The sequence below is a fragment of the Macrosteles quadrilineatus genome, unplaced genomic scaffold (genome assembly GCF_028750875.1).
Source record: "Macrosteles quadrilineatus isolate MER2022 unplaced genomic scaffold, UCM_ALF_1.0 Scaffold_5__1_contigs__length_97177068, whole genome shotgun sequence".
In the NCBI taxonomy this organism is placed as follows: domain Eukaryota; kingdom Metazoa; phylum Arthropoda; class Insecta; order Hemiptera; family Cicadellidae; genus Macrosteles; species Macrosteles quadrilineatus.
Genome location: NW_026542598.1, coordinates 20073127 through 20174081, shown reverse-complemented (window position 1 = coordinate 20174081; position 100955 = coordinate 20073127). Strand labels below are relative to the sequence as shown.

The following is a 100955-nucleotide window of genomic DNA, read 5'->3' as shown; positions in this document are numbered from 1 at the left end:
ATAGCATGCCTAGTCATTCTGTTGAACGCCTGATATATATTTTCTTTGCCTGTAACAATGAATATTATTTTAAACTGATTGATTTGTTTTAAATTTGAAGAGTAATCTATTCCCCTCCGGGATGTTTGAGCTTATTCTCTTTCACAGCAAATAAATGCAATGCTCACAGTTCTGTACTAAAATGGGTTTTAAAACACAAACCAAGTCTGGCAATGCAATGCAAGAAGCAGCATTTCGGCCTTGTCAAGTTGTCTGCCTATTTACATAATTAATAAATTATAGACAAATATTTATATCTGAAAATTATATACATTACCGTATGTAATATGTTATCAAAGTTCTTACAATGGCTATCAAATATTAACTTTTTGCGCTCACATAATGATATTTTCAATAGATACTTGAGGTTAAGCATAACAATTTTCTGTCGGAATAAGTACAGTTTGTAACAGTAGAATAATTTTATCCCCTTGCCAAATATTAATATTAGAAATTTATATAGGCGTAGTATTTACTGGATTACAGCACATTCGTGTATATGCATCATCGAACACATAAAATATGTATCGCTGGTTAACACACTACTTGGTATTTAATGATCTATAACTAGTTTATATGGCACTAAAAGATTAGGTTTTACAAGTTTGAGGTATATTTCATTATGCTGCTTATCTAACAATCTCTTACACACTACTTTCACTAATGTATTCTTGTTATTTAATGAGGTGTGGGAGGTCTTTTATAATATAAGACATTTTGTAAGAGGACCTGTAAAAAGGTCTTTTTCGTCATACTGCAGCAAAAACATCCGTTTTACACAATACAACCGATTTGTATTGATACTTTATATTAACTGTTCAATCTTCCTTTCGTCCTGAAGTATATCTATAAGTATAAAAGAGGATGTTTGTATATATATTTGTTTGTTTGTTTGTTTGGGGATGATAAACTTGGACACCGCTGAACCGATTGCCACGAAACTTGGTACATACGTGTAGAATGTCATGGAATAGGTTTATACACCATCAATTTCGTGATCCGTCTAATCGGCTCCGCCCCAGTGGATCTGGAGTTTCCCATGTTAACCTTATGAGAAATGGAATTAATGAATCTTAACAGCTGTTTCAATTAAACAAGTTGGTTCTGTTCTATGATGTTCAATAGCTTTAAAGTTACAAGGATTGCCAACAGGGTGCAGCACTATTATTTCTTTTACATTTATGACAACTGCCAATTTGCAACCAAAAGGTGAGTGAGCGTAGCGAACGAACTTCAACCTGGAGGCGAGTTAGCGTAGCGAACGAGCTAACCTGAAGGCAAGTGAGCGTAGCGAACGAGCTAACCTGAAAGGCAAGTGAGCGCAGCGAACGAGCTCCAACCTAAAGGTGAGTGAGCGTAGCGAACGAGCTCCAACCTAAAGGTGAGTGAGCGTAGCGAACGAACTTCAACCAGGACGTGATTGAGCCATGCGAACGAGACAATTAAACGTAACGGTACTTAAATTATAAATAGTCAAAGGCAAGACAACGTCTGCCGGGTTCAGCTAGTAATATATATTGTTTTAATGCTCTGTATATATTCGTCGATACCGAATAAAAAATTAAATCTAAGTAGTTTTTTATTGCTTTGAGGATCATGCATCTAATCAAATGTTGTATGTATTTTATTAGCCTGAATTTCGGGTTTGGGAAAATTCAAATTGTTTGTATTAACAAAAATCACCGGAAAAATTCAACGTGGGCTGTAAGTATTTTTTCACCACACTATGATGTTTTTGGCTGTATTACATACGTTAATTGGTGGCTGAAAGTTACGTTTTGCTGTCCATTCCAGGTGTCATCGTAATTTGGGGACCGAGCAGGTTTTTACAGCCCGGGAACGCAAAATCAGCTGTCCGCTTACTTACTTAAAACATGAATGCATCTTAAATACACACACAATCAAAATCCATAGCATTGCAATAGAATTGTGTTATTGTCACCGTTGCCTAGCAACTATTTACTTTTATTTTTGCTGATTTTTCAAATTATTTCTTCACATAACCGTAAAGTTGTAGTTGTGTTGACTATCAGTGAGCATTATTATAGTGGTAATAGGGTAGGCCTATAGTGTGGTGAAAAATAGCGTTCGAACCACGGACCGAAATGGTTTTCCAGCTCTCGATCGATTTAAGTTCTCGACTTCGTCTCGAACTTAAAAACAATCTCGAGCCGGCAAAACCTAATTTTTGGCCCTAGGTACGAAATATACTATTGTTTAAGCTGTCATATGTTTATAGGATAAAAATAGCCAGGAAAACATTACAATTAAATAACATTACAATTAAAAGAACAATCTTTTATTTTACAATACTTACTTTGCAAACTCTTTTCTAATAATCACTACTTTTTTCTAGTTTAATAATAATAGTGTGCCTATTACATACATGCCAACCTAACATCAAAACAAGTATTAGAGAACTTTTCTGGGTCACAATATTCTATTTCTCCATTTAATACATGCCAACTTTATGTCAAAACAAATAGAACATCTGTCATATGGACTTACAGAACCTACAATATTTTGCTATGCAAAGTTTGTTGATTTATATGTTACAGTATAGTTTACAATGCTTAAACTAACGTTACTTTTTGTCATCCAAATATTTGAGTGTCAAATCAAATTCTGACTTTTTGCTGTTGTTACAGCACCGTTTAATTTATCTTGTTGTTTGTAAAAAAAATCATTGAACATTTTGATTTCAGATTTGGAAATAGCCTGATAAAATTAATGGTAGAGAATGCAAAAATATATCACCACACCAAATTGTTAAATATGTCTATGTTAAATTAGGTATCCATTGTATTATCTATATAAATAAAATTAGAGTTTTGTCTGTACATTGCTCAGAATTACACATTTTTTGTTATTTTTACGTTTTATACATTAAAGAAGCAGAAAACAGTCTTATCTCAATATCTGTCTGTCTGTCTGTCGCGACCAAGAAGACATATTTTTACGCGGCCTCCTCCTGAAAAACGAGAGCTTCGATCGGGATTCAAATAGTCTTTTTGTATTCACTGGATTGGTGAGAGTGTCTTTAGCCATTAAAATATGGCCTCACTGCTTTCAAAATAAAATAACGGACGTTCAAAAGCCCAATTTTGTGCGACTTTTGTCAAGTTTTCTCTCTACCACATAGTACGTCCTTTATGGAATACTAACAGCAGTTAGTTTGGATAAAGATTATTTTTTGTAGCTATCACTGGATATGTTTACATTAAATGTTGTTTACAAATGCTGAAACTATTTCCGGTCATGTTTTGCAAGAAAATCCAAAACCAAGTGAGATTAAAAACGTTTTCCTACAGTTACCTAACAATGTACATGTACTCTCACTGATTTGAGAAAGCAAAGTGGCCAATTCGCTCATCAGTGAGGCAATGTTAACATTGTCTCACTCTAATTACTTTGTCTCACTCCAGATTTGCAACGTGAAGGCACGAAATAGTGAGCGCGTAACATGCAGGCAACGTCGGATGCGCGCGAAATACGTTGGCAGCACTGGCTGTAAATCAGCTGGTCAGCTGTTGTACTGTTGTATTTGTCACTTAACATTAAATGTTATATTAAAAGTTCACTTATTCTGTGTAAAAATAGGTTATGTTTCTTCACCAATTTATTTGTTTTATTGTAAATGTAGGAAAAGTAAAATGTGCAACTTCTCACTAGTTGCACAAATAACTATTTGCCTTACATTACCGATTTTTTTAATTGCAAGTGCAATAATGTGTAACTGCAAATAAAATAAAATTAACTAGGTATCATCCAGGACGTAAATCGGAGATTCTGTATGTGTGTGTGTGTGTGTGTGTGTGTCAAATTGTACTTGAGTTTTGATAACCGGGAAAAGACCCTGAAACAGTACTGTATACGGAGTTTTGCCTGCATATCTGTAAAATGCACACTAAATATGCAAATCAACTGTTGTTCTGATTATAAGGTTTTAACTGACTACATTATCCCGTCCGTAGAACGGGTACACAGCTAGTTATTTCTATATTCATGAATGTCAAGTTAAGTGTATGAAAAGGCCATGAGGCCGTAACTTAGCCAAAAAAATAAAGGATTTTCATTTCATTTTCATTTCATCTCACCGGTCAAAGGTGTATTTTCGATCATCGTTCTTTTTTTGACTCGGCTTCACCATTATATACTTGTGCTTTTGTCAAAAGAGACACCTTGAGCCCTGGTTATCGACTACTGAAATTTACATCACTATTTATTATGATGGAATCTGTTCAATGGAATATCGTTCAAATTACGTTTTCCACGTAGCCCTACCGGGCGTGGTCAAAACATTGCCTTCGATATTGGATCAAATACTTGCGTTATTGCATTCTTGTTATTTGTGTTGAGTGTTTATCACAGATTTATTTACAGATTAACGACCTTATGTGTGTTACAAGATGAATATAAAACAGATTTTTCTGCTAAAATATCAAAGAGTTTGTGTTTCCAGGAATGGATATTTCCATATAAGTTACACCAACAATAGCATACACAAATTATAACGATTCAGCACAATAACACCCTCCTTTTGTTAAACAACATTCGTTTTACAGTGTAATGTTTCTATAAGAAGATTTATCCTACTTATAGGGCAGAATTATGTTTTTTTCTTCATAAATGTAATTAATATTTCATATAATTAGTCTCAAATATGTTAATAAGTTTATCAATTACTGGCTGTGTGCCCGTTCTACGTACGGGGATCGTAGTCAGTTGAATGTGACAAAAATCACACAATGTTGGGTTTTGGGCATTTGTAATAAATTTGTAGGTAGGCCATGTATTCTATGGAAAAGTACTGGTATCAAGGATCGTCGTCGAAAAGGTTGTTAGATGAATAAATAGGTAGGCGTACGCACCCAAGAGATGGGCTATGGGCCTATTTGCTGTATGGTCCAGCGGTTGCATTACACGGTGAGTAGAAACAGAAAGTGGCACATTGGAAAAGCGAGTTTAGCATCGTCCGTAAACCTCTGTTACAATCACCCGCTGCAGTTGTGATTTTTTTTACTTTACACTTTACACAATCGCCATTGAAGCACCGTCAATGAGTGGAAACCTGAAACCTTGTTTGTAAGCTATTGGCGACGATCATTAAGTGTCCCAGCCATATAAAACACTGATTAAAGGTCTTCTTTCTGGTTATCAAAACTCAAGAACAATTTTATACACAAAGAATTTCTGGTTCCTGACCTGGATGATTTCATTTACGGTTAGACTATAATATTGCACTTAGGATTAATTAAATCCGTTATGTAAGAAAAACGTTTTTAATCTCACTTGGTTGGGATTTTCTTTCAAAACGTGATTTGAAATGGTTGTGGTATTTGTAAACAACATTTGTAAACATTTCAGTGACAGCTAGAAAAATAATCTTGATCCGAACAGCTGTTCGTTATTTCATAGACGACTATGTGATAAAAATTGAACAAAAATTTGAAAAAATCGCACAAAACTGCATTTTTGAACGTCCGTAATTTTATTTACAAAGAAGTGAGGCCATATTTTAATCACTAAAGACACTCTCGCCAATCCAGTGAATACATTAAAATGACTTGGATCTTGATAGGTACTCTCGTTTTCACGGAGAAGATTGCGTAAAACCATCTTGAGTGTTACAGACAGACAGAAAGAAAGACAGACAGACAGAAATAGAGATAAGACTCGTTTCTGCTTCTTTAATGTATAAAACGTAAAAATAACCTAAAAATATATAATTCTGAGCAATGTACAGACAAAACTCTAATTTTATTCATATAATAAAGAAGAAGATAAATTGTAAAGTATATTGATAAAAACGGCGAATTCTCCACGTATCGATCACTTTTCCACAAATTCTATTTCTTGCTTGTATCTACAATAAAAGGAAATAGTAAGCCATAGGTTTACTAAATAGTGACTAAATTTAAAGTATGTAGGTACATTTTATTGATTTTCGTTTCACTTTCGTGATCTACTTATGCCGAACCAGCGAACACGTGGTCGCTGTGCTGAATAGTTCGAACATCATTTCAACGTGAATCTTTAAATATAGTTAACTGTATTCACGTAAAGGAAGTCTTCAGGCAAAAAGAAAGTCAAATACAGTACCAGCCTAGTTGAAGTTGTAATTCATAAATATAAAATGTGAACCATACAGTTTTATATTCCATCTTAATACTTTAATACTTTTCGATAAAATGGCGACCATTCAAAGTAGGTATTTTAAGCCATCATTGACCACACTCGCCAAAATCAATGACTTTGAACAGAACTAGTAAACCGCTCATAATGTTTGGTAATCTGGATCGTGTTTTGATGTGTATTTCATATAAATAGCTTTTGAGAGCACCTATGTCGACTATTCGTGTCTCGTGTCTCCCTTTAACAGGGTAGATTTTACAATTCATGCCAAACTGTTTCTTCATACAGTAATAACAGAAGAAAACGAGGAAAAAGTTTACTAATAATAGTACAGTATGTTATATTTAGTTAGCCAATTTTCATAGTTTGTTAATAAGTATAGAAACTAAAACAATGGACGCTACACAAGATTCGAAATTGGGTATAAATAACAAGCACTAAACAGTAAAAATATAAGTAAATAACTATAATAAAACCATATACGATAAAATGTGGTCTACAAAAAATGGACTGAAAATACCTTAATTTTATTCAGATGGTCCCCACAAATGATAAACCTATGAATGTGTTGGGGTTATAAACATTGGGGACCAGGAAATAGTTTTACCTACGCTAAAATCAGACAAATTTCAATACACATCGAATATACATAAATATATCCCTTGTTTCGAATAATTAGTTATCCTTTTTAATGCGATAAAATATAGAGTTGTAAACACACTAAATTATTTAAAAACATTCTCTCTTATTTATTACGCCTACAAAACATGTGCTGACGCAAAACTGATTTGAAATAATTTTTATTTTCAACGTGCTTACTAAAATTCCACAAAAGAAGGGTAGGCGTAATAAACACGTCATTTAACCCTTCGTTTACAGCCAACTTGATTACACCCTACACAGCCCTTTATGGTCTCTAAATCAAATTAACTTCTTGTTTATTTTACCATCAACTCAATCATTTCACACTTTATCACCCTCTAGCATATTCTAGTAAAACTCTGAAGTAGGGGTGTTAGAAGTACTATGTATACTATCAACTGCCTGCCATTTGAGGATGAAATCATATGTTATTAATTGTTATGATTTATTTACTTTTTTGTTTACTTTTTATCAGTTTTTGTTCTCAACCATGTTAATAAACCATCAATTGTTTTTCATCTCTTTTATTTTGTAAAAACTAATCACTCATACTATCTATCATTAACATTATTGGTCCTAAATCGAGCCGGATCAGCAACATATCAAAACACTTGTATCTATATCACTGAAATTTTATTCATCAAAATTTATTTTATGTCTACCAAAATTTGAAAATTCATTATCATTATGGCATCACTGGAATCAAAAATAAAACTCCAAAAATCAAGATTACAACACCTGGAAAATGCTTCAGCCTTTTTCAAAAACAAAGATACATCTACTATAACTAAGGCTCAACTACAAACAAGACTTGAAGTTTTGGAAGCAGACTGGAAAAAGTTTGACAAAGATCACGAAAGGATCTGTGAGTCAAAGCCCGAATTGCTAGAAAATCTCGACTATCTAAATGAAGACCACTACAGCCGCGGAAAGGAAGCTTACCTCATAAACAAATCGGAAATGCTGGACCTCCTTGACTTAGTCTCAACGTCATCTCTCCAAAATGCAAGTATTACAGAAAGTAGTAAATCCAACTCTATTCTCAGACCAAAATTGCCTCAAATATCTTTGCCACAGTTTGCAGGAGATTATCAATCCTGGAAACCGTTTAGCGATCTTTTCGATTCTTTAGTAATTTCTAATCCTGATTTAACTGATGTAACAAGATTACATTACCTCAAAAATAGCTTGGTAGGCGAGGCTGCTCAGTTGATATCTAGTTTTCAAATCACTGAGGAAAACTTTATTCCAGCTTGGGAAAAACTAGTAGCTAGATTTGAAAACAAACGGGTCTTGATTAACAAACATCTAGATGACATTTTCAATATCCAACCTTTAAAACAAAAATCTGCCAAAGGTCTTAATCATCTGATCTCAACTGTAAATGAGAGTTTGGGCTCACTTAAATCTCTTGGCTCGCCGATCGATCAATGGGATCACATCTTAGTATATCTGACTGTTCATCGTCTAGATCCTGATACACACGAGGCATGGGAGCTTCACCAAGGCGTATCGACAGAACCATCATCGCTGCAAGACCTACAGACCTTCATCGAGGGACGTGTACGGGCTTTGGAAAACATCGAAGCCAGGGAAGTGTCTCACTCGAATGGAATGGTGAATCAATCGAAACATCAAGGTAAACCTCAGCACAATCCTAAGATAAATGCAGCTTTGGTAGCAGAATCTAAAGAAAAAGGTATGTGTAAACTTTGTAGTCATGCTCATTACATAGTATATTGCAAAGAGTTTCTCGCTAAAACACCTGTTCAACGTAAGGACTTCTTATCAAGTAAAAGGTTATGTTTCAACTGTCTTGGTCCTCACTTGCTCAAAGAATGCCGATCTCAAAAATCATGTGTGAAATGTGGTAATCGCCACCATACATTGATTCATGACGCTGTCAGTAAACCTTTTGATACATCTAGTCAAATCAAATCCACTTATCAAACACCAAATCGACTAAATACGGAAAGAAAATCATCAAACACACCACAAGTTTCCTCAAATCACTCTCTTCCCACTGTAAATCGACACACAGTTCTTTTAGCTACTGCTCAAGTTAGAGTAATCAGCCCGAAAGGTAACAACATTGTATGTAGAGCTCTAATAGACCAAGGCTCCGAAATTTCCTTTATCAGCGAGCATCTAGTGTAGACTCTTCATATTGAACGCTCCTCATCCTCACTCTCTCTTATCGGTATCGGAGGAAATCAAACATCAACTACTCGTGGAGTAGTGTCCATTAACATTGGGAGTCCATCTAATGACAAATTCATCTGTCCGTTAAGAGCTCATATTCTGCCAAAACTCACTGATAAGTTACCTACTATGACACCAGGTAAATCTAACTGGCATCATATCAAGGAGCTTCAACTAGCTGATCAAGATTTCATGACCCCTGGATCTGTAGATTTGATACTTGGAGCTGATGTTTATGGAAGTATCATTCTTCCTGGACTAATCAAGGGTCCGCCTCTAACTCCTATCGCTCAATCAACCATCTTTGGTTGGGTGTTATCTGGGCCATGTGGATTTTTCATCAATGACAATAAATCATCAATGTATCATTGCCTACTGGAGAACAAAGTAGATGATTTACTTCAGAAGTTTTGGGAACAGGAGGATTTTGCTAAAGATCCAGTTCAGGTTTTATCTCCTGAAAATCAAACGTGTGAAGAACACTTTCAATCAACGCACTCTAGGACTGAAACTGGAAGGTATGTTGTTAAACTTCCTCTAAAAGAGTCTGCTGAAAATCTAGGGAATTCTCGAACATCTGCTCTCAATGTATTGAACTCAATGAAAAAACGTTTTGTTACTGATCCTAACTATCACAAACTGTATTCTAACTTCATCTCAGAATATGAATCACTTGATCATATGTCAAAAGTAGGAAGTGATTCTGTAGTAAATACTCCAACATTTTACTTACCTCATCATGGCGTCCTTCGGGATACCAGTTCAACCACAAAATTGAATTCGAGACCTCTCTGCAAATTGACTGATGATCCTGATGACCTATCTACATTGACTCCTGCACATTTTCTTGTTGGTTCATCACTATCTACAATACCAGAACCAGACCTCAAGGAAGTACCAACAAATAGACTTTCAAGATGGCAGTTGTTGCAGCAAATGTTACAAAGTTTCTGGAAAAGATGGTCAAGGGAATATCTTCAGCAACTGCAGACAATTTATAAATGGAGATTTCCAAACACACAACTTAAAGTAGGATCAGTAGTCCTTATTATTGACGAACAATATCCTCCATCAAAATGGCCTTTAGCAAAGGTCATAGAAGTTCATCCTGGGCTTGACAATCTCATTCGCGTGGTAACACTGAAGACAGCTACTGGAATACTCAAAAGACCAATAGCAATATTGTGCTCTCTTCCTGTCACAGAATAAAATTGCCCAGTTCCCTGTTGCAATTTGGGGGGGAGTATGTTAGAAGTACTATGTATACTATCAACTGCCTGCCATTTGAGGATGAAATCATATGTTATTAATTGTTATGATTTATTTACTTTTTTGTTTACTTTTTATCAGTTTTTGTTCTCAACCATGTTAATAAACCATCAATTGTTTTTCATCTCTTTTATTTTGTAAAAACTAATCACTCATACTATCTATCATTAACAAGGGGTATTTTCAAAGTAATACAGAAACTGTTGGTTAAATGTTAGGAAATAAACTATTGCGAATAGTATAGCTATATATTAATACTGTAATAGATATTATACTGTATTGGCTATAATAATAGTTAATAGCAGGTTAGCTATACCTTTGAATACTGGATGAATCAGAAGTATGAGAAGAGATGGGGTTTTAAATGAGAAAGGATGTTTCTTTTAATCCCCAGAATTTGTTAATACTCTGTAGTATTGTATATTTTTTTGTAACATCTCTATTTTACAATAAAAATAAGACCTCATCTCATCGGCTAAAAATTGTCTGGATAGCCAAGTAGTTAATGCTCCGCTGGTTCAAATACATGCGTGATCTTTTCTGCACCTAGATTACATTTATTTGTCACAATAAAACGTTGACGTTAGATAGTAAAAAGACTAGGATTAAAGGCAGTCTCGTTACAGTAAAGTATGAAAATGCCAAAGGTAGAAAAAAATATGAAACAGTATTTCTGTGGAATCTCTTGAATGTATGTATGTCAGTCAGTCTGTTCATGGTGCAGTGCAAGATATAATGTCGTCATAAGTATCCAAAGTTCTTTGGCAGTAGTAAACATATTATGATCGACTGTAAATAATTTATCAGTTCTAGTTTGTTTGGATAAAATACGTTGATTCAACTGATAGATTTTTAACTAAACTTGAATACTACTTATTCGAATACCACCTAATTTGAAATTTGTTTAGTTAATTCCTCTCCTCCTTTGAGAACGCCCTTTCTCACGTTCTACTTTATTTCGTTTTAACTGAGTAACTCCAATCATAAATCAACTTGTACTCACTACAAGCCTGACGATTCATGTTTTGAAGTTCCTGGAGGTTGAACCACATCCACCGAGCTCCTAGAGACGGCGACCCCTGCATCACCCCAAGGGTCCTCCAGGCTCCACACCCTCACTTCCGATACTTCTTCTACCTCCCTAGGTTCTTCCCTCGTGTACTCCGCCAGGTACCGACCCATGACTGTCACCTGGGCGATCATCGCACTTACACTGGCCGTATACAGGGACTACGCCCCCTTGGTACAATACTGTACTGACGCACCACTCCCTGCATTGACGTCAAGGTCGTGGTGATACTAGAGGAACATTTGTTACGTTACGAGCTTAATTTGCTTCAACAGAGGCTTGTCTAGTTTATGGCTTGTTAAAAGTGCGACTTATTTAAATGTTCCGAATGTTACAAGGATTGTGTAGGAAAGTGCAAAGTGTATATGGTGTAGAGTTGGTAAATTAAACTAACTCTTAAATATTTCATTTAACATTAGCTATCTATTTTCAAATTTCAATTCAATGTGCTCTGATTTTTTGTTACTGAAGTAGAAACCCATCTACATGGATATAAAATACTAATAATTAATCTTTTTATTTCTAAGGTTTTAACCTGTATATCAGAACGTAGGATGTGCATTATTTTCATTTTTTACTATTGAAAACTCCTTTACACAACCACAACAAAAAAAGTTTTGGAGATAAGACACACACCATAAATCCAACGAGTGCCTCTTGCCGCAGTTAACACGTAGTCCTGTTATGACGTATGTTGGCAACACTAATCCTGATATATTCGCCAGGAGTTCACTATGTTCCCTGAACAACCTGGTTTAATGCTTTCTCTTAACTACAATTATTGACTTGTATATACAAGATAGACAACCCATCTATGTGTTTTAGCTAAAAAAAATCTAAAAAAAATATAAATTTAGACACTAGCACTTCAGTGTCCAATAGTCAATGCTATTTTACTGTCCAAATTTCTATTTTATACCTTATTTTTGGTTATTGACCAGGTTGATGGGTCATAACAGTTGCTATAACTCACCATAAGCCATTCCCTAAGTTTGACTTGGTAGAAAAGTTATTGTGTTTGACAGAGTTTAGTAATTTAGATTAGCGCAATCTGTAGGTGGCTCACATCAACTACGACGATTTAAAAACCTAGCTACAAATTTAACATGGGATGGAATGTCTAGTTGTAATAGTCAGCCTGTTGTGTGAGTTATATGATGAGTTCACAAAAACTTTCTCAGTAGTGTCTGAAGATATCGCTGACACCTGTAGACCTGATTTCTTCGCGGTAATGACTGGATCTACTGTTCGACTGGCCATGACAATGTTATATGGTCGTAGCACTGCCTTATGATGACGTATCAAACTACGCGAACATTATTTTACTCACACACTGCTTTCCTCTGGTACTATAACCAATATGTAAAGCACGAATCGTGAAATCTAGCCTAAATAATATCGACACAATCACTTTAAATGTTACGATGTTACCTACATAGAGCACATAAAAATGCTTAAAATTTTACAATTGTATGATACATTTTCTTGCCTCTCTATGCGATTGGTTAAGGGGACAATGCAGTATCCAATAAATAAGTTGTATTTTGAGGATATTTCAAGCAGAAAAACAGGTGAAAAATTAGTGAGGTACAAATTTAATCATGAAAATGTGATGTTTGACGCAGTTGTGATTATTTATTTGTGTCAAAGACCCCGAGGATTCGGTCACTTAATTAAACTGGGCCCGACTTTGATATTCTCGTTTGGGAGCCAAACGTTCAACTACGCAATCAAATTTATTGTGCTCGGTTCCATAACTTATTTTTCAATTCTCACTATTACATTTTCAATTGATAGCAACACACTTCTTACTAACTCCTATACTACTATCCTAGAATGAATAACCAACAGTCGTTTATTTTTTCTATGCCACTATTTCAAAGATCCAAACGGAGAAAGGAGCAGTTCTTTGGACAGTAGTTAACTCAACAATAAGAATTAAAGATCCACCATTTTAATTTAAATAAATAATAGTTAATGTTATATAAATAATTGTAAAATATTCTTATTGCTCTATTGATTGCAGCTGTTAATTACAAGGCATCTGACAAATAATTTTTTCTTGTTGTCTAGGTATAAATTGGTTTTAAATATTGGGTTTCAAATAAAACCAACTATATTATTGTGTCTGGATAAAAAAAATACTGCGCTGAATTTAAATTAATTTTTATATCTAATAAAATTTCTGCTTTACAACCCATGTTAAAAGCTATGTACTTATTGTACACACTTATTTTCAAGAGTTGGTTCTCGTTTGGAAAAACCTTTTTACAAGAACATTTCCTCGTGATGGTTACGCTATAGAGACTTGTACAATTTGAGATGTCACAGAGCTTCATAAAACATGAATGTGACGCGGTAACTGCTGTCTGAAGGCATTGCTATCTTACTGCTTGCATAAGTAATGTAGGGAAACTCTGTTGGCTGGAATCTACAGAATGACAAGTGAATAAACGGGATAAACTTATGCCATCATTGAATGTAGTCCTCGATTTGCTGAAGGGTGGTGTTGACGATCACGATCGATGTTTTTAGTGTTTATGCTAGAGACATTTGTTATTCGAAGTATCACAAACGCCTTGGAAAACGGTCCTAATTTAAATACCTATAATACCTATAATATTTAAATACTTGTTGTGGATATGGCTTGGATCGAACCCTTCAATTCCGCAACAAAGTCTGAAACGTGAACCCCTAGGCTAGAAACTCATCAAATTTGTGGAAAAACAGAAAGTGTGTTTTTGGTGTTTTTGAACTGTTGAGCAGCTTTCCAAAATCTTTTGAGGATATATATAAAGCTTCATGCTGAACTTGTAGCTTGTCCCTAGGATGACAATGGAATATACCAATAAAAAACATGGATTGTAAATTAAATATAGTATTTAGATCTTTGGTCTACAATTAACTAGTCCTTCGTAAACATGTTACAGTACCAGCACCGATTATAGAGCACAACGTAGTTTCTATAATCAGTCATCTCAGAGGATGATTAGAACTAAACAAACGTAAACACTGTTGTTTTTATTTGTTGCTATGGAGACCGATCAATATTTACTTTAACACCCCAGAACTTTACAAAGCCCTATTATTGGTTACTAGGTCGACATCTAAACGGGAATAGGCCTACATTTATTAAAATTTAAGACAAGTCTACATACCCTTTTGCAAATTTTTGTAAATTTGGTCCAACACTTTTTGCCTTAAAGCTTATCAAACAGATGGCCGCCACATTTTTACTACACCATAGTGACGCATTTCTAAAGTGTGTATTGTAAGGTGGTTATGAATGCCAGATAAATATAGGACTCTTTTTCAGAATTGGACCAGTGGCCTTCCGATCTTTTGATCATTATGGCCTTCAGTATTCATTTAACCATTCTGTTTCCCACCTCTGTAAATAGTTCACGTAAATTTTATTTATATGGCCACATTGGTTGTTATAATTATAAACTAATAAAAATACACTATAGTGTTAACGTTCAACCCATTGATTTATTCGTGTAGCTATCTCTCTGATTCAATATAGTTTCCGAACACTTTTATAAGTTACGTTTATTCATCAAATAAATCAATTACACAATAAAATTAAGCCGGTCCATTTTCATTTTGTTCACGTGTAAAAGATTCCAATCATCCCGAACTAACAGTTTAATTCGTTAGTTACGATTAACGTTTCACACAAGTGATTTGATATTTGGCCCATGATGGCAGAAGTGAACGCGAAACTTCTCGTCACAGCGCCGTGATTGAACCTGTGTTGACGAAGTGATATTAAATTTAGGACCGGGTTTGGCTTAATTAACTGCGTCCGTCTCAGGGGTCGTTACACACCTGTAAAACAACCCCACAAAACTGGGTGATTTTAACGCTCCGATTTTTTGTCAAAGTATTTATTTTTATTGGTGAATATCTTTCAGCTATTTGAGTTTCGTTCACTAAATTCTGTTAAGAGTAATTATAATCTTCTTAGAAAACAGAAACCGTAGTAACTTAATCTTAAAGATTTTTGATGACTGATGCATTTTAAACTTTGGTAATAGATACAGTTTTAATATTATTTAATTTTAAATATTAATATATAAAATAAAAATATAATGATTTAAATAATTTTCTTGTCTTATGTATTATTTTATGAATACAATAATAAGTAATATAATATTAATATATATTAATAATATAATATTCATGTATATTAATAATGCATGAATATAATATTAAGTTATACAGTAATTGTGATAAGGCATGATTATGGCCTTTAATTTTGTTTATTAAATTGGGTTATTATTTTGATTCATTTTACGGTTTATTGGATATAGGTTATTTTTGTTTAATTCAAAATATGCCTTAATCTTTTCTCTCTTTTTCTATAGTCTAAAACTTTAACACTACCCTCTAACTTTTCGTAAATGTGGTAATGTGATAAAGTGTGCTTACTTTAATTTGTTACTTGTTTGGTTGTTTTATTTTATTACTTGTATTATGTTCTATGAAGCGATACGAATTGATCTTTCTGTTAGCCCAATATGACATCAAGAACGACTTTGATATGTAACTAAAAAAACTAGTGGCCTTAAACTACAGGAAAACAATTAAGAACGTTCCTAAATGTAAGGGTATCAACATTATCAGACAGTTCACAGTCAATAGCATAAGCTAAATACCACACATAGATTAAACTTAGAGCAATCAACAAAACAATACAATATATTTACTGTATTTTTATTAAGTGCAATTTTTAGTGCCAACAATATTATTTTAAATAGTTTCACCATTTCAGCCACGATAAAAGACCTTTACAGTGAAATGAAAAATATACAATTTCCACGTATTGCTATGTAACGCACGATTACTACAAGTACCTTTCACAACGTAACAGTATTGGCTTCTCGTCGTTTACATGTTCCAAAGTCAATGAAAATAATGCATTCGTTGGCGTTATGAAAGAACGATATCAACATAATAGTATTATTCAACGCCTGTAATAAATACCTTGAAACCACCCCACAGGATAAAAATAGTTTTGAAATCATCAATCATCAAGGTGATTTTACGTAAACCATTTTACAGATTTTTTGGAGTAATAAATGAATGATTAGATAAACAATTATGGTTAGTTCAACAAATTTCAAATGTTTAATTGTTTTACCTACTGAGAAATCACTTGAATTATTATACACTATTGTGTGATTTTGACTACCTAATATTGAGCCCAATATGATTCCTAACTTAACAACTTCATATTTGTTATATGCTCATAAAAGCTGAAAGACATCCACCAGAAGCTGTAGATAAACATAAATCTATTAAACTTGAAAGGTGTATAAAGTGAGGTGAACATTTTCAATATTTAAGAACTCACTACAAGCATACCTCAAAAAACGTGAGAAGATTTCAAAATATTTAAACTATTAATGTCCACGAAAGTGAGTTGTCTAAATAAGCCTGATATCTGAGAGAAGAGTCTGAAACGAGCGCGTGTCTCCTGCCTTATTTTGTGGATCAAGTTTTTGATCTCCTCTGCCATGCTAATCAACTATCTTTGTTTAATCCGTTTTAATTAAAATTACGTTGTCTTGAGAGATATACGAAAACATCCTGTTGCCTTTACGTACTCAACACCCGTGCTTTCATTTTATCTTCTTGATTTAGATCACTAATTTTCATCGTTGTTGTATATTACGTTTTAAGTTTTATATTAATCTAGAAACCAAACATAATCTCTAGAAGATTTTAAAGATAAAGCTTAAGACAATAATTTTAAATAATCCTCCTGTCCGGTTATATTTATCGAAACTGTTACAATTTGTGAGACAAAGTGGTACGATAATATAAAACGAATAATATGAACGATAGTAAATACAGGAAGTCGTGGTTCAAGTAGCGCTACATAATTGTATAGTCCGATTTTAAAATCAATTTTAAGAAATGTTCAGGTAAGGTAACATTAAATTAAACTTTATACATTTTCATGACAAAATGTTACGATAAATTAAATTAAATGCTTTATTGACGTTAATACTAAGTATAAAGTTCATGACAATCGTCAAAAGAAAAAGAAAAAGAAAACAATCAAGATGGCAACTAAAATAACTAAAACTAAAACTCTAAACCAAAGTACTCTTCATGTTTGTACAGGCAAGCCTGGGTTAGAGTAGTTTTTAAAACTGGTTTAGATTTTGAAACGCACAGGTTTTTGATGAATGCAGGCAAGAAATTGTACATTTTAACACCTTGGTACTCAAAATTAGTGTAGACAGATTATCTTTAGATCTAGTACAATAGTTGTGAACATTAGATATCTTTTCAAAGTGAGAAATGTTTTCTTTTACATACAACAAACTTGCCAAAACATACAAGAATGGAAATGTGAGAATGTTAAGACCCACGAAAAGGGGCTTATAATGTGTTCTTCTATTCACACTACAAATTAACCTCACCGCCTTCTTTTGTAAAGTAAAAAGCAACCTGTTAGCATAAAAATTTAGTGGACCTAAGTGCTCTTATCATAAATATGCCTTTTACAATTTAGATGCTACAAAATCTACATTAGTCTACAAAATCTACCTTGGATAATATGAACGATTTTATAAGATGAAAACATGGATTCAGTCGTAGCTCAGTCAGTCGCGCTACGGACTGAAACCAAGGCACAGATGTCGGTTCATCGAAGTTTGCGTCCCAGTATGGCCACTTTAACATTGACTATTATTGTTTACCCATAATTGCTGCATTTACTTACTTTGTCGCACCGTTTATATTTTGTCGCACGGTTTATACTTTGGCGCACACCAGTATTCCAACCAAAAAACACAAAACAGCGTGGTTTTACTATGCATGTAATCCAAGTACACTTGGAAATAGGTTGGCAACACTTAAAGATACTATTAATATGATCAGCTGATTGACTATTTATACTACGATTTCACCTGTCATTTCGTGTTTATATTCTATTTTCGTTCAACGCTTGTTCTGAACATAACCTAAAGTGTAGTATTTGAAAGAATAATTAAGTGGGCCTAACATGTTTGAGAATAATGAATTTAGTGATTGTGAATATATGTGTACACCAGAAGAAATATGTAGCAGAAACTGCAAAGCATGTTTCATTAAACCTGTTTTCTGAAAAATCAAGACAGAAGTATGAACGAGCATATGAACTGTTTTCTTCTTGGTGCGTAAGTAAGAAAGTTACAAAATTACTTGTTTATTCTGTTTATACCGATTATTACTGTTTATAACCTAAAAAAGTGTTGTATAGTGTTTAAAAGACTAATTATTTATATGCTTTATAGTGGCTGTAGGAAAATATAATGTGTAACACGAGCGCCAATGTCCTTTGCTGCACTCGAGTAAACATTTATCTCGTGTGCAGCAAAGTGCCACTTCGAACATTAGTTACACAAATAACTATTTCAACCAGAAACTAATGAAACTTCAAAATCATCAGACTATTTTACAGACTTTACTTAGATTGATACTTTGAACAGGAAAAATATGTATGCTTTAAGTGTGCTTAGTCAGTGATTTAACTCACACACGCCATATACTTTGCAAACCTAACTTGTACGACGGGGAAAGCTGCTTCCGCATGTCCTTCAACTTCCTAATTACTAGCCTTAGAGATTTCTCTTGTCATTCGCCAGCTGGTTATTCAACTAATGAGAGTGCAACTGAATTGTAACATTAGTTTACATGACGTACTTAACTCTTTTGTTTGTCTCACTGCTATGCCACGGCAGAAGACAACTTTCTGTAAAAGAAATTTAAGGAATGATCTTTCGAATTACATTTTTAAATTTACAAATCGACATACACACTCTAAAATAATTACACAGATACATTTGGTTGAACATAAATTGGCTCAGTAACGGTTATAAACTACTGTGTTGTGGTCACTCGGCAGTAGTTGTGACTTAGCGGGAATTCTTCCTAGATACGTTCTAAAGCAATAACGGTTGCGACGTATCGGAGTTACTTGGTAGCGTCATCGATATATATATTACACTACAACGGTAGCGTTAGTTGTTACGTATTTCGGTTACTTCTCAGATACGTTCCATTCCAAGGCAGTAACATCTGCGACGTAAGGGGCTACTTGGTAAACAGTTGTCACCTAGTGCGGTTACTTTTCAGACCTACGTCAGTTTCAGTTTTGAATTATCGGGCTTACGATTATTAATCAGATGACATAATGACAACAGTTACTTCTCCGATTCGTTTCAGGTTCGTAACAGGTTTGACCTATTACAGTTACTCAGCAGTAACAGTTGTAACGTCACACAGTTACTTATTACATAGGTTTCGTTTCCGAGGAGCACCACTGCCGTATGTAGAAATGCAATCATGGCAGCTGCGGCCGGCATGGCAAGTGGGACATTAACTGGTGTGAAGCTGTTAAACATGCATCAACTGTCGACTTGGGAGCCGTTCCCGACCCTACACGACCCGGAATATTCTTGACAGACTATCTTGCATGATCACAATCTTCTGGCGCGATTACCATGGATAAGCCTATCGTAAGGTATTATAAATGTGAATAAAGTGGTTGAATGAATTTAAGATTAAATAATGTAAAATGATAAATACCTAGAGGCCTATTGTCTAAAACGAAAAATTGGGATGACAATAAGAATAGGTTTAGGATGGAATTGATACAAAAAAACCTTTGGAACCTAATGTTTATGTTGATTTGGTTGTTAGTTTACTTAATAACTTCGAAAGTACAGTTGGTAAATAATGTACTTGGATTCTGTTTGACATTTTTATTCTACATTAAGTTTTTACATTCCCTGTTTCGTTTTTCAAGCCATTGTCATTGATTCCGTTCTTTTTAACCCAGACTCCAACCCCTGGTCTTGTTTCTATCTAATGTCAAACTTTAGGTAGATAGAATTATGAAGTGATCGCTCATAGAGAAATAGTGTCTGGGTTCAGAACTAACCCTGTTTGGATCGAACCAGTAACCGTTAGATTTGAGGGGAGCGCAAACCTCTCGACCACCCAGATAATGTTTGGTAGTTGGTAGTAGTAATATTGTCAATACAATACCGACGTGATAAGAAGGCTATGATCTGCAACAAAAGTAAAAAAAATTCAAATAATGTTAATTTTCCAATAGTAAACAACTACATACATAATTGACTCTGTACTCTGTAGAAGCTCTTAGTATTCTGAAACGTATAATATGTAGTGTAGGCTTTTCTCAAATGTAGGTCATTCATTTACGTATCCTCTTAACGTCATATCAGTATGGAACAGTAGTTGAGTTTGGACAGAACGAATTGAAAATCATTCAGGCAATAATTGTATGTTTTGAATTTAAATAATAATACCAATAGGAAATACGGAGGTTAATATACTAAACACTAACTGAAATGTGTTTTCATTAGAGGGCATACATGTTTTAATCTTTAGAAGGTTGATTTCTTCTTTGAAGGTCATTTCTTCTATATTATATTAGGTAATATAGTTGCTAACCATAACACATCGATCCTTTTACAAAACGTTATTACCGAAGTTGTATTCGATGATTTCCAGTGAATAAATAAAAGATGGGAAGACGCGACGCGGTACAAGGGAAAGTAAAGTCCTTGTTATTTATGTAGCTGTTGTCATGTCTCCATTTACCTATGTAGGCTTCGGTATGTCAACTTAGAGCTAAACAAATGACAACAACCGAGCACAGTTCTACCTCACTTTTGTGGAACCTCACGATTTAAGTCCATCAAAAAAAATGTCTTTTAGCTTTTAGTTAAGACCTACAATGAAGGTTCTGCCACAGACTATAGAGTAAACCATTACAGTATTGAGTATTCTATAGTCTGGGTTCTGCTCACATGAGAAACCTACCTTTTCTATAGAGGTTACAGTATACATCTACAGCTTAAGCTTGCCACCATCGATGGACACCACATCATATTTACATGACTAAAAGCAACAATTATTGTTGATTGGCGCCATTTGAACCCAGGACTTCTGACCTGAAGTTACGCACCCGGTAACACAACAAATTCATTATAATAGCATGACCTCACTATAACCTATTGTGTTAAATTGGTAAATATAATTTTCAATTTACCATGGTAAGGGTACGCATGGTCTAGTGCTGATAGTGGATACCGTGATGGACTTCCGTGGTCTATTCCATAGACCAAGGGCAGCTGCAGGCGAAGCCGTCCTCTTCTGTTAAAAATTTAATTTAAAAATTACCAAGTTTCGTAAGGTTTTAGGCAGCTTATTGTGTCCAAAATATATCCGTGTAGTTTATTTATTCTCATAATCAAATTATGTGACATAATAATCAAAAGAAAAAAAGAGTTTGGATGTAAACGAGTTAAATGGAACCTCGATTAAATGATCAGTTATTTTAGAAAAATCGCCCATCAGAAAGGTTTCGGTATTTCGAAATAATATTAGTGGGTTGCACATTTCCACAGTACATAGACACACATTCAGAAGAAGAACTTGCAGAAACCATTATTGCGTTTACTATTGGAATGAATCTGATAACCTACGAGTATAGTGTATTTAAAAATAACAATTTGTTAAATTGTAATGTGTCTTCAAAGGACAAAATTGAATTAAACAAATTGGATCGTAAAAGCGAAAAAGTATAAATTTTCCCTGCATTTTTTTATATTTAAAACGTGTTCATTTTCTTGTTTAATATAGTATTGATATTGAATTGCACGTAGTTTTGATTACTTCAAAATCCTCATAAAGAATGTTTAATACGGTATAAACGTGTTTAAAAGCTATATCCGGCTTCTAGAAGGTCCAAAAATATATTTACAAGCTTTTTGTATTAAATCTGTCTGCAGAAGAAGGCCTATTCTTTGACATCAGGAACAAGACGGTTTACCCCTCTGAACTAATTTTCTGTGAGCCCTTGATGAAGACCCGGTATTTATGCAATCGCAAATTTCATTCAGCTATGTTTTGATTTTGCAGCCCCACTCAACCTATTTCATCAAATAAAAAATGCTGTTTAGCTATATGGGGTGGATCGGTGGATCTAGTTTTTAAGAAAATCCCTTCATAAATTAACACAAACTCAAAAATAAGAAAAAAATGAATTAAAAATATTTAAAAAATGAACGTGTACCTTATAGGTTGCCATGCTGGTGACGAAACAACAACTAAATATAAACAGAAAATCAAAACAAATGGAAGTAATTCCAATCACATGTTTTATTTACAGCGTAGGGCGAAAATAGAGAAGTCTGTACATTAAATATTTTTGGTCGAGCTTTCGACCACTAGATGACCTCTAGTCAAATTTAAAGTCGTTACTCCTTTCTGTTAGAGCAACTCAAATTTTAGAAATAGCTACCAACTATATTCAATATAAATTTACCAACACAGTTCAAATGTCATAATGGTCTCTATAGATTACAGTTAAGTATTTAAAGTTAACTGCGATGTACAGAAAATGTAAGTGGGTATGTTCCATTGCTGTCGTATAAATGGTATAACCTCTACATGGAAACGACGCACACAATGTCAAGAGAAAGCGTTTCAAACCCCTGGGAATGGCTTGTCGCTATCAGTTTGTCTCTTTTGTGTAAACCCTCTTAACTTCATTTTACAAGTTATTTCAAATGTTCTCTTATGGTTGTTTACATCTAAAGAAAAAAGATAAGGTGAAAGTAGTGTTCTTCTGGAATGCAAAACTATTCTTGTGAAAGAACGTAAAACTTTCATGTTTATTTTCACTGCAAAGACGATAAAGACAACATTCTAAGCATATTGCGATCCTACCTCACACACAGACAACTAAGCGAATCGGTACCATAGTATAAAATATCAACTCAAAAAAAATAATTACACAATATCCATATCCTCACATGCATTTTGTTTACTATAGTGTACCTACAATATGAAATTTGTTAGAAACACGCAAACATAGTAACATAAATTACGTGTGATTAGTACTTACACTAGAAACGTCATCAATGTTATAATGTCCGGCAATTTTCGCGCCAAAAAGTTCGATCGCCGCCACACTGACCAATCATCACACGGACCGCAGGCTATATTGGCGGCAAATGCTGGCAATTGCATTCCTGGACCAAGTGTTCAACAATGCTTTCATTTAAAGGACACGATATTGGTGGATTGTAATTATATAGTGCTTCTACATAAATACCTACACGAGGTTCACGTAGAATCTATCGATCTCAACTTGAGGGACCTTACTTTATTTTACCATAACCTACTGATACACATGACAATTAACGTAACATCAAGAGCTGCATAGCTAAGCAACTTCTGATTGGACTATATATAGGCAAGCATGTTTCTTTAAAACCATTTTTTCTCAGCTCGTGTGCGTCGTAGGGAAAATCTATGCATACTGGTAAAAATATATTTTCCTGTAGGTGTGTAAAATCCCTTTATAAATTAAAAAAATAGGTTCAAAAATGAAAACAAAAAATGAATTTAAAATTCCAAAAAAATTACATGGGTCTTATGGGTTGCCATGTTGGTGACGAAATAACAACAAAATATAAACAGAAAATCCAAACAAATGGTGGAAATTCCAATCACATGTTTTATATACAGCGTGGGGGTGAAATAGAGAAGTCTGTACACGAGATATTTTAGGTCGAGTTTCCGACCACTGGGCGACCTCTATTAACAATAAATGGATTCAATGAATTGATAATGTGGTTAGAGCGTGATACTTTGTAATAGAGGCTCTCGTCCAAATTCGACAATCACAAATACAGTAACTTTCAGCTGTGAAAATGCAACTCAGTGGTTCAGATCCCACATTAGTCTATTCACTTCTCAGAAAACAAAAAAAAAAGATCTCTCGGCGAGGTATATTTATATATTTTTGTGAACGTCATCCATTAATCAATTAACCTCATAAAATAAGGATGTTGCATGCAATGCTATGAAATACTTCTGTACTAGGCTTTAGTTCGTGAATGCAACGAAATAAATACTTATTACCACATTATATTGATTGGTTCATATTAACTTATTTGTTTGTGCAAAAACATCTTGAACAACTATAAAATCGAAACTATGTAAAATTTGGGATTGTATAACAAAACCTCTCATTTTAGTGTTGATTTTGCATTGGTAGACGCTTTCCAGCGAAACCTAGTGAGTCATTGAGGTTTCTGGCATCTTTCCTTCCTCGTGAAATTTTACTTTCTTCTCATGTGAAAATGTTATGGCCTCGCGCCAGTTATAATTCATGTCAACTTAAATATTAGGTAACGTATTAACGACCAATCCAGTCACACCAACACACCAATCAACGATCTATTAAATGCTGAGGGTTATATTTTCCCAACAATCTTTTGATCAGCATTGAACGTGTTATTACGAAAAGTAAATAAAAATAAGTTTATTTACTCTTGAAACCTATATTTACACTTATACTTTTAAATAAGAAGGTAAAAATTATGTATGCAAAAGATGGTAAAGGGGGCTCCATTTCGATTGAACACTCCAATCGAATTGACCGCTTAACTGTTAATCTCTTTCAAGTGTTATTATACGTATTTTTACTGTATTTTTTACCGTGTGAAAAAGTAATATGAACCAATATAATGTTAGGTAATGTTAGATAAAACATACTCCTTAGTAGATTTCCCATCCTCTATAACCTATATAGAGGGTTTGTACTATATGAGTATAGTACTATTTCATTCCTACTATTTCATTCCTATATAGTAATAGTACAGTACTATTTCATGAAGGAAACCCATAACAATGGATGCAACCTTCTCATTTTATGAAATAGAGTTTGTCCTCATTGAATTTTAAGGGTCTATTACTTAGCTTTTCAGTATTTATTGCTGTTTGATGGTCATGTGTTTGCACTATGTTAATGCTGTTTAGAAAAAAAAAATATATGGGTGCTTCAATTTTCCCACAGTTTTAATTTTCTAATGTGGTTCGAACACACATTAATCCCGCGATTTACTAAACTTTTGTATCTCAGCTAAATTCCCTAAGGTATCCTTAATAGGCCTAATGTACAATGTGGAAGATACACAAAGAATGTTTATAAAACACTTAACTCGGGTTAGTATTTAAATACAAAGGTTTCCATGGTAAAATTAAAAACAACAGGGGTCCTTTGTCCAATGCACACAAAGGCTTGAACAAGTTATGGTATCATGTTGGTAATCTTATAAAGTTTGAGTAGGTAGGCTCCACGTTTTCATTAAAAGATTTAAAAAATAAAATTCGCTATCTATAACATTAAATACCCCCGCCGCAGCAAACCTGCCGACTAAGCGAATTTCCATTTGTCTGAATTGGTTTTCAATTAAATTTATTTAAATAACATTAGGTTTAACGAGTACCTAGGTTTGCTGCTACAAGGAAACTAATAAAGACTGGATTTTAGTAAAATATTAATAGCTTAGTATAAAATAAATAAATTTGAAATTTGACCAGTTTGCTCAAAATATATCCACAAACAAGCAAAATACAACAGTTTACAATATTCTCCATAAGAATAAAATGGGAATTTTAAATTTACAATTTTTTGAATTTTACCAATAACCGTTACCAATAACCGTAAAAAAACACTTTGGTATACTAAATTATTAGTTTTTTTAAAGCTCTTTAAAAACGTCTAGAGAGAATTTGGGAAATTTTGTGTTTTGAGGGTCAAAAATGAGAAAAACAATTTTTTACCCCATAAAACCTCCCGTAAAACCCCGTTGCCATGGTCCGATCATGCTGGTTCGCGAACTCAATCAAATTTACCCCGCCTTACACCTTTAAACCAAATTTCATCAAAATCGGACAAAAAATACTCGAGTTATCGCGTATATAAAAATTTGAACGAATGGTGTTTTTAGCCTCTGGGGACACCAAAATGAAAAAGTAAATCGGTCCCGGGCCTAAGTCTTACCGTGCCACCTACGGCACCTATTAGCTACTTCCCTATAGGGAAATTCGCTAATATTGGAAATATTAAAATATCATCTTATCATATAAGCGTGATAAAAGATTTGTTGGAATAGAAAACTTCAACTTTATAAAACTTTATCTGTGCTGATGAAATCTGAATAAAATAAGGGCATGGTTTTACTTTAGTTAGTTTTTAGCTGATCTAGTTCTTTAGTTTTCTTATTTCCCTTTGAAAGTTTTAAACTAGTTACGTTACAAACAAATTTCTGATAGTCTCTGATGTAAAACATTTTAGGTGATTCTAAAACGTACATTATTTTCCTTGAGCATCGAGTCTAATTAATTACTTCTAATTGCATTTAATATTTTTTAATTGCATTACTAGTCTAATTTGGCACCAGTTTTTGTCAGCAGTTTTCTCTGTATATCCTTGAACATGTATGTAATGTTTTCGTTCTCCAAAGAGATTAATTTCTTCATACTTCTTTGTTGTAAGTCATACAGCTTGTTTTAACTTTTTAAGCTTAAGCTTTTTAAATTTTTTCTTCTTGATTTTTTAATCTACCAAACTTAAATAATTTGATTGTGTAAAATAATTAAGATTTCTTATTGCTAGTGTATTAACTACACTACTTTTCGGGAGGTAAGGAAACTATTTCCGTTTTCTAGTGACCCTAAATCTATAAATTTATTATGTTCTATAGTAAAAGTTATGTAAATAAAGAAGACATACACCATTTTGATATGTTAGATTAATCCCAAAAATTAGTGTAGTTAAAAATGCTTCAAAATAAATGCCAATTCATTTAACCCTATAATAATAGTATATTTCATCACTAGGGTCTAAAGTGACTCCTTTTGACCAGAGCTCAAAGTTTTGAGATCGACGCGAAGCCGAGGTCGGAAAATGAGCGAGTGTTGAAAAGACACTTTTTGCACGTGTGATGAACTATATTTTTCGTCATATTGCACCATTATTTGAACAAACTATGATACAAAACTAAAATCGTTTTCATCCAAAACCCCTCTCAAAATTACTTTTACAATAACATGTTTTCCAAGCAGCTGTTTAGTAAGTGATTCGCATGGTTTCGCCTATACGATTGTAGTGTACATAATTCTATCGATATGTCGATTTATTTAACTCGACTATAAGACAAGGCATTTAACAATGGACTGCAATCTATTAAACAATCTATACATACTTCCGATGCATGCAATTGTTTACAAACGACATTTACAACTGAGTTGACAACAGCTAATTTTTACTCCCTAGGGACTGAAAACGGGGTTTCTAAACCTAGAGAGTAAAAATGCTACTTTAGACCCGCAACGCATGCATTGTAAACGGCTGTTTTTGCTGCAGTATGACGAAAAATAGTTATGCCTGGAAATATAAATCTTCAAAAACAAAAAGGCGTTTTTACAAATTAGTTTTTACAGTAATTTCCATTAGGTAATAATTTTTCTAACCTGACCGTTTCAACTAATTTAACAACTCGCGAACCCAAGTTTCTCACAGTCAGCTGTTAACAGAACTCTGTAGGGACCAATGTAATCAACAGGTGAAACCAATTATTACAACATCTACCCTCACTGAGTACACCCCTCGTTGTCAACCAGTGAATGAATCAATAATACAGCATTGGATTCAAACAAGCTTTGATGTTTATCATTATTTCAAAGATAGCTTATGAGGACTTTAGTTAGATAGTGTGTGCATATACGAAAGAAACATACATAGACATCAGCACATTCAATCAGTGGCTCAACATAATATGAGAATTAGAATGCCTACTTTTATCAACATCCACATAATAATAAGAATACACTCATTAAGAAACTAGAAAATATTTATACTCTATCAAAACCGATCAAAACATTGATACTCTCCATTATACTCTATTTCAAGCGTCAAGCGACAGTCAAAATTAACTAAGCGCCGTAATGAAACACTGAATTTCCAGCACGCGTACAATTGTGATCAACAATAGTACTTCAATTTGCGAAGTGGAATGCAGCGAAAGTGGATTGACCTTTTGTAATCTAAATTGAAGTGTCCATGAGAGGTAGAAATCTGCGAACCTCTCATCTCAGAGAGAGGAATGATGTTGAGAGGAAAGCCTCATATTATACGCACAACTCATCTCCCGTAATGTTGGATGGGAAAGTGTTACAATTGACAGATCAATTTGAGACCAACAGCAAACTGCCTCAACATTTGTTTATGCCTTTGGCCATACATAGAACTATACAAAGTAGACGTAGCCGGTTTGAGAATAAATATCAACGTTGTTGGATTGATGATTGTTTACATTATGATCAGCTGGATAATGTAAGTGCTGTTAAGTTTTTTAGCTGCAATGAAAACGTCTGCTACAAACATTTTACTGACAGTTGAAATGAAAAATTTACTATTTGAATTTGGGTTGGCGTAAATATTACAATGGAAAAAAGCGAGAAAGCCTGGGCAATTTGATACACTAAAAAGAAAACTGAAGGGTTGGCGTAAATATTACAATGGAAAAAAGCGAGAAAGCCTGGACAATTTGATACACTAAAAAGAAAACTGAATTAACACTGTACTGCACTTCTTGAGTAAGCATTGAAAGAGCAAATTTGTAAACTATGGAAATATAGGAAATTCATGGAACACCACCAAGGAGAAGAAATGGAAATAATGTTTTTATAGGATTTATAATCGTTATTATGGACAATCTAATGTGGCTATGAGTGGGGAAAATTTTGTAGAAATCACTAAAAACCAGCTTTTGAAAAATGATAAGGTACCTAGGTATTTAAAAGAAATGTTGATTTTATCGAAGTTTTTTGTACATCGTGAGTATTTCCATAATTGTTGAGTCGACTCTTTTAAGGTCGTCGGAAATTATTACTGTTATTTGTTTTAAAATAACGCCTGTACTTCGCAATTGCTCGAATTCGAGCAACAGGTACACTAGTGATTAATGAAACTGGTAACTATGTAACTAAACAGTGTAGTATGAGGTACTACAGTAGTTATACAGTATCTATGTATGTCACATCCCCGAGTGAATGCATTGTTGTCTCGACAACCCATCACTTGTACAATAGTTGGTCATAGTGATATTGTTACAATCTAATTATGCAGATATTTACAGTAATTTGTTATAATCCATTGTTTTATAGATTTTTTACTCAAACCTTGCACATTATATTAACATATGTAATAGTATAATTCTTAACAAGAGTATTAAGTGAGTCGTTACATTTTGAGGCCATGTTTGAAGTGCGAGATTTATCGAGCTCTTTAAATGGTCGAGAATATGTAAAGACCCACTTTCACTCGTGTTTTGAACGTTACTTTTCGCTACACTACAAAGACTAATTATTTTCTTAATTAAAACAGATATTGGATGTTTCTTCATTACAATTAGGAACATGACAAAACTCATAGCATTTTTAGGTTATGCATTATGCCTTCAATTAAAAATTAATATTTAAATTGGTTGTACAGTTTTGGTAGTTGAAAATTAAAATATTTGACAAAACAATAACAAATCTTTGTTTGTTTACGTCGGCAAAAAAAAAATAGTAAACATTACTTTCGCATAGTAAACATTCTTGTCAATTTTTTTTATAGTCAGAGATATTTGTCTTTTAATTGAGAGTATTGTTCCAACCGAGCAATCAATAATTGAAAATTTAAACTTAGCTGTTGGTTAAAAAAAAACACCACTATAACTTCGGATGCAAACAAATAACACAAACACATAGGACTAATTGTATATCGATGACAAATTCATAATGACCAGTTGAGTTTTCATGTATAGGCCTATACACTATACAGTATAAAACTAACAAAGAAATACCGATACAAATGTGTTCCGTATAAGCGTCACTGTTGTAAATCCAAATGCAACATAAGTAGACTTGACAACGTACACAGTTTTCTCATTCTCCAACTCGTATAAAAATTTGTATCCAAGGTTTTTTTTCGGGAAAACAATTTTATGAAAATTGGTTCAGGACACATTTCAATCATTATCCTATTGACAGTTTCAAATTCCTCTAAAACCACATACAACACTTCAACAACATAGATTGTGCAGCGTTGTCTAGCAGTCGAGTGGTTTACGCTTGCATTTAAATCTGAATGTTGTTGGTTTAAAACAAAGCAGAATATATTTTGGATCATGATTCCATTTCAAATTTGGCTAAACCAGAATATGCTAACCAGAAAATATGGTTGTTAGACACTAACAACCCAATTTGGTCTGGTTCGTTCTCGTAACGCATGTGCAAACGATTCCTATTGCGTTAAAACTCACAAAGAATTAATTAGATAAACCACATTTATGAAAACATTGACTTAAGATAAAGCATGATGTAGGAGAAGGATGAGAAGAAGGATTCAATTTACAAAATTCCTATTTCTTCTGTTTTGTACATACCGTACTTAAACAAGTTTTGGCAAATCGGTATAAGACAAACAGTTGCAATGAAATAATAATAAACTATCGATCTCATAAAATTATGAGCTATTTTAAGGTTTTAAAACCCAAATTCGTCAACTAATTCGTTACAAACTAATCATCGTTCATCGACTCGTTCAGCTTGTTTTTAGAACCTTCATCGCCTAAGGCACTCCTAAATGTTTGTTCCATATAAACAAAGTTTATTTTGAAACGATCCTTTGTCGCTTTTCCAAATCAATTAAAAGATTACGGAAAATTCGCTTTAATGTAAAACAAAAGTACGTTTGACAACGGCATGTTTGATATGCCGTGTTTATCATATTTTGTTAAAATCTATGAGGAGTACCGATGTCATCTATCATTTATTATCTTTCTTTATGGATCAGCATAAGAAAATTTTAAATTCCGTCATGTATATAAGTGAGCGTTTTTTTACTACTTTCTCATTGTTGTCTATCCAATTTTCAAAGTATCTAATACAACACAGCGATCTAATTCAGGCTTCACAAGACGGTGAGAAGTATATATATACTGCACTTGCACTAATCAAAGTCAATGGTAAAAGCTATTTTGTCACTTTATGTGGTGACACAACAGTGTACTTGTGATGTCAAATCAATATGGAGTCGAGACATTATTAATATACTCTTATTAGTTCTTTCTCTAAAAGAATGTAGGACTTGTTTATACATTTTTATAAGTCACATTTATAGTTAATGCTGAGTATCCTAACAGTGGCTCTGTTCGCCTTCGAATCAGAAGTTTGGTGGTTCGATACCAAGCAGAGCCGATGCAACTATTTGCACTGGTCTATCAATTGACGATGTTGTCTAACGAAATTTCGGAGTTAAATAGTAATAGGATTTGAACCGCTCCTTGTTGGCGACGTAACATACAATATAAGTCAAATTAATTATATTCAAAAAACATTTTATAGCGATTTTGAAAAGCTTTGATCAAATGACATGTCATTCCACACTCCAGTTTCCCGTAGGATGCTGACTTAGAAGTTTTCTCCCGTGGTGCGATGGATGAGGTGGAGGTCATCGAAGATTGTGCGCGTGTGTGTGCGTGCGGAGGTGAAAGTGACCAATCAGACAACGACGCGGTGGCCGCGTCAGAGCCGCGTGGCAGTCGCTTCTCTCAGTATTGCCGCGACGCCCGTGCTGTAAACATGTCCCGCTCTCTCTCGTTGTGTGTCGTCGTCGCGACGCTGGTCGTCGTGTTCGCCAAGGAACTCAAGATAGACAAGACGTTCGAGCCGGAGGTTTGCGACGTCAAGACCAAGAACGGAGACATGTTGACGATGCACTACACGGGCACGCTCCAGGACGGCACCAAGTTCGACTCCAGGTCAGTGAAAGTGGTTATGTTGTGTAATAGGACTTCCTGGTTGCTGAAAGTGGATTGTCAACAATGTGTGTGTCCACTATAGATGATCGAAATACTTTTTTCGGAGTTAGTAGCTTTTTTGGTCTCTAGCATATGGGATACTTGTAGATTGTTTACAATGAAGACACTTCTTTATTTAGAAGATTAGGACCTCAAGCAAGGTCCTTTCTTAACATCCTCTAAAAAGTAATCCTCTGTTGCCGATTACAATCTCCAATCCTAGATAAAATTACGTGTTTTATCATATGAACAATGTCACATGTCATATTAACAATATAGGTTGTAATAGAAAAAAATGTTGTGTATTTATCAAATTAAAACACGAAATTTTATCTAGGATCGGAGATTGTGTTAAGGTACAATATTAAAAGTTTATAACCTAAGCTCAAAATATACGTTGACAATGAGATTTAGGCGAGGAAAACAACATTTTTGGTGGTTCTAACAACATTGCCAAATAATCAGATTTTCGCCAGTTAGACCCTGAGAAAAGTCAATGGCTTTTAAGGTCAGTAGTTTTATTGTGTCCACGATGAATAATCAAAATGCCTTTCGTAGTTCGTAACTTCTCCTTACTCCGGGATATGGACAATTTAAAGTGTTTAGCCTAATAATAGGCCTAATGTTTAACAAAAATGTGAGTTTTGATTATGATTGACGTTTTTATTTTGTAAAGAACCAAAATAGCTTTAAATGGTTTGGAACTTTCCAACTTTCCTTGATCGGGTTTCTAACCAATTATATTAATACTATATTTTATTGTCCTGACAAAAGGAGCAGGTCATCTTAATCAGTAACAAAGCTAAAAAATGGCTTTCCATTAAACACTCATCTTGGATTCGTATGCAGTTTAAAATACGCATCTAGGTGGTAATGGTAATTTGACATTATCCACTCTATCCTTGTGATAGTTGATTGTTCCGTTTTATTGATGTGCTGTTAAATGTTATAAATAGTACTAATTACATTTCAAATGCCAAATATTACTTTATTACTTTTTGTTGATTGAGAAGGTCAGTGAAACGTGATGAAAAATATGCTTCCCTAATTTTTGTATAAATTGATAATAACGATATACAAACCACGACCAATTTAGCAAGGATATTCTTAGAATGAACAATTGATGCAAACCTAAGTAATGTAATCAAATTACTCTCAGATTATGACTAAGGCAAGGCTTAGTCACCTGTATCGCAAGTAAACTTATTCCAAGATAATTGAGTTTCAATATAAAGGTTTGTTGACTCTTAAACAGATAACAGTGTAAACGAATTTGTGTACAAGTGAACTTTGTAACCCTGACCTTGATAAGAAGTCTGAATTACTATCAACATCATTTGATCCTTGCATTAATTAGGTAGGCGAATTTTGAACGAGTACTCTAATATTTTGGGTATTAAAAAATCGTAAAATATGGGCGCCAAAGAAATGTTATAATTTACGCAAATGTGTTGGTTTAGATTGATTGTTATTTATTAAACCATAAATTAACATTTTAATAGCGTCTAGCTTCATTAGTTTCAGTTTTAAGCCGCAGTTTATGCTTTAAATCTTATCTACTTATTTCTGTAAAATATTATGTTGTATGCACAAATTTTGAGAGGCAATGTGAGAAAAAAGGCATTTAAAAATATAAAAAGTTATTTAAAGTAAATAAAATATAAATTACAAATCATTTACATTTGTTTTCAGTTTGTTCCAAAATTTATTCTTGTATACAAATTTTATTTGGTATTAACTCAGATACCAAAAATAGTAAACCTAACTAAATCCCTTACTAAACTTCCATACATTTTCCTAATATAAATTGAATAAATTTAGTAAAAAAGATTTTCCTGTTATAAATTTGGTAAAAAGTAATAACACTGTATAGATACCGTTACGGAAAATGCATTTTTAACGTCTTGGAACGGAACGATTACAATAGGTATTGTATTTTATTGCATGTTGCATGACACGATCTATTGCATAGTTGTGTTGATCAATAAAGAATCTGAATCTGTATAACTATATCTTGGATAAGAAAACTTATAATAAATTGTGTTCACTGTTAATTGACAACTGCAATATTAACTAATTTTTTTAACCTTCAAATGTGATTGTTCAAGAAACTGTCATAATTTTTTAATATAACTTCTATGATAAATGTTAGTGCAGTATAAAACTACTTCTTCAAATGTTTTACTAATTGGAAATCAGATGACCCACATAAAAAAATAAAGTATTTTAGTTTGATCTTTAATAATTTTTTAGGAAAAGCTTATAATTTGCCATAACATTAGTTGTTTCAAACAACCATATCAATCATATCATGTCTCACCAGAGGACGGGTTTATATTTCAGATCCGAAAACGACGTGAACTATTTGTGTTTTTACTAGTCGTGATGGAAAACTTCCGCAATAATCTTTTAATTAACAGCCAGCATCTTTAAATCGGCATGGAGGAATTGAACAAATTATAAAAAATATAAACATTTTAAACATAGATATGTCGGCCTAAGGAAAGTGCTGTGGTAAAAAAAACTCAGAACTACATTTATCGTTCGGAGGATTGGATGGATCCTACCTGACGTAGTAGGCCTATATTTTATCGAAACAATTCTATAAAATCTTCATTACCAAACTGTTATCGTCTTGTACAGTTACGGTACATTAAAGTTGATATGTATCAGGATCATAAATGTGTTTGCGTGTCTAATTTAATTTTTACTACTGTTTTATTTGATAAATTCTTCATCACTAGATTCTTATTGCATGGTTTTTTGGCAATATCACCTATATATAAAAAAAAATAGATACATGATTTATCAACATAGTTTGTTTACTTTTATTTTTTTGGACTGCTATTACAGTATTGGAAACAGTTCGGACTTCTTACTTAAGTGATGGAAGCTTTCAATTTAAATGGCAGTATTTAAACGATAAGAAATTAATTCAAGCAAAAGGAGCCAAATGACTATAGCCCAGTTTAAAGAAACCACCCCAAGGCTAAAGCTCTGAGATTATATTTAGTCTCCTTAGAATCTCGAAGGGAAATGCAAGCGGGTTTTATAGTTATTAAGTCCTCTTAGAACTTCTACCTATTGATACAACTTTATAATTAAAATTCGCTTATCGACTATTGGGTGGACTTAGGTGTCTAAAGAAGGTTGGTTGCAACCGATGAATCTTTCCACAAACTTGTTTTTAGAGTTTGAAACATTTTTTCATTCTCGTCTGGGTCTTTAAAAACCAGATTTGTCTATGTATTGTTTGATGTTGTATTTTCAAACCGTTAAGCCAACGTAGTAGGTACGTTGTCAATTGTAAAATCTTTATTCAAAAGTCTATATTTAATTTCTTAAACAGTTGTATAGAATCCTGACAAGACAAACAAAGAATTGGACTTTTATCCAATGAAATAAAAAAGTATTTTCTTTGTATTGCTGCATAGTCCCTTTTTTTTCACCGTTAAAAATTCCTATGCGCAATGGAGTTTTTGGAGTGTTTCGATTCCAGTAAGTTTATAGGGGCAATCTTTTATTAATCCAAATACTTGTTGATTGTTAAGTTGTTGTGCTTAAAACTACAAACGCAAAAAAGAGTCTAGCAAAAAACTCTACTTTCTTGGTTTATTTGTTGGATATTTGAGAAAACCACTTCCGTATTTTCGCCTATAACTCTGTAATTAACTAGTATATGTTATTACGATTCAGTTTTGTTTCAAATTACCAACGAAAAATTGAAGGCATAGTTCTATACACATTTTATTCGGACTTAAATTATACTTATTGTTTAAGAACTAGTCTTAAAAGCTATATAAGTGTCTCCATTGGATCTTGGCTTGAAAGCTATTGGGTCCAAGTGTTTAAATGCGACACACCGTGTTGTATACCAGTTCAGTATTCCTGCAGTGTTGCAGCCGACGCAAGATTTTGAATTATTCAGAATACCAGAAGGCCAATAACACCCACTTAGAACTACGCTTCCCAGACGTCGTTCTAAATGCGTGTAGATAAACGATTACGTTTGACATTAAACTGTAAATTGGTGTAAATCATCCAATTTAATTAAGATAGAGAGGCGTTTAACCCAAATATGAATAAAGGATTTAAGTTTGAGAAGTATTGTGTAGCTTAATGTCTTTAGGCTACTTATTAAAAGCTCAAGGATCAAAGGCAACTACAGTACTTCCAGTTATGAACCATCATAAAGATAATTGGTGTTTCTCAGGATTTAACTGGTGTCCTGCTGGTTGGTGAAGACTGTAAACACCCCAGCTATTCAGGTAACATGTATTGCAATGAAATATATTAATAAAGTATAACAATCCACGAAATCACAAATCTTCCTGGAGGAATGCTTAATTTTAAACTGTAGTTTCAATTTTTTCCCCACCAAGACTAATGTACGAATAATATGATAGGTTACGTACCTTTTTGAACACGAAGACTTCTGTCGGGTTTATTGGCCAATTTGATGTGGATTTAAAAATGGGTAACTGTACCCGAAACTAGTAACCCCAGACTAATTAAAGACTGAAGATGGACAAAAGGTACGTAATCATATTATTTAAACTGTAGGCCTAATAGTTTTGTCAATCAAATCGTAGACATGAAAGTGAATCACGAAATTGTGAATGTCGTAGCTCAAATCTTAGCTACGGTGATAAGGAGTTTGTTTTAAAACACAGGCAAAAATATAGTAAACCTAGTTATAGCGATGGTTTGAGCTAGGCCTCAAGTCTTTACGGTGTACTTACCAACCACTGACCTATGCAATTGTACTGTATCTAGCCCCTAATTAATTATCTGTGGATTGTAGCCTGTTTTATTTTACAAACACTCACAATATAGGATCCTAGCTCGGCTTTTACAAACACGATGTAGGAGAATCGGCTGCCAAGATTTCCCTCGTAAAAGTGAGTGTGTGAGGGAAGAGTTTGCTTATTACACAAGTTTGGCTCCCAGGGGACGTCCCTCTTATTATTTACTACTTCATCATCCCCCGTCTAATTATAGTTTGTCCAACGTACCCTGGCCTACTTCCATGATTAAATCCGCTCTACAGTGTATTACTATGGTATTACACGCCTAAATTGATTATCTGGACTGCATGCTGGGACAATCACTTTATTGTTTATACGTTTACACTCCCAAGTTAAATTATCTGGTCGAATTTGTGGTGAAGAGTACCTTAATGAGAAATGCATCAATTAATGTTTGTTTGATAAACATCGTGGTTGTACAAAATACCATGGTGATACCCGGTTATGTGTTAACGTTATAGTTCGTTGGTTTATCTATTTAATGGTCGTGTTGTTAATTTTATTAAATATTCTTTATTATACTGGTCAATTGTCACACTTTTAACGTGATAGGTTGAGTGTAAGTCCAAACAGTTCTGTCTGTGTTGAAATCGACACAATGTTTTCGTTTAGCAACTAAAACCTATTCCAAATGTATCTAGTACTTTGTTAGTTTGCAATTGTTCATCAATTAGCAAAGCTGTTTAATTTCTTCATTGAAACCACCGATTCATCATACAATTTTATAATGAAATCGATAAAGTAACACAAACAGTTAACACAATATACGCCCCCTATATGTAGGTACTCGTCCTATTCGTGCATGAAAGGGAATTAATTACCCTAATTCTCTACAACCTCAAATAACACCAAAAGATTATCCCATAAACAGTTAAACAGTTCAATATAGACTCGCCACCTCACTTTTACTACTCTACAAAATCAAACCAACCGTCGAATAAGTTATTAAAATTAATTGGAATAAACCAAAGGAAAGTCCCAGTGTGTGGTAGAGAGATATCCCGGGTTGAGCTGTTCATTGTTGGACCTTTAATCCCGTACATTGTTCCCTCGTCCCTGTTAAGACCACCGCACTTTCAGGATCACATTTCCTTTAGACTACAAACTCTGACTTTGATCGAAACCGTGTTTGTGGATACGTCACCTCACTCACCTACATGAATGCGACGAGAAGATAAATAGATGCGTCAAAAGGAGGGTAGTCAAAAAGGTGTAAGTCAAAAATGTACCTAGTCATAGTGTGTTTGATTTTGCCTGTGAATTTATACTTTTTCGTGTTTTTAACCGTTTTAACCGTGTTTTCAAAACGTCAAACTGATTTTAGGACACAATGTCTTGGGTCTACAATTAAAACTGCAATTTAGATGGGAAGGACAAGAATGCTTAATTCCCCAGCTTTTTCAAGAAATGTCATTCTATCTCCCTCAAATGTCCTAGTTTACATAGTATATAGTATATAGCAATAAAGTACAAGCATAGTACATAGTACATAGTAAAGCTGAGCATGTCCTGTCCACAGTTTTACTCATAATTCACAGTTGTGTGACTTAATTACGTAACAAATCGCATGTCCGAGACCACGTGATTGTAGCGTTCAGTGCAGCGAAGCGGAACTGCAACAACACATGTCGATGACCGGGAACACTGTATTGTTGTTGGGTACGAGACTTTGACGGGAAAAATATATTTTATCGGTGTGATAAGTATGTTTATCGATGATTTAACTTATCGATAAGGAGAAGTGAGATGGTCGATGGTTCGATCCTGAGAAAAGCCAGACGATGATGGTTTGGTACATGACCCAGCTGTCCTTGATTTTGATTATTGAGCTTGATTGAGTTATAATTAGAATGATCCTTATCAGTATTACCATCTAAACTCAATCCAACCTTGATAATTGCACAGCTGGGAAACTGAGTGGTTATAATCATCTCATAACAATCAAAAGGCCACCGGTCCAATCCTGTTAAAAGTCAATAGCTTTTCGATTATTTAGAACCTTACCCAGCTGTTCTTGATTATTGGGCTCTCATTATACGGTCCTAGTTATTAAGAGTTGATCTTATTTTTAACAAAGCTATACAGATCGTCTCACTGGATTCTACACTCACCATGTATTCATATTCAGCTTTAAAAATGTACATAAAATACGTCGTTGTTTTTGTAAAGAGATTAAGAGGTTAAGAGATACTTCAGCTAAAATAATCAAAAATGCCTTAAATGTAACCGTATTTTTTAGCAGTCAAAGCATGCTCAAATAACACATATATTTAACCAATCAATAAAACCATCTGTCTCATCAGATAGGAACGACGTAGTAACTTGTTCGCCAGAACCTAACAAGGTGGGTAACTCGTTGGTGTTGGTTAGAAAGTTCGTTACTGGACAGCACAGTAAATTATTGTGACCAAGTACTAGTCAACTTATTACTGGTGGTATTCTGCTTACTGGCTTGTAGAGTTTGCTGACTGCAGTATGTCCATCTACGTTATCTCAGGTTTTCTGTTCTGTGATTTCAAACCACATTGCTTTAATAAGCCAAGAAATTTCGTTGCAAATATATTTCATCGAAGAATATACGTTGCGTGATTTGATTATTGCTTACTACTCACCTAATTATGACGATAAGAATTGCCTGGATCAGCTGTTTCTGTTAACTACAGCTACAAAAAGGTATTGACGATAACATGAGCACTTTGAAGGGCTGTAGGGTGGAAACTGGATTTTTCCCAGCCTTGTGACAAACTTAAATTGATATTTCGTTACCAAATACCCCATTTTAAACCAATTCGAAAAAGATTTTGCCCGTACACGCGCTTGTTTTAGATTATAGGATCTCGTAGTGCAATAGATTGGTTACCCTTGTTGATCAACTAAAGGTAATTTTGAGGTTTTTATTTCCTGTACTTATAGATTGTGCATTTATTCCTCACTATTTTACCAGTTTTAAGATAGCTACAGCATTAGAATAATTTATTTTCAAACTGTTAATTTTCTTTAATATCCATTCCCTAAAAGTTTGCAATTTAAATTTGACCCTAAATAAAGAAATTTAGTTGCGATTAGTGTAATCATAACTAGATATGAAACTCGTTTGAAAAAGAAGGCTCCAAAGTCAATGGTACACCTACATTACGATCGGAATGGAAATCAGTTGTTCTTATATTAATCATGTATTCGTCTTTAATGAATGATCTGACGAATGAGACAAACGAATCAGATGTTATCAATGAGTCTCAAAGATACAAAAAACACCATTAAATGTTTATCGTAGCCTCCTGTATGGCGTGTAAAGGATGTGTCAGAATGTTTAAATATGTTTTAAAAGGATGTCAATATTTATACTTTTAAGGTATACCCATCCCAATTCGTCGAAAATGATATTCAGTAATGTAGAAAATTATATTGAATTTCATGAAATAATGGTGAAAAGCATTCACATATAAATATCAAGTTTATAGTTACTGAACCATTTGATTTATTAGCTCTTATTCATCATTTAACTATGGCGCAAATTAAAAATAAAATTCTTATCTCTTTAGTGGAGGACTAAATCTTAGATGCAGCTAAACTTCAAACGACCAAAAAAGGCCCAAATAGTGAACCAAAACAAGAGTGAAAGGAATTTTCGGTCCAAACTTTCAAATACAAACAATCCCTAGAATTTTCATTTTTAAATTTAGTCAGCTTAAAAAATAGCACAGTATAACTAAAATATAGTTCGTTACCCATAAAAATGTTTTTTTGACACCAGCTACAGTTTATCGATCGAATTGAATCCAAGATCGCAAAGAGTTTCCAAAAGACATCTAAAATACGCGTATTTTACTTAACAATTATCTCTACTACTTCAACTTATAAGCTACAGCACGGGTTCTCTTATTGGCAGACTAACAAATGAAGAAGCTTAAGCTTTATCTTTGGAAAGTCAATAAAGGTTAAACGAATGGTGTAGGGTCGTGACATCTGTTGTAAGGTGTGAAGTATGGAAATGGGGCTATCATTCCTCCACTCTCTACACCTGCCTTCACCTTCCAAACCGTTCCACCTTTCTCTCCTTAAATACTGTATTTTATGTACTGAATCAACATTGTTGTTCTTTTTTATTCGGGTTTTATGTAACGAAACTTAACGCAGGAGTTTTATTGATTTAAATTGTAATTAAAGGTTTCCCAAACACATAAGAAAACCTGTCACACATGGAGGATTGTAATTTATTAAACACTAGCAGAGTACCCGTCCTTCGTACGGGGTTGGCATATAAGTTTAAATTGCTTATTGCAGTTATACTCAAGCTTTACGTTTGCAATGGGGGAGGACAAAGTTTTATAAAATTTGCTTCTTTAAATTGACTGTATACTATGGTATTACACATCTACCATAGCCATAATGTTCTACCTCTTCACCTAAACAATAAAGTATTACAAATTTTAAAAATCACAAATTATTCATGACATTAAAAAGATAAACATAAGTAAACAATCCTACTTTGACAGTTCTCATTGCGTATCACAGTTGTTTGTTGCTGCTTAGTTCAAATTAGCTGTTTACATAAATGCAAAAAAATATATAGTGCTGCACCCTGTTGGTATATCTTATAGCTTTTTAATGCTTTTGTATATCATAGAACCAACTTTTTTAGTAGAAACAGCTGACTAAATTCTTTAATTCCCTTTAATGAATACTCATAAGGTCAACATGGGGAACTACAGTGCCACTGGGGCGGAGCCCGAAGGGATTTTTGAGATAAGAATATGCCTATATGTTAATCGGGAATGTGAGCTATCGTCATGCCAAATTTCAGCCCAATCCATCCAGTGGTTTATGCGTGATTGACCTTCAAACAAACAAACAAACAAACAAACAAACACACAAACTTTCACATGTATAATATTAATAAGATAAGATAAGATAAGATTTCCTAAACACATAAGAAAACCTGTACGCTGACACACATGGAGGATTGTAATTTATTAAACAAAGTCCAATGTTATTATTATGTTTATTCATCCTAAACCTTTATTTCTGGTAAATATGTCAAATCGTGTTTATATTATTGGTTTGTGGACAGTTTGGAACAGTACTAACGTAAATGTAGGTAAATTTGGTTATATTTGCGTACTAGCAATTTGCTCGATCAACACAAACCATACAACTTATTTTAAAATGATAGCACTTATTTCTGATTAAGGTTATTTCGTAATGTCCTAGATTATAATCTAGACTTATAATGTCCAAAACCAATATTTCATCAAATGTCTCACCTTTTTTAAAACTAATTTAAGGAGTCTTATTAATCTAATCTTGCTATATTTTAGTAAGTGCAACGTTATAGTCCGTACTAATTAAATAGTGTGGACGAGGATCCTTGTGTGACTTTTGTAAAACATTGGTTTGGTTATTATGATACTTCATTACTTTAATTAAAGGCCTATAATAAATACTACACCTCACTCTATGATCCTTTTCTGTACAAAATTGTATATAACTGTAGCATACAGTTCTCTGTTAAAGCATTTTTATGATAACTCATAGACTAAAATTAAGTACATATGGAAAAATGTTTAATAGAAATCTCTCTAAAAATACATTAAATTAAAACTCTAATTTTAAAAAAAGTTAAAAGAGTATTTTGCCTCATATATCCTTTGTTAAACAACAAAGTTGAATAGTGTATCTATCACAGTTCTTTATTTAACAACTCTAATATCCTTGAGGAACCTTTTGCCTTAAACGAACGAGAGAGTTTTCAAAATATAGAAACAGGAAACACCCATTGCATAAACATATATAATTCGCACCCCAAATCAAAATACCATAAATATTATTTCATAATTTTTAAATAAATTTGTTCACCTATTACACATTAAATCCACCTATGAATATATTTTCTGCTTTGAATTAACTATTTATGAAGCTTTGATAGCTCGGACCGTCAAAGGATAACCCCAATTCCCTGACCAGCTGTTGTGGCAATGTGATGGGGGGGGGGGAGGTGGTTGTAGTACGGTGGGATTAAGCCATTAAAACGATCCTATGGCACATCGATATGAGACCTGGCTTTAACGTGGTACTTTGGAGATTTTTATATACTGTTTCTCGTATTAAGAACACGTTTCGACCACAGATCAGCTAGTTTGGACAGTATTAGAATGCAGACTAATCATACACCTTTGTTTCTCTTCTTTGCTGATCAGCTAATCAGCTGAAGAAAATTTTAGTTCCGTAGTTTACACAGGGTATTTTGTTGCTTTTACCACTTATTTCTCGTCATTTAATCAATTAAAACAATCATTTTAACACACGATCTATTTGTAAATAATTGCTTGTCCTATGTTATGTTACCAAACGGTAAAGCACAGCCCCTAAAGTCCACTCTAGAACAAGGGGAAAACATTTAATTGACATTTGTGCACTCAAACGTCACCAACATTAAACAACGATGAGATTAGAAGTCTAGTCAAAGCCTATACTTACCACTATGATACAATAATTAAATTTATGTCTTGTTTGAACATAATTCCTACGAGATATAGACCAATTCCGAATTACAACAAATTTTCGGACTTTTCGCAGTGGTTTTCAAAGCTATGCCGTACACTAACACTAGTGTGCTGAGTTGTATATGTTAAACATCTTCCATCAAGTTTTAAAGTACCAAACAACTAAATCCATTCATATTAAGTTAAAATAAAATGAAAACAATATACTATACTGATAAAATGTATTAATTACAACTTAAGCTACTTCAAAATTATCACCCAATGATAAACGTTATCTAAGTAGGTATATTTGTACGGCCTGAAGATGGTTCCCTGTGAATTGAAAATATAGTTGCCACAAGCAGCTTTTTGGATTAGTGAATGCAGGTATTTAAACCATTATAAACACCCTACTTTAATTTAAATGTTGGCGAATTTTCTTTTTAGAGGAAAGCTATTACCGTAGATTGCATCCTAAGACAAAGACCCAGAATAGATTTAGTTTTTTAGTTTTGATGTGTATCCTTTGGAATTTATACCCCCAAACATGAAATTTTGCATTTTCTTTCTAAGCTATTTTTTTTGCATACAAAACGCAATTACTAAAAACTGATTATTTAAAACTTCCATGTTATTCTTATGGAGAAAAAATAAACTGATGTAGTTTGCTTAGTTAGAACCGTTAGAACACATGTTGATAAAACTTGACAAATTGTTTTATCTCATACTATAGATAGCTATTAATATTAATAATTCAATAAAAAAAACACTTCATTGCCTTCCCTGTTGCAGCCAAACTACTCACTCAAATTAATGTTATTAAAATAGGAAATTAATGTAAACATTTTAAAGGTGTATTTTAGTGAAAATCCAACTAGGTAAATGGAAATTCGCTCAGTATGCAGGTTTGCTGCGGGGGTATTTTTTAATTACCATGTGTCCTACAACATGTAACAAGACCAACTTTCGCGTCATGTGACATTGTAAATTAAAGCAGCATATGTCGCTCTCACTTGCACTCATTGTGGAGTGGCCGCGGGTGTCTGCGCTCTCTCTCACTCACATTGTCGTGGCCTCCAGCCAGTTAAAGGGAAATCTCTAACGGAAATATGAATTTCCATTCCGACTAATAATTGACGAAGTTCTGACTTAGTCTGGATGTCAAATCAAGTAATATGCTTTTGCTTTGGTGGTGTGCCAATTTGATATGAAATAGTTATTTATTTACGTTATTTGGATTTTTTTCTTTTTACTTAAAATGCAGCGTGGCTGATTTAGTAGTGACTTCAGTCTAGAAGATCCGGATTCAATCCCGCCACTCACCAATGATAGTTCACTTCGTGATAATGCTGGTGATAACGTGATAAATTCGCGGTACGGAGCTACCTTTTGTAGGGCTAACACCTAGGGAACGAAAAGAACTATAGGTTTCCTATGTGATGGGAATTTTCTATGTCACAACATAAATTTCTACCGCGTTTTTATTCCTTGTTTAATTTTTGTGGGTTGGTAAACAACTCAACGTTAAACTGTTTCAACATAAAATTATAAAGTTACCCCACCCTGGAATATCAGATCACAACACACAATTTGATACATATTATGGAATATATAACTCCTACAGTTTTGTTATAATAATATTGTTAATACTACCTGAAAATATAATTATTTAAATGGCCAATTTTAAAAGCAGACTATTTTCAAAACTCAATCCAACTTCTTTCGTTTCAACTAACTTTTCAGTATACGATTCCAATCACGTAGAAACAGAACACAAGGTAACAAAATAAGTAAGACGAATGCTGCCAACATAACAATGACAAATTTCTGACCCAGTTCGTGTGTCAGGGAAGAAGAAGAATGAACTGGAGGCAAGATTACCACAACAGCCCTCCAAAATAACAATAAGTTAAATAATAAACAAGCCCCTCGTCTCGCCATTGTTTTGCGTCCGGTGGAACAAAACTGGATATCTGCGTTGTGGAAAAATTTAAATTTACAATGATAAATTAACCGAGGTTTTGCAGAATTTTAAACTATTTATAACATTTATAAATAAACGTTTAACCCTGGTAAAACGATTGTTTTAGTATTGTACATGCAAAAAAAAATGTAAATACACTTACAACACTTTTTTAATAGTTTGACCTTATATAGGCCTAATAATAATAATAAACTATTGTCTTTTAATTTTCTACAACTTTTTTTGCTTTAGAGAAACATTTGAATAGTTACAATAAAATTTTACGTTAAAAATATATCAGTGTATTGATAACACAAAATCGTACATGGACCATAGTTCTTTTAATTTGCTACTAATTAGTATAACTTATGTGAATAATTTATTTAACGGTTTATACGACGTTTATTATATTTTTAATATAAATTAGGGCTCAGGTATAATTGAACAGGTAATCCATTATAAACACAGTACTGTACATGACGTACCACAATATTGTTTATGATATTATACATTAAAAATTGAGCTATGCTGCTTTGTTATGTAGTTTCTATAGAATAGTCATGTTTAAGTTTCTGTATAACAATTCCGTGGTTAATATAGGGCAGGTTCGTTGTTGTTCTATAGATTCTCTGTGTGTATGTAACAAAATTACTGGTGATCTTGTTAGGTTCTTGATGCATTTTTGATTATCTAGAACAGCTGGTAATAGCCTACTATCCTATTTTATTATTTTTTCAATGCTCATTTTGAAAGATATACGTTTGAAAATCTGAGCACTACTGTTATGTGTCGTATAATTTGTTAGCTTCTGTTATTTAGATTTAATGTAATTGAAAAATAACAAGTTTAGAATAAAAGGATCTTGTTGTAAAACGTTATCACTAATATTTTATTTTTATTTTTGCAGGTAAGAAATCGTTTCCTGGATCTGTCAAAACTTGTGTCGTAAGTAATACCTATAACAAGTACTGTATACATTAAAATCAATATAATAACGTATGGTAAAAGTGTTAACGCAAATTGAAATGAATTTTAATATGAAATATTATCCTTGGCTTTGGATTGGATACTTCGAATAAAATTCTCATCCTATTGTACACATTTAAAGCCTGCTCTGGTGTTGGTATGTGATTTAGTATAAGAGGATAAATATGTCACTCGATTTGTTTAGGGTAAGACAGAAAAATGACAAGATACAAATATTAAAATCAAATATTTTTCTCCCAAACCTGAAATATTACAAGTTAAAATTGTTTTGCATACTAATATACAAAAGAGTATAATTAACCTTGGTTTATTTTTAGCCTAATTTTGACTTATAATTCTTATAACGCTTTATAGTTTGAATCTTTTGAAATATTTCAGAGCATTTATAATAATTACATACATCCGTAGAGTAGCATTCGAAAATGAGTTTTGCGTTGGGCGGGGCTTGGTTGATTTTTAGAGACCTCAGGGTTGGTTAGTTGAAAAAGTGGAAACATACCCAACTTTTACTCGACTTTATATTTTGCTGTTTTACATTTTTTGCTGCGAATAAAACTTGGTGTAAAAATATGAAGTAAGGTCAATTATTCAATAACTGAATAATTTTTGTTTTAAGTACGTTATTAGCTCAAAAAACTATTCCAAGTTCACATCCAACATAGGCTATATCAACAGCCGAAAATGAAACTTGATTTCCGGATTATCTTATAATCAGCCTAATTCTAACAATAAAAATGATATTGGAAACTTGTCTGTATTGCTTATAAAAATAAAATAGGAATTATTTGATTAGGTTTATTGACGAACGATTGAGCATTAGGAATAAATTTTGACTTGCATAACAATCTGCAATACAAAGTAATACTGTGTGAAACCCATGTCGACTAGTTGAAGGATACGTTTGAAAGCATCGTACATATATTTTTAATAATGTATAGAAGATATTCTATCAACTTATTGCAATTCCAACATTGAAGTATATATAAGACAGTTTTCATAAATGCATAGGAGGATGTACACATTTTAAGTTATTTCCGTTTATATACTCGTAATTTCTACCAGTCTTTTTATTTCAATGTTATTAACAAAAGCCTATATAAACTTTGCTTTCTGGTTATTCTTGTTAACATGGCTTACTCATCTCTCTTACTTTTACATTAATTAAAAAAAAACCCAAACAACATACCTACAATGTAGTAGCATTGACTATGGATGTAGTCAATGCGTCCAAACTCGTCAAAACCACAGCTTGACGATGGATACTGCAAGTTAAGTTCCGGTCAAAAACCATACATTCAATATGAATATACATAAAATATAAAATATACATAAAATATGAATTTTAGAACTCAATTTTTAAGTCGACTATAATATAAGAGTAGTTGTAGTAGTTCTCGGGGTCCGGTGATTTGTTGAGGAAGGACTGACTGTGGTCTGAGAGACCTCCAAATCAGAGACCTGATTTCTCCGCTTGTGAAGTCACAACCACTTTGACTTACGTAACACTCGACCGGAGAGAACACTTCTGGATTCCCAATGACGTATGAAATCTCTTTTGGCAATCATGACGAAATACAAACATCGAAATTAAAGAAATTCACATTAACGTTAATTAGTTGTTCAATGTAGTTGTTACCATTGACTATACAGTCAATGTTGTTACGTTCCTTTGTAAAGACATCGTATAGCCTATCTTTACAATACCTACATGAAAATGCATCTATTGTTTTACTACTCATAGAGTAATGATTCAGCTTTGTACGATAGGTACTGGAAAATAAATAATCGAACTAAACTGACTGACTTAAAAGCAAAACCACTGTCTTTGAGAGTTTCAATTCAAGACCTTCTTTACAACATGAGTAAAATAGCTTAAACACTAAAAATTGGTAACATTGGTTTGATTATATTACAAAACAGTTTTGCTCAGTTAACGCATTAAAGGTAACATATATACGAAATTTCCTCTCGTAAATTACTCGCAGTAAGCTTAGAGAATTTTTTGCATTTTGACGAAAATTGTAGTTCATCAAAGGAGGCAGAATTGACTTTTCGACCCCTGCTCTTTTCACAGAATACTGTAGTTTTACTTCAACATCGCCTTCTTCTCGGTTGTTAAGCCCCCCACACTATCGAACATGCCACCCGACCTGACAACCTGACCTGACGACGGACCCATCATCCAACCTGACTTATGTCGGGTGTTTCCCACACACTATCGAGCATGTTACCCAACAAGTCAGGTGAAATATTAGTTCTGAGATGGATTTTGAGACGACTGTTAGCTGTTTCAGGGGGATTTTTTAGCGATGATTTTAGGGATTTTTAGAGCCTATGGAACTAGGCTCTTAAATTTTCAATTTTATTTTTAACGAACTTTAAATCACACATTTTGGATACAGTTCCTTACACTTTTCCATCAGGATATCGTGCCCCTATGTGCATGTTTGTTGCAATATAGTTTACTTTTGACAGCCCACAACGCCTTCTGGTCTCTGTAGAGTTAAATAAATTCTGACCAGAACTGTTCATTATTATTAAATGACATTATGGAAAAATGGGACGGTTATCACATCACGCACAACTCGCTAAATACAATTTTACTGGAAACTGTGGCTAGGCGGGCGAGCAGTTCGACGGTTTCCCACCACACGGTCCAACATGACACTCACAGGCGGACGGCTCGAGTCGGGTGGTGCTACCGGACCGAGCATCCGACCTGACATATCCGTCGAGCATGTCGGGTCGGAACCCAGTACCCACACACTGTCCAATATGTTCGACAAGACGTCGGATCCCGACATGTCCGTCCAACATGTTGGATAGTGTATGGGGGGCTTTATACTTCATGTCGAAAGGCGTTAACTTTAAGCTCAAGAGATAAATAGAAACTGTAAATTTTTAATAAATAAAGTTAATAAATAAAAAAAATAATAAATTCAATATATTTTAACACAGCACCTAGTAAGTTTGAAGTGAAAGATAGAAGAGAATCGTTGAGAACTATGTTTTAATTCAATACAATATTAATGACCATTTAATTTTGTCCCTTTTGTAAATAGCCTACAATCATGGAGGTAGAATCTTAATGGTGATATTTATTCGAAAATATGTTACAGTAGTGAATTTGTTGCACTAAACGCCCAATATTTTGTCTTTAGAATGTATTTACTGATGAAGATTAAGATAAGTCGAAACTTGTCACTGATTACAGATTACACTTAACGTTTCATTGTCGTTTATTTCTTAAGTAATTTTACACTAAATGCTAAATGCTAAACGCTTAGGTAACTATTTTACTAACCTGATAAGCCTTAAAATTCGTTATTTTAATAACTCAATAGATAGTTACAGGTAGGTAGGCATACTTAGTTTTAAGTTCGCTTACGGGGATGGTGAGTTTGTGTTATTGCAAGACATAATTACGAACATTATTCATATAAATTTGTAAAAACGACTTTGTTTAAATTTGTTTTTTATCGTGACGGAAAATTCCCTCAATATTTCTTAAGTGATGATTACAGGTACTTTCAGCAACAACCTGAATATTTCGGTTAGCATTTCGTAATAATAGAGTTTCCATCCCAATATGCAAATTGGAATGATGACGGAAGAAAAATAAACACATACAAAGTTTGGGTTGATTTTGTATCTAAAACTATTATGCAAGTTCAGAATGCTACTAACAAAATGCATTACTGTACTGAGGAAGAAATTGACATTTTTAACAAACTAATGCAAAAATGAGAAGCGTTCATGAGCAAGTTGACTCCGGGCGTCTTCAGCTCACGCACGCAGACTATCCATCGCCAAAGGTCAAGTCGGGAAATTAAAGCATTCCTAAAAAGTGAAAATACTCGGTGAAGGTCGGAATGCAGAAACACGTCGTGGAGGTTGAGGTCGTAATCGTGTGGTGAAAGTGGAGAAAGTGACACCGGATGCAGGTTAAGTTGATCTCGTCGTGGGACATCATATCCTGTCTGACCAGACAAGAATGGAGCCGAACTCGATCATTGTGACGCAAGTTATGAGTACCAGTCTTCTCTGGGATAATTATCCCGAATATGGGAATTGGGAAATGTTTCTTCTGGATGCTACAAAATAGGATCCGAGAATGTAGAGAACTGGATTATTGTGACGTAAGAAGTGAATCTTATCTGGGAGGTTTATCCCGAATACTATATGAATGTTTCAGTCAATGTTGGAAAACGGGAAATGAGATGATTTGGAGGAGGCTTATGCGCGGCCACTCGAGTCGCTCACGACCGCGACTACTCACTGCTCAGTTGCTTGGGGTGGCCATAGGAGGCTAGGGGTGACCGAATTGTATACAGAGTAAGACCCTACGGTCCAATTAGACAACAATGTAGGGGCGAATTTGGTCGTTGTAAGGTAAATAATGAGTCTTTTTTGGGATAGTTATCCCGAAAATAGGGATTATTTAACGAAACGGGACCCGATGATGGTTGGTGAGATACTGTTAACCAACCGCAAAACAATGTACACCCATTTGCTCATTGTGACGTATATAATATGTCTTCTCTGGTTCATAACTAAATGCGGCGGGAAATATTGACTTTCAATGATGCAAAATGGAATCCGGGGATGATTAGTAAGATACTACAAACTAAAACAACAATGTAGAAATTAACTTGATCATTGTGATGTAAATGGCAAGTTTTATTTGAGTTGTAAAGTCAAGTCTTCTCTGGTACAGATTAAGATCGACAGTAACATGATGGAATCCGAGGATGGTTGAGAGATACTCGAGAGACTGCGGTCCAGATAACAATTCTGCGAGAAACTTGATCATTGTGACCTAAATGATAAGTCTGTTTGAGTGACGAGACTTCTCTGGTCCGGAATATGGGTATTTGTCTGTTGATGGTACAACAAGTGATTCTAGGAAGGTTAATATAATACTGCGGCCCAAACAAATAATGACGTAGAGACCAAATCATTGTTACTAAAGCAGTGTCTCTAGAGTGAGGGTTTTTATACCAACTATGGATATTTTTATCTGTTAAGATCACGCAATGATTAATTAGATAGACTTAAAGTTTTTAATACTGTTACCTGCATTTTTTTCTAATGAAAACTTGGACAATAAATAAAAACATTGTAAAGTGGGGAAATTTATGCCTGTGTCTTTAAAATATATATTACAGTTTTTTACGAAACGTCCAAAATAGTGCCAAGTGTCTCAAACGTCAAAGAACACTTCAGCTGCAATTTTAGTCCGCAAAATAAGTTATAAGTAACTCATTGTGTAAATTTCGTAGGGTTGGAAAGTCCAACCCATAGTGGTTAATAGTAATCCAATCACAAGATCATTCGATAAACCGAACCTTGTTTTACCTATGTATAGCCTAACATACATCCTATATGTATGGATGTAAAATAATCTTCAATGCACATTATCAGAACGATTCGTGTAGACAATTAAAGAAGAAACCAAACCATTGAGGTCCTTCTCTCATTTCTGCTTGCAGTCTATCTCTAGAAAAAATTAATGTTGGACTAAAATTAAATTAATTGTTCTTACTTTTGAACAGTGTAAAACATCCAGTAGTCAATGATAATACCTTTTCCTATTAATACAATCCAATTTTTGACTTCAGTATCCAAATAGTCAATGACTTTCTCAAAAGCACAATTTTCAATCTCTATAACATCGATAAATAATACCCTGGTAAAAAAAGTAAAAATAATGAATAAATAAACAAAAAAACTCGTTGCAATATAGTCTAGTTAAAAATATCAATTTGAAATATTACTACAATTAGGTAGTAAACCCAAGACAACAGCCCTACATCTAACGTCTATTGTAAGGAAAAGCAGCTGAAATCCGTCCTTGGGTTTCGAACTTTGAATAGAATTACGTTATAAGTGGTTTCCAGCAATAATTCCTAATATTCGAGAAGGATATCAATAATATCATGAACACGCGTATAGCAGTTAATTTTACTAATCATGTTGAGTTGCACTATTATGAAAATATCCTCAGGTTCACTCCAAATGAATCGGTAAAAGGAAAACGTTTTTACATTCTTTGCTTCTGTAGGTTTAGTGACTCACCACCTACACCCCTTACCTTTGTTCTTAAGGTTTCTTAGGTAAGAATGGTATCTTAAACGAATGTGTGTGAAGTTTTTATACAACTCTTACAAGACACTTTTCCTTGCCTCCGATATACGTGAATTGTAAAAACATGTCTTGGGGATCCGGCTATTCCAAGGATTAGAGCTCGGGGTTTCTGGCATAGAGTCCGGATTAGAATCCCGCCAATCACCAAAATCTATGTGTTAACAACGGAATTTGTTGTACAAGGCCAACCGGCTGTATGTTAAATCATTGACTATTAATACAATATCAAATAGTCAAAGGTTATATCTAAAACAATATAGATGAGATATTTTAGGCAAGGTGAACTTTATCTATATCGGATAACTATCGCATGGGCTGTATTTCATTCGGTGACAGTTTTGGGTATTTGTGTAGGACACCCTCGCTTACATTACTCAAATGTTAACTCCACGCACATGTCAGAGACTCATCCTTTACTAAAGGACTTCTGCTACCTACTCCGTGTCCCTGATATAACATTATTTGTGTTCGTTTTACTATCTTGTTCACTTGTCTACGCCTTATAACGCACCCTGACGCGTCACCGTCGTAAAAACCCTAACCTCTGTATATACGATTAGGTAGGCCTACTTGATAGAATCACAGACAATGGATTCTTTTGTACAGTACTTTTATCAGTAACCCGAACATGTGGTAATAAAGCAGTATTAGTATTGGCAAATACCGTGAATATAGTTTGATGTAGATTATTGTAACACTAGAGAACCCGTGCGGCTCAATGAGCCGCATAGCATGAAATATAACACCGAGGAAAACGTTATGCATAAATTCGAGTAATTCTAGTTACATCTTAGAGTTGTTTATTTAAATACCTCTATTTGCGTCGTCAAGACTCACCTACACCTACATTATTTCTCCTCTCGGCTTTAACTGATAACTTATAATGAATGCTAAACGTGCTGCTTCAATTCGAGTTAACATGTTGCAACAAAGTTATTACCTACAGCATTGAAGATTGAAGAAAACTTTTGCCTTGCTGATAACCTGTGTTAAGTAATTTAAGTTGGGTCATTTTATTTCTTTGATTTGAGGCATCCCCCTAATCAAACGAATTTTTCTCCGTAGAGAATCCTGAAAAGTGGGGTAATATCAACCATTTTATGTGCTCCATTTTTTACCCACAAACTCTAGGTTACCAACTGGACAGCCATAATCTGCTTTGAATATGCTAAATCAGTAACCCCATTGAAAGTTGGTTAAACAATCCATTTGCGTTTTTGCTCAATTGAAGTAGAGCGAGTAATACAAAAATTTACAATAAAAACATAAGGTCTGCCAAGATTTGGTATAATCTTACTACTTTAACTTATCATAGTCAAGGCATTATTATAGTTTCTACTAAATGTTTTGAAATATCTCGATCTGGCAGTATCAGAAGTAAACATTTCTTGCATGCATTGATTTGATCTGACATTAGGCAAGTTAACTTTACCACCGTGAAAACAATATGTGCTTCGTATATATTTTCACTTCTAAAGTAAGTTGCATAGCAGAACTGGCAAATATTATTCATCTCACCAAGGGAATGTGTATCTGGATGGGTATCTGTTAGACCAGGCATATCTTTTTCTACTCTCCTCATACGCATAGATATCTATTAATTGTCTCCTCCTCCCGTTTTCAATTTGAACTTGAGGCATTTTCTGTTCTTCCAATAAAACTGATAAACTGTTTAACTTGGTCTTAACCTTGAATGTTACAAACATTAATCTTTACTCCCAAAAAGCTAATGAGTATCTTTTTATAAACAGCTGTTTTTTGTTTTTAAATTTGTTCTATGTATTTCTTATGGGGAAACCCCGACATTTGAGTGGGTCTCACGCCCTTAAGATTAATAATTTTAAATTTCTAAAACCTTATTGCAAAACTACATATTGAGATAAATCTTTTGACACCTTAAACGTTGAAATTGGTCCACAAATAAGGGAGCAAAAAACTGCAAAAGAAATAAACTACGTTAGCAACATACTCTTCATTACATTTTCCCAGGACGTACCGTTGTATTACCACTGACCACATCATAGTCTGGACTTTTTAATATAAAATGTTGCCTCAGAGGTATAAAAAAAAAAAAACATTTACTATACTGAACTAATAGCTATAAAATTGCACAACGTAAGATATTAACGTCACAATTAAAACGTAGGTACATATTAAACAGCTCATGATCCATTTTACTGTACATAACCTCTAATTACTTAACTCGACAACTCGACTTATCCACTAATTGTTTACCTTGTGTTCACGCAGTCTTGGTCGAAAGTTATGAAATTAATCATTTGGAAAAATAATTAAAAAAAGTTAAGTAATAAATCCTACAAGCTTGGAGCTGGTAGACTCGAACTTTGTGACAATCGATGTAACTGGCTTACGAGCAACTATTGCATTCCAAGCGGTTCCAACTTTCCCATCTTGGATACTTTGTGCAACTTCTTAGCTCAGTTTTGCTCTAACAGTTTTTACCAAAGGCGAAATTCTCTGCAACTGAAACCTTTCGTATTTATTTTTTACTTTAAGTAGGTTCTTGTACAAAAAAATACCTAGTATAACAGCTGGTATACCGATTAGAGTGTGCACTTCTATCCTGAAGGCTTAGATTCAAAACCCGCAAATCACTAACAATTTGATTACACATACTGTAGTATTAATGTAACCCGGTTCAAACCTCCTAGGGCTATACATATACCGTTCTAGAAAATTAAAATAATCTGGTCTCTTGAACTAGCAGTATTTCTGTGAAGTTAGTTCCTCCACAAAATGCCACAAAAATTACATAATTATACTAATATCGTCAAATCCAACTTTAAAACTCATTACAGCTAAGATAACCTTAATGTCCCACACAAATTTAAAAACATTATTTTTATGTCCTACACAAATTTTCAAAGCATTATTTTACTTGTGTCATGAACCAAAGTTTCGAACCCAACATGGCCTGTCATAAATGTTATCTCTAGTCTTATCAGTCACACTGTTATCAGAGAGACAGAGGCCTGGCATACTTCTCAGACCCTCCCATTATTGGACCATTCTTGTATTTTATTACTTTACACTAGTAGGTTCAAATATCTGTGGCCAGCTAAATTCATGGAATTTGACAATTAAAACAGACTTTTAGTTTTTATGACAATTTTTTAATGTTTGGTTTTTATCAATAAATCGGTTGGTGTTTGATTATGTAGCATATGCTGCTATATTCTCAAATCCGTTCTAATATACAGTACCTAGCTTCAAATTGCAATATTTATCAATTATGTAGGTAGTTGTCAATAATCTACTGAAAAATTTTTCAAATAAATTAAACAAACTTTTGTGTTTAGATAAAAAATTACAACAACTTTTGATTAGTCTTCACAATAAAGACAAATTAATGACATCACTTTTCCGTCGATTTGTTTTCCTTTAAACATGTATTTGTGATTGTATCTATTAGGGGTAATATGTTATTTGTTTGATAACAATAATATATTTAACTCAAAAACAAACAATTTAATCGATGTCAAAAGGTAGCCTAAACACAAAAGTGGTGAGTTTCACCTTGCATGGTTATCTGTCCAAAGAGTTAACTTAAGAATTAACTATCAAACGGAATACAAGAAAGCCTCACTTTGCTGCAAAGAGCCGAAGGAGCCCTTAAATGTGGAAGAGGTCTTTAAATAATGTAGCAGTCCAAACATGGCTTCTGAGTTCTGAGGAGTCTGTCTTGCTAACAAGTTGGCAGCCCTGACATGAAATATTAGGAGAAATTGGTTACCCTAACTCAAAAGTGTGGACTGATAATCTTTGTGAAAAATCTATTAATTACAATGCATTTCTTTTGGTTTAAGCTGTTAATTTTTGCATTTACATTTTTTATTGAGCATTAAAAATTCTGGTCTTGTTGCTATTTTATGTGCTGGATTCTCAACTTTTGCTTGAATATTATAATCAATCTATATATCTATATATCCCAACAAGAAATAGCTTATGGATTTAAAACATCAGACACCCCTTGGGATGGGACCAGCAACTTACAGATAAGAGATCGCTATAACTTCTCAGTTACCTAGACAAATTTGATTGAACTTTTTTGCTGGTTATCTTAAATAGCAATACTTATTTGAGTAACTAGGGGGCGAAGTGGCACTTTGCTGCACACGAAAGAACTGTTACATACATAATTTTTAAAGGTAATGAGACAAAAACTAATTTCCCGATCAAGAATTTTATCGATTTGTATTACTTTGAATTTGTGTTTAAAATATTAAAAAATTTTAAATATTACACAAACAATCAAGAATAAATTCCCTATTTTTATCAGCAATAGAACTCACTTCATCCAACAAGGGTTAAAGAAGGGGATTGGAGATAAATGTTAATTGAAAATCAGACAAGCAAATAAATGGCCTTAAAGAAATATTGCCTATAAACTCTGTTATCAACTTGCTAATGACTCAGTTCATTAACACTTCTGCGATTTAGCCCTTTTAATCCCACATTCTCACACACACTTTTTAATGGCAACTTTAGCTTTTCAGAAACATATTGAGGAAATCAATCAAGTTATTATTTGAAAGTAAACTGGTAAACTCATAAATGTTGATAGCTTCTATCTTCTTTTGGTGTAATAACACTCATAATGAATTATGAAAATTCCCATTTAAAAAAATTAGACTTGAATTTTTAAGGGTGTTTACATATTTTCTCTTCAGTAGAAGATGACAAACGTAAAAATATGTTGTAGTACCCATACCCAAGTTGTATAGTAGTACAGCATGAGAGTGCAACACTATTGTGTCAAAACTAGTTTGTGAGAATAATATGTGGAGTGCTATTGGCAGGTATTTACTCCATCTCCAATATTCCACTCATCCACTGTGATCCAGTAGCAATAATACCATGAATCTCTGGGAATCGAAGTCGAGGGTTCATAGCCCTCGGTAGATTTTAATTCCAAATTCCAGGAATCAATCGTCGAATACAAAGTAAGTAATGTTTCTTTTTTATTTTCAGCCATGACAGGGAGCAGCCCTTCACATTCCAGCTGGGTGTTGGTCAGGTGATCAAGGGATGGGACCAGGGACTCCTGGACATGTGTGTGGGGGAGAAGAGGAAACTGACCATCCCTCCGGAACTTGCCTACGGAGACAGGGGAGCAGGCTCCGTCATCCCTGGAGGTGGGTGGAGCTAAGGGTAGAGTGTGCACTTGGTAATCACAAGGTTGCTGATTCAGTCCTGTGAAGTTAGTACTTTGTGATAGTTCGAAGCTGGACCCAGCTGTCTTTGATTATTGGAGTAAAAACCATCCAGAATGAAAAAAACAGCTGATTTTTGTCAGTCCCTTTTATCTCATTCATTCAATTTTCAGAAGCTACATTGACACGAGACCAGTAGGCATCAGGTAACTTTAAATACACTAACTATCGGCTTCGCATAGGGAACTTAAGTTGTACACCTTAAAATGTGCACCTTGCTGTAAACCACTCTAAATCTTTACTAATCTGCTAATGGACTAAACATCTAAAACAGAGTGTTAAAAAAAGTTTCCTAACATAACCACTTTTCATAGTTATAAGAAAAATAATTAGTGGACGTTAGCCATCGATCTCTATTATTACTCATTAGCTCACTCTGGTTTTGTACGTTACCTACGTCTTTAGTTGATCCATTGACTTAATCTACTGCTAGTAGACTTCTTATCCTAATATTAAATTGAAGGTTCTTTTGATGTGGGTCTAATGTACGGTTACATTTAAGGAACATGCACGTTAACTACTGTATAATTCCACAGAAAAACCATAATATACTGTATATGAACAATCTATTTACCGGTATTATTTTATTTTGTTACTTTAAAATACTTAATACCTACTTTTCTTTGAGATGGCGATCATATGAAAGTAGGTATTTTGAAGCCAATTATATGACTGGAGATGAGTGTAGGATGAGTGGCTGATCTTTTAGTCTTGTTAGTGACTAAGGCCGACATATTCCTTAGACACAGCTGTTAATTAATAGCCCATACAGCCAATGGCAACCAAGGGATCTACAGTTTATGGTAGAATCCGAACCACATTTTTGCCTTGTAATCAATCAGTTAGTTATTACAAAATTCTAGATAGTAAATCTTAATCAATATACCTTAAACAAATACCTTAAAATTGTAGCTTTCCATTTCTACGAGGGAGTAATAATTCAATCCATTCTACAGACTAAAACTTGTAATTTTGTTACTCTCTATCGCATATATCCCAGCAAATTAAATCCAAAAAGTGTAGGCCGAAGACTGACTGACAGCAAAGTAATATACCTTGAGAGAAGGAGAGATTGATGTTTGTCGCAATCTGGATGTCACTGGCAATATTGTCTGGCCCAGATCACATCAGCTGACAGCTTCAGAAGCATTGTTATTTCCTTGTCACAAGCACAGCTCTACAAGTTTAACATATCTGGTTTTCCTCAATCAATGTCATTTTTACTGTGATAAAGCATAGGAGCATGCTTGCTGCAAGCTGCAAGGGGGGGCTGGGCATGAGGAAATAACTTGATTAATCATTCTGTGAGATAAAAAAATGTTTGTACTCAGTTTAATGAGTTTGAAATGCATCTATATGTCAAATTACTGTATGCATATATGTTTTGTAATTGCTTCAATTATCATTTATGGTTGTTCATAAATTTCAACCATACCTTGTAATGAATACATCAAAACACAGTCAAACCATCTAAAAACCTTAAATTTATTACTTATATTAATAAAACTGTGTTACTTTTCATTTTTACCCTGGTTGTAATTTTGTTTGTAGTTTCTATTGGTTCAAAATCTTGACATAAATTATAGAAATAAATTTAACGTTTTTAAAGGAATCCCCACTTTTAGACAGCCAAAAATAATATGCTGAGCATTTTCTATTGGAATTTTTGGTAGGGGTTGCTTTTCCCTTATCTTTAGGAACAATACTCCTTCCCCTGCAAAACATTTCCAACACACAAGCATATAATATAGTCAATGGATTGTGTGTAACAACACAGCTTTGTTCGCAACTAAACTGCATAGTTTCCATTAGAACTTTCCTGAAGATTTTATTGTATGTACTCGTCATGTCCGATCACAAAATGTAGGCAGTTTAAGGGGAAGGTTTCCTAGGTCCCCCACCTTTTTTTAGTATACCTCAACTGATCAGCTGTTCAAAGTTAGGCTGAGGTAGAAGGGATGGAATCACTTCCACTCAAACCACCTATATTTCGTGATAAGATGCATTTCTCAAATTTGAACTCCAAAACTCATAAACTTGCAGTTCTGTATCCTATAAGATATAGTAATCACGTATAACCTTTTGGAGCGTTTGCTAAAGTCAAGTGTTTTTCTGATTGCCAGGAGCCACTTTGACATTCGAGGTGGAGCTGATCAACATTGGAGACTCTGCACCAACCACCAACGTTTTCAAAGAGATCGACGCCGACAAGGATAAGATGCTGAGCAGAGAGGAGGTAAGATCTCTTTAACACAAATCTAAAATAAAAAAAAATCTGGGTTTGAATCAATCCCAAACTAACTTGCTTAGTATTGTTGTATGCTGGTAGATTGGTGGCTCAGTCGGTAGGACCATTAACTATATACCATAATATTTATGGTATATAGTCAGTGGTAGGACAGAATGTGAAACCAAGGCAGCAACGTTGTGGGTTTGCATCCTAGTGCTACCGAGTTTAGGACTGTTCCGGACTGGCTTACCCCTTGATACGCTTGATACCCTTGATACGTTTGAAATCCAAGCCTTTGAGTCCCATCATGTCAATGGACCAATGCAAGTTAAAAGAGAATTTCAACCTTTTACCGTCGACCCCTCTCAATATTGTCAGTAAATCTTATTCATTCTACACTCTCATCCTTCACTCCTCTTTGCCTTAGACTATGCATTGGTCTACCGGCATTGTTTTAAACAATCAATCACTGATCTAATCACCTATTTCTAGGTAAGCGAGTACCTGAAGAAACAGATGGTCGCTGCAGGCGAAGGTGAGGGAAGTGAAGCAGCCGACGAGGTCAAACAGATGCTCGAAGATCATGACAAACTCGTCGAGGAGATCTTCCAGCACGAAGACAAAGACAAGAACGGCTTCATCTCTCACGAAGAGTTCTCAGGACCCAAACACGACGAGTTGTGAGCAACACTGAACAAACCGCTCAATTGTTAATGTTGTACATAAACAGTGAATTTACACACTAAACAGAGACATTGAAGAACTTGAAATCGGTTGTCAACAGTGCTATTGAGTATTGCAAAATATAGAGATAAAAATGTGACGTAATTGGCTTAACTGGTAATGTAAAGTCTTTACTGTTAAAGCTTGAGTCTGGCCAGAAAAAATCTAAGCTTAAATTATTTTTAGTCTGTCAAACCCTATTTATTTGTCCACAGATAAGTTAGGAACAGAAACACTTAAGTGGTGTGTGACACTAGTGCTGGGTGTCTGGGACAAAGTCCAACACAATAATTTCTCAGGAATTTCTAAATCACAATGATAAATTTAAACCTATTTCATCCAACCACCTCAAAGATCAAATATTACAACATGATGTTAACAATGTTAACAAATGATGTTATAGTTTGTTCTTCATGTTGAAGATATCAGTTGATATTTTACTGTTAAACTTTATTTGATAGTTTATATTTATATTTTTAATTGATATTAAATATATAATTTATTAATGTTAACAAATATCATACGTTTATCTATGATTGTTTGAGTGTTGTAAACTAATTTTATGCTCAACACTTCAAACACAGATAAAAAATTATTTTATTCAATTTATTTAACTTTATTTTTTATAATTAGAAATTATTTTAGTGTAGTCTTGTTTTATTGGCATTTAATCAAATTTAATGAATTGGAAAATGGATAATAAATTAAATATATAAAATTTTTAAGTTTGAAAGAGGTCTTTCCAATCTATATACTAATTATACCTGATTTGGCATTTTACTTTGTTACTTTACTTTTAAATCAGAAAACTCTCAAATTTAAAATTATGATTTTATTTGTGTTGTTTTCAATTATTTTCAAACGATCAATGATCAGCATACATAGTTTATTAGTTTATTGTACTTTTGTATCATGAACAATGTTTTTCCTCTTTGTGCATTTTTGCACATCGATCTGGTATTCTTTAAGTCAACTACTTCAGTAAACAAGAATGAATGTTGTGAACAAAAATAAAAACTAGTATTTGTATGATGAATGTTTTTATTGTGAGTATAGAGAACTAAATTATAGAAGGTACCAATGCCGAACTTCAAAACATACCTTACAAATGTTGTACTATATGTAAAGTTTAAGAACTTAAGACTGTTTTACTGTATTTATCAATTTTATACAGTGTAAAAATGTATTGTAGGTCTAGTTTGTAATAACTGTAAATTAAGACAATTGTTACAAATGGCTGGTTACTGGATTAATAAATTTTGTTATTAAATGAAACAAACATATTTCTTTCCTTTGAAATCTTTTACATTTTAATTAGCAAAAAAATATCTATTTGTGCTGAATTGAGATGACTCATTTACACCGACATCTATTTTATCTAACAATGTTGAGCTATGCCATAGTGTGTTTATTAAACGCTTTAATAAATGGGCCCGGCCTAGTGTCGCAAAATGGTTTTAGGTTCGTTGGGGGCCCAAGGGAGAGAAAAATTCCCCCACAAGGTACAGAGTATAGAGAGAGAGAGAGTGGCACAATTATGTCGCAGACCCTTTAGGGTATCACATGGTCCTGGTGTCATAGGAATGTGTGTTTGTGTCGATCAATTATTGTTGCAATTATATTTTAAGAAAAAAAATGTAGAATTAGCTGGGACAAAATTTTTTTTTTTAACTCTTGACATCTTACACACTTTTAACAATTAGGTCTACCTGGCTAAATATATGCTAAGCTGTGGCAATTTAATTTAATGGTGAGTCGGTGGCTCAATTGGTAGCGTCACGGACTTCGGGCCCAAGGCAGTGATAGGGTTCGGATCTTGGTCACTGCCACAAACATTTTATCAGTACAGTTCACCTTTGTACTGTGCCGCTCGCCCCTTGCTTTGCTGGATACGTTCCACGCACAGATTTGTAGTCTATGTGGACGGGCAAATGCAAAAAGAGGCCGCCAACCTCTTAAAAAAAAATCAAAATATCTCAAACACAAAAGGAATGTCTTTGTCTTCTTTTTAAAACGTTTTTATTAGCTCGCTTTCTTGTCCGGTACAAATTTTGCGATCAATTTTATACTAACTTTCCAATGAGCTAGAGACTTGAAACTTGAGACATAGCTCACAAATGGATGACAATGCAATATTATACCATTTAATTTTCATATTTACCTTGGGCTACGCTCCATGGGCGTGTTTTTATTAGCTTGCTTTATTACAAACAAGATTTGAAGAAAATCGTCGGAGCCGTTTTCGAGATCTTTCTGCAAGCAAGCAAACATTGCTCGTATTAGAGTATAGACTTATGATATCAATTTCAAACGAAGTTCCCGATGAGCTAGAGACTTGAAACATAACTCACAAATGGATGACAATGCAATATTATATCATTTAATTTTCATATCTCCCTTGGGCTACGCCCCATGGGCTTCCAAATTGTCCATGTTTACATTTTAAAAGAAATGTAAATATAGCAATTAATTAAGTCAGCTATAAATACTTAAATTTGACAGAAGAGCAGAGGTTAAGAGGTACAGGTTCTTTTTTTTAGATTTTATTAACCGATCAGCATTACATTGCTATACAGGTTAGGTATAATCATATGTTTTATCTATGGTATAATATAAGAAAGACAAAAATAACATTATTGATTACATTAACATAGGTAGAGGTCAGCTATGGCTAGCCCCTCAGGCACTTATTGTCACTGTTTTAGCGGGTCGGACTGTAAAGGCACTGTCCACCAATGAAACACAAATGAAAAAAAAGTGGTTATAATAAAACGTCTTGAGGCAATCTGGGTTTTAGTCGGAGTCTCTGGATTTCAGGTACAGGTTCTGCTCCCGATATATTAAAAAAATTTAAAAAAAAATATATAAAAACTAGCTGTGTGCCCGTTCTACGCACGGGGATCTTATTGTAGTCAGTTATTGAAACCTTTTTATTAAGAACAGAATTTGGTTTGCATTTTTTCAGATATGCTGGCAAAACTATTATACAGTATATAAACCTTCGCAAATACAGTATCTGACAGTTTCAAGCCAAAACAAATGCTTCGAAATTAAATGTAACCTGGGTCGTGTTGGTCCATATGTTAAATCCCATGATTAAACTAAAAAATGCTTTATAGATCTATGAGGCATAGCCCTAATGTAGGCCTATAATTGAAAGTTACCTTCCACAATGGTTAAAAGTATTTTAGGTACTACTTCAACCTCCCAATTTAACACTTTATTCGTGTTGACATTTTCATTATAAAGGTACTTTTGTCCTTTCCGTGAAACACTGAGAAATAAGGACATTAATGCTTTACTAACAGACATACACACAAAAATACAGAACTTAATTAGGGGGTTTGCTACGCTTTAAGCATAACCTACTTGTAAAATTAGTATCTAAAATATTTTGTTAATGTCATCAAATTTCATCATAACAATGCATATTTGCTTGGACCTATGATGACCCGAAATGACGGCTTACTATATGAAATGAAGACGACTGGTCCAGGGTGGTCCAGCCACCCTGGTATAGACGATTGGTAATTTATAGTAAATATTACCAAAATAGGCCACGAACTATTGATACATAAACAACGTAAAGCGTTTAAACAATTCATTATGGTTAGCTGAATAAATGTTTTACTAAAGTGCGTTATCGTTTTCTTAGCATAAACTAACATTTTGGAATCAAGAAAGAAAAAGCAAAAATTGTACAGTTAAGACATCAATTAAATTGAATACCGGGGTACGCCTGTAATAATAAATAAGGTGCAACACCAACGATAACTAATTTGTAAAGTACAGTGATGTGTTAGTACTTAACAATGATTCTTGCTACTACCAACAGTACCAACGGTTCTAAGGAATAGAACCGGTACCAAAAACCAACGTTCACAGTTGAGAACTATAGTACAGCCGACCAATTATATGAGTTAATCAAGTCCCGAGGTTATTGATCTCTTGGTTTTTTATTTTCTCGTAAAACGTTTTAAAACGGCAATCAAAGTTATTTCCCAATAATTGCTTTATTTGTAAACAACTTTTAATGTAAACTTATCGGTGTCAGTTTAAAAAAAAAACCTCATACAAACAACTTTTTGTTATTTAATAGATTAGGCCCTACGTACCTATTCTCTAAACAATGATTGGTAAAGGCTATCTTAGAAGGAAATGTGGCAAAAATCACACAACGTTGGGTTTTTGGACGTTTGTAATTTTATTTCTTAAGTAGGTAGGCCGTGTATTCTAGGGAAAAGTACCGGTATCAAGGATCGTCGTCGAACAGTTTGTTATGAATAATTGGGTAGGCGTACGTACCCAAGAGCATGGCTGTATGGTCCAGCGATTGCATCACACGGTGAGTAGGTACTATTGACTATATATATATATAGTCAATGGTAGGAACAGAAAATAACACATTAGAAAAGCGAGTTTAGCATCATCCGTAAACCTCTGTTACAATCAACCACTGCAGTTGTGATTTTTTACTTACCACTTTACACAACCGCCATTGAAGCGCCGTGTCAATGAGTGGAAACCATATTTCTAAGCCATTGGCGACGATCATTATTAAATTTAAAGTTTCCCAGCCGTATACAACACTGATTCAAGGTCTTCTTTCTGGTTATCAAAACTCAAGAACAATTTATACACAAAGAATCTCTGGTTCCTGAACTGGATGATGCCTAGTTATTTAATTTCATTTACACGGTTACACTATTACACTATATTATTGCACTTTCGATTAATTAAATCCGTTACGTAAGAAAAACGTTTTTAATCACTTGGGATTTACATTCAAAACGTGATTAAAAAAGGTTGCGGTATTTGTAAACAACATTTGTAAACATATCAGTGACAGCTAGGAAAAATAATCTTGATCCGAACAGCTGTTCGTTATTTCATAGATGATTATGCAATAAAAATTGGACGAAAACTTGACATAAATCGCACAAAACTACATTTTTGAACGTTCGTAATATTATTTACAAAGTAGTGAGGCCATATTTTAATGGCTAAAGACAATCTCGCCAATCCAGTGAATACATTAAAATTACTTGGATCTTGATAGGTACTCTCGTTTTCCAGGAGAAGATAGCGTAAAATGCCATCTTGAGTGTTACAGACAAAGGGAAAGACAGACAGACAGACAGACAGAAATTGAGATAAGACTCGTTTCTGCTCATTTAATGTATAAGACGTAAAAATAACCTAAAAATATATAATTCTGAGCAATGTACAGACAAAACTCTAATTTTATTTATATAGACAATCATTTCAAAGTAAAGATAAAACATCTGATTTAAGATAATAAGGTTTTGGTTATGTATTAACAGGCCATAAAAAATAGATTTAATATATTTACACATTAAAGACTAAAAATTAGAAAAATAATTTATACTTTTTAGTGTGTTAAAAAACGTGGAATTTTCAAAAAGTATTTTATTTATAAATTATTTTAACTAACCTACCTGTAACATTTGTAAAAGTAAAATGTGTAGGTTAATTTTTTTCAACAGGGTCTTTTCAAGTATTGTGTTCTAAATTAAATATTCTTAGATTACACATATAGTAACTCCACACAAATACTAAACCTATAGTTGGGGTTGTAAATTTTTTTCATAACCGGTACCTATATTTATTTACTTTTATTCTATATTTAATATTTCCCTGGATTTTTGTAAAAATTCTTTAAATCAAAAACTCTTTTGATGATCTAAGTTGAGTCATCACTTATAAAAAAACCCATTATACTAAACATTCCAAAGTTTCTCGTTTTCCTTCCAGTTAAATATATCTAAGATTTTCCAACTCAGCACCTTATATCATGCAGTCTCCTAAATAGGATTTCTCACTATAGTTCTAATAAATAATAAACTTTATCAGGAGACTACTGAAAGGTAGAGTAATCGGTTACCAATATCCTGTGTGCAGGAAGGCAATGTTGGCTAAGTTAGATGAAATGTAAGCTTATCTATTAACTTGTCAGCCGCACAGAGGCTGCCTGGAACAAGCTACTTGACACAGCAGGATATATAGATGCTCATTAAGACCACAAGTCCCTGGGGAAGAATCCATTTTAATATGTAATATAATACAGAAAGATAGGCTACTTGAAAAAAAGAACACTAGTATCCTTTTTACGCTCTCATCCTATACAATTTGGTAAAACTATTTTACAAATTTAAACTCTCTAAATAAGAAAAAAACTGTTATGTCCCAACTGTAATGGTTATTTTATATAAGGAACGATTTTATAAAAGTCATAGAGAACATTTCATTTCATTATCAATAAACTTAAGTTCAAATCTCTCAATAAATTTTAAAAACAAGTCGTTTTAGTTTTTTGACTTTTGTGTTTATCCTTCAGAAAACACAATTAATTGAAATGCAATTCTTGTGCAGGTTACAGAATAAGGTAGATTGAACAAGGCTTTCAGTAATTTTCACTTATTAAATAACTTTTTTAAATTGTGTACAGAAATTTAAAAATAACATGTTTCAAACCTATAAAAGCTAAACTTATTAAATCCCTTACTTAATTGATTTTGATACTTAACTGATAATTGGTGATAACGATAAATAAATGTATTATTTACGTTGTGGTTTACAACAAGGTGTAAGGTGACCTCATCTGGGGTTTGGGACATATCAAGAATTAAAAAAAATCGACAATACATTTATAATAAATAAATAAAATATACAGTGTATACAACATAATACAATATATACAACATAATACAATATATACAACATAATACAATATATACAACATAATACAATATATACCGATATATACAGGGTGCCCCACGAAGGGGTTTAATCGTTTGATTTTAGATTACTTGCCCATTTGTGCTCGGAACATTTTGAAACTTTACACAATTTATGAAGTATGTTTTAAAAATATTCTTGCACAATTTCAGCTCCCTACATCTTGTTTAAAACAAAATGGTGGCATTTTGAAAAATGATACTTTAAACACATTAAAAATAGTGTTTTTGGTTTTGTAAAATATTTGTATTATTGCATCCTATGGAAATAGGATTTTGATCAGGAAATTATACCATAGCCTGGTGAAAACCTAAAGTAGAGACCAAATTTATTCAAACTGTTATCCATCACTAGTTAAAAATTAATAATAAATTAATTTATATAATACAATTAGTTAATAAAAACATTTGATATGCCACCATTTTGTTTCTACTAGGGTTAGGGAGATGAATCTTTCCCAAAATTTTTTTTAAAACCTACTTTATAAATTGTGTAAAGTTTCAAAATGTTCGGTCTATAAATGGGCAAGAAATATAAAATCAAACGTTTAAACCTCTTCGTGGGACACCCTGTACATAATCTATTCTCATTTCATACACAAAATGTATTCAACCAATACATATTATTAGACCATCAAAAATTGTGAGATGCTTCTAAGTGTCAAACTCAACTCACATAGGCTTCCCCTCCCTCGAGGGGTGCTTGAAATATAATTGAACAATAGTTTTTTACTTGATTCCATCAAAAGCAAACACTTATTTAGATCTATTTTCAAAATCTTTAACTTTTGTAAAATAAAAAAAACCACCTTTGTCTAATGCAGGGAAGATGCAGTGCATGAAGGAGATGAAGCAAGTAGTATTTGTAAAGCATTAGCAAGACAAAGAGGCTGCATGTTTAAACCATTAGATGAACTCTGCTCATTAGAAGAAAGACTCCAGGCTTGAACCACTTAGCTTTCCCTGCTAAACTGCTTGCAAGGGGGGGGAGCTTGACCCATTGTTAACAATAGAAAATCATGTAACTTTGAAACAGCAGCCTACAGAACATAAGTAGTAAATCAAGCTGCAAACCAACTGTTTCACAATAATAGGCAGAGCAGGAAAAACTCCATGAAATCATATTTATGTCCAAAATGAAGAATCATATATGTAGAACTATCAGTTGTCATACTGATTTAGTTCAAACTTGTTGAATGTCTAAGCAATTAAAAAAATATATGATTAATTAATTGATTATGCGTGATAGTTTTGGGCCACCCAAATATTCAACCAAATAGATTTAATTCAAGCATCATAGTACATCATAGATTGGTCACCTTATAATGTACAGTAATATTCCCGAAGTGTGCACTTGCTATTATGTTTGTTTTTTTAACCAATTCTTTATAATATAGGCATTAATATTATAAATTTAGCCCTTTGATAATTAATTATAGCTTATACTTAGAGTAAACCTGAACTTAAGATTATAGACAACTAATATATGCACAGACAATCAATAGACTATTTAATTGGTTCCTTTAGTCTATGATAAATGGTTTGACTGAATAAATTGTTGTGATTAATGTATTTGAATTCTATATGTTACAGTCACTTAAGATAAATGTTTTTATATAGTTTATAACATTTCATATGTCTGTTGGTATGTAAAATAAAATAAAATAAATAATTCTTTGAATTATTGCAAATTGTAAATATATAGAGATGATGTAGTTCAATAGTATTAATTACACTTAACTATTAATTTGTAACCAAGAGGCTGATTATATATAAAAAATACATTAGTATATTACCGATAAGAGAATATTATGGTTATTTACTGTAGTTTTCGTTAAGCAGAAGATGAATAATTAATTGATTGACTTTCAATTAGTATTTAAGTTTCAACTTTTTTAAATTACTTTTTTAATTTAACTTTAACTTGTTACCTTAATTGTTATAAACAATTTATGTAATGCATCAAAACCAATAATATATCATTGTATTTTATTTTTGAAAAATGTTTTTTGTGGAAATATATCTTGATTTGATTTGATTAATGATATCTCTGAGGCCTTGATGGACTTGGAAAATTGAAAATTCAATACATTTTATAAAGTTTCAAAGTTAAAAAGAATGTTTGAATAATATTCAAACCAAAACCAACCCTTATCAATTATAGTAATTTCCCTGAAATTTCCCCCTTCTTTTTTGCTTCTGAACTCTGTTTTGTAACTTGTTATTTCATTCCTTTTACTTACATTCTTATCGGTTATCGTACATCAACGTGCCTCTTATAAAAAATAAGTACCAAATAAAGTAAGCTTATTAATCAAATTGAATAACTTTGTGCTTAAATAAATAATTGTAGTAAAAATAATGATTTGGCTCTTCAAAAGATGTGGAAATGTGCTGCTCCAAGCGGCATGTATTTGAGCACTTGCGCTCAGCGCACAGCACAAAAGGGTGAAGAGCAGCCATTATTGGGCGAAGCTTTGTGATGTTACGGGATGGGAACACTTAAGATTATTTAAATGAGTGGTGTTATGTATAATCTATGTCCACTTGTTTTTAAAATAGCTTAATAAGACTTTTATCTGTTATCGTAAGTACTGGAAATGGTTCCCGCCATTTTTTGTTGAGTAAATGCACGATCAAACTTCGGAGCCAGTCGTAATACCGGACATGGCCGAATCATTGACGAACGAAACCGAGGGCAATGGAAATTTATCTTCGGAAGAACACAAAACTGTTTCGGTCTCAGCAGTAGAATCTGTTTCTGTGTCTTCTGCTGTTCCTGTATCATTACCGGTTGGATCTTTAATAAATGTTTCATCTGGGACAACCTTCAACGTCATCACTCCAGACCAAATCCAAGTAAGATTTAATTTAACTTACGGTACAGTACTTAAAAGTTGTGTAGCCGACCCGACCAGGATTTATTTTCATTTCAGGAACCCTAACTTATTCTTATTGCATTGAATTATGTAAACAAAACCACTATCGCGATGCTTAGTTTTAATCATAATTTAGTTTTTAAATTAGGCTAGGCTAGCCTAGGCCTGTTATGTCATTTTTATTTTTCTCTGAACTATTCAAATTACCGTAATGATCAGACTGTGACAGCCTTACTTCTAACTGACCTTACCAATTACTTGGTTAACCCTATATATTTTGGGGAAGAGTTTGAGAGCAAATTTCATAACATAAGTTAACCTAACTTAGCAGTTATCCCCCAAGTTACGGTAGGGGATAACTGCTAAGGCCCTACGTTGTGTTAAATGTCTGGAGTTACCCTTTTTAAATAAAGTGCTTAAAGGTTAACTTAAGTTCTTACTGTAACAATTTTTTGGACTAAATAAAGTTAAGTTACTGTAGGCCTACCTACTAATAAAGAATTACCGAGTGGTATTAGTAGGCCTAACTTATTTGCTAAGCGCAAGTTATCTGAAAGTTGCTGGTTCCATTCCAAGCGTTGCTTATGAACCCAGACGTTCATTTAACCCTCCAAGTGTCCATAGTTTAGGCCTTAATGTCCACCTATTTTTGGCGCATTTGCAAGGTTTTATTAAAACGGATCTGAGAAGCTTAAAACAATGTTAATTCTAATGTTCTATATACCATTTTGTTTGGAAAATCATGGGCTTCAATATTATATATAAAACATAAGGAACATTTTTTCAAAAAAAAATTTTTAGGTAAAAAAAATATAATTTCAAAAATTTTCAAAAAAAAATAAGTTCGCGCTCAATGAAATTGTATAAATTATAGGCCTATAAATATTTGAAAATAGCCACTTTGTTCTAAATTTTATGAGGATTACAAATATATAATAATATAAGGAAGTAGATTTGCAAATAAATAAGTTATGGGCAAAAACTGATTTCAGTACATAGCGTTTAGCTAAGAATGCATAGCCTAACCATAGCTAGGAATCTGGCTGATAATTTACATCAATATCACTACCTACTTCTTCAGGATCATCAACCAGCACTTCAAAACCACTTAAATCTTCTTATAATGCACCACGTATATCACTACTTTTGATTTTTAACACTAAAACAATGATAAACGTAATAAAACACATCAGTCATCGGTCCGGGGGAACCTAGCTGTTTACAAATACACGCACGTCAGCTGTCTGCTACAATATTTTCGGAACTAAAATGAATAGCGCTTAGAGACAGACCTCTGGAGAAAGCTTAGAATATTACGGAAAGAACGATACCTAACTCGATCCAGTTCAATCCGATTCAGTCAGTCATAGAGCCTTCGCCGTAAACGATGTCTGCGTGTCGAAAAATCGACAAGTAACACTACACAAAGTGTGCTGCTTGTCGAATTTTCGTCAAGTAACACTGGGAGGGTTAATGACGTTAGGTAGTAACAAGAACAGGGTAACTTATGGACCATTATTTACAAAAAAAAAAACTAATTGATGGAATTTATGTTGACAGTTATCAGGGGCCACAGCACATTTCAAGCCGTTGCTTTGTGTGGACAACTCCTGCATTTGCGATGGGCGTCAAGACAAAGACTCTGACACACTCAGGTCATGGGTGAGAACGGAAGTAGGTATCAATAGAACTACCTAATTAATTACAAGTTTTTGTCTTCTTAATAACTTGCATACATAGGCTACTTATACATGTAACTTAAGTTAAGTTAGGCCTAATTTAAGTTGCCAAACCTTAACTTATTGAAATGGAGTGTTAAGTTTACTCAGGCTAACTTGTTTAGTATCAAACCAATTTAAATTGTAGCCAAGTCATCATGTTTTGAGTCCGTTTTGAGGCTAAGTTAACTTAATCCATCTGTTTTATGTACCTAACCTACTGTTACCGTAGTATAAAATTCATCAAATATATTTAACTACCCAACTATTAAAGCCTATTAACTATTAAAGAGGGGAAATTATGTAAACTGTTGTAGTTTCTACTTTTTTATGAATATATGTTGTAAAAATTTGGCAAATTGATCTTTTCACCGTTTACTACATTATAACATTTGGTTAAAAATCACTTTTTACGTTCCCCATAGCAGCAAACTTAAGTAGGTAGGCTACTTGTTAAATCTAAAAAATGGAAAATAAATATAACATGTCTTTTTATGGAAATATTTTTGTATGAATCCAATTAGACAAATTGAAACTCAGCAGGTTTGCTGCGGCAGGGGTATAATTGATATATTTTAAAGTAAGCTTAGGTGAGGTTGTTATAATATATTTTTATCAATTTTCAGAATGGTACTCTAAAGGCTACTCATATAGTGATCCAGGATGGAGCTGACGATTCGTCTACGTCTCACACCTGTACTTCCTCATGGACAGAATACGCCAGCATGCCCATACTGCCTGTCCGGTGCAAAGTAAGATTTGTTAATTGTAGTTTCCCATTTATTGTACGTCTAAATAAAATCTAGTAATGGCATGGACAAAGTAGTCGTCTTCCTCTTGTTTGGATACGTTTAGTCTGGCACGGAAGCCTAACTTTGTATTTATGACACACTTGCATGAACAGATGTTTTTCCGTAGGTAGTCTCTTCCACATATAAAGCACAGCCTGTCATGTAGCGCAGTTTGGTTTTCACAGATATGTGACGTAACCATAGACTAACCAACACAAGTAACTCTCATCCCATTGTAAATTTTGAAGCACGTTTTTCGTGTCTAGTTCATGTACGTGACACACGGGCGCTAGTGTCAACGAAACTTTGTTTCTATTATTTTAGGATTAATTTCTTTATTTGTGCTTTACTGTTTGGTTATATAAAAACTAGGGGACAAGTTATTGTTTATTTTTAGATCGTATTATTTGGTTAAACGAGGTTTTAAATGGCTGTAATAACAGGAAACAAATTGTAAACAAAACACGACCTCTACATAAACCGTACAGAACTAACAATAAAATTGTCTTCAGCTGTTCCATAAGGATGAGAAATCTACTAAGGGAGTATGTTTTATCTATGACGTAACTTACTTCTCTATTGTTTAGGGCCTCCTACAATCACTGATGCATTTTCTGTCTGTAGGTTTTGGAGAAGGGGTTTTATATGTCCAAAGTTTAAAAATAACTAGATTAGCCTAAGTAGTAGTAAGTTAAGTGATTCCTGTATATTTGTTTCTATTTTTTTAAATAGACCTTTATATTGCAGGCCTACACAGTTTAATTTTGCATGCCCTCTCCTGAAACCAGTAAAAAAATAGATTTAGGCTACCTAGATACAACTAAACAAGCTATGCATCTAGCTTGCTGTGTTAATCTTAAACAGCCAAGCGCTATCATTATGAGGCTAAACTAAAATCTGCTGGAGTTAGGATGAGTGTCTGGGTGTCTTGTGCTAATCAGTGTGACTACACTGATAAACATGGGACAAACTGACTGGTTTCATTGTCACAACAGGCCTGTTAGTATATTTAATTTTGCAATGTAGCCTATATGTCACAGTGTATTTATTTAGTTAGTATAGGCCTATATATAGTGTTATAGGCTACTTTATACTAACTAATAATTGGTTTAAATACCTCTGACGATTACTCCTATGTGAGTCGTACCGGTTGCCATTTAGCAACACATTTGATCACATAAATGCAGGTATTTACACCAATTCTTATTATTTAAATGCGATCAGGAGGCTTAAATTCAATATAATAACTTACAAAGAATTATAGACACTGGCCTACACAAATTATACGGAATTCGATAACTCACTATGTGAACTAGCGTTTTGAAGTATAACATAGACTGCCTCGTCGTCTTGTTTCCAGGGTTTGACCTTTGGACTTTGTTTGGACCTTGACTTCTTAGGCTATCTATTGTTCTAAATATTGCTATTTGACCAAGTCTCCAACCGAGCAAATTGACAATTACCTAAAGCTAGCTATGGTGTTTTACACCAAAACGAGTCCTGAACCAGTTGCCAATCATAATAATAAATGACATCCATATTTAAGAAACTATCTTATATTTAAGAAACTAACTTAGCTTATAGGCTATTCTTTTGAAATGTCTGACAAAAATAGGTGTTTAAATATATTTAATTAATTCTTACATTAACAATTAGGAGGTGTTCAATTGATGTAATCCATAACGATTTCTATTTGTCAAAATCCAGAAAATTAAATTTCCGATTTATATTTTTAAGGAATATTTATTTTTAACCAGAAGGCTCATAACAGCTCAGAGAAGGAAAATTGCCTTATATTATTGATTGAGGATATAGGCGCATTTCAGCTCTGAGAAGAATGACTTGTTTGTTCCAGACAACAAATGCAGAGCTACACAAGAGTAGGTTCGGCTCTGGCGGTCGGGGACGCTGCATCAAACTAGAGGACAACTGGTACACTCCTAGCGAGTTTGAGGCTCTCTGTGGTCGGGCTTCCAGCAAGGACTGGAAGAGAAGTATCAGGTAACAATATAGACCTACGCACTGGTAGCCTTAGACCCAAATGTTCTGGGGGTGTCGCAGGCTTATTTCGGCTATCTTACAAGTGATGTATAATTTTGTCAAAATGGCTGTAATTGATAGTGTCTTGTATATAAACTATTTGTTACAACTGTGTCTTACAGCCTTAATTATTAGATGAGATCGGTGGTTTTAGGTTTTTGACAGGAAGAGCAGGCTTACCAGTACAATAGTTGTATCTTCTCAATAGAAAACACTTTTATAAGATAAGTTAATTTAGTAGGTCAGAATGAGGTTTTTTTTCACTGAGATATCAGAATTGTTTTGAACACGTTCGCGGCGGCATGGGAGCGATCGCTCCCATACGGAACCCTAATGCCATCCTGGTGGGTGCGATTGCTCCCAAGCTGCAATGCAGTACGAAATGATTTATTTTTAAGCCAGGATTAGAGCTAGAAACTTGAAACCTTGCACAGCACTGCTCAATAGTATACTGTATTTGGTGTTGTGTAGGTAGGTAGTAAATTTCCCCGTAAAATCCCCGTCTGGCAATCTCAATAAGCTACTTTTTGTCCCGTCTTTTTCCCTCCATTTGGCAATACAATTCCAAAGGGACCGGCTATGTTCCAAGCAGTGCTGCCATCTGTGGGTGTTTAGCGAACTACGTCGACTCTCGTTGTAAAGCAGGACATCCTCACACGTTATTTGCCATTCGTCAGACTGAAATTGGAAAGCCAATCACACGCAGCAATCGGGTTTGTTTGACGCTGAGGGCTCCGCCGCACTGGGGATACGCCCGCCATTTGACGTGCCGCCGCGAATGTGTTAAAAAGTAGAATAAATACCATTTATCTTTTTACTAGCAATGTAACATGGACCACTTCTAAGTCTGAACATGTCAAAATTGAGTGGCCTAAGTCTACTAAAAATATTGAGGGATTAATTTTTTTAGTAAACATCTAGGCCTACTTCCAATCTTCAGGTTACAGAAAAAAGTGAGTCATGTGACCCACACTTATTACTGATTTGTTTTTTCTGAACTCTTATATCCCTAAAAGTATATTTGTTTCTCTGCGTCAGATTTGGTGGACGCAGCTTGCAGACACTCATTGATGAGGGAATATTGACTCCCCACGCAACGAGTTGCACTTGCGCCGCATGCTGTGACGACGATTCTGCTGTAAGTATTTCAGTTAATATTTTAAAGCCAAAATGACGGATGCAGGACAGATCCTTGCGAACAACTTTCTAGATGATTTATGGTTGCCATTTAAAGGTTGATTTAGGGAAAGTAGGCCTATTGCATATTTAACTTAATTCAAAACTTTATTGGTCATTAACATAAACAATTTGCATTAAATCGTAAAAAAAATGTTTCCCTTTTTTTTCTTAGGTGAACCAGTAGTTTATTGCTAAATCCTTTGTCTCCTTTGTAGTCAAAATATCCATTGTGTTCAAGGTCAAGTGTATATATTGGTTTACAGACTGGTCCTGTGAGGTTGTTCACCCCTTACAAGAGACGCAAGAGAATTGAAGGGTCATCAGACGGAGAGGGGCGTCCCAGGAAAGTCAAGTCTCGGGAACATGTGGAGAGCAACGGTGAAGACAGTTGCGACTCAACCGGAGGTAAACAAAACTGTTCAAAAACCTTTACTGTAAAAAAGTTATCAAAACCATTGATCCATCAAATAGTTATTATTTCATAAGAGTAGAAAATGAGTCATTACATATTTCAGACCATGTTTGTTCGCTTAACTTCAAAGACTAATTAGTTCCTTCATTAAAACAGGCATCTGGATATTTCTTTATTACAGTTAGGAACATAAACAGATTGTAAATATAACTTTTGCACAGTAAACAATGTAACATGATGAATTTTCGTAGGTGATATTTAAACATATAACGAAAACAGGTCATTTTACAGTAGTGTAGCGAAAATAATATTTTAACTGCTTTGAAACTTTTGGATGTAATTATCTTGAGTACTTGTCCCATAAATCAATCTTATAATAAGAGTAGAAAAATAAATACATCGACAGTAATCGATACAAAAGCCTGTTGGTGAGAAATGTTAAATATTGAAAGTGACAGACATTGTTGTATTTGGCCTACCTACACTTCTTCAAGGTAAGCTAGCTGCTATCCTCCTTCTACAATTAAAAATCCTGGCCTATCTTGAACAAATCTTTTAATAATTCATTTATGTAGGCCTTCTGTACTGGCTCACTTATTTCACTTTGCTCGTTAGTACATACTACCTTTGACTTTTAGATACCAAAGTACCGGTAGACATCCCATTCATCTGGACCAACTGTCGCCAATTTTTTATGAAAAAAAACTTAGTTGAATGAGCCAATCAAAGTAAAATTCTATTTTCTTCCATATTTTTGGTTAGGTACTGAGATCAAAAATACTAAGTTATTTCAACAACAAGTCATCTTATTAGTTCGAATTGGTTAGAAAGTCTGCGGTTAATAATTTACATCAACGCAATCTGTTGGTGGCTCAATTCAACTACTGTACAATGCAATTTTTTTTAAGTGGCAATAACGTGGGGACAGAATGCCCAGTTCTGCCAATAGTGAAACGTTCTACGCACAGGCCTGATAGTCATATGCAAATGGCAAATAACCTCTCATTTCAATAAAACAATTGTGAAGTTTGAATTGGGACACTAATGTTCTGTTCTAGCTGCGGAAATCCTGGGCATCAAGGACTCGTGGAACTCAAGCCAGTTTGTGACAGAGGCGATGGTGGAAGAGAACGCCACAGTGTCAACCTCCGCAGCCAGTGTAACTCCCATCGTGTCAGTGACTGCGACCGTCACAAACACCTCCCCACCTGGCGGCGAGGGGGCGTCAACTGCAGAATTGTTCAAGAAACTCGACGAGGTTTGTGCAGTTTGACTTCAGTTTGTTGTTCATGTTTTTCTTTTCACTTTAGTGATGTTGGTTGTATATTACTGATGATATGTGAAACCTATGGTGGTTAACTACAATATTATTTTCAAGCACATCTTAGCTGTCATAGCGCAAGGTTTCGACAGAGACTTTGAATAGTGTAAGTAGGCCTAGACTTCTTATTGTAAAATCTGAAACTTTTTTATGTGTGTTCTACAATGTATGTAACAACCTAGTACAATGTGAGGGGTTAGAGTGGGCTGATGTTGAAAACATTGTTGGTTTTTCAGTGGCGGTTCTAGGACCTTGTCAAGGGGGGGGGCTTGGGGGGAGCACCCCCCAACATAGCCGGGGGGTCTGGGGATCCCCCCCCCCGGAAAAATTTGGAATTTTCAAAGCCAGTTGGTGACTTTCTAAAGCCATTTATAACACCTAAAACCGTGCCCAATTGTTCATAAACTCCTATTTCACCTGTTGTTTGTCATGAGCAAATAGAAATTTTAATAATTAAACTATGACGATTGCATTCATGAATTTCAAAACACACTGTAGACTACGGCCATATCCTCCTAAAAGCCGTTGAGTGACTTTTTCTACAGCCAGTTTTAACGTCTAGAACTGTGTGCAAAACCTCCCATTTCCTCATTTATTTGTCATTAATAAGTAGACATTTTTTAAAACAACTATGACGATTGCATTCATAATTCTCTAAACATATTGTAGGCTACGGCCATATCCTCCTAAGAGCTATTTACTGACTTTCTCAAGCCATTATTAATGTCTGTATCTTTGTCCAACTGTCCAAAAACCTCCCATTTCACCTGTTATTTTGTCTGTGTCATGAGCAAGTAGACATTTAAAAAATCAAACTATGACGAACTTCCATTCATGAATTTCAAAACATATGCGTACTGTAGACTACGAAGCCATATATCGTAAAAGCCGTATGGTGACTTTATAAAGCCATTTCTAACGGCTAGAACTGTACCCAATTGTCCTAAAACCTCCAATTTCACCCGTTATATATTTGCCATGTGTTAAATATGGTATTAAGAGGTAAAATTGTGAGAAATACCTTTAGATCCTAAAACTGAAGATCCATTAGGGTTTTGGTAGAACAGGAACAAGATGAGCAGAGAAGCGATGGCTCTGGCCAGAGTGACGAGAATCGAAGGACCACAGATGAAAGATGATGTTGAGAAATGACTATTGTTGTGTAGTATGTAATTCTTCACTGATTTAAATTAAAACTCTTCTTCATTAATAAAAAGAAAGCAATTCACTACTCATGAATATTCTGGACTGTACACGAAAATTTACAACACATTTACTTTAAATAAAAATATCTTCTTGGATCCTAGCTTGACACTTGGTACTATAAATTTGGAATCCATATTTAAATGAGAAATGATGAAATAATGCACTTGGAGCGGTAAGAGAGAAAGAGAGATTAAAATATTTAATATGAACTAAACCAAAAGGTAAGCACTGTGTACTGTGAGAGAGGTGAGTCTAAACTGAACTGACTAGTACGAAGTGCTGTAGTGAACTTTGGACAGTGATGTCATCATATCAGCTGTTGTATCCTTTCAATAACTGAACTAAAAACTTGACTTGAATGTTAATACTACTTGATTAATTGTTTATATTTGACTGTATATAGTTCATATGTTATTAAATAAATATTTTATTAAATGTCCTTAGTTGAATTACTAAATATTTAACATACCGGCCCCCCCTGAACCCCTGGGTTCTGAAAACAACACAAAAAATGAGAAAATCAATAAAAAAGGGGGGTGGTAACTCCTCGTCACTATTCCATAGGAAGGACAGACACCTTTGTCACAGGACGAGAGAGGTGTCCACTTGCGGTCTTCAGGTGCACGACCCGTACTATTCCATCAGTACCAGGTGAAACGGAGAGAACTCGTCCAAGCTTCCAGGAGAGTGGAGGCAAGTTGTCTTCATGAATGACAACCAAGTCATTGACTTCAATATTCTTCTTGGGGTTGACCCATTTATTTCTTTCTTGAAGAGTGTACAGATACTCTTTCTGCCAGCGAGCCCAGATATGTTGACTGAACTGTTGGACTAACTGCCAGCGTTTTAATCGGTTGATAGGAATGCTACGCAAGTCAGGTTCAAGAGGTGTCATAAGAGGACCACCTACTAAAAAATGACCTGGCGTCAAAGCTTCTAGGTCCGAGGGATCAGAAGAAAGAGGAGTTATAGGCCTAGAGTTCATCATTCCTTCAATACGGGTGATTAAAGTCGAAAACTCTTCCAGTGACAGGGTCTGTTGTCCAATGACTCTTATTAGGTGAAATTTCACACTTTTGACGGCCCTCTCCCAAAGGCCTCCCTGATGAGGTGCATGTGGAGGTAAGAAGTGAAATTTAATATTGAAATTCTCAGCGTAGCATTGTACTGTGGAATCCTTGATTAAATTTTCAAAGTTGCGTCTGAGTTTTTCGGATGCACCTGTGAAATTTGTAGCATTGTCACAGTGAATATCTGAAACGATTCCTCGTCTGGAGACAAATCTGGTAAGAGCGGCTAAATAGGCATCCGCTGTTAGGTCGGTTACTACTTCTATGTGTACCGCCTTAGTAGAGAAGCAAATAAATATACAAATATAAACCTTGATAGGTTGAACTCGTCTTAGTAGATGTTGCTTCACAAAGAAGTGTCCTGCATAATCTACACCAGATATGGAAAATGGCCTTGAAGGTGTAACTCGATTCATAGGTAATTCCCCCATGAGTGGAGAAGAATGAGGAGGTTTACATCTGAAACATTTTATGCATTTAAAGATCCTAGATCTAATTAAGCTTCTAGCACTCAGAATCCAGTACTGGTTTGCCAGCATAGCCTGAGTTAGAGTTGGACCAGAGTGCAAATATAAGACATGATGGTGGTCAATCAAAATATCAACTAACCTATGACCTTTAGGTAGCAAGACGGGGTGTTTGTGATCTTCAGAGATATCAGCCTTGTTTATTCTTCCCCCTACTCGAATGAGGCCATCTTTATCCAGATAAGGAGCTAGGCGTCTAATGCGTACAGAGCAAGGTTTATTGGATTTCAAACATGAGATTTCTTCAGAAAAATATTCTCGTTGAACCAATTTACAAATCAGGTTATGAGCCTCTTTTATCTCCTGAGAAGTTAAATTCCCAATTTGTTTAACTTTATTTCTGGTGTTATGAATGAAGCGCAGCAGGTATGCGGAAACATGAAGTAGTGTTGTCCAAGATGAGAAGCGAGTGAGGAGAGAAAATGGTTCATCCGGAACAGCAGAGAGAGTGTTAACTGTGAGAATCTTAGTTTCAGGGATAGACTCTTCAGGTAAAGATTTACAGACAGACTTTGGCCAATTTTCTTCAGAGTTACACAACCAGACAGGTCCATTCCACCAAAGTGTGTGGTTAATCAAATCTTGTGGGGCGGTACCCCTTGACCCAACATCCGCTGGATTTTCTAGTGATGAAATATGTTGCCAAAATGAAGGTGGGATGTTTTCCTGTATTTCTGCAACTCGATTTGACACATAAACCTTGAGTCGATAAGAGGGCATGCCAATCCATGAAAGCACGATTGTGGAATCGCACCAAGCTGTGTATGAACTAATCTTGCAGTGAGGTGAGAGAAGTTGTATACAGTAATTTAGGAGCTTAGACATCAGGTGTGCTCCGCAGAGCTCCAAGCGAGGTATGGAAATACGCTTCAGAGGTGCGACTCTTGACTTCGCTATCAGAAGATAAGTCGATATAATTCCTTGTGAATTTACAACTCTCAGGTAAACACAACTACAATATCCTGCTTCACTTGCATCAGAAAAAGCATGTAGCTGAATATCTTTAGCAGAAGAAAGTCCCACGTAGCGAGGTATCTTGAGCATTTCAATATATGGAAGTTCATTGGCGAACTTGTTCCAAACTGATATAACGCTGTCGTCTAGGGGTTCATCCCAATCGAGACCAAGTGTCCATAAGTATTGCATGAAGGATTTGGACCAGAAGGTTACAGGAGTTAACCATCCTGACGGGTCATAGATCTGTGATATCACACTTAAAACAATTCTTTTTGTAGGAGTTTCCTTAATATTTTGAGTTCCTACAGAATAAGAAAAAACATCTTCATTAGGAATCCATTTAAGTCCTAAAACACTATGAACTGGTTGTTCGGGAGCTCGAAAACCAATAGGTTTTTCTTTGTGATCTTCAGGGATCGACTGTAAGAGTAATGGATTATTCGAAGACCATTTTCTTAACTCGAAACCTCCTTTTTTGAGTAACTGAACCACATCATTTTTCAACAAAAGAGCGTTTTCTACGCAATTACTACCCAATAGGGCGTCATCGACATAAATCTGATCCTTTAGAGCAGTTGCGGCTAGAGGATGATTTTTTCCTTCATCAATAATGAGTTGTTGAATGACACGATTTGCCAAGTAGGGCGATGATGTGAGCCCATAAGTGACAGTCGCTAGCTGATAGATTTGAAGAGGCATTTTATCATTCTCTCTCCAGAAAATAAGTTGAAATATCTGATCAGATTCCTTTACAAGGACTTGTCGAAACATCTGCTTGATGTCGCATGAAAAAACAACCGCATGTCGGCGAAAGTTGAGAATGATGTCACATATGTTGTTGTGGAGTTTTGGTCCTTGATGAAGAATACTGTTGAGAGACAGAGATGTTGATGTAGGTGCTGATGCGTTGAATACTACCCTTAATTTTCCATCTTTAAAAATTCCATGATGTGGAAGGTAGTAATGAGGATTATTTTTAAGACGTGGTGACTGACAGAGTGTCATATGTCCCGAAGACAAGTAATCTCTCATAAAATCAACATAAGTTTCCTTGAAATCAGGATTAGAACGAAATTTATTCTCCAGAGACCAGAATAGGGATTTTGCCATTTTGCTCGAGTTGCCTAATGTTGACGGATCGTCTGAGAAAGGCAAAGAGACAATATATCTTCCTTCAGGAGTGCGAGAGTGCGTAGATACAAAATGTTTTTCACATTTTTCTTCGGCTAAGGATTGCTTGCTTGTAAGAGGGGGTTCCTCTACAGCCCAAAACTGTTGGATAGAGGTGTGAAGATCCAAACTATTGGTGGTTAAGAGTGTGACTAATCCATGAAATGAATTTTTGCAAGTTGAGGCGACAGGGGTCGATCCTAAGAGCGCATATCCAAAAATGGTGTCAATTGCTACAGGCATATTCTCACCAAGTGACAAAAACTGGCCTTTCACAGAGGAGGAAAAAAGGTCAGCTCCAATTAGAACATCAATAGGAGCGGGTTTATCAAAAGTAGGATCGGCTAACATTAAATGTTGCATCTGTGAGCGAACTTCAGGAGTGATCTTAGCTCGAGGTAAATCTGGAGTGATATTATCCAAAATGAAGACAGGGTGAGATCTTGCCAATACATATCCACTAAGGGACTGGAGAGTGACATGAGTTAACCCTTTTGTTTTCACCTGAGCAGACGAGATGCCATTAATAAGCGTTTTATTAGCATGAGAGCGCTTAATCCCTAAAGACTGAGCACATCTTTGAGTAATGAAGGTAGACTGAGCAGCAGAATCTAAAACTCCCCTACAAACTAGGGTCTTACCTTCGCTTGATTTTACCACAATTAAAGCAGTGGCAAGAAGAACTGTGTTCTCTGTATTTGTCAAACCAACAAAACCAGATTCATTTTTATTTGAGTCAGAACTTGGAGCTCGTTTGTCTGTGTTACCTTTAGACACATTAGGAGAGGGATTATTTTCAGAATCCATAAAATGCAAAAGAGAGTGATGTTTTCTTTTACACGTAGAACATGTACGCCATGAATTGCATTCCTTTACCTTATGCTTATCGCCAAGACAGTTGGTGCACAAATTTTTGCCTTTAACAAAATTATACATTTCTTGTGAAGTCAATTTAAGAAAACCTTTGCATTGATAGATTTTGTGATCTGCACCTGCGCAAAATGTACAAACAGTGCGAGGAGTTGCAATAAGCGCCGATTTATTTGAGCGCTGAGGGGGTTTTACTTGAGTGTGGTGGCCTAAGGTACCCTTAAGAGATGATCCCACATTAGTAAGATTAGCTGCTTCAAGATTTACACAGTGAGACTCAATGTACTTGGTTAACTCATCTAACTTAGGAGTTACAGAGTTATCACTTCGACTCTGTTCAAAATGATGGCGAAAATCAGAATCAAATTTTCTTAACAAGTGAGAGGTCAAAATTAAATTTTCCTGAGAAATTTCTTCATCTAGAGCTTTAAGTGCTTCAATGTTTTCATTTAAAACAGACAAAAACCTTCTAAGTTGCTTCACTGAGGGATTGTGAAGAACTGGTAAGTCTAACACATTGTTGACATGAAGAGAGATTAGTAATCTTGTATTCTGATACCTTTTAAGTAGAGATTCCCATGCAATAAAATAATTAGCATTAGTCATAGGGATGTTTTTAACAACTGAAAGTGCCTCTCCCTCAAGACAGCTTAACAAATAACTCATTTTTTCAACACCAGAAATACTATCATTTTTATGAATAGTATTTTCAAACAAATTTTTGAACGCCATCCACTTTTCATGTTGACCTGAGAAGGTACCAAGTTGAAGTTTAGGAAGCTGTACACTAACCTTAGTTGTAGCTACTTGGCTGATAGCTGCATTGGAATCATCCAGGTTTGGCTGGCTCGACTGGTTAGAGCTTGGGGAAGGTATCAAGTTCACACACAAAGAGTGAATAGACACATAGAGATCACTTATTTCATCTTGTAATGTTGAAATTGTAGTGATATTTTCACTTTCATCTAATTCCTCAGGTAAAGGCACAGTGCCGAACAACTTATTCACTAATTTGTCAAAATCATTATTTTTGGCTGTAGCGGTGGAATCCAAAAGAGTGAGCTTTGTTATAAGTTGAGGAGTGATAGGTTCCTTTTCGATAGCAAGCACTTTTGCTTCAATTGACTTAAGCCTGGCTAGCACAAGCTCAGATTGCTTCACAAAAGTTGAGAACCTCATTTTGAATAAGTCTTAAATTCAATAAAATTCCAAAATAAAAATAAATGCAGATTAAAATAAGTTTATAATGAGCAAAACTTATTTAAAGACAGCCAGGATTCATTGTATTAAATATTAATATTAGTCAACTTGAAATCAAAGAGAAATATTCAGCCATAGTATAGGCCTATAAAAAGTTTAAGTCCCAGAAAATATCTACCTGCAATTATTTCCAGATAATAAATTTGAAATTCAATAAAACATGTTATTTCAAACACAAACTGTAATTAAATGTTCAATCCGTATTAATAAACATTCTTCTGTCACTTTAATTTAAAAGTGTAAGCAAACAATTGAGGTTATGAAAACATAAACAAAGTCTTGCATAATGACATTTAAGTTTTCATTTCTATCCATCAGCAGCGCTAGTGTTGATCAGCTGTGAAGTTGGTATGACTTCCATGATTTTCTGAATATTCAGCAACAAGAGAGAAACTTGTTTCACATTACAGGGGGGAGAGAGGGGGGCAGACAGGATGCAGCCCGATAATGCACAATAGAGAATAGACAAACTATGCATGAAAATACAGGAGTTGTAGACAGTACAGTCTGAGAACAAAATTTTCTGTCTGGGACAACAAAACTTTATGTGTTATTTCACAAATTACTGCAACAATTTAATAAATTGATAATAATGTGATCAAAAATATTTAATCCTCTTGTTAATGATACTTAATGTTGATGACAGATTTATTCAATTAATTTATTCAGTTCAAATAAATACAAAACTTAATAGTCACAGTAGATTATTTTCCATAGGCTGGGAAACATCCGGCTCGAAGGACCATGTTAAATATGGTATTAAGAGGTAAAATTGTGAGAAATACCTTTAGATCCTAAAACTGAAGATCCATTAGGGTTTTGGTAGAACAGGAACAAGATGAGCAGAGAAGCGATGGCTCTGGCCAGAGTGACGAGAATCGAAGGACCACAGATGAAAGATGATGTTGAGAAATGACTATTGTTGTGTAGTATGTAATTCTTCACTGATTTAAATTAAAACTCTTCTTCATTAATAAAAAGAAAGCAATTCACTACTCATGAATATTCTGGACTGTACACGAAAATTTACAACACATTTACTTTAAATAAAAATATCTTCTTGGATCCTAGCTTGACACTTGGTACTATAAATTTGGAATCCATATTTAAATGAGAAATGATGAAATAATGCACTTGGAGCGGTAAGAGAGAAAGAGAGATTAAAATATTTAATATGAACTAAACCAAAAGGTAAGCACTGTGTACTGTGAGAGAGGTGAGTCTAAACTGAACTGACTAGTACGAAGTGCTGTAGTGAACTTTGGACAGTGATGTCATCATATCAGCTGTTGTATCCTTTCAATAACTGAACTAAAAACTTGACTTGAATGTTAATACTACTTGATTAATTGTTTATATTTGACTGTATATAGTTCATATGTTATTAAATAAATATTTTATTAAATGTCCTTAGTTGAATTACTAAATATTTAACACCATGCAAGCAAGTAGGCACGCTTTTTAACCTTACGTTTTTCTCCATATCATAGATCTGTCACAATATGTATAGTATCGAATTCAGGAATAGCATTGACTATATAAACTTTAACACTAGTGTTTATATAGGCTACTGTTTATAATGGTAATAGGCTACTGGTGCTACCACTGATTGCTGATTGATGCCTGTGTAAAGTTAACGGCTAGCAGACAATTTGTCTACTAACTATGGAACATCAGGAAATCAGCTGTTTCCCCACCACGCTCGGCAAAGGTGCTTGCCTTTGCCGTAGCATGTCAACAGCTGACTGCTGTAAAAATTGGATGATTTGTACTACTTTCCATAGCGTAATATTGTTTTATTCGTTGTGCTACTGTCCACAAAGTTTATCTATGTGAAACTTAATACTACTCTGTCATCACTTATTAAGTTTAATAAAAACTACATTGATGATGTCTGTTTTATAACATCGCGTGTTTTAAGGACGAAATTTACGTTTAAATTTATTTTTCCAGGTTCCAAGGGGGGGGAGATAGCCCCCCCCCCCTTGGAACCGCCACTGGGTTTTATTCCAGGGTAAATTATGTGTGCTTTATTGTTTTCTTTCCCACTAGACCAGAGGCTATACTTAATCATTATTCTGTATAATAGGGTTAGAATAGTTTTAAAGTAAGTAAAATATAAAGAATCGAACAATAATAAACAAAATATTTAATTTGTTTGAACTGGTGGAAAATTTGGGACGTTTATGCTTTGGTTACCCGTTCTTATTGTAAATAAATATATTTAGTGATATATTTACAGTGCAGCAGTGTAAGGAGCAAGGAGCATCTTGTTTAAAGCACTATACCTACTACCTACCCTGGACAATAGACATATTTAAATCAAAATGTTCTATTTGTATTCATACCAATTCGGCCTACATAACCTCATTTCTTATTGAACAAAGAAGAAGTCATAAAACATTTAATTTTAAATATATGTAAATCTGTGTTAATCTAATACCATGCAAGCCTAACTATAAAATTTTACACAGGCAAATGTCTATTATAGTTCATAAAATGTTCATGGATTCAACAAGGTATGCACAACTGAGAGTCATTGATCCTAATAAAACCCACTTAAACTTACAAAACTGGAATTGATACAGTATATGTTAACAGATGTCATCAAGAATGGTGAAGGTTGTCTACACAGTGAGAAGGACCATCGAGGAAGCCAAGGAACAGTGGAGAGCAGAGAAGGAACAACTGAAGGAGCAAGCTAAGAGAGACAAGGAGCAAGCAGTCCTAGCAGCCAGAGTAGAGGCCCAGGTGGCTTGTACCAGGTACGAGCCTTATTCAAAATATTAACTTTACCCCCTCCTGATCTCCCTGAAACTTCAGTTAAGTCCCGGATGTCTCTGAACACCCACCGAATTGTATATGTACGTAATTGTGGTTTCAAGTTATTGTAAATATGTTTTTCAGAAGATAAATACATTATATCAACCATAAATAATTATTATTGTCATGCTGATGTACGTAATGATTTTTGTCGAGAGTTTTTGCATGATAAAAGAGGTAGCGAGTTGTGCTGTTGGCTACAGAATTTATTTTACTGCAACCTGTATGTTCGCCGTTCGGTTTTAATGAAAGTCTTTTAGCAGCTGTAGGTAAGTCTTTCAGTAATATGTAAATAAACATTTTTCTGTAATGCAGGTAAATTTCACCAATTTCTGTGCTCTAGCATATTGGATGATGTAGATTTTCTTTAGAAAAAAACCTAAAGATCTCAATAATCTTTTTGTTTTAGGACTGTTTTTGACTCTACAGTACATGTAGTGGATCCCATCAATACAGTGGGGTTGCAGCCAACATCCGATTCAAATGACTCAAAAAAGGTATGCACATTTTTAAATATCTGTTTTTCAGAGTTATTTTAATAAACGATAGTGTCAAAACACCATAGTGTGATAGTGTGTGTTGTCTATGGGTGGCAAAGCTAAGACTGGGTATCTACGTTACTGGGCAGCTAGCTCTACGGGTTTAAACGTGAACAAAATAATACTTTGTGTCAAAAGACGAGCAAGGAGCTCTCACCGGGAAACCGAGAATTCAGTGACACTTTTGACAATTTCCCATATAAATAATGCAATGTGGCAGAACTATTGACAAAATATGAACTAAGCACATTCCACTCAATAATGAAAACCATCCATCCAGTCAAAACAAATGATAGATTAGTTTTATGTTCTATGTCAAAGGAACAGCCCAAACCTTGGTCTTGTTAAATCTTAACAACAACCTTCACTTTTGGAAGGCAATTTGTTGTACAGGGAATTTATACATTGTCTTTAACCTCAACAACAAACTGTTGTATTCGTGTTTCAGTGTGCCAACTGCAACAGAGATGCGTTCGCTGAGTGTTCGCTGTGTCGCAGGACGCCGTACTGCTCCACATTCTGTCAACGCAAGGACTGGGCTGGTCACCAGGTGGAATGTGTTCATAGTCAGGACCAAGGGTCTATCATGCTTATAGTGGAGAGCTCGGCCGAGCAAGTGCTCACACAGGCCGAGTGAAAACATGGCCATCATTAATCTTAATTGAAGTACTGCATGTGGGCGAGTTAGGTTAGTTACGCATATTTAAAAATACATTTAGGCCTATGTATGACATATGTAAAATACATTTCGTTTCAAAAGCTGTGCTTAACGTTGAAAATTCTCAGAGTAAACAATTGTATGGAAGTGAGGTGTATTTGGTTAATCTTACCGCGTTTGTGCTTCTACAGTTCTGCATGAAACCAACGTTTATTTATTTATATTTTTCAAACATCAACAGATGATCACTAAATACCACTGTTCCATATGGTTTGTCGAGACCTGCTCCATATGATATGTTCCATAGCTAGTTTTGTAAAATCTTTTTGTCTTATTCAGTCCAGCGTAACATGTACGTCACACAACATAAAATAAAGTGCAATAATATTTGATTTCACATTTAAAATTGACATACATTACAATACAATTTGAGACCTCAATCATGAAAATCGGTCGGGCAGCAGAGCCAAACGAACTCTGTAAAGAAAACCCAATTTTGTTTAAATATATAAGATATATGATTGAAAATAATAATTACATCCACAATAGTCCTAATCCTGTTTGGCTCGGTTCATTTTATATCTTCGACTGCACATTTTTCTTAACAGTTGATGAATTGTGTATTTAGTGTGAATTCATCTAGATTGTATAGGTATACTTATGAGAATTTGATTTATGTTTGTTCAAATTGTTTACCCCTTTAAGGTGGGATTTTTGTCAGCTCCCACCAGACTATGCTACGGTTGTGTTTTTTCCAATTATGGTCGCTGTGCAAAGACCATTCATTCCTTGTTATGCCCTACACTTTTTTTTTATAAGTGTTAGTGCTACTGGTGCTAGTCTTGATTAGTTACTTTAATCTTAGCCAAATCAAAACTAAGATATAATGAAAGTCACTGGTTGAACTTAAAAATAACCCCGCCGCAGCAAACTTGCCGCCTAAGCAAACTTCCATTTGTCTTAATTGATTTTCAATTAAATCTATTTAAATAACATTAGGTTTAATGAGTACCTAGGTTTGCTGCTACAAGGAAACTGATACAGTGTGTTTTTAGTAAAATATTAATAGTTTAGTATAAAATAAATAAATTTGCAAAGTTTTATCAAATATCCATAAACAAGCAAACTACAACATTTTACAATATTCTCCTTAAGAATAACACATGGGAATTTTAAATTTAAATTTTTGTAATTTTCTCCGTTTCCAATAACTGTACAAAAACAGTTTGATATACTAAATTACAGTACCTATTTGTTTTTTTAAGCTCATTAAAAAGGTTTAGAGAGAAATTGTGAAATTTTATGTTTTAAGGGCCAAAAATGAGAAACCCCAATTTTTACCCCACAAAACCCCATTCCCATGATCATACTGGTTTGCGAGCCCATTTAACTTTATCCGCCTTACACCTTTAAACCAAATTTCTTTAAGGGGCGGTTTGGGAGCTCGAGCCCAGCTAGTACGCGCCTAGTGTTGGACGCGCCTAACTTTAGTCCCCGGACCAGAAACCAGGCTTGGGAGCTCGCGCCTAAGTTGAAATGGTCGTAGATCAAGTATAGTCGCGCCTAAGTTGCAGCGTGGCTAGATGGACAGGGAATCGCGGGGAATTCAGGTTTTTGACGTTGGCAACGGCCATTGCAGAACCCGTTACCGTTTACAACAACAAAAGATGAACACTTATTGAAGATGGATACAATTTTATCTTGGTATATCAATGGTGGCTAATTAGTAGACTATGGTTTATGTTTCTGCATTGTACCATTGCAAAAATGTAGTTTTGTAAGATCGTTGTTTTACATCCCAATGACTGAAGATCCGTAATTGTTTATATTAAATTCTTTTAAGATCTAACGTTATTATCACTTTACGATTTATAATTATTTAATCAGTTGTCCTTATGTACTACTAGTTGTCTTTTAAGTACTACACCTTATAAATACGTACAGAGCAACATAGGATTAACATCGGAAACTCGGTTTCATGCAATAAAAAGCTTCAAAATTAAACAGTACGTAATTTCCCAGTATAATATAGGGGAATTGACAAAAAAATAATAAAAAGTAATTGCGGAGGTTATGATTGTGTGAAGCCAAGATATATGTAAAAAAAATCTTTTAATACAGTATTTAGAAAAAATTGTTGTCAATTTAAAATCTATTTTTACATGACACTCTTTTATCTAATTTTCCTAGGGAAGTATCTATTACCGTAGGTAGCACTTGGTTCCGGGACCGATAAACTTTTCCATTCTGATGTCCCTAGAGGCCAAAAACACTGTTCGTTCAAAATTTTATATATGTATAGCCTATATATAAATGTATTATATGTATATACGTCCATAAACGTGATAACTTGAGTAATTTTTGTCTGATTTTGATAAAATTTAGCATGAAAGTGTTAGGCGCGATTCTCCTTAATGAGTTCGCGAACCAGCATGATCAGACCAAGGGAACCCGGAGTTGTATAGGATAAAAATAGTTTTTTTCTCAATTTTAACCCCTATAACATAAATCTTTGTCTTTCAAATATTTTAAAGAGTAATTTAAAGAGTAAAGAGTATTTTAAAGAGTACAAAAAACAAATTAATATCTTAAAATGTTTTGTACGGTTATTGGCTACAGAGACTATTGGTAAAATTGTAAATTTTAAATTCCCATGTGATTCTTATGGAAAATAAGTTAACTGTTCTAGTGTGGTCGTTTATGGATATATTTTTATGAAACTTGGCAAATTTATTTATTTTTTATAAAGCTGTTAATATTTTGTTAAAAACACACTTTATTACCCTCCCTGTAGCAGCATACCTACACCGTAGGTAGTTTCCCTTACTAATAAAATATTTATAATTGAGGTACGGGTGCTTATAGCCAAACTCTCAGTTGAAAGAAATTCTATTTAGGGTCCATATTTGTATTGCAGTTAACAGTAAAAACAAAAACCAAATAATCTCTCGTTAAGATTATTTAGATTTAGCTTTCTGCAAGATTTTCGTTTTATTTTGAACAACAGAAAACTAAAAAAAAAGTTTTATCAAATATACTTTGAGAGTAATGAAAATGTTCGGAATTTAATAACGAATTCCAATATAACATTCTTTTAGTTAATATGTAAACAATTAACGTGCTAATGAGCTAATACCGGCATGATGTCGACTTAGACCTGCCCCCTGGCAGGACTAAAGTTGGGGACTAAACTCACTGATTTTTATGACGAAAACATATCTCTTAGTCCCGAAATTGGTCTCCCAAACCCACCGAGACTATCTCTTAGGCTGGCGCCTAAGTCTACTTGACTCCCAAACCAACAATATTTAGGCTCGAGATTATCCCTGCACAAGTTAGGCGCGCGCCTTACTGATCCCGAGCTCACAAACCCGTTTTCGAGGCGGCAGCCTAAAATACCGGAAACATCCGGATTTAGTCGCGGACTAGCGCTAATACCGAGCTCCCAAACCGCCCCTAAGTAAATCGGTCCTGCCTGGGCCTAGGTCTTACCGTGCTACCTACGGTAATAGCTACTTCCCTACAGGGAAATTCGCTAACAACTAAAATAGAATTGAATATAACATTAAATAATCACCTAATGGACAATGTCCTCTATACTGCCCTAGTTTGAAATATTTCACTGATACGTGTTCAGATGCCACCTACTGGGTTGCATCATATGGAGCAGGTCTTGACAAACCATATCAGTGTCTTTTTATGTGTGGCAAGGAAAACTCATCAAACTGTCGTAAAGGGTTCAAATATATTTAAATTTACAATTTAATAAACCCCAAATTTTAATTAAACTATATTCACCAATTTTGTAATACATTTGATTGTCAGTATTTTCCCATAATAATCCAACAATTTATTCTAAGATTACCAACTGAACATCATTTGTCATTTTGTAATAATCTTCTGTAGTATAATGATTAGAATGTTAATCTTGTCATTTATCTTGAGTGTAGGTTTTTAATCTTGTACTGCTATCTTCACCATTGAGTATACACCTACTAGAGTAGCCACTCAATGGAGGTTATCGTTACCTGAACAGCGCTGTTGCAGAATAGCGTCAGCGGCCCGAACTACTCCACCTCGGGCTTGCCGGTAACGCAATTTGGTTGTTTTTTATTATTGCTTTCATTGAAGGTTGTAAAATGTGATTTTTGTTGATGAAATTTGTTTGTTTGTGGTTTTGTTGTTTAATAATTATTATTTATACTAAATGGCTGAAAGGTCCTCAGAGGCGCACTGCACTACTGACAGACTACCGCGACCCAAACGTCAGCGGCCCGAACTACGTTGCCTAAATCGGTAACAACTAATATATTAGCATTATCTGACCTCTCTAATACGTGTATACTCAATGCTATCACACATAATTGGCATGTCTTTGTTGTAAAGTGTACATTGATTAATGTAAATTGTCCAGATAAAATAAATATAATTATTAAGGAATGTGGTTATTGATTTTTTCCTTTTAAGGAAATTTGTTTTGAGTCATAAAAAATAGATAAAATGGGTAGGTCTAGTACAAACAACTTAAATCAAATCCTAGAGCTGAACAATTATGTTTTTTTTACTGTCATACTGTGATGGAGTAGGTCCCATTTCATTCTGGAGTCAAAAGACACCAACTGTCCAGTTTCCACACTAGTATAAACTGAGATAGGCCTAAGTGATGAGTAAACTCTCAATAATTTTACTGTAGATTATAGATGCATTGTTGTTGGCTGGTTTTTTACTTGACTGCAGGCCTACTTTGAATCCAACAAGAAAAATAACACGAGAAACTACTCAGTTCTTATTGATCATACTGTTGAATACCTTAGTCACAGCATTTATTTAATTTGTATAATTGACAAAATGATATGGAGGTGTTTTTTGAAGTCAACTTTAATAGTTAATAAAAGAACATTCATGATTAGTTAGTGCGGCTGGAGCTGGGTCTTACCTGCAAGGGACTCGAGTCAAGCATTTTTTTTTTTATATAAAGTATTGCTTTAAAAAGGCTTTAACATATGGTTGTGATATCATTATGCTACCAAGTTATCCTGAAGGTTTAGTTTCCAAATTGACTACCAATTTAGAGCCTCATTAGGCCCCAACCATTGTCTTATACAGTGATAGCTAGTCCATAAAACAAAAGTGATACCTTCTTGTCTATGATATCATTAGACATCACTACGCAAAAGATGACTCAACATTATGTAGTGGTAATTAATTGGGCCAACTAGACATCGCTAAATTACCTAATGATTTCATATCACTACATGATGTCTAGCCCTCCGAGTGTTATTTGTCGCTGCAGCGACTCGAAAACACTGTTTACGGCGAAGGCTCTATGACTGACTGAATCGGATTGAACTGGATCAAGTTAGGTATCGTTCTTTTCGTTAGATTCTAAGCTTTCTCCAGAGGTCTGTCTCTAAGCGCTTTATGTTCTCCGAGCCGATCGTAATTGTAGCAGACAGCTGACGTGCGTATTTGTAAACAGCTAGGTTACCCTCGGACCGATCACTGATGTGTTTTATTACGTTTATCATTGTTTTAGTGTTAAAAATCAAAAGTAGTGATATACGTGGTGCATTATAAGAAGATTTAAGTGATTTTGAAGGGCTGGTTGATGATCCTGAAGAAGTAGGTAGTGATATTGATGTAAATTTTCAGCCAGATTCCTAGCTTATGGTTAGGCTATGCATTCTTAGCTAAACTCTATGTACTGAAATCTGTTTTTCACTCATAACTTATTTATTTGATAACTTACCTCACTATATGATTATATATTTGTAATCCTCATAAAATTTAGAACAAAGTGGCTATTTTCAAATATTTATAGGCCTATAATTTATACAATTTCATTGAGCGCGAACTTATTTTTTTTTTTTTAATTTTCCAAAATATTTTTTTTTTACCTAAATATTTTTTTTTGCACAAATGTTCCTTATGTTTTATATATAATATTGAAGCCCATGATTTTCCAAACAAAATGGTATATAGAACAGTATAATTAACATTGTTTTTAAGCTTCTCAGATCCGTTTTAATAAAACCTTGCAAATTAGCAAAAAATAGGCAGACATTAAGGCCAAAACAAGGGACACTCGGAGGGCTAGAAGGCCCAATTACCACTAGGTATTTTTTAATGATATTTTTTTTCACTGGGGAATACTGAAGATTTAACTGAAGATATTTGTACCGGGGTTATCTTGGGGTATAAAATGAATATCCCAGACTAACCTGCAAATCTAAGGACAACCTGCAGACTTATCAATTAATCATATTCATAAACAAACCAACTACAACAGTATACTTATTCCCAGTAATAATAACATGAGCATTTTAAATTAATTATATTACGAGCTGGTGGCCCGTCCTACGTACGGGAATCGAGTTGTCAACTAAAACGGAATAATTCAGAACATCTAGTTTACACGCATAGACACAAATTCTGGCAATTTTAATGGGGAAGATCACCTTATAAACAGAAGTAACGTGACAACCTATTTATTCCATTTGAATAAAGACCTAAAATATGGCGATATGCATTTTAAATCCGATAATTTTACCATAAAACAGCATTTGTGTCGATTTGAAAAATATTGAAGTGAGATTGGCGACCGATTCACACTGGTTTTGAGTAGAGTAGCTACATGCTACCTCCAATTTATTGCATACTGTACTACTTATGTACTTACCGTACCTTATCTTACCTCCGTGACCACTGAAACCTTTATGAGGATTCTCCTCTATCACCTGCCTCTTCAAAATTTAGATCCCAGTCTGAGGATGCATTTCATAACTTGATATTCCTGTCTATCGTGTGGTACTCCTTGGAATATACTTTTTAAAAGTTTATGCACAGCCTGTCCATCCAAGCTTTACCTACTTCTGGAAAGCATCCCTATATTTGGGTGTTAACACATTTCTCTTAGCTCTCTGATCTTTTTTATTTCGACCTCCAGGCCGTTTTCTTGAACTGGTCTGTATATTTTCTCTGTACTTTATTATCTAACCCAGCATTAAGGTTTTTCGGTTCTTTGGTCAGTGCCCAAGTTTCTGAATCATCAGTACTACGGGGATAGTTGGTATGGTATGAGTCGACTTTGGTTTCTGCTGCACCCTGCAGTTTATTTGGCAGTTTTATAGAGACCTACTACACTGATTGACGCTTTCATTACTAACCAACATTTTAGTATGCCGACGTACTCACATTCAAACATACAGAAAAAGAAGTAGGTATCAACACGTAAACCACTTATATCTTAAATAATTAAGCAATAAACTGCTGAAAAGATGTTTCCCAAATATGAGTTGAAATTTGCAATGCATAAACTAAATACTTACACAGATTGCATTTACGACAAAACTTGAGTAAACGCAAGTGTTTGAGATGTTTAGTTCAAAATAACACATTTCCTGATAACGGAGATCCTTCACGGTAGGGGTAAACTATCTACATTTTAAAGTGAAATTAATAGTATGTAGGCAAACACTAACGAACAATATTTTTGTAAACAAACAACTCGTAACATAAACATTTCAATGACAGTTATAAACCAGCTGTTGGTTAAACCACCATTGAAAATACTTTAAATTGCTAGCGTCGGCTGCTAGACTTTTTAAAAATTAAAACTTAATTTCAAAAAAACTGAAACCCTAAACTAAAATTATGGCTTCGACATTCCCTAGTTCTCAAAATTATCTTTCTTTCAACACAAAAATCATGAAAATCCGTCGAGTGGTTGATTCAGAATCGTGAAATAAAAAAACCCAGTTTCGTTTTAATATTATAGATATATTATTACTAGCTGACCCGACGAACTTCGTATCGCCTAAGTTATAGGTTTCCCCTAAGACAGACCGATGGAAAGAAAGTACCGTTACGTTTAATTTTCAAGATGATCTCGTTCGCATCGCTCAATCACGTCCTGGTTAAAGTTCGTTCGCTACGCTCACTCACCTTTGGGTTGGAGCTCGTTCGCTACGCTCACTCACCTTTAGGTTGGAGCTCGTTCGCTGCGCTCACTTGCCTTCAGGTTGAAGTTCGTTCGCTACGCTCACTCACCTTTTGATTGCAAATTAGCTGTTGTCATAAATGTAAAAGAAATAATAGTGATGCACCCTGTTGGTAATCCTTGTAACTTTAATGCTATTGAACATCATAGAACAGAACCAACTTGTTTAATTGAAACAGCTGTTTTAAGATTCATTAATTCCATTTCTCATAAGGTTAACATGGGAAACTCCAGAGCCACTGGGGCGGAGCCCTTTTAAGAATTTCGAAACGGGAAATAGTTTACGTCCGATTCGCATACCTACAGAATTTACACACCAAATTTCATAACGATCGGTGAAGTCGTTCCGGAGGAGTTTGCAGACAAACACTGTGACACAAGAATTTTATATATTAGATTTGCATTTTCTCCATATCTATTCAGTGTACATTTAAACACAAACTAAGGTGTTCTTTAAGCTCTAACAAAATTGTTTTTTTAGATATTGTGAAATGTCTACTCACTAATAATACTGATGGGGTGTTAAATGTCTACTCACTATTAAAGGATTTTTTTTAGGATACATTTTCTTACTAAACCGCACATCCACATGCCAAAGTTTTTGTAAATGTATGTTTGTATCTTCTCGAATCAGTTGTTTTTAAATGTATTTTGTATATTGAAGTTCTGACGCCATCAATCCCTTATTGGGTAAAAGATGAAGACATGGTAATAATAAGGTAATAATGTTTTTGTTTAAAGGGTCACATACTGGAAAACCCAATTTTTACCTACCTCTAAAACCACGGTCCCCTATTTCGATCATGTTGGTTTGCAAACTTCTTTTAATAAACATAGACTTAAAAATTTGTACGAAACTTGATAAAAATAAGATGATTTTTATCAACCTGTTAAAACATATAGAAGACCTTTATGAATTTGAAAAGATGCTAGTTTAGGCCACTAGGGACATCTTAACAAAAAAGTCAATTAATTGGTTCAGGGTCTAGGTCTTATACGACCTACGGAGCTGATTCTCTATATGAGAAATGTGTTTATTGGTTAGTACTGTTAGGCACTAAAAAACATTGCACTCCATAACTTTTTTCGGGTATGGCAAGGATTAAATCTTACACTCACCAAACTATTACAACCACTCGTACTATACTCTATCCAAGCAATACAACCCCACTAGTCTACAATATCAATACCTGTTTATCAGTTTCCTCTGTGGCTTTTGAGAACTTCATCTTAGGAAGTCTCCACTCTCCAGGGAAAAACATTCTCTCCTGGTTTTCAAAACAGCTGTTGTGGTGTCTGTGTGTCAAGTGGTTCTACTACTGCGCTCCTTCATAGACAAAATTTTGTCTATGGCTCCTTGCACTCGGCCGAGTTGGCGAGGTGGTCTGTAATATCATTGACTATATATACCTACAGTACACTGTACCTGTAGGTATATATAGTCAATGGTAATTCAGTGGCGGCTGGTCCATAAGGACTCTGGGACGGAGTCCTCCCTTTTTCAACAAAATAGTAAAAAAAAAAATAATAACATACTTAAAAATAATTTACAATCCTACATTCAATGTACATAAACGTCAGTAGGGTCAATGTTCTTGGGACGGGTAGTAGAGGACGCCACATGTTATTGCAACAGGTAGTACGCCGGGACGCAGTAGGTATGAGTCCAAACTCCCATATAAACTGCATGGAAATATTCGACCAATCACAGCGCTGCATCAGGCTCCAATGCAACAGATATAGGGCGTTTGGGACTCCGTCCAAACAGTAGTTCAAACTATTGCCACAACAAGCGCTGGGTGCAGCGAGCGATCTCGATCTGTCAAACGCAATTTATGTAGAGATCAGTCAAATTTTAGTTTTGTGAGGTTATGTTATCGTGCCGTGCCGCCGGTATACTATAGTAGTTAATTAATTAATTAATATACAGTTGTACCTGTACCTCTGTTTCTTTTCGTTTTAAGTGTAGTGTAGTAGTGTGTAGTGCGAATTAATGAACAATGAATTCGGTGAAAAACATTTCAACGAAGTATGCCAGTTGCGAGGTGGTAAGTTTTGAACAGAGAGTTGAGTTAAAGCTGCTAGGCCCGCCAAAACCTGATTTAGTTATAACGCAATCTCAAAAATCTTGCAAGAGTAGAAAAGGATTTTCTAGAAATTTTAACAAATCTATGTACAACAATGCTGAGTGGTTGTGTGGCTGTAACGAAAAGAATGCTTTCTTCTGTTATTACTGTTTGGTTATGAATGCTAGTGACTCTGTTTGGACTGTTAATGGTGTGACAGATTTAAAACACTTGGCGGAAAAAGTAAAAAAACATAAAATTAGTGAGAAACACATAAATGCTAGTATCGAATATGCAGTTTTAGGTAAAGTTAATATAGCAAGCCAGCTGGACAATGCCTACAGGTTAAATATTCAAAAACACAATGAAGAAGTTGCTAATAACAGATATATTTTAAACAAACTTATCGATGCAGTTAAATTTTGTGGTATATTTAAATTAGCTCTAAGGGGTCACGATGAACGTGATTCATCAGACAATCCTGGAATTTTTCGAGGTTTGATTAATCTAATGGCTGACATAGATGTTACACTGAAACAGCACATTGAAAAGACAAACAATCGAGTATTTGTTGGCCTTTCTAAAACAATTCAAAACGATTTGCTTGACTCGATTTATTCAGTTTGCCATCGACTGATTTCCGAGGAAATTCGCCAAAGCAGTTATGTAGCAATTCAAGCAGATGAAACCACAGACGTAGCTACACTATCTCAATTGGTTTTTATTGTTAGGTACGAATTGAGTGGTCAAATTAAAGAGAGATTTATCACTTATGTCAACCCCAAGAGTTTGAATGCTGAGGGAATTAGTGAGGCTATATTTTGTGAATTGCAGAAGCTAGGACTGGATAAAACCCCCGACAAAGTAATAGCCCAGAGCTATGACGGCACGGCTACGATGAGTGGGCAACATACTGGCGTACAGGCTAGGGTGAAAAAAGTTTATAAAAACGCCCACTACGTTCATTGTTATGCACATCAATTAAATTTAATTGTAGAGAGGTGTTCTACTCAAAACAAACAGATTAAGATATTTTTCAGCAATATTGAAGGATTTTCAGCTTTTTTTTCTCAGTCAACAAAACGAACCAAAGTTCTTGACGACATCGTTAAAAAACGCATGCCGAAAAATCCAGCAACTAGATGGAACTACAAATCAAGGATCGTTTCTACAATACAAAATTACAACCACGAAATTGATGAATGTCTTGGGAAAATTGTTGACGACAACAGTAATGACTACAAAACCATAAACCAAGCTATTGGCCTACAACACATCCTCCAAAGTGAGGACTTTATTTACTGGCTTAGATTTTTTAACAAAATTATGCCTCATGTAGATATTCTCTACAATGAAATCCAGCATCGCAGTATTGATTGCATAAAAGCACGGAAATACGTAGACGATTTTAAAAAGGCTATCTCAGAGATAAGGAATTCTTCCAATCCTGATACACACACTGCAAGTGCAGCTGGATGTAGTCGAGACAATGAATCACTACATGATGAGTCATCACAAACCGAACTCGAACCCAAAACAAAGCGCGCTCGCTTTAGTGATAGAAAAGACATTGTTGCTAAGGAAGTGTGCGATGTCATAACTACCGGAATTAACGACCGTTTTAGCTTCCTAGACCATCTGTCAGTCGGTGTGCTTTTTGAGCCTACATTATTTTCCAAATATAAAGATACATTTCCCGAAAAAGAGCTGGAAGCTGCTGTAAATATATTTGGTCTTAATAAATTGGAGCTAAGACAAGAGCTATCTGTAATTTATAGCAGGGATGACTTTAAAAGTGCCAAAGGATCGCTGATGTTATTAAACTTCATTTATGAAAATAATTTAACTGGCGTCCTTGCTGAGTCTGTTAAGCTTCTAAAAATTATTTGCACAATTCCCATGTCCAATGCTGAAAGTGAGAGATGTTTTTCAACGCTTAAACGCATAAAAACATTTACAAGAAACACCATGAGAGAAGACCGGCTGAATGCACTAGCAATGTGCTCAATTGAGAAGGGACTTTTAAAAACACACAATTTCAACGAGC

At 34.4% G+C, this 100955-nt stretch overlaps 2 protein-coding genes across 2 annotated transcripts; both read left to right on the top strand.

The window, feature by feature from the left end:
- Nucleotides 1–31842: 31842 nt before the first annotated feature.
- LOC128995255 (uncharacterized) lies at nt 31843–61944 on the top strand. The gene is made up of 4 exons (XM_054420210.1): nt 31843–32052; nt 57471–57634; nt 59836–59948; nt 60435–61944. The coding sequence occupies exons 1-4, from the start codon at nt 31874–31876 to the stop codon at nt 60624–60626; spliced, it is 648 nt and encodes a 215-aa protein (XP_054276185.1). The 5' UTR covers nt 31843–31873; the 3' UTR covers nt 60627–61944.
- A 7939-nt stretch (nt 61945–69883) lies between these two features.
- LOC128994222 (deformed epidermal autoregulatory factor 1) lies at nt 69884–88990 on the top strand. Its single transcript, XM_054418603.1, has 10 exons — nt 69884–70282; nt 71863–71976; nt 72647–72772; nt 74667–74812; nt 75890–75989; nt 76294–76435; nt 77501–77700; nt 87425–87588; nt 88056–88143; nt 88634–88990. Exons 1-10 carry the CDS (start codon nt 70052–70054, stop codon nt 88820–88822), a joined length of 1500 nt encoding a protein of 499 aa, XP_054274578.1. The 5' UTR covers nt 69884–70051; the 3' UTR covers nt 88823–88990.
- The last annotated feature ends 11965 nt before the right edge of the window (nt 88991–100955 follow it).

What these genes read in the sequence shown, in the direction of transcription:
- LOC128995255 (XM_054420210.1), top strand. Translation starts at nt 31,874, where the DNA reads ATGTCCCGCTCTCTCTCGTTGTGTGTCGTCGTCGCGACGCTGGTCGTC. An exon ending in GGCACCAAGTTCGACTCCAG is followed by an intron (nt 32,053 to 57,470) that starts GTCAGTGAAAGT and finishes TTTTATTTTCAG; the next exon opens with CCATGACAGGGAGCAGCCCT. An exon ending in AGATGCTGAGCAGAGAGGAG is followed by an intron (nt 59,949 to 60,434) that starts GTAAGATCTCTT and finishes ACCTATTTCTAG; the next exon opens with GTAAGCGAGTACCTGAAGAA.
- LOC128994222 (XM_054418603.1), top strand. Translation starts at nt 70,052, where the DNA reads ATGCACGATCAAACTTCGGAGCCAGTCGTAATACCGGACATGGCCGAA. An exon ending in TACTGCCTGTCCGGTGCAAA is followed by an intron (nt 72,773 to 74,666) that starts GTAAGATTTGTT and finishes TGTTTGTTCCAG; the next exon opens with ACAACAAATGCAGAGCTACA. An exon ending in GCTGTGACGACGATTCTGCT is followed by an intron (nt 75,990 to 76,293) that starts GTAAGTATTTCA and finishes ATTGGTTTACAG; the next exon opens with ACTGGTCCTGTGAGGTTGTT.